Raw genomic sequence first — 119,495 nt, forward strand, 5'->3', positions numbered from 1 at the left:
CTCCGAGCCACGGGTGGATCTTGGGAGGCTGGGGGTGCTCTTGGTAAAGATATCTTTTCGGAGGTGGTTGGGGAAGGCGGTGTTTCTACTGCTTGAAATGTCAAATATAAGTTCCGAAAGGTACCTGGTGTGAAAGCCTCGCTGACCAAAGGGTTGGGAGCCGGCCTAGTATCCTTGAGGTTGTGGGTTCGAAGCCCCACCAGCTCCGTAACACCGTGGGTTGCAGCATCCTCTCCGCGACAGATGAGTTTTTGTTTTGGTGGATCCTTTGGTGGGCCCAAATTTCACCAAAACTACCCCTGTCACGGAGAGAACGGTACAATCCAAGCTGGTCGAGCTTCGAACCCACAGCCTCAACGTTACTAACCCGGCTCCCAACCCTTGGGCCAGCGAGGCTTTCACACCAAGTAACGTTCGGAACTTATATTTGACCTTTTCAAGGAGTAGAAACGCCTCCCCCGACCACATGCGAAAAGATATCATTACCAGGAGCACTACACCCTCCCAGAATCCAACCGTGGTTCAGGGCTCAAAGGCAGCCGTTTATAAACCACAAGTCCCACGGTTCACATTTACTGTCTGTTTTATTTAAACACACTTGATGTGATTTTTTTTATTACAATAAACTTTTTTTTTTTTATCAGGAAAACAGCAAGTCCACAATGCCTCCATCAATCAGCAACCACCAACAGCCAATACAAAGTACAGAACAATATCCCCAACCCTTCTTTTATTCCCCCGCCCCGGAGAATGCTAGGATTTCCACTTCTCCTAGGACTTCCCAATAGTTGTAAAGAATCCAGCCTGTTTCTCCGTATTGCCCTGACCTGCTCCATCCCCTGTGCATCTCATCCGGACGGCTGCAGGGCCTGTGACATTGCTGGACCGGCGATCTTCTTCCATTCGGCCGGAACCGAGCATCTCGCAGCCTTAAGAACCTGAGACATGAACTGCTTGACCTGGGCAGGAGCCTCCTCGATTGCCGCATTAAAAAGCAAAAAGTTAGATTCCCATAGGAAAGCAGAGCTCCTCAGAGTCTTTATGAGCTGCTGAATGGCTCTGCATAAGGGAGCGATCCCCACAAAACAGCATCGCACACGTCCCCCGGTGCCTTCCTCCCCCCACCCTCTCCAACCTCTGCCCGCGCCTTTCCCTACCTTCTCCCCTGGGCCGGGATCTCTCTCTCTCTGTAGGGCTCTTTGCAGCTCCTGATCGGACAGAGGGTGAGATCCTGGTACCCGGTCCCTCCCTCCACGTCCCCTCTGCCCGCGCCTCTCCCTACCTTCTCCCCTGGGCCTGGATCCGTCTCTGGGGCTCTCTGAATCTCCTGCTCGTTGCGAAGGAACGGCCGGGACCGGGCTGTGCTGTGCCCCGCCTCCTCCCCCTGCCGTCCATTCGCAGCAGCAGGAAGGGGCGGGGCTGCAGCAGAGCTCTCTCTTGTGATTAGGCTGCGACCCTGCCTGTCTCGCCCTCACAACCATGGCGGAGCTGTAGCTTCCGGTCGGTGATCGAGAGCTCGGCCGTGCGCTCCGAGAGCGGGCAGCGGCCGCCCTGCCGGGAAAAGCCGCTTAGCACGGAAGGAGCAATGGGGGCTAAGGCTGGGGGGAAGCGCGGATTCTGGCCCAGGCATGAGCTGCGCTTTACGGCCTCCCCCTCCCCAGGCTTTAAGCTTGCAAGTCCTGCAAACCGTGCAAACGTCCCTGGGTTTTAAGCGGCTTTTCCCGCCAGCCTGCTCTCACTGCTCCGTGTTCACGGTCTGATTGTGACAGAGGGGTTCGCATGGAACCAGAAATCGGTTAAATAAATGAGCGAAGGATGCGATGTGCGTGAGAAAGAGAGGGGGGGGGGGAGCGGTAAACATCGCACACGCGGAAGCCAAAATCTGTCCTGGGGGCTTCCTTTCCCAGGGCAGTGCTGGACGGTTTCTGCTGGCAAGAGATGGCTCAGAAGCTCCCCCGGAGCCCGTGTCTAACAGCCCCTGCTAGAAACCCATAATCTGTCCACTTTTAATGTTTGTTTCCATCGGTGAGGAGATTTCAACGTGCACTGTGTGTGTTAGAAATATTCTTTTATTTTAAGAGAGAACATTTCATTCTTGTGATTGCGGGCGAGTAACTGTTAATCACTGGAGGGTGTAATACAAGAGAGTCGTGGAAAGAGGGGTAAAACCCCGGAGCCTCTGTCCCCGGCTGCCCGGAGAGTGCAGAGCCGGCTGTGAAGGGCTGGTCCTTAGGCTGGAGTCCTGTGCTAGGAGAAGAATAAGGGGTAAAAACTCGAATATAGGAGGGCGCGGGTTCGAGTCTAGCTTAGCCAGAAGCTAGGTGGGGGCCAGTGTAGGGAAGCGGTGCGGATGGATGGGGAGGAGGGGGGGGTCAGTTAGACCTGTGTTCCAAACATATTCCGGTGAATACCTCTAATGCGAAAGAGCCTTAATTAATAACAAGAAAGAGCCACCAGCAGACTGGGGGTTTTACTACTTTCTACTAGAAAAAATAGCCCAAATTTCACCAAAACTACCCCTTTGTAGTCCTCGTGATCAGTAACATCCTCTGTCGCGGAGAGGATGCTACAACCCACGGTGTTACGGAGCTGGTGGGGCTTCGAACCCACAACCTCCACGATACTAACCCGGCTCTCAACCCTTGGGCCAGCGAGGCTTTCACGCCAACTTCTTTTCGGAACTTATATTTGACCTTTTCAAGGAACAGCAACGCCTCCCCCAACCACCTCCGGAAAGATAACTTTATCAGGAGCACTACAGTTTTCCAGCATCCCCCAGTGGCTCAGAGCTCAGAGGGAGACACTTATAAGTCACAAGTCCCACGGTTCAACCTCAGTTTTATTTAAACACAATGGGATTTGTTTTTTTTTTGTTCTGTTTTTACAATAAACTTTTTTCTTTAGAAAACAGCATCATAATGCAATCAGCTAGAATCAACAGGAAATACAAAGTATAGAATATCCTCAACCATTATTTCATTACCCCTCCCGCCCTTGACAATATTAGGATTTCCACTTCCACAGGTTTGTAAAAGCATCTGGTCTGTTTTTTCCTTATTGCGTGACATTTTCTATCCTGTGCATCTCATCCGGACGGCTGCAGGCCCGTGACATTGCTGGAGCGGCGATCTTCTTCCATTCGGCCGGATCCGAGCATTTCGCAGCCTTAAGAACCTGAGACATGAACTGCTTGACCTGTGCAGGAGCCTCCTCGATCGCCGCATTAAACAGCAAAAAGTTAGATTCCCATAGGAAAGCAAAGCTCCTCAGAGTCTTTATGAGCTGCTGAAGGGCTCTGCATAAGGGAGCGATCCCCACACAGCAGCATCGCACACGTCCCCCGGTGCCTTCCTCCCCGCACCTTCTCCCCTGGGCCGCGATCTCTCTCTGTGTAGGGCTCTTTGCAGCTCCTGATCGGACAGAGGGTGAGATCCTGGGACCCGGTCCCTCCCTCCACGTCTCCTCTGCCCGCGCTTCTCCCTACCTTCTCCCCTGGGCCTGGATCCGTCTCTGGGGCTCTCTGAATCTCCTGCTCGCTGCGAAGGAACGGCCGGGACCGGGCTGTGCTGAGCCCCGCCTCCTCCCCCTGCCGTCCATTCGCAGAAGCAGGAAGGGGCGGGGCTGCAGCAGAGCTCTCTCTTGTGATTAGGCTCCGACCCTGCCTGTCTCGCCCTCACAACCATGGCGGAGCTGTAGCTTCCGGTCGGTGACCGAGAGCTCGGCCGTGCGCTCCGAGAGCGGGCAGCGGCCGCCCTGCCAGGAAAAGCCGCTTAGCACGGAAGGAGCAATGGTGGCTAAGGCTGGGGGGAAGCGCGGATTCTGGCCCAGGCATGAGCGGCGCTTTACGGCCTCCCCCTCCCCAGGCTTTAAGCTTGCAAACCGTGCAAAGGTCCCCGGGTTTTAAGCGGCTCTTCCCGCCAGCCTGCTCTAACTGCTCCGTGTTCACGGTCTGATTGTGACAGAGGTGTTCGCATGGAACCAGATATCGGTTAAATAAACAAATGAATGAATGACCGAGGGATGCGATGTGTGTGAGAGAATGAGCGGTAAATATCGCACACGGGGAAGGCTAAATCTGTCCTGGGGGCTTCCTTTCCCAGGGCAGTGCTGGACGGTCTGTGCCGGTGAGAGATGGCTCAGAAGCTCCCCCGCAGCCCGGGTCTAACAGCCCCTGCTAGAAACCCATAATCTCTGCACGTTTAATGTTTGCATAGGGGAGGAGGTTTCACCGCGCACTGTGTGCGTTAGAAAGATTCTTTTATTTTAAGAGAGAACATTTCATTCTTGTGATTGCGGGCGAGGAGCTGTTAATCACCGGAGGGTGTAATACAAGAGAGTGGTGGAAAGAGGGGTAAAACTCCGGAGCCTCTGTCCCCGGCGAGTGCAGAGCCGGCTGTGAAGGGCTGGTCCTTAGGCTGGAGTCCTGTGCTAGGAGAAGAATAAGGGGTAAAAACCCGGAAGAGTTTGTACCCAGCTGACTGGTGGCTCAGCAGCTTTGTGCGATGGCTCCGTTACAGGGATTTACTCGAATATACGAGGGCGCGGGTTCGAGTCTAGCTTAACCAGAAGCTAGGTGGGGGCCAGTGTAGGGAAGCGGTGCGGGTGGATGGGGCGGAGGGGGGGGTCAGTTAGACCTGTGTTCCAAACATATTCCGGTGAATACCTCTAATGAGAAAGAGCCTTAATTAATAACAAGAAAGAGCCACCAGCAGACTGGGGGTTTTACTACTTTCTACTAGGAAAAAAGGCCCAAATTTCATAAAATTTCACCAAAACTACCCCTTTTTGAAGGGAGAGGATGCTACACCCCACGGTGTTACGGAGCTGGTGGGGCTTCAAGGTTACTGAGCTGGGGTAGCATCCTCTCCCCGACAGAGGCTCAGTAACATCCTCTGTCGGGGAGAGGATGCTACAACCCACGGTGTTTCGGAGCTGGTGGGGCTTCGAACCCACAACCTCCACGTTACCGAGCTGGTGGGGCTACGAACCCACAACCTCCACGTTACCGAGCTGGTGGGGCTACGAACCCACAACCTCACTGTTACTAACCCGGCTCCCAACCCTTGGGTCAGCGAGGCTTTCACACCAAGCACTTTTCGGAACTTATATTTGACCTTTTCAAGGAACAGCAACGCCTCCCCCAACCACCTCCGGAAAGATAACTTTATCAGGAGCACTACAGCTTTCCAGCATCCCCCAGTGGCTCAGGGCTCAGAGGGAGACACTTATAAATCACAAGTCCCACGGTTCAGCCTCTGTTTTATTTAAACACAATGGGATTTGTTTTTTTTGTTTTGTTTTTACAATAAACGTTTTTCTTTAGAAAACAGCATCATAATGCAATCAGCAAGAATCAACAGGAAATACAAAGTATAGAATATCCTCAACCATTATTTCATTACCCCTCCCGCCCTTGAGAATATTAGGATTTCCACTTCCACAGGTTTGTAAAAGCATCTGGTCTGTTTTTTCTTTATTGCGTGGAATTTTCTATCCTGTGCATCTCATCCGGACGGCTGCAGGCCCGCGACATTGCCGGAGCGGCGATCTTCTTCCATTCGGCCGGATCCGAGCGTCTCGCAGCCTTAAGAACCTGAGACATGAACTGCTTGACCTGTGCAGGAGCCTCCTCGATCGCCGCATTAAACAGCAAAAAGTTAGATTCCCATAGGAAAGCAGAGCTCCTCAGAGTCTTTATGAGCTGCTGAAGGGCTCTGCATAAGGGAGCGATCCCCACACAACAGCATCACACACGTCCCCCGGTGCCTTCCTCCCCGCTTCCTCTCCAACTTCTGCCCGCGCCTCTTCCCACCTTCTCCCCTGGGCCGCGATCTCTCTCTGTAGGGCTCTTTGCAGGTCGCGGCCGGACAGAGGGTGAGATCCTGGGACCCGGTCCCTCTCTCCACGTCCCCTCTGCCCGCGCCTCTCCCTACGTTCGCCCCTGGGCCTGGATCCGTCTCTCTGGGGCTCTCTGAAGCTCCTGCGAAGGAACGGCTGGGACCCGGCTGTGCTGTGCCCCGCCTCCTCGCCCCTACCGTCCAATCGCAGGAGCAGGAAGGGGCGGGGCTGCAGCAGTGCTCTCCTGTGATAGGCTCCGACCCTGCCTGTCTCGCGCTCGCAACCATATAATATAATAATAATAAGAAAGAGCCACCAGCAGCTGGGGGTTTTACTACTTTCTACCATTCAAAATGGCCCAAATTTCGCCAAAACTACTTTTCTAGTCCTTGTGATTAGCAACATCCTCTGTCGAGGAGAGGATGTTATACTCCACGGCGTTACTGAGCTGGTGGGGCTTCGAATCCACAACCTCATTGTTATTAACCCGGCTCCCAACCCGTGGGTCAGTGAGGCTTTCCCACCAAGTGCTTTTCGGAACTTATATTTGACCTTTTCAGGGAGTAAAAACGTCTTCCCCCCACCCACCTCCGAAAAGATATCTTTACCCGGAGAACTACATCCTCCCAAACTCCATCAGTAGCTCAGGGCTCAGAGGGAGGCACTTATAAGCCACAAGTCTCCTGGTTCACATTCAGCCACTGTTTTATTTAAACACACTTCGATGTGTTTTTTATTACAATAAACTTTTTTTTTTTATCAGGAAAACAGGAAGTCCATAACACCTCTATCCATCATAATTTAGTCATCAGCAGATACAAAGTACAGAACAATATCCCCAGCCCCGGAGAATGCTAGGATTTCCACTTCTCCTAGGGCTTCCCTATAGTTGTAAAGGATCCAGCCCGTTTCTCCGTATTGCCCTGACCTGCTCCATCCCCTGTGCATCTCATCCGGACGGCTGCAGGCCCGTGACATTGCTGGACCGGCGATCTTCTTCCATTCGGCCGCACCCCAGCCTGCTAGACTGGCATCGGTGGTCACCACCACCCAATTTGGCAGATCGAGGGACACGCCACGGGCCAGGTTCGGCGGATCCAACCACCAGCCCAGACTGTCCCTGGCATTCTGCGGGAGCGGGAGAATCATCTGGTAGTCCTGCGATACTGGTTTCCAACGGGAGAGGAGCGCCCACTGTAAGGTCATGAGGTGCGCGAAAGCCCAAGGTACAAGGTCGATGGTGGACCCCATCACTCCCAGGAGTTGCAGGTAGTCCCAGGGGGTGGGCTCTGGTAACGCAGCGAACCGTCGTGTGTGATCCCGCAAGGATTGAGCTTTGTCCTGGCGCAGAAAAACTTTGCCCAGTAGGGTGTCGAAGGTGGGCATGAGGGAGCTCTTGGAGAAGTTCACTACCCATCGCAGGGAATGTAGAAACCATACTACTCGAGTCACCGCTGAGCGTCCATGATCGAATGACTTCGCCCGGAGGAGCCAATCGTCCAGATAAGGATGAACCAGGATGCCCTCCTTCCGGAGAGCTGCCGCCACGACTACCATGATCTTGGTGAAGGTGCGCGGCGCCGTCGCCAATCCGAACGGGAGAGCCGTGAACTAAAAATGCTGGTCCAGAATTTTGAAACGAAGGAAACGGTGGTGGTCCGGGCGGATGGGAATGTGCAGGTAGGCCTCCGTTAAGTCCAGGGAGGCGAGGAACTCCCCCCGATGCACCGCCGCAATCACTGACCGGAGCGTTTCCATGCGGAACCGAACGACTCAAAGGGATTTGTTGACTTCCTTGAGGTCTAGGATAGGCCGGAAGGAACTGTCCTTCTTGGTACGACGAAATAGATGGAATAGTGGCCCGAGCCCACCTCTCCGAAGGGCACGGGCGCAATAGCGCCTATCTCCCGGAGTCTGTCCAGAGTCAGCTGCACCGTTCCTCTCTTGAGGTCCGAGCCAAAGGGGGAAAAGATGAACCTTCCCTACGGGGGGGCGGACAAATTCCAATGCGTAGCCGTGTTTTATGGTATCCAGGACCCACTGGTCCGAGGTGATCCGTGCCCACTCCGCGTAGAAATACGTTAGTCGGTCCCCAATCCTGGGGACAGGGGAGTGGGCGAGACTGGCATCATTGTGAAGACTTGGTATAGGGGTTCCCGGTTCCGGGAGTAGTGCGTGCGGGCCGACGCCCGCAAAAGGAGCGCGACCAGGGCTGAGACCTGGGGGCGGATGACCGGGAGCCCGCCTGTCTGTATCCCCTGTAGCGCCGTTGCGCTCTGGCTCTGGTCCGAGAAGAAGAAAATGCTCTGGATGGTCGAAACCTATCCTCCGGCAGCCGATGAACAGCGTTCTCCCCCAGAGACTTGATGACCTGGTCCAAATCCTCCCCAAAGAGGAACTTGCCCCTGAAGGGAAGAGAGCCCAGACTCGACTTAGAGGACGTATCAGCCACCCAATTGCGTAGCCACAGTAGTCGTCGTGCTGTCACTACCGAAACCATGGATCTTGCGAGGACCCGAAAGAGGTCGTACGAGGCGTCCGCCCCATACGCCACTGCGGCTTCCAGCCGATCTGCCTGGGCAGCCTCATCGGCCGGCAGGACCTGAGACGTGAGGAATTGTTGCACCCAAAGGAGACTAGCCTGCTGGGCAAGCGAACTGCACATCACCGCCCGCATACCCAGAGCGGAGACCTCGAAGACCCGCTTAAGGAAAACTTCCAACTTACGATCCTGTGTGTCCCGCAACGCCGCACCTCCCGTTACTGGGATAGTCGTCCTCTTCGTGACCGCCGACACTGCGGAGTCCACCTTTGGGACCTTGATGAGGTCCAGAAAATCTTCGGGGAGCGGGTACAGCTTTTCCATAGCCCGGCTGCTCTTCAGGGAGGCCTCCAGGGTGTCCCATTCCCTGGTGAGAAGTTGTAAAAACGAGTCATGAATGGGAAAAGCCCGCGCCCTCGGCCGGAGTGCCGCCAGGACAGGATCTCCCTTCCTTGAAGAAGTGACGACAGCGGGAGCTACTGGGGCAGGCGGGTCTGGTGGCGGGTCCAAATCTAATTCTTGGATGATCTGCGGGATGAGGTCATCCAGCTCTTCCCTCTGGAAGAGGCGTAGGGTACGCGGATCATCCCCCTCCTGCGTGCCGTCCCCTTGTCCCCCATCCGGGAGGTCAGGTCCATGTCCCGCTGGGTCTGGCACCGCCCCCACTGCCGCGGGCGTGGATCGGACCCGGGTAGGAAGGCGGGAGGCCCCCACTCCCGGAGGGTCGGGGGGGGGGGGGGGGGGCCGGCGTCGAGGGCGACATCCGAGGGATCTTAGGAGGGGGGGGGGGGTCCCACAGGTGCTTCCAGCCCCTGCAGATAAGCGGTATGCATGAGCAGGATAAACTCCGGAGAGAACCCCGGCCTGCTCGGGTGCGCTTCGGGGGCGGCGTGGTTCCTGCTCCCCGGCTCTGGGTGCTTGGTTCCTGAACCAAAATCGGGGGAACACCCCCGCTGGTAGAGTCCTCCAGGGACATAACCCACTGTCTGGACTGATCCAGGTACGTACAGGGAAGCAGGGATCGCTGTTCCAGTACCCGAGGGACCTCAGCCCAGCCGGGCGCTTCCAGCTCACTACTGCCACCTCTGGTGGCTCCATATACTGTTTAATAAAAGAACTAGTGTGTGTCTGTCTAGGGATGTAAATCGTTTTTGAGCGATTAAAATTATCGTCAGATAATTTTAAAATCATCCAAAATCGTTAGAGTGCACGATACAATACAAATGCCCCCGATTTATCGTCAGGGGCATTTGTATTGTATCGTTAAATAGGGCGCGGGAAAACCGGCACACCAAAAAAACCCTAAAACCCACCCCGAACCTTTAAAACAAATCCCCCACCCTCCCGAACCCCCCCCCAAATGTTTTAAATTACCTGCGGTCCAGTGGGGGGGGAGGGGGGGTCCCGACGTGATCTCCAGCTCTCTGGCCACGGCTGCGTTGAGAAATGGCGCCGGTGGCCCTTTGCCCTAATCATGTGACAGGGCAAAGGTAGCGCCGGTGCCATTTTGGTTCCTGGCTCCCGACGTCATGCGTGCAGATCGCTCCCGGACCCCCGCTGGACCCCCAGGGACTTTTGGCCAGCTTGGGGGGGCCTCCTGACCCCCACAAGACTTGCCAAAAGTCCAGTGGGGGTCCGGGAGCGACCTCCTGCACGTGGGCCGTATTGCCAATCTTCAAAATGGCGCCGACGCTACCTTTAACCTCACTATGTCATAGGGGTGACCTCACTCCTGCCCTGCAGCACCTCCTGCTATTCCAGTACTGAGCCCCTGACACACAGCTCTGCCAATGCAGCTCACTCCTGCCCTGCAGCACCTCCTGCTATTCCATTACTGAGACCCTCACACACAGCTCTGCCAATGAACCTCACTCCTGCCCTGCAGCACCTCCTGCTATTCCAGTACTGAGACCCTCACACACAACTCTGCCAATGCACCTCACTCCTGCCCTGCAGCACCTCCTGCTATTCCAGTACTGAGACCCTCACACACAGCTCTGCCAATGCACCTCAGTCCTGCCCTGCAGCACCCCCTGCTATTCCAGTACTGAGACCCTCACACACAGCTCTACCAATGCACCTCACTCCTGCCCTGCAGCACCTCCTGCTATTCCATTACTGAGACCCTCACACACAGCTCTGCCAATACAGCTCACTCCTGCCCTGCAGCACCTCCTGCTATTCCAGTACTGAGACCCTGACACACAGCTCTGCCAATGCAGCTCACTCCTGCCCTGAAGCAGCCCCTGCTATTCCAGTACTGAGACCCTCACGCACAACTCTGCCAATGCACCTCACTCCTGCCCTGCAGCACCTCCTGGTATTCCAGTACTGAGACCCTCACACAGCTCTACCAATGCACCTCATTCCTGCCCTGCAGCACATCCTGCTATTCCAGTACCGAGACCCTCACACACAGCTCTGCCAATGCACCTCATTCCTGCCCTGCAGCACCCCCTGCTATTCCAGTACTGAGACCCTCACACACAGCTCTACCAATGCACCTCACTCCTGCCCTGCAGCACCCCCTGCTATTCCAGTACTGAGACCCTCACACACAGCTCTGCCAATGCACCTCACTCCTGCTCTGCAGCACCTCCTGCTATTCCAGTACTGAGGCTGAATGTGAACCGTGTGGCTTATAAATGGCTCCTTCTGAGCCCTGAGCCACCGGTGGATCCTGGGAGGCTGTGGTGCTCCTGGTAAAGATATCTTTACGGAGGTGGTGGGGGGAGGCAAGATGGGATCACAATAATCAGGAAGGGGCTGATGGGATTTTGAAAGGAAAATGTTTATGGGAAACATGGAAATGCTGACTTCCTGTTCAGGGAGGGGGTAGGGCAAGACTCCTGAAAAAGTGGGGAGGTGTGTGACGGGGTCAGTAAACAGTCCAGGGAGGTAGGTCAAAACCCCAGAAACAAAAAATCCCCGGAACCAAAAATCTGCAGGGAAAGGGGGAAGAAATACCAGGTGACACAGAGTCAGTCGGGCTGGTTCCTTCCCCCTGAAGCATCGGAGAAACCTGAGACACAGGTGTGGGAGGGAGAGGGTGGGGCCTTGGAAACCAATCCCTGGCCAGCAGGGGAGGGGAAGGAAGAGGGTGGGGCCTCGGGAACCAATCCCTGGCCAGCAGGGGAGGGGAAGGAAGAGGGTGGGGCCTCGGGAACCAATCCCTGGCCAGCAGGGGCGGAGTCTCCATCCTATAAAAAAAGGAGCCAAACCCAAAGCATTTCAAGTTTCTTTCCAGGTACTGGAGAGGAGGGAGTGGGTCCTGGCTGTCTGATGCTGCTGAGGACTGCTTTACTGTGGGAGAAAGGACTGAAACCCTGGTACCAGAGAAGGTGAGTGTGCAGATTCAAAACCTTCCCTTTTTTTTTTTTATTGCTAATGAACTATTTCCAAGACTGCCAATTGGGTGGAGGTATTTCTGGGGAGTGTGGTAGAGAGCAGAGATAGGAGGGAGGAGGCAGAGAGGCCAGCAGGGCTGCACTTAAATTCTTTGCTGGCCTGTTTTGGGACACTTATTTTTTGGTTTGTTAGGATTTGTGGCAGGGAGAGAAGAGGTCTGTGAAATAAAGATGAAGCTTCAAGGGGAGAAGCCAGGCTCAGCACTCACTGGTTGGGCTTGGAGCCTCCCTGCCAGCCCAATGAGGGTTTGAATCCCGCAAGGGGCACCAGTGGATAAATTTTATAACTGAGAGCCTTTGGACTTTTGATGTTCCTGGGAGTGTTTGTAGCCAGGGAGCCAGTTTGGAAAATGGAGCAGTAGAGTCAATCAGATGGACAGGGGCTGATGAGAGTTGAGAGGAAACTTAATATAGTGTTAGAGAACAAATCAGACCTGCCAGAGCCCTGCTTAAAATGCTTAATCTCTGCTTGGGGACCTGGGACCTTTGGCAGAGGGTTAGACTCCTGCAGCCAGTGTGAGGCAGGGCCTGATGTGTCCTCTAGCAGTGTTAAGTTGTGTGCCAGGTCTTGCAAGCTAAAGAAGGTTATAAGCATTTGACAGGGCTCTGACACTTTATTCTTTAGCTTGTGTGTGAGGTCTTGCAAGCCTATGAAGGCTGGTTAGTTGGTGAGGGGGCAGAGAACTATATACAAGGGCATGTATTGTAGGGTGCTCTAATTTCAGGGCTTGGTAGTGAAGGGGGGGATATGAAAAGGCCTGTTTGAACAGTCAGGTTTTCAGTTTGGGGTTTTTTGTTGAGGTTTTGGGTGTTGGGTTCTAGATGTAGCTCTTGGTGCATGGAATTCCAGTTGGGTGCTGCAATTGATAGTGCTCGTTCCCTGGTAGAGTTCAGGTGAGTTAGCTTGGGTGAGGGTGTTGGTAGGGTCTCAGTGTCTGCGGGTCTTGTGGCTTTTTGGTTTTTGAAAGTTGAAGGAGGGGTTTGTCCAGTGTGTTTGGATTATGTATGATCTTGTGTATTGTGGTAAGACTCTTGAAGAGGATTCTGAATTGCATTGGGAGCCATGGGAGTGATGTTTGTGAGGACTCTGGCAATGGAAATTTGTAGCATTTGGAGGGGTTTGAGTGTTGTGGTTGGGGGTCCCAGTAGTATAGCATTGCAGTAATCTATCTTGGAGAAGACGAATGCTTGAAGGATGGTTAGGAAATCATTGCTGTAGGAGGGGTGTTAATTTTTTTACTACATGTAGTTTAAAGTAGCAGTCTTTTAATGTCAAATTAATGAATTTTTTAGATTTAGTTTGCTGTCCAAGATTACACCTAGGTCTCTTGCCTCTTGAGCTATGGGTAGCTTAGGATTTATTTATTTTAGTGCTTTTTTATACCAACATTTATGATACAGATATCTGTTTAAAAGAAACAAAGGATAATAAGGTTAACCAAAACATAGAGGAAGGCAAAAGTTACAATAAAACAGGGGTACTGGAACTGGGGGGAAGAGGAGCCAATAGCAGAAGATAACTCTATAATTATAGCAAAAACTAATCCATTTACATTATCTGAAGGAGAGCACTGGATAAAGAGTCCATCAAGCCCAGGATGCTGGGCTTGATGGACCCTTGGTCTGACCCAGCATGGCAATATCTTATAATTGAGATGGCCCTGAATTAAGGGAAGGCTTGTTGAAACAGCCAAGTAGTTTTTTTTTCTGATCAATAGACAGGGTTGTCTTAGATCAGGGGGGTGTGGCATTCCAGATGTTTGGCCCTATCAGAGGGCTCGTTCTCTGGTGGCTGCATGACAGGAGGATTTGGTTGGGAGGGTGCATAGTGATCCCTGTAGGCTTCTCTGATAGGTCTCGAGGTGTGGATAGTGAGTGGGCATGGAAGATTGATAGGGATCTGTTTGTGAATGCTTTTGTGAATGGTGAGAGTCTTGTGTAAGATTCTAAAGTTTGTGGGATATGGTTAGGAGTTTGGTTTTGGAAGTATTGAGGGCAAGGTTCATTTGGGTGAGTAATTGGTTGATAGTATTGAGGTGGGTTTCCCATGGAGAGATTTGGGGATAGATTCAGTGATAGGGATTAGAATTTGGACGTTATCTGCATAGATGGAAGTGTGTGAGCCCTAGGTTGGATAAGTTTACATATGGGAAGCATGTAGATGTTGAAGAGATGAACCTTGGGGCACTCCTTGAGTGAGTTTGAGAGGTTCTGATTTGCTGTTGCCTATTTTGACTTTGATATCTGTTGTCTAGATATGAGACAAACCAGCGTAGGGCCGTGCCAGTTAGACCAATTTCGGTTAGTCTGTCTATGAGGATCTTGTGAGTGGTATCAAATGCTGCGGAGATGTCCAACATTGCTAAGAAATAGGACTGGCCATTATCTATGCCTCTGAACTGGCGGTGAGGGAGATTATTGTTTTGGTGCTGATGAACTTGCAAAATCCGAATTGGGATGGATATAGAATGTGTTTCTGTAAAGTGTTTGGTATGTTGGGTGTTTCAAACTTTTTTGAGTAGTTTAAGCTAAGAAGTGGAGAATGGATATTGGCCTGAAGATAGCTGGATCTGAGGGGCCCCAGTATCCTGCGGGTGCAACAGTGGATGGCCGTTTTCAATGTTCATGCTTTAGTGATAGGTCCTGTGGGAAGTGCTTGTGCCAAAGACATAGTTTTGACTCTCATACACACATATATTGCTATATATATTGTCTATTTTATTAGATAAAAGGGATACAAACATACATATTACTAAACATTTGAGTTATTTCAGAATTATATAAATACATTGAACAAGTAGTGTTCTAGTCCTGAATAATAGCCTTTTCCCTAAGCTGTGACACCTTTTCTTGGACCAACACAGGAATTATCATTCTACACGAGCTTTGGGGAGCATCCAGGTCACGTCTTTAGAAGAAGGGAGCTGATTGGTCTGGAAAGCTCATACAGTACTGGGGTAAAAGGAGCGAGGATTAGCTATGTGAGGCCTGACCAGATTGCATTACAAATGTTCATCTGCACTAAAATACCCCATCACCGCTGCAAAGATCACCCTTCAAGCTCTAAAATCAACATTTACAGGTGAATTGAGCTTGTCAGTGTAAGAATGCTATTGGAGCAGTTTTCTAAAGTTATTTACCTGTGAAGTGCACTTAATGTAGATAAAGCCTATTGACAATGAGGGTAAAGCAGATTTACCCATGTAAAACCTAGTTTTAAGCCTGTAAATGGTGTTGGGCTGGAAATAAAAATGATTCAAAATACGTTTAATGAACTTCAAGCCCTGGCTGAAAGCAGACAAGGCAATGGATGGCCCCAGATTCTGTTGCACTTTTCATGTTAACGGGAGAGAGAGATCGATCATGCTTCAGACTCTGCTTGCCCACACCCTGTCCTCTTTTCAGAAAAAAGTATTCTGCAAGTAATGGGAGATACCCGTGTGCTTGAGGTCCTTTTATAATCAACCAGAATGTCTTTAGCTGAAAGGATCCAGTGAAAAACTAGTTCTGGTGTTTCTGATTGTACTCAGAACAGCGTTCCCACAGAGTACTTTGGCAGGAAAGTGAGCAGGAGCTCTTCCTCAATTGCACTAGTTCGGTGCCGTGAAGGCTAATGTGTGACCATCTCCCCTTGACAAAGGTTCCTCTGTTTAGTTACAAACGAGCTTCATCAGGAGTAGGAGGTGCAGAGTAACAAGTGGATCGTTGAAACTGTAAATACAATGTAAAAGCTTCTTGTTTAAAAGTACATAATACAGACCTTCCATTGTAATCTGAAATGTCAGATCTCATCAAATAACTCAAGAAGTAGCACACTCAAGAGCTTGCACAACTTAGGAAGAGCTGCCACTCACAATTCTGCAAAAACCTTTGCGGGAACGCTGGTTTGTGTACAATAGGAAACACCAGAAGTTTAAAAGTTTGCATTGCATCATTTGTTTATATAGACACAAGCAGTTAAGCCCGTTAAAAAGGGCTACATCCCTCTGTCTCTCACCTCCCCTTCATTCTCTCTCCCCTCACTCTTCACCACCCCCTACCTCCCTCCCTCACCCACTCCTCCCCACCCTCCCTCTCCTCTCCCTCAGTCCCTCCCTCCCACTCAGTCTCACTCACTCCCTCCCCTCTCTCCCTCCCTCTCACTCACTCAGTCCCACTCACTCACTCACTCAGTCCCCACTCCCTCCATCCTCTCCCTCCGTCCCACTCCCTCCCTCCCTCTCTCCCTCAGTCCCACTCACTCCCTCTCACCCACTCAGTCCCCCCTCTCCCTCTCACTCAGTCCCACTCTCTCCCTCCCTCTCTCTCAGTCCCACTCTCTCCCTCTCTCTCTCTCCGTCCCTCCCTCTCTCTCTTCTCCCTCCCTCGCTACTGACCGCCGCCGCTCGCTACCGCCGCCCGCTGCTGCCACTGGACGCCGCCATTTTTTTTCTGACGCTGGCTCAGACCGACGTGCTCGCCCGCACATGCGCGGTAGAGCTGGTCTCTACTGCGCATTTGCGGGCCGTCTGTCAAAGCCCATTTATAAGGTAGATAGTTTTGACACACATATATCGCTATATATAAACATGTATATACCCACACACAGCTGTGTGTATATATATACATACACACATAGACATCTATATAAATACACATAGATGGCTATATATATACCTGCCCACACATTCAGTAGGATCAGATAAGTCAGTTCTATTAAACTGAGGCAAGGGGGGGGGGGGGGAAGTGCCGTACACATAGCAGCTGAATATAGGAACCTCATGTTCCTATCTGGCTGCAGAAGTTAGCCAGACACATTTATTGAGCAGACTTGGTGAGGTCTGAGGGGCTGTTTTACATGCACAGTGATAGATAGGAACAGCACAGCTCCCATCAGAGATTTTGCTGTCATTTGGAGTGATGAAAGGTAAAAGAGCAGATTTGTACAATTCCTCTTTACCAAGCTTGATGCACTCTCTGCCACGCTGCAATCAAGCCAGTAGAGAGTACATTGTACAAATCTAATTTACCTTTCATCACTCCAAATCACAATCTTCAATGATGGTAGCTGCGCTGCTTGTACCTATGTGCATATAAAACAGCCCCCCACAACCTACCTCTCACCCAGAGTTCATAATGCCCTCTCTTACAGTGGTATAAATAGTTAACTTAGATGTGAGCTGCTATGATAAAAAGAATTTGTCAGTAAAGCACCTGCAGTGGATTACGCAGCGTGTGATTATCGCTCATTGCGGAAGATGTGTAGGCAATGAGGTAACAGGAAAATTAGCTTAACCACGCCCCCATTTTTATCACAGATCCTGTTTCCATGATATTTATAGCAGTTTGATAAATCTAGGTGTAAAGTTAGCCAGATATGTGGCTGTAGTCCACAATGTGCCTGTCCTGCCCCTCACATAGGTGGGTATCTTTTTAGCCGGATAAAATGTTAGCCTGCCAGTGAGAGGTTTACAGATTACATGCCTGGAACTCTTAAGCTCCCTACTGAGTCTCTTCCTCTGATTTCCAAAATGTTTTATCTTCCTCAGGGAAAGAAGACTGAATGTGGGAAGCAAGCATTTTCCTCCTTAAATCCTACTGATTACAAAACGTTGGAAAAGTCAAATTCAGATATTTCTTTTACTGCAGCTTTATTGGTTGGACTATCACTGGATGCTGACTGGGAATTACTCTTTGATATTTTTTATTTAAATTTATGATATGAATAGTTCCACTGTGTCTCGCTCTACTTAGAAAAGGATCAGTCTGTTACTTAGCCCTCAAATGAACCAAATGGCAGCTGCATCTGTGCTGCATCCTCAGTGCAATGTGTTAAGATTGTTGGATCCATTGCAGCTCTCGACACTTGTTTCCAGGAAGATTTCAGTGTCTTCTTCTTTCAACTGTTCTCACCCTGATTAGGAACTTTCTGTGCTCCTGGAAAGACTGGTTAATAGTTAAATTTAACCAAATTAGCTGCCATTCAATTGTATTGACTGACTTATATGCTCTCTGGTTATTTTTCTCCCCTTTACATAGAGCTTTGTAATTCCTGAGGAGACTGAATCGAGGCGGAGGAGTCTCCACTGTTTTGGCAGCACTTTTATCCCTTATAGGCAACATTTTACAATAGACGCAGGGTCTGTCCTGTCAGGCTGTGTTGGCAGCAGTTCTCTTCCTTTCTTATAGGTAACATTATACAGGAATAGATGCAGGGTCTCTCCTGTCATTGGCAGCAGTTCTCTTCCATTCTTATAGGTAACATTATACTGGAATACATGCTGGGTCTCTCCTGTCGGGCTGTGTTGGCAGCAGTTCTCTTCCATTCTTATAGGTAACATTATACAGGAATAGATGCAGGCTCTCTTCCTTTCTTATAGGTAACATTATACAGGAATAGATGCAGGCTCTCTTCCATTCTTATAGGTAACATTATACAGGAATGGATGCTGGGTCTCTTCCTTTCTTATAGGAAACATTATACAGGAATACATGCTGGGTCTCTCCTGTCAGGCTGTGTTGGCAGCAGTTCTTCCTTTCTTATAGGTAACATTATACAGGAATAGATGCAGGCTCTTCCATTCTTATAGGTAACATTTATACAGGAATGGATGCAGGGTCTCTTCCATTCTTGTAGGTAACATTATGCAGGAATAGATGCAGGGTCTCTTCCATTCCTATAGGTAACATTATGCAGGAATAGATGCAGGCTCTCTTCCATTCTTATAGGTAACATTTATACAGGAATAGATGCAGGTTCTCTTCTGTCAGGCTGTGTTGGCAGTTGCTCTCTTCCTTTTTTATAGGTAACACAGAGCCAGTCTTTAAAACATACATCCTGTGATAGGGTTCACCTTTTAATACTCACTTGAACTAAATGACACTATTAGAATGTGATCCCTATCTACTGTTATGAGTCATACACCAGGATAGTAATGGTCCCCTGACATCCTGATAAACAGATTCAAATTGTAGCGTATGGCTGTAATATGTTCTAACTCCTGTAGTTTATGTAGTTGACGTATAATTTGCAGGGAACAGGGGTCTGGACGTTTCCTTTTGCAGGCGAGTTCTAAACGAGCCGCTCTATGTATTTTTGTTGATATAATCGTTGCTAGTGAGCTGTCAGTCCCCTCAAAGGTTCCCCTAAAAGCACGTTCTGAAAGTCTGGAGTAGTTTGTGCTCCAAAACGTTGGGTGATCCACTCCACCGTTCTGTCCCAATATAAGTTAACTACCGGACAACTCCACCATATATGAAGGTAAGTGCATTCGCAGAAAACATTAAATCTGGGCACATTCCAAAAGTTTAAAGGAGATGGAGAGATGTGATTCCTGAATTGTCTAGACATAATGTTCCCCTGCTGCATAAATTGCCCCATCAGTATCCTAGCCAGAGATTTCCACGTAGTGAAGGCTTTCTTGGGTAAGCCCGCCGGGGATTTGATATTATGAAACAAATGGGGAAGTTAGTGATATGGGATGTCCCTTCAATGTGTCCAGGCTCTCAACGTTGCCTGTAATGAGATTGGTGTATTGAGGATGCTCCTCTACAGCTGACATGGTTTCCAAGCTATCGCAGACAATGGCGCATTGCCCACAACTTGTTGCTCTTAAGTGGAAACGGATCAGAAAGGTAAAGGGCGGCTCGTCAGGCTCCTTCTCCGCTACCCCTGCATGGGTTTGCCCGGTCCGTACTCTGAAGCAGTACCTGAGGAGGTGCCCGTTAGTTCCCGGGTCCTTTCTGGTTCCTGGGAACGGGTGCCCTTTAACCCGGTTTCAGTTTTCCCCAGAGGGCTCTGTATGGGGGTGAGCGCGCCGGGGAGGAAGCAGAAGATTATGGTTCGCATTCTTTCAGCATCGGGGCAGCAGTCTCGGCCGTGGGATGTGGTATATCCAGTGCGAGCGTACAGGATAGAGGGAGGTGGAAGTCGAAGGCATTTCTCTCACGTGAGGGTTTAAAAAAAAAAAATGAGCAATCTAAAGGGCACGAGGGAAACGCTGGGGTTGGGGTGAAGGGTTATTGATGGGGTGAAGGGTTATTGATTGGTATTTTCTTCTATTGCAGAGTTAAGGGTGGCCTAGGAGGCAAGGCTGCATCTGAACTCTGGGCTGTTCTTTCGTTCATTGGGCACTGAGACGGCCGTACAGCGCGCGCCTTGACCCGGAGAGCTGGACTGTTTAAATACAATATTCCAAAAACCATATCCCACAACGCCAGATCAACCACTAAAGCTCTGCTCGCCCTCCCATCAGTAACAACTACGAGCCTCACTACAATCGGAGAGGGAGCAGCTTCAGTAGCCGGACCTCGCCTATGGAGCTCGGTACCTGAAAACCTAATGCTTCAAGATGACACGAACTTATTCAAAAAACAACTTAAAACCTGGCTATTTCACCAAACCTACACCGAAGGCATCGGTTAACAAAACCCTCACCAACCCTACAGGTCAAGACGATAAACCTATGCACCAAACAATTCAGACAAATGCATATTTACCATTGTCGAACAGTAACCATGTTGTATTGTTGGGGGCTTGGGTTAGGTTCAATAAACTGTGGTCTATTATACCAAAATAAAATTGTCCTGATTTATTGGGGGGGGGGATGAGCGAGCGCATGTCCTGACTCCCTGTGTTATGAGACTGAGGCTGAGACCAGGGCTTGCCTGTGCCTATCATAAACCACCAGGCAGCTGGGCTCTGAGCCCTCCTAATCTCAGGTTATTACTGCTGCCTATTCCTCCATTCCCCACTAGGGAGAGGGACCCTCTATGACAGTTCTGCCTGCTTTATGATAGGTATAGACTGTATCCCCTCCTCCCACTGGTGAATAATATCTGGGTACAGTGTGTGAAAGGAGCTCACTGCAGTGTGGTCACCAGGTCTCCCTCTCGCACACGGTTTATAAAACCAGCAGTGTACGGTACAGATTGAGTGTGAGCGCTGCCTCACTTCCCTCTGCTCACTTGTAGTCAGCACAGAGCAAAGCTGCTGTGTGTGGGAGAGAAGTTTGCATTACCTGTGCATGCAGCTTGCATTGTGCTGCCCTAGGGCAGAGTCTGGGTTTGTAGCGTGTATTGTGCTGGGCTAGAGGGGGGGGTGTGTACACGCATGTGCGCACCTTGTATGTTATCTTGTTCTAGTAGAAAGATGACGGGGAATGTCAGGCCTCAGGCTCCCCCCAGTCGATGCTGCTCCGTGCATCAGTGAAATGCATGGTCTGAGTTCAGTGAGAGCCCAATCACTTATTTTCATTAATGCATTGATCCTTCAGCCTGGGCCCTGAATGCTGTTGACACTAGCAGCTGCTGTAGCAAACAAGGGTCAATGTAGTAAGCCCTGCATTAATCTTACTGCTTGCAGTAAAAAAAATGTAATTCCTGATGCAGTAAGAATGGGGGGAAGAGGGCACATGGGGCATAATCCAAGAGGGACAGCACCAGCAGCTTTGCCAGATCACTGGTGAGAGGTCAGGGCAGCAGAAAACATTGCTTATGTGCATTCCATGTGATTTCAAAATTATAATTTGCCAGATTGGAAATGTTACTCTTATTGGAGGTGGAAGGAGCTAACTTTACTGCAGCTCTGATCAGGGCTTAACACTGAAAATTTAAGGCAATGGCAGTTAAGCCAGCGCATCCCTTTGCACGGGACGGTAAAAGGTAATGCCCTCGTTTGCAGGCGATTTCCATGCTAGGGGCACTAAGCAGGATGCAGTTTTATGTGCACATTTTCTCTGCTGCAAAAAATGTGTACAAAGTTGTGGGTTAAACTGTGCCCTGCTGAATGCAGCTTAATAAACTGGCCCCAGAGAATCTGTAGCCCAAGGGGGGGCCCAACTCTGGACCTCAGCAGCCACAAAGATGTTTGGGTTTTCAGGGATATCCACATATGAGATTTTGGCACAAAGGCATTGCAGGCAAATCTCTCTCGTGCGTACTCATTGTGGCTGTTCTTAAAAACTAGGCCCAGTTGTGGCTCTTCAGAACCAGTTAGACATTTTTCTTTGAGTGGCTGGCGGGGCTGCCTAAGTACAAAGCAGTAAACTAATAAAGGAGTGAGAAGCTGCACGTGCAGAGGGCCTGAGACCCTGGCATGCCAAGAAGGGGGCACATCCCGCGGCACAGGCTCCACGGCGAAGATGAAGGCACAGTGCAATGTTTGCAGGGAAAAGGGAAGGCCCCCGTGTGCTGCGATCGGCGGGCCTGGCCCTTTGTCCTCACTGTAAACTGAGCACGTGCACAAGATGCGCTCCGTTCATGGCGTCCCGGGGTCTCCGCTGCTGTTTTCTGCTCCTGGAAGGTCCGCATGGGGCGCCTGGCCCCTTAGTCTTGGACACAAAGGGCTTGGGTCCTGTGGCAGTGCCATAACAAAGAATGTGTGGGAGAGTGAGAGAGCAGGACTGTGAAGAGAGCGTGGGGGATGCTGGAGTGGGGGTTTCAGAGGGAGCCTATATAAGGAGATTGTGAAGGAGTGCGTATGTGTGTAAGATGGTGAGAGCTCGTGTGTATGTGAGGGTGCTGGCCTGAGTAAAGGGATTGTGTATGTGAGACAGAGCTGGAGTGAAGGGGCTGCATGAGAGAGACAAAGGGAGCCTGTGTGTGAGAGCAAGGGAGCTTTGTGTGGGGGTGAATGAAAAAGAGAGGGCCCTGTATGTGCAGATGTGTGCAAGAGTGAGGGAGCCTGTAGCAGGAGCTGTGTATGTGGAAAGGACATGCTTACAGTGAATTTTCAGGGAAATTATGCTCAAAATATTTACATTTCTGTCACTTAACTTTTCTGTAATGATTTAAAATGTAATTACTTAAATATTGTCATGTAAATTGTTTTGACCAATATAAAGTTGGTGCAAAATTTAAAATTCTGCAGAATTCCCCCAGGAGTAGCTCTCCCAAGTATTTTACTATATCGGCCCAATTATGAGGCATCTGGTGAGTTGGGGCCAGTGACTCTGAGCACAGTGACTGCACTCAATAACAGGATCTCATTCAGCCCCATTAATATACTATTGGCATTGGGTGAGATGAGTAACAGCGCTCTTATAATAACAGGATCTCATTCAGGCCCATTAATATACTATTGGCATTGGGTGAGATGAGTAACCCCTCTTATAATAACAGGATTTCAGTCAGCCCCATTAATATACTATTGGCATTGGGTAAGATGAGTAACAGTGCTCTTATAATAACAGGATCTCATTCAGGCCCATTAATATACTATTGGCATTGGGTGAGATGAGTAACCTCTCTTATAATGATAACAGGATTTCATTCAGTACCATTAATATACTATTGGCATTGGGTGAGATGAGTAACCTCTCTTATAATGATAACAGGATTTCATTCAGTACCATTAATATACTATTGGCATTGGGTGAGATGAGTGACCTCTCTTATGATAACAGGATCTCATTCAGTGCCATTAATATACTATTGGCATTGGGTGAGATGAGTAACCCCTCTTATAATAACAGGATCTCATTCAGCCCCATTAATATACTATTGGCATTGGGTGAGATGAGTAACCCCTCTTATAATAACAGGATCTCATTCAGGCCCATTAATATACTATTGGCATTGGGTGAGATGAGTAACCTCTCTTATAATGATAACAGGATTTCATTCAGTACCATTAATATACTATTGGCATTGGGTGAGATGAGTAACCCCTCTTATAATAACAGGATTTCAGTCAGCCCCATTAATATACTATTGGCATTGGGTAAGATGAGTAACAGCGCTCTTATAATAACAGGATCTCATTCAGCCCCATTAATATACTATTGGCATTGGGTGAGATGAGTAACCCCTCTTATAATGATAACAGGATCTCATTCAGGCCCATTAATATACTATTGGCATTGGGTGAGATGAGTAACCCCTCATTCCTGCCCTGCAGCACTTTCTACTATTCCAGTACTGAGACCCTCACACACAGCTCTGCCAATGCACCTCACTCCTGCCCTGCAGCACCTCCTGCTATTCCAGTACTGAGACCCTCACACACAGCTCTGCCAATGCACCTCACTCCTACCCTGCAGCACCTCCTGCTATTCCAGTACTGAGACCCTCACACACAGCTCTGCCAATGCACCTCACTCCTACCCTGCAGCACCCCCTGCTATTCCAGTACTGAGACCCTCACACACAGCTCTGCCAATGCACCTCACTCCTGCCCTGCAGCATCTCCTGCTATTCCAGTACTGAGACCCTCACACACAGCTCTGCCAATGCACCTCACTCCTGCCCTGCAGCATCTCCTGCTATTCCAGTACTAAGACCCTCACACACAGCTCTGCCTATGCGATCTCTCTCTGTAGGGCTCTTTGCAGCTCCTGACCGGACAGAGGGTGAGATCCTGGGACCCGGTCCCTCCCTCCACGTCCCCTCTGCCCGCGCTTCTCCCTACCTTCTCCCCTGGGCCTGGATCCGTCTCTGGGGCTCTCTGAATCTCCTGCTCGCTGCGAAGGAACGGCCGGGACCGGGCTGTGCTGTGCCCCGCCTCCTCCCCCTGCCGTCCATTCGCAGCAGCAGGAAGGGGCGGGGCTGCAGCAGAGCTCTCTCTTGTGATTAGGCTCCCACCCTGCCTGTCTCGACCTCACAACCATGGCGGAGCTGTAGCTTCCGGTCGGTGACCGAGAGCTCGGCCGTGCGCTCCGAGAGCGGGCAGCGGCCACCCTGCCGGGAAAAGCCGCTCAGCACGGAAGGAGCAATGGGGGCTAAGGCTGGGGGGAAGCGCGGATTCTGGCCCAGGCATGAGCTGCGCTTTACGGCCTCCCCCTCCCCAGGCTTTAAGCTTGCAAGTCCTGCAAACGTCTCCGGGGTTTAAGCGGCTCTTCCCGCCAGCCTGCTCTCACTGCTCCGTGTTCACGGTCTGATTGTGACAGAGGTGTTTGCATGGAACCAGAAATCGGTTAAATTAATGAATGACCGAGGGATGCGATGTGAGTGAGAAAGAGAGGGTGAGCGGTAAATATCGCACACGGGGAAGACAAAATCTGTCCTGGGGGCTTCCTTTCCCAGGGCAGTGCTGGACGCTCTGTGCCGGTGAGAGATGGCGCAGAAGCTCCCCCGGAGCCCGTGTCTAACAGCCCCTGCTAGAAACCCATAATCTCTGCACGTTTAATGTTTGCATAGGGGAGGAGGTTTCACCGCGCACTGTGTGCGTTAGAAAGATTCTTTTATTTTAAGAGAGAACATTTCATTCTTGTGATTGCGGGCGAGGAGCTGTTAATCACCGGAGGGTGTAATACAAGAGAGTGGTGGAAAGAGGGGTAAAACTCCGGAGCCTCTGAGAGTGCAGAGCCGGCTGTGAAGGGCTGGTCCTTAGGCTGGAGTCCTGTGCTAGGAGAAGAATAAGGGGTTAATCCCCGGGAGAGTTTGTACCCAGCTGACTGGTGGCTCCGTTACAGGGATTTACTCGAATATAGGAGGGCGCGGGTTCGAGTCTAGCTTAGCCAGAAGCTAGGTGGGGGCCAGTGTAGGGAAGCGGTGCGGGTGGATGGGGAGGAGGGGGTCAGTTTGTGTTCCAAGCATATTCCGGTGAATACCTCTAATGCGAAAGAGCCTTAATTAATAACAAGAAAGAGCCACCAGCAGACTGGGGGTTTTACTACTTTCTACTAGGAAAAATGGCCCAAATTTTACCAAAACTACCCCTTTCTAGTCCTTGTGATCAGTAACATCCTCTGTCGCGGAGAGGATACTACAACCCACGGTGTTACGGAGCTGGTAGGGCTTCGAACCCACAACCTCCACGATACTAACCCGGCTCCTAACCTTTGGGCTACCGCGGCTTTTACACCAAGCACTTTTCTGAAGTTATATTTGACCTTTTCAGGGAGTAAAAACGTCCCAGCCACCTCCGGAAAGATATCTTTACCAGGAGCAGTACAGTCTCCCACGATCCACCAGTGGTTCACAGCTCAGAGGGAGCCATTTATAAGCAACAAGACCCACGGTTCACATTCACTCTCTGTTTTATTTAAACACACTTCCATGTGATTTTTATTACAGTAAACATTTTTTGTTCAGGAAAACAACAAATCCACACCGCCTCTATCCATCATAATTCAATCAGCAACAATCAACAGCCAATATAAAGTACAGAACAATATCCCCAGCCCTTGCTTTATTCCCCCGCCCCGGAGAATGCTAGGATTTCCACTTCTCCCAGGGCTTCCCTATATTTGTAAGGGATCCAGCCTGTTCCTCCGTATTACCTTGACCTGTTCCTCCATACTGTGCATCTCATCCAGACCGCTGCATGCCCGCGACATTGCTGGAGCGGCGATCTTCTTCCACTCCACCAGAACCAGACAGACAGAAAGGAAACCCAAGGAAGGACAAGGTTGTTATTTATTAAAAGAGCAAACAGAGCCAAAGAACAGAATATACTGTTCCTCTTGCAATGCTGTTGCTCATTTTTCTGAATCAAACAAGTCTGTTTATAGTCTGCTAAACTTGGCTCACATATACAGTGCTCTATCTTATCACGTACGCTGCCCCCCTCCCAGGGCACCTCTCAGAGTGCTTATTCATTTCATCCACGTCTGTTCAGCATTTCTTTTTGTTTCTGTGTGATTTCTGCCTGGTGCCTTCTCAGGCACCCCCACTCATTGTTCACACACATCCTTGCATGCAAACATTCAGCCTTGTTTCTGCATGTGCTGGCCATTAAGCATTCCATTTTTGCTCACCTTAAACAGAAAAATATTATTCACTAGAGCACACCTTAAGGGAGGTTTCCTAAATGCAGTGATAAAGACCATTTAGTTAGAAGCATGGGTCTATCGTCCCATTCCTCCTCCTCCTCCAGTGGAACCTGCAGCTCCTGGCTGGACTGAGGGTGAGATCCTGGGACCCGGTCCCTCCTTCCATGTACCTTCTTTCCGCGCCTCTCCACACCCTCTCCCCTGGGCCAGGATCTGCCTCTCTAGGGTTCTGCAGCCGGCCGGTTATGAAAACTGATGCCAAGCATAGTGGTGTCGGTCTTCAAAGTGGCCGGCGGAGATTTGTTTTTTTCTTTTACTTTTAAAAAAAAGTACAGAAAAGCAGTTTTTTTTCTGTACTTTCTTTTTTCAGTGCGCTCAGCTTTTAATGCCTCCTCCAGGTTAGGCGTTAATAGCTGAGCGATAAACGTGCGTCCGAGACGCACGTTTATCTTTTCTTGCACGTGGAGTGAATGAGTAATAGCCTCGTTCACCTTGCATTTGCAGGTGACGAGCGCGATCGCATTCACTCCGCGTCCGACGCGGGCTAAATAGGCGCTAATCCCCTTATTGCATTAGGGGGCTGGATTAGCGCCTATTTAACCCGCGTCCGACAGCGGGTTACACAGTGCGCTCGGATTGGAGCTTTAAGATGGCCACCGACTGAGGCAGACGCTTAGGAGCAGCTCTCCGTTCCGAACTGCTACATTCTTTGTTACCTCTGCTTTTGCCGCGGATTATTCCGCCTACTAAGCGGAAGGCTAAGGTAAGGGAAGATAATCAACCTCACCTCCCTTGCCGCTGACAGCCCAACGATGGATTTCTACCTTCTTTCCGTCGACCACCTGGGGTGACGCCGGAGGAGAGCGCCGCTGCAGCAGCCGACGATGGCGCTGCTGGCCGAAGTGATGTCGCTTAAGCCCCTGGCGCTCCTAGCACTCCCTTCTCCGCCTCAACACGTAATTTCTGCAGGGACCAGAGAGGCCGAAGGTGCGTCTGATATTATTGCTGGAGAAGATATCGGAGAAGAATGTTAGTTCTATTCAGTCGAGACCCATAATCCCCAAGGGACTCTGGGGGAATGGGTGCGATTTCGGAGGAGCTGAGAAGGGAAACCCAGGCTGTGGGGGGGTAGAAAGAGATCCCAGGCCGGTGGAGAGTTCGAACTTTATCTCTCCGAACCAGCACAGATTACCTTAAGATCCCTTTGGACGGCAATTAAATCGCTAGAAACAGCAATTGTGAATTTGACTCAGATTACTCTGGAGTCTCAACAGCGTTTTTTCAAATTTAGAAAGCTCAATATCTACTAATAAGATCAAGCTGGAAAAGCTTGAAGCTCGGACGGAAAACCTAGAAGTATTTCAACAAAATATTTGTAAGAACTGACTCAATAAATGAGAAAAAACTGGAAGCCATTGAAAACTCTTTAAAATACCTAAACCTTCGAGTTATCAATTTTCCCCAGATGAAAACGATACCTCCAAAGCGTTATCTGTGCTTTCTAAAGCCTGTTGTTTACCTTCAAGATCTAATCCAGCCATTCCTATTGGAAGTAATCCACCGGAGGGATCTTTAAATGCGACTGAAATACTTGAGACAGCGTTGGAAACTGCGATACCGTTAAGATCCTCACTATATGTGTCATATGGGTTTTCATCGGACCGTGGTGCAAGTTTTACGTCCATTTCTGCGACATCGCTTGGAGGTTTTCCGAGGAGTACCTGGAACTTGGCTAGAACAACACAAGGAGGGAGAAAGAAATCTGAAGTGGAAACTACAGGGGCTAGAGTGTTTACTTAAATTTCCCTGCGAGTGTGAAATTATGTATTAAAATCACAAGCATGGTTTGTTTGTTTTTTCGAAGTTTCCCAGCTCCGGGTGTTTCTGGACTCTCATGCCCCAGTGACCACTGCAATTGATCCTTAGGAGATTTGCAATGTTAACCGGTTGTAGCCTCTTTATTACAATAACGTATTGATCCTAATGTTCCTTTATTCCTTTTTCCGCTTATTTGCATTAGCTCTCCCCATATTTCTTGATGATACAGATATTGTCTTACATTTTAAAAGCCCTACGCGTGCTGAAGTGGGGCTGGCGTGCGGATTTTAAAGGGGCCCGGATAGGCGCATGTTTCCCAGTACCTGCACTAGTGCGCGCCAGGGTCCTTACAGTGTAACTTTACTTCCGCTGTGGATGGCGTGGAAGTAATAAAAAAAAAGAAATCCAGGCCAGTCAGTGGGGGTTTTAAGGGTCGGTGCTAACGGGGTAAAGCAGAGTTGCTTACCTGTAACATATGTTCTCCTAGGACAGCAGGATGTTAGTCCTCACCCATGGCTGATGGAGCCCGGCACGGAAAACCTTTGTCAAAGTTTCTAGACGCCCTGAGCATGGCCAGCCTGGATCTGCGCGTCCTCGTGGGGGTCCCTCTTCAGTCTCATATAACACAGAATTCACGAAAAATAAAACAAATCAGAAGAAACTCAACTCCTTGGAGAACACCTGTTACAGGTAAGCAACTGATTGCGTAGCTCCAGGCTACTCCCGACAGAAGCGAACGTGCACAGCCGGAGCTGCAATGCAACCAGAACCATTGGCTGTTACCTTCCATTAAAGTATTTCCTGACACCGACCTGATTTTTGTTCCGGCTGCACTACTGCTACGTTGGATCGGCTTTCTGGCAACAACTGGAGCTGCCAGAGAACTGGGAAGCGAGCCTGCACCCAAAGACGGGGCTCCAGGCAGGAAGAGCTGGGTTTCTCGTGCTTGAAAAAGGTCACGGAGGACCGACTGACCGATACGACTGTCGCTTCGAACCCTCTTTGTCCAGGCAGTAACGAGAGGCGGACGTGCGGAGGGAACTCCAGGTCACCCACCCTGCAAACCTCGTGAACGGGGACGGCATGCAAGTGGAGCCAGCGAGACCGACATAGCTTGGACTGAATGGGCCTTAACACCGCCTTCAAGGTGGAAGCCCGCCTGAGCGTAGCAGAAGGAAATACAGTCTGCTACCCAACGGGATAAGGTCGGCTTGGACACTGCGAACCCCCCCCCCCCCCTCCCCTGTTTTTTTTTTTGTCGAAGGAGACAATAAAGCTGAGCGGACAGGAGGTGAAACGCTGTCCGTTCCAGGTCAAAGGCCGGGGCCCTTATCACAATCCAGAATACGCAGGTCACGTTCACCCTGGCGAGCGTGCGGTTTTGGGGAGGGAAAAAAAAAAAGCGGGCGAGACGGTGGATTGATTGGGATGGAACTCCGTGACCACCTTTGGAAGGAGTTTCGGGTGCCTACACAAAACCAACTTTATCGAGACAAAATTTTCCACGAGGGGGATAGGACACTAAGGCCTGAAGCTCACCGACCCTGCGCGCTGAAGCCACCACCGCAAGGAAGACGACTTTCCGGGATAGGCACTTCAGATCTCACGGGCTCAGACGCAGCCTTCGTGAGATGGGCCAGGACCACACTGAGGCCCCAGGAGACTGACGGGGAAGCCGTCGGCATTCAAAATCGGTGGTGGGCTGGAGCAGATAAGACCGCGTCGGATTTTTGCGGTTCACGGGAGCGATGGAGACAGGGTGTTTCCAGAGGCACCACCACCTCCTTAGGAGCATCGATAAACTGCAGGATTTCTAGCATCTTAGGACGAGAATCCTGTTCTGTTAAAAGCTGGAAAGGCACCAACTCCACCGTGGTCTCCTTCAAATCCTCCGGAGCGGGGGGGGGGGGGGGGGGGGGTGATTTCCATCTCTCCTCTGGCGGGGAGGGTTCGGCGGGCAACTCCTCGGATTCCTCCGTGGGGAAAGGAACCCCTCTCCCCTTCCCAAGGATCGTAGGGGGCTTCCCCTTCACTTTGGAGACGTGGGGGGGGGGGGGGGGAGAGAGCCCTAAGCCTCCAGCCAGAAGGGCCTCGGCGGCACCGATTATGGAGGTTTAAGGGCCCCAAGCTGAAGGGTCACAACATTCGTGGGTGGTGGATGAGGGCAGGGCCTCTCCAGTGCTAGTCTTACTCCTGGGCTGGGCTGGCAGCCCTCAGAAATAAAGGATCGCACACTGTGCACCAAGCACTTTCCCCAAAACGCACAACGTGGGAGAAAGCCTTTAAGTTATCAACAGTGGCGGAGCCCGAATTGATTTTTTTTTTGGGTGGGCAGAAGGTTAACATGGGTGGGCTGTAAGCATGCAGGTCTGAGACCTACTAGTTGTTTTCTTATTGATAAATAACGCCATCTACTGCACCCTACAATGGTTTTCTAAGTGGTCTGCAACAGCCATTACGCATCCTGCGTGAAACTTTAAAACCTTTCACCTCAATTATTTCCAGCACTTACCAGCATTAAAGACTTCCTGCAGGGGTACTTTGGGGGATGGGGGGAGCGTTGCTGCTGTGCACAGGGCTGGTGCAAGGGTATTAGGCACCCTATGATGCATTTATAACATATTTTACATGAAAAGTGACATTCTGAGGTAAAATTAATATACACGTTATTGTGATAATTTCATGCACTGTTGTGATGCCAACAAGAAAACTTTGCATCTTGGAATTCACATGGCATCGTACTTATTGTGATATGTTTCGGCATGGCCCTCCCGTATCAACACAGTACTATCTGCTAGGGATGTGAATCGTTTTTTGAAGATTTAAAACGTCGGCCCGTATGACATAGTGAGGGCAAAGGTAGCGCCGGCGCCATTTTGAATATTGGCATACGGCGCGAGTGCAGGAGGTGGCTCCCGGACCCCCGCTGGACTTTTGGCAAGTCTTGCGGGGGTCAGGAGGCCCCCCCAAGCTGGCCAAAAGTCCCTGGGGGTCCGGGAGCGATCTCCTGCACTCGTGACGTCGGGTGACAGGAACCAAAATGGCGCCGGCGCTACCTTTCCCTGTCATATGGTAAGGGCAAAGGGCCACCGGCGCCATTTCTATTAACGCAGCCATGGCCAGAGAGCGGGAGATCGCGCCGGGACCCCCCCCACTGGACCCCAGGTAATTTAAAACATTTTGGGGGGGGGGTTCGGGAGGGTGGTGGATTTGTTTTAAAGGGTTGGGGTGGGTTTTAGGGTTATTTTGGTGTGCCGGTTTTCCCGCCCTCCCCCGATTTACGATTAAAAAAAAAACAAAACCATGACGATCAGATTTCCCTCCCCCCCCCAGCCAAAATCGATCGTTAAGACGGTCGATCACACGATTCACATCCCTACTATCTGCCACTCAAAGAACAACAACCCCACCTATGAAAAAGAATACCCCAAATATTACACCAGAATCTAAAATAGCAATACACCTCCTATCAGGAAAACAGAACAGGCCAAGCTACCACAGATCCCTACAGAGAAACCACATGCTAAAAGAATGCTTCCTCTCAGTCTTTGCATGCAGAACACAAACCCCACCAAATACAAAATAAAGCCACATTAAGCATAAATAGAAATGTGCAGACACGCCAGACTCTATACAGTGCAACAATGGAAAAACAAAAATGTCACCATTCCTCATGAAACAATAAAATCAAGATATATAAATCATGAATCATAATAGTAAAATCATACTAATAAAATAATTTCAAAACAGCTGATGAATAGAATATCCAATCATTAAAGACTCATGCACATTTTGAAAGCTTTACCAAACACCAATAAAAATATATCAAACAGCTGACACATCACATACTACCCAATAATTAAAATAGTAGTCAATCAAGAAAAATGAACTTAAAAAGCCACCTATACTTACGCTCTCCAGCAGTTCTCCTACTTCTTTCCCTTGCAGGCCACACCAGAAGCAGCAGTAGCAGCTGAAGCTATCCTCACGGTCCTCTTCCTTAGGGACCACAACCAGTCTCTTCTCTCTCACACACCCCAATCACACCCTTAGGACCTGTTTCTGTCTCTCACACACCAATCGTCTCCCCAACCAGTCTCTCTCACACACACACACACACAAGCACACACATACCAGTCATCTCCCTGATCAGTCTCTCTCACACATACAGACGTCACCAGTCTCTCTCAATCACACACATGCTCTCTCTATTTCACTTACACACAAGTTCTCTATCTCACTTACAAACGGGCTCAATCACACACATGCCCTCTCTCTCACAGCCAAAAGCCAGCCAAAAACATGCTCCGTTTCTCTCTTGCACACACATTGACACACACAAGTACCCTCCCTGACTCACATATACACCACACACATACAGAAGCACCCTCCCTGTCTCACACACAGAAGCACCATTCCTTTCTCACATGCACACACACAGAAGTACCCTTCCAATCTCAAATATATATACACAAAGGCCCCCAGCTGAACAGCTCATCTCCAGTGTCGGCTGGCAGCGCCGGTCTTCATTTCTTTGGCCCCTGCTGGCCTGGTCTCCACCGGCGGATGGCAGCGCCAGTCTTCATTTCTTCGGCCCCCGCCGGCTGCGAGTAGCATGTGACACACCGGTTGAGAATCGCTGGCCTAGGTCCTGCTCGTGCTGCAGGGCTCGTCACTGCGAAACAGCCACGTGGCACCCTCAATGTGAGCAAGAGCAGAGGAGGCCACGTGATCAGCTGGACCGGCCCACCAGGGGAAGCCCGATCCCCCGATAAGCCAATCCGCCCCTGGATCCCGCGATGGCCTTGCAGGTCCGGTGCTCCACTTCTGGTTCCAGTTGGGTGGGCCTGTGTCCAAATTGGGTGGGCAGCTGCCACCCATGGCTATGCCACTGGTTATCAAACAGGAGCAGCCTGGGCCACAATCCCAGCTCTCTCCGGGTCCTAGCCCTGCACTCTGCCTTAGCATTGCCCACACTCCTGCTTTCTGACAGCAGCAGTGTTCTGCAGTGGCCCCTTATCTGCCTCCCCCCCTCTGTAAGGCTGCAGTAGGGGGCAGGGGAGAGAATCAAGTTTCAGACTGGCTGGGGGAAGCTCGAGACAGCACCAGCGCCGAAAGGACTGGGAGGGGCGGGGGGAACTCCCTCATCGCAGGAAGCGCCTCCGGACGCGCTGGGGCATTTCTGAGGCGGGCGCGTGACACGGGAAATCCCCCACCCCGAGTAATTAAAAGAACTCGCTACTGTGCGGTGCTTTGGGGAAGCAGCCAATCAGGAATCGAGAACTGGCCGCGTCATCGGTCGCCGGGCAGAGAAAAGGATCGGAGGCGCCCTCCTGTGGCTCGATTCAGAACAGCGCCCTCACTGTTATTTTATGTACTGAAGCGCCAGTGCCGCTGGTTTGCACATGGACACACAAATAATGCACGTCCTCCCATTAAGTGTTGATTTTCCCGTTAGTACTATTCACACGTGGCCGATTTCTTTGTCCTTCCATTGCTTCCTTGGGTTTAGGTTTGTAGGAGTCGGTTGGGGAAAGTTATATTTACATGAATTAGTGGACAGTTGCTTTTCATAGCCTCCCCCCCAAGCAGGATTTTGGCAGGAAGCATGGACTCCCCCTCCTGTCATGATGGGGAAAAATGAAACATTTCAAAATAAGAATAAAAATGTTCACTGTACATCTCTCTCGTGTCCCATAAACTGCACGCCCTTTTGACATTTTTGCCCCTTTTAACAGATGCTGTACGGACTTCCCATGCTATAAAACAGGCAGCGCTAAGGCCGCGCTTTTGGCCACCCTTTCTATTTCTGGTTCATTTAAATACAGCATCGAGCGCCCGGGAGAGGCGTCTGAGCGCACGTTGAAACCACGGGCGCCAACGCTGGACGCCCTCTTCAAGCGAATCTGTAGTGCATCGGCATTGGCGCCTGTGTAGGTCGTCGGAGGAAATGTACAAAAAATCTAGCGTGCACTTTTCAATTTTTACTTTTGCTTATATTCAGCTCACGGATTTTCACTGGTCCCTGTCCCTGAAGCGCTGACAATCAAGGAAAAATCTCCCCTGGGCGAAAGCCTGATTTCCTGTGACCGCTCCAGGGGAAGGTCAGAAAGCCGAGTGTAGCAGGTTAGCAGCTGCCGGCGGCTGCTTTTGGGTAAAGGGGAAGTGACTGGCCCGGCTCTGTGCCTGACTGGAGAACGCCCTCCTGTGGCCAATTCTTTTATTAAGTATTTATTTTTTTATTGCATTTTCAACATAACAACCCCAAGTACCTTTCATATACAGATAATGCTTTTAAAACATTAAAGAGCTTATGATGTTTCACAGAGCCATGCATCAGGCAAATCATATGGTCCGCCCATAGTATAAATAAATGAAGTATCTTTATATCCTGTCCCAGGCATCCAAATATTAATCTCCCCGACCCCCCCCCCCCCCCCCCGAACTAGCAGATGACCAAGCCCACCTCACTGCAGATAAGATCGTGCCTTAACCCGCCAGACTGATCCTTTATGTTAAGTAGAGGCAACACAGGCTGGCTAATGAGCCGGCTCTCTTTCTGTAAGGTTTTCAGGGGCTGGTGTGGGTAAGGAGAGACTGTGGGGTCCAGTCCGGCGCTCGTCATGGACCCAAGCTCCACCATCCGTTCCCTGATCACCTCCGCCGTAGGGTAAGACAGCACCTCATACCAGAGCCCCCAGTACAGTATTCATGAAGGGGGGAACAGCTAAGACCCTGACTCCCCTCCCTCTTATTCCTCCACCTTCACACAGCAGAGGTTTAGGAACATCTTTGGCACAGGCGTAATGTCGTGTCCAGCCAAACTCTCCCACCACAATCAGGCAGGGTGTACCAACAGCACCAGCCACAAGGTGACCCACTCAAGACGGCGAAAGCAAGAATGGTCAATACAGGGCAGGGTGAAGGGACAGAGAAGTAGCCAAACAGCCATGGCAACTGGCCCTAAGGATGAAAGAGCACTCAATCTTTTATTATAATAATAATTATTAATTTGCTTAATCAATCACGCTATTTTACTAAAGTAGGATTCCTTCAGGAGGTTTGGATCAAGTCGAACCCCCAAGGCTTCACCCCAATTCCTTGGGATGTAGGAGAGGGGGAGGATTCTGTCAGAGGTCGCAAGGGATGACCTTGGCTATTTAGCCAGAGTTCTGATTTGCAGGGGTTTGATGTGAGTTTGTGGGCACCCAAGCTATTGGGCTACTGCAGTAAGGCAGCCCCCAACTTAGGCTTGATTGGATCCTATGTCCCCAAAGAGTTGGATGGCACCTGTGAAGACGCTGGCAGTGAGCACCGAAGGACCAACTGAGGGTCTGGGAGACAGAGGCCTGCGATCCTCCACCATCGGATGAATAAATAAGTGAGCTCCTTAGGAATGGATGGGATTTTTTTTTGCAATTCAAAAAACACTACCACTGTGCCTGTCCTGAGAATGATCCTCCCTTTCTACCTGTCTTCTTGTTAAATAAAGAGCCATCTGCCCTCAATTAAAGTCTCTCCCAGGCAAAACCCAGCTCGCTGAACTGATCCAGGGCCGTACAGGGAAACAATTTAGTAGCCTTCTTTCTGCTGCTGGGGCAAAGGGGGGGGGGGGGGTGTGGAGCCAGTGCTCTAATTTTGCTATCTTCCTGCTCCCCCCCCAAAAAAAAACCCCACACTGCTCCCCCACTAAAAGGTCAACCAGGCATCCCCAAAAGGTTTGGGAGCTACAAATGGGCTGGCACTGCAATGGCCTGGCAGTGAGGTCTAACGTCAGGCTGCTGCACCAATCCAGTCCTCCCGCTTGCTGGAGGCAGAAGATACCGGATTCCTGCTGCTGGCACCACCTCTTAAGAAGTGGAATCAGTGTTGTCTGCCTCCTCCTTCTCCTGCTGGGTAGGGGGGAAATAACCCACTTGTCACGGCTGGAACGGAGTGGCAGGACGGGGCAGATTGGGCACTTAGCGTGTTTTAGCCGTTAATAAGGCAGCAGCTTACTTTGTGCCTATGGTCATGGAAAAATTGCACATGGCCTGAAACACCGAGCTGGACGGTGAGGTTAACAGAGCTAACTCGGACTTCCAGTCAGGCTGCTGACGAAAGAGGCATCAGTGCCTCTCACCACTACTCGCGCCAGGGGAGCCAACTCTGGTCCCCAGGAGCCACAGACGGCCCCGGTTTTCAGGAGATCCACAAATCGATCTGCAGGAAGCTGGCCATGCATGCAGCGGGAGGAGGAGGAGTGCATGCAAAACATCTCTCAAGCAGCCATTTTGGGGGATTAAACCACTGCCCCGTACACCCCCGAAACAAAAAAACGATGCTAAACGTGAATACGATTCTCTTTATTCACAGATTCCAGATCCATACATGGGAGATCACGATCCTAAGATATAGAAGACTGTGAGCAAAACAAAACCAGGACAAGTAGAAAACAGGAAATAAAAAGTGCACAGATTCTTTTTAACATAAAAAATAAACGCCCCTTTTTGTTTTCCCGGTAAGAAACATGCTACCTCCCGGCGCTGCTATGTACAGGTTTCATAAACTCTGAATTTACACCAGCGCCTGCATCAACAGGCGGCCTCAGGGAATTTTACACTATAAAACAAACCCTAGACTCCTTTCCTTAAATAAGTTACATAAAACCAGGGACACGGCCCTCCAAGGGGGGGGGGGGGGGGGGGAATGAAAAATAAAAGTAAAAAAAAAAAAAAAAATTGGTAAAAGCCAACACTCGTCTCGCTGAGCTGGCAAACCTGGTCCATGCCTACGGGGGGAGGAGAGGGCTGCGATGTCCTCTCACGTACAAGGCTGCGGCTCTCCCCACATGCACCATGCTGCGACACGCGAGAAACAGGCTTCGCAGGACACAGGCTGCGGACGGCAGACCCTCTCCCCACCCCCACGTAAAACATCTTTTAAAAAAAACACAACAAAAAACCATGAATAGTTGCAGAAAAACTATCAGGACTCTCGCCCCCCCCCTTCTGACCTACATGAAGCTCGGGTGGGCTCGACGCAGGACCCAGCGACAAGATTACGCCCTCATCATATGTTCCACTGCGCCGCCCGGTGAAAAAAAGGTCACAGCAAGCACACCCAACACCCCCCCCCCCCCCATAAAAAACTGGCGCCTTCCACCTCTTCAGCGCGGCCCGCCAGAAACCATCCCGGCTCCGGCACCCGCCGAGCACCGGCTGTCCTGTCCGTGCAGCCAAGCAGAGCCAAAATACAGGCAGGACGAGGGGGGGCGCGGGCACAGGAAGCCTCCCAGGGAAGGCACCACCTCGCAGCCGGGGCAGAAGAGAGCCTTACGGAGACTCCCAACCCGCCGAGCACCGGCTGTCCTGTCCGTGCAGCCAAGCAGAGCCAAAATACAGGCAGGACGAGGGGGGGCGGGGACAGGAAACCTCCCAGGGAAGGCACCACCTCGCAGCCGGGGCAGAAGAGAGCCTTACGGAGACTCCCAACACGTGTCCTTTGCGGCGAGGATACTCCCTGTACCGGATTTTTTTTTTTTTGTAACACACGTATTATCCCCGTCCCAGATCCGGCAGCTTCTACGAGCCTCGCTCCGAGATTTAGGTACGAGCCGAGCAAACCCCTGGATCACACAAGGATGGCCTTGCGATCTCTGTCCGTCCAGCCGTCCCCAATAGCGTCCACAAAGTCCCTTTTTCTCCTCCCTGCATCGAGGAGAGCGTGTCAACAGCCTCCCCCACCAAAAAAAATAAAAAAAATAAAGGGGGGTGGGGACACTGCCGCTGTGCTCGCTCCTCCCTGGGAGAGCCGGTGCCTCGCTGTAATACTGCTCTCGCCACGCTCATCCCGAGGGGGGGGGGGGGCGGAGGGACAGTCTCAGTCCGGTTCATGCATGGTCCCGGTCCCGCAGAGCCAATCCGAACCCGTTCTGCCCCGCGCGCCCCTTGGGTGACGGCTTTTAACCCGAGTCAGAGTCGCTGGTGTCGGAGCTGCTGGTGCTGGAGCTGCTGGTGCTGTCCGAGGAGGAGCTGCTGCTGGCGCTGAGCCGGGACACCGACACCTGCTGAGCTGACTCGGTCTTCTCGTGGGCTGCGAGAGAGAGAGGGAGACAGAGAGAGATAGGATGATGCAGCAACTTTCTGCAGAGTCCCTCTAGGGGAGAGCGGCACCGTGACCTCCCCCCCCCCCAAATGAACGCTGTCAGGTGGGAGAGCTCTCATGCTGTTACACAACAGGGGTAACTGCTCCCACGCTCTAATTTTATGTTCATATCTTTTTAGGAATACCGCCACAGCAAATAGAAAGAACAAAAAATAAATAGTTATCCGGCAGTCCCAAGGATCCAAATAAAAGGTGCAGAGTCTTAAAAGAATTCTCTCCCCGAGCGTAAGATTATGCAGCCCATGCCTGCAATGCATGAAATTCGGAGGCTGTAAAACCGTCTCTCCCCTCCAGCCTCCCAAGAAGAAATCTTTTTTAAACCACAATTTTATATATTTATTCCCAGAGGGGAGACCAGAAAAATCCTCGAGCAAACAAAACAAAAAAGATTTCCAGCATCACACGGTACGAGGGCCTACATTTCGTGACATACAAGACAGTGATTTATACCAAAACATCGCTGCATTCTCTCGTCGTTTCACGGTTACTTGGGAGAAATTCAGTATAAATTTACTTCCGTTCTGAATTTGTTCTGCACAGAACTGAACTAAATTTCTCCAAGTAACGGTGAAACAGGAAACGGGAGTCTAAAACCCGAGAGAGAGAATCACGAGAGCCCTTCTGCAGCCATGTAGGAATACTCCCCTAAAAACTGTTCCTGGGACAAAAGTTTGATTACCTATTAAAAAAAAAGGAAGACGACACGTTCCATAGAGACAGCGGAGAGGCTTGCAAAATGAACCAAAATCCTAAGCTGGGAGTTTCCAGGTCGGCATGCAAAGAGTTATCACTAACCCGAATCTATGGGAATAAAATAAATTGCCGTGCATTAACCAAAGACCCTTTCACCCGGGGTGAGCTCAGACACCGAGCACTGTGACGGGGAATAAACTCCATGATCCTCCCCATCGGGGGGAGGGGGGGGCTCTCATCAGTGCAGGGTGCACTCAGCAGCCGCCCTGGGGAAAGGCCACTAGAGGGCACTGCTCTGCAGACAGCCTAAGGCCTAACCACATTCAGACCGAGACCAGGAGCCGCTACAAAAAAGGTAAAAAACTTCAGCCACGATGATTCGCCGACTCCTGCCGCCAACAGGCGAGGTCCTGGGAGCACGGACTCGGGAGGTGAAGCCGGGCCGACAGAGCGAAGGTAGCAGCAGAAGGTGGATGAAGCACGCTGGCAAGGCTCAGGCCCAACTGGTTATCAGCTCTGCCCGCTCTCCATACTATGGCATTTTAGGCAGTCGCCTCATCCCCTGGCCCCCCGAGCCTAACCCATACGTGCGCACGTCCCCCCCGAGGGGAGAAAGGACAAACCCGTATTTTCCAGTGCAAGGCACCTGTGCCCCTCGTGTACACGAGGTGAGAAAAACCCTTGCACTGATCTAAGGGGGCCGCTCCCCATGGACAGACCCCCTCAGCTCTGTGCACTCGTGCGAGTCAGTCCCCCCCCCCCGGAGACCCCTTTACCTTTCTTTGGGGGCTTCTTGGCAGAGTTGAGCTGGCCGCTGACGTCCTGCAGCCGTTTCTCCAGCTCTCGTCTCTTCTCCAGCGCCAGTTCCTCCTTCGTCTTCCCCACCGGCTTCTTCAGAACTAGGACAGGAAGAACGGGGGGGGGGGGGGGGGGGATTAATTACAGCGCCTCGAGTTATTTGATTCATTATCCTGCCTCAAAGCCACTTCAAAGAAGATTACGCTCAGCCCTGTTAGCATGTGAGCACGGGCGGGACCCAGGCCCTGGGTGCCCTATTTACAAAACAGAAGTATTCAAGATACAAGTCCGTCATTTGCTGTAGGGTCATGGTGGGGAGAGGGAGGGAGCAGAGCTCCCCCCCCCCCCCCCCAAGAGGACTGGGTCAGGACCATCATTCACTGTAGGGTCTGTGTGGGAGCACAGGGTGGCACTCACTGTACAGGTCAGGGCATGATGTTGGGTCTCTGAGTGATGACCCAAGATCAGGGCATGGGCAGAGCTTCCTTGGGAGATGGGAAAGGAAAAATTGGTTCTTACCCTGCTAATTTTCCTTTCTGTAGTACCAGGGATCAGTCCAGACTCCTGGGTTTTGCATCCCCACCAGCAGGTGGAGACAGAGTTTCCTGCAGACCTGTACCCAAGCCAAGATGAGATCTCGACGGCAAAAAACTTTAACCGCCAACCCCACTCCCAACGAACAGGAGGCTGCTGACATAAAAACTGAAACACACTATTACACAATCCGTTGCTAAAAAAGGATGCAGGAAAAAACCAGCGCGGCAGCCACCGACAACTCTGCAATCGTACAAATAGGACTGGGCGAGCCTCTGGACTGATCTGGGGTACTACAGGAACGAGAATTAGCAGGTAGGAACCAGTTTTTTCCCCCTATATGTACCCAGATCAGTCCAGAATCCTGAGATGTACCTAAGCACCCCTAAACTGGGTGGGACCTCAAGAGTCCCGTTTACAGGACCACTCTCACCAAACCCCTGGGTGTCGAAGCCCCGATATCCAAGCGATAATGTCTGGCAAAACCGACTTCCAAGTGGCTGCCCTACAAATCTCCTGAAGAGACACCACCTGAGTGTGCCCTCAACCCTTCAGGCACCGGTCGACCTTTAGGTATTTCAAAGCAATTGCTTCCTTAAGCCAGCACGCAATCATAACTTTAGTTGCGCGCCTCCCCTTCTTTGGCCCAATCCACTAAAATCATTCGTAACTTTCAGAAGTCGCAACAACGCCCTCTTCACATCTAACAGACTAAGCTCCCTCGCGTGACGCGCGGAGGAATCCAAATCCGGAAACGCTGGAAGCTCCACCAATTGATTAACATGAAGCGACGAGACCACCCAACTCGGAGATCTGGAGAAAGTGATTCCGACACGATAGAGGCTGGAACTCCAAAACCCTTCCGGTCGAACATATAGCTACCAGGAAGACCACCTTCAGTGGCAAGTCTTTCAGAGTTGCCCTTCTGAATGGCTCGAACGGAGCCTCACAAACCTTTAAGAACCACATTAAGACTCCAGGGCAGACAAGTCTTCCTTACCCGAGGCCACAGATTCTTAGCTCCTCGTAGGAAATGTATGACATCTGGATGCGCCAACAGAGCATGGTCCTGCAAAACTACCTCAGACAGCTCAACGCTGCTACTTGCACTCTAAGAAAGTTATAAGCCAGCTCCTTGACCAAACCCTCTTAAGAAAGGTCAAAACTTGCAGCACTGTAGCCTGCAGAGATTGCACTCTGTCGGCCATACAAGATTCAAACGTGCACATATGCTGCATAAGCTGAAGAACACCTAGCCTGCAATGACCGGGTCAGAATAACCCTTCTTTCTCAGCCTTCTCTCAAAAAGCCAGACCGCGAGACAAAAGCAAGACACCTGCTCTGAAAATATTGAACCTTGGCAGAGAAGATATGGCAGATGACCGAACCGCATAGGCCCGTCTATGGCCCTGTCGACATGGCCACTCCGAAGCCACCAGTATCATGTTGCCTAGATGTTTCCCTATCCACCATATTACCAGTGGCCATGGGGGAACTACTATGGCTCAGAGGGGTTCTGCTTTATCTAAGACCAGAGCATCGATGCCCTCTGCACTCTTCGCTGCTGAAAAAAACATGAGACCATGGCGTTCACCCTGGTGGCAATTAAGTCCAGATGGGGGAACCCCCATCTGTCATCAATTAGATCCATAGCACTCTGACAACTCCCACACTCCGGAGTCCAGTGTCCTCAGACTTAGAAAGTCCACCTGAATATTATCTACCCCAGCAATATGAGAAGTCAAATGCTGTTCTGCCCATATAATCAACTTATTCCTCCAACACTACTGCCCGATTCTTGGTATGCCCCCTGTCGGTTGATGTAAGAACAAAAGAAACTGCCATACTAGGTCAGACCAAGGGTCCATAAAGCCCAGCATCCTGTTTCCAAGAGTCCAATCCAGGCTACAAGTACCCGAACACTAAATACATTACATTCTACTGATGCCGGTAATAGCAGTGGCTATTCCCCAAGTCAACTTGATTAAAAGCAGTTAATAGACTTCTCCTCCAAGAACTTATCCAAACTTTTTTTTAAAACCAGCTACAATAAACTGCCCTAACCACATCCTCTGGCAACAAATTCCAGAGCTTAATTGTGCATTCAGTGAAAAAGAATTCTCTGACTAGTTTTAAATGCGCTACTTGCTAACTTCATGGAGTCCTTCTATATTCCGAAACAGTAAATAACAGATTCATTTACCCGTTCTAGACCTCTCATGATTTTAAACACCTCTATCATATCCCCCCCTCAGCCGTCTCTTCTCCAAGCTGAAAAGTCCTAACCTCTTTAGTCTTTCCTCATAGGGAAGCTGTTCCATTCCCCTTATCATTTTGGTTGCCCTTCTCTGTACCTTCTCCATCGCAATTATATCTTTTTTGAGATGCGGCGACCAGAATTGTACACAGTATTCAAGGTGCGGTCTCCTCATGGAGCGATACAGAGGCATTATGACATTTTCTGTTCTATTAACCATTCCCTTTCTAATAATTCCCAACATTGTTTGCTTTTCTTGACTGCCACAGCACACTGAACCGACAATTTCAATGGATAATCAACTAAGACGCCTAGATCTTTTTCTGGGTGGTAGCTCCTAATATGGAACCTAACATCGTGTAACTACAGCAAGGGTTATTTTTCCCTATATGCAACACCTTACACTTATCCACATTAAATTATCTGCCATTTGGATGCCCAATCTTCCAGCCTTGCAAGGTCCTCCTGCAATTTATTACAATCCGCTTGCAATTTAATTACTCTGAATAATTTATCTGTGAATTTGATAACCTCACTCGTCGTATTCCTTTCCAGATCATTTATATATATACTAGCCGTTAAGCCCGTAAAAACGGGCTACATTAAAAAAATTTTTCCGGTCCATTTCCTTCCCCCTCCCCCTCATCCTCTATTCTCCCCTCACCTCCTCCCTCTAGTCTCCCTCCCTCCCCCTCCAGATGGCACAAACGGAAGATCTCCGGGGGAGGTCCCTCCCCTCCCTTGAGTGCATGCCGCTACTGTGCCTTGCCGCCACCGCTCCCCCCAGCACCATTTTTGCTACGGGCAAGCTCTGACCGACGTGCTCGCCTGCGCATGCGCGGTAGAGCTGCTCTCTACTGCGCATTTGCGGCACATCGGTCAAGCTTCATTTATCTAGTAGATATTGAAAAGCACCGGTCCAAGTACAGATCCCTGAGGCACTCCACTGTTTTCCCTTTTCCACTGAGAAAATTGACCATTTAATCCTACTCTCTGGTTCCTGTCTTTAACCAGTTTGTAATCCATGAAAGGACATCGCCACCTATCCCATGACTTTTTACTTTTCCTAGAAGCCTCTCATGAGGAACTTTGTCAAACGCCTTCTGAAAATCCAAGTATACTATATCTACCGGTTCACCTTTATCCACATGTTTATTAACTCCTTCAAAAAAGTGAAACAGATTTGTGAGGCAAGACTTGCCCTGGGTAAAGCCATGCTGACTTTGTTCCATTAAACCATGTCTTTCTATATGTTCTGTGATTTTGATGTTTAAAACACTTTCCACTATTTTTCCTGGCACTGAAGTCAGGCTCACTGGTCTTTAGTTTCCCGGATCACCCCTGGAGCCCTTTTTAAATATTGGGGTTACATTAGCCACCCTCCAGTCTTCAGGTACAATGGATGATTTTAATGATAGGTTACAAATTTTTAACTAACAGACCTGAAATTTCATAAGAACATAAGAAATTGCCATGCTGGGACAGACCAAGGGTCCATCAAGCCCAGCATCCTGTTTCCAACAGAGGCCAAAAACCAGGCCACAAGAACTTGGCAATTACCCAAACACTAAGAAGATCCCATGCTACTGCTGCAATTAATAGCAGTGGCTAGTTCCTTCAGTACCCTAGGATGCATACCATCCGGTCCAGGTGATTTGCTACGCTTTAGTTTGTCAATCTAGCCTACTGCATCTTCCAGTTTCAGTGATTTGCTTCAGAGTTCATCCGACTCACCCTTGAAAACCATCTCCGGAACCGGTATCTCCACGATATACTCATTAGTAAACACAAAAGCAAAGAATTCATTTAGTCTTTCTGCAATGGCCTTATCTTCCCTAAGAGCCCTTTTAACCCCTCTGTCATCTAACAGTCTGATTCCCTCACAGGTTTCTTGCTTTGGATATATGAGTTTTTGCCTCTACGGCCAACTTAATTTCAAATTCTTTCTTAGCTTACCTGAACAATGTTTTACATTTAACTTGACAATGCTTATGCCACCCTCATTGTTTTGTCTAACGAGACTGACCAGATGCCCACGCAACAGCAGAAAGGCAAGTAAAGTGCATTTGACCATAGTCTCTAATCAATTAATAGATAAACAAGCCTCTTTCTTTGACCACGAGCCCTGCCCGAAAGGCTGGCATTTGTGGTGACCAACACCCAATCCGGAGCCTCCAGCTCCACACCCTGTTCCAGACTGGCATGCAGAAGCCATCACGAGAGGCTCTCCCTGCCTTCTCCGAGCCTGAAAGGAAGGTGAAACTCCGACGACAAAGGATTCCACCTGGATAGGAGAGCCATCAGAAGAGGCCGCGTGTAAGCAAAAGCCCAAGGGACCAAGGCCAACGTTCAAGCCTTAGAGCCCAGGACTTGCAAACAGTCCCACACCCTAGGTACATCCAAATCCAGAAGATGACAAACCTCTCTGCAACTTCGAGATTCTCTCGTCCGTCAGGAATACCTTTCCTTCCTGCATGCTGAACCAAGCCCCTAGAGATAGTCCAGGGTCTGGAGGAGGTGAGATGACGCTATGCAAAGTTCAGTACCCAGCGACTGCAATCGCTGCAGCATCTTCTGCACTGACTGCGGGCAGAGCTCGTCGACTTTGCTCAGATTAGCCAGTGGTCCAGGTACGGCTGCACCAGCACACCTTCCTTTTGTAAGGCCATCGCCACTACTACCATTCACCTTGGTAATGTCTGTGGCGCCACTGCCAAACCAAACGGAAGAGCCAGAAATTGGAAACGTTCGCCTAGAATCAGTAAGTGGAAAAGCCTCTGGTGCTCCTGTCTGATGGCTATACGTAGATAAGCCTGTCACATCTAGAGATGCCTGGAACTCCCCTTTTTACACCAACCAACCACAGAGTCTCCATATGGAAACACGACACTGAGGACCACGATCGCCTTTCTTCAGGTCCAGAATTGGGCGAAAGGACCCCTTTTTGTTTGGCATCACAAGATGGGACAAGCAAACATATCAGTCTTTTGTTACATAAGATCCACTGTTCCATGGTAATTTTGGCCCACACTTCAAAAAAAGAGCGTCAGCCGCCCTCCAACAGCCAGAACCGAAGAGTGGACTAGCCTTGCTTCATTGTGAGGCCTTTGCTGCTCCTGCGTTGTCCCTGGACAGCCTCTTGCCACCCCAAAAAGGACTGATCCCAAGACGGAGATCTTCCTGCTGGCTGCCTGTGAGGCCCACCAGACCTCTTAGCTTGGCGAAATCTTCACCTGTCTCTAAACTTAGGATGAGTGGGAAAACCTTCCCTGCCTCTAGATTTATTCTCTAGCAGCTTCTGCACCTTGGACTCTTCCAGATTCTTCATAATCTGTTCCAGGGCCTCACCGACTAAGAGCTCGTCCTTGAAAGGCAAAGCCCCTAACTGAGCTTTAGAGCATACATCCGCTGACCAATTTCTCAACCACAGCAATCTTTTAACTGACACGCCAAACTCATGATTCTGGAGGAGGTTTTTAAAAGATCATATAAAAGTCACCGCGGCCTCCAGGCACTCAGCACCCAACATAGCCTGGGTCTCCTATAATTGCTGAACCCAGCACAAACAGGCCCTCCGCATAAGGGTGCTACACACCGCTGCTCTAGTCACCAAGGCCAAAACCTCAAAAATCCTTTCCAGATGAAGTTCCAGCTTACAACCCTACACATCCAAACCAGCTAACGGAATGGTAGTCCTTTTGGTGACTGCTGAAATTGAGGGATTGACCTTGGGAAGGGCTAGGAGAACCAAGGTTCCTTCTGGTAAAGGATAAAGCATGGACATAGCTCTACAGACCCTTAAGTCAGATTCCAGAGTGTTCCACTCCCAATCTAATAGTTTCTTCACAGACTTGTGGAAAGAAAAAAGCCTTCGCTGGGCCACACAACCTGTCCAGGACAGGGTCCATGTCCTCCAAGTATGATTCCTCCTGCCAACACCTCGATTTCCAGCTCCTGTCCTGGACCACCATTGGAATCAAAGGCCAAAGTTCATCCCTGTGGAAAAGCCTCACGACCTTCTGCTGCAGACACCTCCCTCAGGATCTCCATCCATGGTACCCATCTCTGCCAAGCCATCTGGCAAAGGCCCTGCTCCCGGAGGCACCCGAGATGCTCCAACAGGGTTATCAGATTCATCCAGGTCTCCCTGCGTATCCCAGGGTGCCGCAAACCGGACCACAGGCCCTACGAGGGCCCCCCCGTACGCCACTTTTTGGGAGGAATTGACCTGGGATTTCCTCCTGACCTGGCCCCATGCTCTGCAGCCGCCTTTTCTGCCAAACAGAGCCTCACAACCCCCTGGGATGATAAGGAAATTCTTTTTTTTTTTTAGCTCTCTCCAGACTGCAGGGTTTACACCATAGACAGAGAAATACTGAGGGACTGCAGGTGGCACACTGGGTTATGTACAGTGTCAGTGAGACTCTCTCTGTCTCCATCTGCTGGCAGGGAGGTAAAACCCAGGCGTCTGGAATAATCTGGTTATGTACAGGAAACAGGGATATCCTTCCATGTGAGCCTGGGCTGCATGCGGCTAAGGTCAATATGGTCGCTCACCGCAGGATCTGTTCAGGGACAGAGCTTCCAGTGGGGAAAGAGTCAGGACTGTCGCTTACTGAATGGTCTGCATCAAGGTGGAGATTCCTCTGGGAGAGGGTGAGAGTTGTCGCTCACTGCAAGACTTTTTTTTTTTTTTTTTTTTAAGGCAGGGAGAGGAAAAAAAGAAGGGGGAAGTAAGTTTCCCCTTGGTCGTCCTTCACTATCAGGGTCTGCGTGAGGACTGTCACTCACTGTATGGTTTGCGGGGTTTCTTGCGCAGACAGGACATGACGTAGTGTTCCAGCTCCCGCAGCGTGGAGGGCTTGAGGGTCTCAAAGTCTATTTCAATCTCCTCGGGGTTGGAGTCCCTCAGCGAGGGCTCCCGGGACTGGATGATGTGCACCACCCTCCCCAGCTTCTCCCCCGGCAGCTTGTTGATGTCCAGGCTCAGCTGTCGCTTCTCGTCGTACGTCATGGGCTTACTGTCCTCCTCCTCCTCAGAGTCGTACAGGGGAGGGGGCACGGCAGGAGGCAGCGACTTGGAGGATTTCTTCGAGCTCCTAAAGATGAAAGAAGGCAGAAAGTTACTGGATAGGAAGAACTAACCGTACCCTGAAGTGACCCCTCTCTCACGCTCATGGGCACGCACACGCACGCTCTCTCTCTTTGTCCCTTACTTGGAGCTAGAAGCGGCAGTGCTGCTACTGCTGGGGTATTAACTTCTCCTCCCTCCCTCCCCCTGGCATTAACTACCCACTCCATAACCCTTGGCTGGAGCAGGAGGTGGTGGTGCTGCTGCAGTAACCCCCCCAGTCTCTCACTGGAGGCAGCGGTGCTACTGCTGGTGACGTTGCTCCTTTCTCCTGCCCCTGGCAGTACTCCCTGCTCTGTCCCTCGCTGGATGAGGTGGGCTCCTAACTAGAGGGGTTTCTCCCTCTCCCCAGCAGCGATCCTCCCCCCTGCTGTCCCTTACTTGGAGCTGGAGGAGGTGGCGCTGCTGCTGGTGGGGTTACTGGAGCCCCCACCAGATGCTTTTTTGGAGGATTTCTTCCCCTGCGTCTGGTTCGATTTGGACGACCTCTCCTCCTCGTCGCCTCCCTTTCCTTTACGTTTCTCACATTTCTTTTTCTTCTTTTTTTCTCTCTTCTCCTTTTTCTTCTTTGGTTTAGAGATGGGGCCCTGGGAGAGTGCGGCCAGCTGCTCATGGACGGCTCGCAACTGGAAAAAAAGGGGAGAGCAACAGGAAGTGACACAGGCAGGGGGAAAAGAGCGCAACAGGAAATGACACGGGCAGGGGAAAAAAAGAGCACAACAGGAAGTGACATGGGCAGGGGGAAAAGAGCGCAACAGGAAGTGACACGGCAGAGGAAAAAAGAGCGCAACAGGAAGTGACACGGGCGCTGCAGGCTGGGGAGGGGTTAGCGGGAAGACAACGCCGCAAACGATACCAGAGCTCCTGGGAAGACCTAGAGTCCAGGGTACCTGCTCCTGAAGCTCAGCCAGGCGGTTTGCTCGCTCCTCCTCGGAGTCGGAGCTCTCGCTGTCGGACGTGCTCTCGCTGCTGGTCTCGCTGGAAGACTCGGACGAGGATTTAGAGAGGATGGTGGGTAAGAGCGTGGTGGCAGAGGGAGGGCACTGATCCAGAGGCTCGTCCGGCATCTTGGCGTAGCGAAACTCGAACACGTCCTATGCAAGGGAAAGGAAACAGTCACTGAAGGAAAAAAAACCAAAACCACACACACTTCCTCCAAGCAAGGCTGGTAATTAACACACGCAACTGACAAAGCCTAACACTGCCTCCTCCCCCTCTATGTAAGGCACATTGACTGAGAGGGAGCCCAGTTCTCACCTGCAATTTTCTGGCCATGGCCACTACGTCATGGTCCGGGGGGTTGTATTTGTAACAATTGGAAAACATTAGCCGGACATCGCCCGCAAACTCCTGAGCGTCATGGTACTCCCGATTCTCCATCTTCCTCTGCAGAAGGGAGAGGGGGGGGGGGGGGGGAAAATGAACTGCTGGGGATAAAGCCACATAAAAATAATCCAGTGCTCCAACCCCGTTCTACTGAAAGAGAAAGAGCAAAAAAGATCCCAGGGAAGGTCATCAGAAGACCTACCATCTACTCAACACCAACTAAAGACCAACCGAGCAAAAGCAATAGAAAGACATAACAAAGATTCACCGCCGGGGGAAAAGAAACCGGGAAAAAAAAAGAAAACCACTACCAGATACAAGGCCACAGGAAGGTAACCTGAAGCCCTGTAATCCTACAGAAAGACCACAAGACAGACAATGCTGCTCAACGCCCAGGTTTGCGAGACAGACAGAAGAGGAAAGGATTCACCGCCGGGGAAAAATCCATTCGAAGACCACCCAAAAGCAAAATGAGAGAAGGTAAGAATTCACCACCGCAGATACAGCCACAGGAAGATCACCCAAAAGGCTACAATCCTAACCCCCCACGCCAGGACAAGGAGCGCTGCATCCCCCCTTACGGCGTAGAGAGAAACATGCACAATACGGTGCGTCTTAAACGCTGCCGAGGCAGAAAGCAATCGAGAAAGGGGGGGGGGGACGGGACGCCGTCGGCTCCCCCGCACGCTGAAATCGGGAGCCCCCCCCCCTTCAGGACGCAAAGCAGAGAACGAGAGCCTGGGCCCACCTTGACAGTGCTGAGGTCCATGGGGTGTTTGATGATCTCGTGGTAGTCGTGCAGCCCCAGGGCGGAGGCGTCCACGGGCTTGTAGAAGGGCCAGGCGTAGGCGGCGTGCTTCTTGGACACCAGCTCCTTCAGGACGCCGTTGCAGTACTTGAGCTGCTCCGAGAGCTTGCCCTTCTTGGAGGTCTGGTGCTGCTGCGAGTCCGGCAGGTCCTTGCGGGGGGGCTTGATGGGCCTGCCGCTCTCCCGGCGGGCCGGGATCTTGGCGGGCTTGGAGAGGAGGGTGATGATGGGGGAGGAGCTCCCGCTGGTGGCGATGATGGCCGTGGTGGTCGGGGTTGTGGTGTCCGCTTTCCGCTTCACGCCTTTCTTCTATTAAAAACAAAAAACAAACGAACAAGGTGGAAAAGTCGGTTCTTTTTCGGCAGCAAAGGCACCAAAAAAACAAATCCTGCGAGTTCCCCCCCCCCCCCCCCCCCCCCCGGAGCACCCCCAAGATGACAAATCCTGATTTCTCCGGCTGATCAGACGCCCCCCTCATCCCTCACCTTGGTGACCGGCTGAGAGGCCGTGACTGCCACCTGCAGCATGGCTGGCGTGGGCGGCATGGATTTCATCACGGGCAGGGAGAGGATGGAGGCGTGGGAGATGCCCAGGATGGTGCTGGGGAGCTCCGGCGAAGAGGAAGGGTACAGGGTGGTCTGAGAGACTGAGGAGATGGCAGGAACCTGGTGAGCAGTGGTAACTCCTCCAACAATCCCTGTGGAAAGATCGAGCACTCTTCCCGTTAACGGCCCTGGCGGCATTTTTCTTTTCTTGTGAAATTTAAAGTTTGTTGAGAACACAACATGCCATAATAAATAAATAATATTAACGCAATACGTTCAGCACGTCAAACCCAAAAGTAACCGTGCTATCAGAACGTGGAATAACGTACAGCACATTACGACGTTGCTGAAATTGAATGCAATTTTGACAGATCCCCAACCCATTGGAGGTACGAGCTCCCTTTGACATCTGCACAGTGTCTGCTCCCACTAACTGCAGGGCCGAACAGCCCTCGCGCCCCCCCCCATCTGCCCCGCCTACCTGCAGATTTGCGGCCTTTCCCGTGCTTGCTCCTGGGTCCGGGAGACGGGATCTCCAGCTCCTCCTGCGGCATCTGAGCGACCTTCTGCAGGAACATCTTCTCCAGGCTCTGAGCCATCAAGACGATGTCATCCGTAGGCTTCAACAGGAGAGAAAATAAATAAATAAATAAAAACCACAACCCCAAGGTTTTTTTTTTTAAATCTGGTGCGCACAATCCCCTCCCAACCAGGTTTCAGCACGAGATCCAAAGCTAAAGAGAGTGAGGTTACATCTCCCCAGGCCAGCTCAAAGAACAGGGAGGACCCTGTCCGCATTCCCACTGGCGTGATCCCTCGCTGCCGACTCGATGTTCCTGGTGGTAAGACCCCGGGGGCCCTGCGCTCACCTTGTTATAGATGTAGCAGTTGGTGAACATGGCGTTGAAGTCCTGCATGCACTCGGTGGCGCTCCAGTAGTAGTTCAGCTCCATTCGTCTCTTTATGGTGCCCAGATCCATCGGCTGCTTGATGATCTTGTGGTAATCCTGCAGCACAACCCTCAGTGTTAAAAGTTTTAGCTGTGACACACTCACGACAGCTTCCCCCGTTCTGCGGCTTCAGGACGCACATCTGGCCAGCAGAGTCCTAAGAGAGGACCATCGGCCTCACCGGCGGTGCCCCCCCCCCCCCCCCATAACACTGAGCCTCCGAGCACTGCCCACAGCGTTCCCCAGACTTCCTGTCCAGCCACAGCTCCCCCTTCTCTTCACCCCTCCAGTCCTGCCTGCAGCACTGAGGCCCCTATCACCTCCCCAACCCTGAACTCACCGGCCCTTCCAGAGGTGTTTATCTATTACAGGAAAATTGGTTCTTACCTGCTAATTTTCGTTCCTGTAGTACCAAGGATCAGTCCAGACTGCTGGGTTATGCCTCCCCTCCAGCAGATGGAGTCAGAGAAAAGCTGAAAGCACCCCTTAGATATACCGGTGTGCCACCTGCGATCTTTCAATATAATCAATATCAAAGCAGAATGAAGTAAATTTAAACAGCCAATGACTAGATCAAGAGAAACCCTTTTTTTGTGAATAACCAGCGAAAATACTATCTATAATCGCGCTTACGATACTTCAAAGGCGCCGAAGACCTGTAAAAAGAAACAAGTAGCTGAGCAGACTCTCCCAATTACTATATTCGTGGGCAGGCGTCTGGACTGATCCTTGGAAAATTAGCAGGTAAGAACCAATTTTCCTTTCCCTGTACGTACCAGGATCAGTCCAGACTGCAGGGATGTACCCAAGCTGCCTTAAATGAGATAGGACCCGGAGAGTCCCGCTCGAAGCACACTGCTGCCAAAAGAATCCCCATCTGGAGCTCGGACGTCCAAACGGTAATGCTTAGCAAACGTGTGCAAGGATTTCCAAGTAGCTGCCCTGCAAATGTCTGGAAGCGACAGACATTGGCTCTCTGCCCAAGACGCCACCTGTGACCTCATGGAATGAGCCTTAAGACCATCTGGCACTTGTCACCCGTGACCTATGTATGTCGATGCAATAGCTTCCTTCAGCCATTGGGCAATAATAGTTTTGGAAGCCTTACATCCTCTCTTTGGACCGCTCCATAAGACAAAAGATGATCAATCGAAAAGTATTAGTCACCTCCAAATAACGTAGAAGAATCCGTCTGACGTCCAATTTCCTCATATCCTGACCTTGAGGAGAACTCCTATCTACATCTGGAAAGGCTGGTAACTCAACTGACTAGTTGACGTGGAAAGCCGAGACCAGCTTCGGCAGAAAATAAGGCACCATCTTAAGCGAAATCCCAGCCAGAAATTCGCAAGGACGGTTCTCTACACGACAACGCTTGAAGTTCCGAAATGCGTCTAGCCGAACAGATAGCCACGAGAAACACCGTCTTGAGCATTAAATCTTTCAAAGTGGCCAGTTTGATAGGCTCAAAAGGAGAACCGCAGAGCCCGCGGAGAACCAAATTCAAACTCCACGAAGGACAAACCGCCCTCACCGGTGGGCGTAAATGCTTGGGCCCCCCCCCTCCCAAAAAGACATGCTACATCCAGATGCCCCGCAATGGAGGTACCATCAACCGTGGGGACACCTTCAACCCACTGCACCAGGAAGCAAACAAACACTTTCCACACCCACACATAGGTGAGAGAAGTAGATGTCTTTTGTGTGCGTAAAAGAGTGGTAATCACCGCCTCCGGTTAGCCTTTCTTTCTTGTCTCCTCTCATAAGCCAAGCCACTAGACAAAAGCGAGCCACCTGATCAAGAAACAGATCCCGCAGTGGGCGAGCAAAATCCGAAGCGTGACCATGATTTATAATATCTAGAACCCACTGGTCCGATGTGACCCTGACCCATTCCTCTCAAAACAGGGAGAGCCGACCCCAATCTGCGGAACAGAGGAATGGGCCGGCGCACCTTCATTGGGGAGTTTTGTTGGAGGCGAAACCTAGAGCGGTTCCAGTGCGCTAAGGCCGCCTGCCTTGAAAGGAATGCGCCCATGCCCTCGCTGATGTTTGTCGGGGGCAAAGGAGAAACCCCTACCTGAAAGGAAACAGCGCTGACCTCGAAAACGCCCCCGGAACATGCCGAAGGGGCAAGACAGTCTGGGTTTGTCCTCAGGGTGCTTGTAAACCTTGTCTCCCAAAGCTTTAATAAGTTGTTCCAGCTTGTCCCCGAACAACAGCTTACCCTTGACAGGAAGGAACCCAGTTGAGACTTAGAAGAGGCATCGGCCAACCAGTTTTGGAGCCATAGCAGCAGTCTTGCAGAAACTGCCAAAGACATGGTACGCGCAGAAGTACGGAGAAGATCGTACAGTGCATCCGCCATATAGGCAACTGCCGATTCCATGCGGTTCGCCTGCTCAGTCTCCCCCGGTGGAAGGTCCTGAGACATGAGCAACTACAGACGGCAGCCCTCACTCCTAACGTGGATACTTCAAATATCCGCTTTAGTAAAACTTCCAGCTTTCTATCCTGAACATCCTTGACAGCCGCTCCTCCCGTCACCGGAATCATTGTGTGTTTAGCAATGGCCGTGATGGCCGCGTTCAACTTAGGAACCTTAAGAAGATCCAAGGACTCAGTTGGCAGCGGATAGAGCTTTTCCATGGCTCTGCTCATAAAGAGGCTTCAGGTGTATCCCATTCCCGGGACACAATCTGGAAAGGTTTTGGGTGAAAAGGAAAAGTTTGAGGTGGAGCTCGAAGCCCCGACAAAACAATCTCCAGGAGTGGAATCCACCACCTCTTGCGGAGCTAGAATCTCCAGTTCCTGAAGCACATGGGGAATTAACGGATCTAGTTCCTCCTTGTGGAACAAACGAAGCACCTGTGGGTCATCCCCCTCCACTGGAGCAGCACTATCCATATCCTCGCTCATATCCACGGAGAAGGGGTCTGGTATCGCGGGATCCGGAGGGCATTGGAAGGCCTCTGGGAGGAACTGAACGGGGAATCCGTTGTCCAGCACTCCTGTCCCTCCGCTGGCTTAAAAACCTTAGCCGGAGAGGGAGGCTGTTTCCCAATCATCCTGCGCATCCAAATATGCTTTGTGTAGCAGTAATACAAACTGCGAAGAAAATGGGTGCTGTCGCTTTAAGGCCCCCCCCCCCCCCCACAGGAGGATCTGAGTACGGAGGCAATGCTGAGGGAGGAGCTAAGTCAGGCTGCACAACGCGGTGTCTGAGGGCGGGGAGAACGGAGGAGAATCTCCTCCCTCTGAATATCTGGACCCGAGCCAGGCAAGATGGCCACCGTTCCCGCTCCGAGTGAGGATGGAACATGCCTCTGCCTCAGGGACTGCCCCCCAAGCCGTGCGATTGTGGCAGGACCGACTTTTGCCCTGAAATCGGCCTCGGCCCCTCGCCCCTGGGAATACATCGGGAGCCGAGGCCTTCGTGGGAGAGCCGCTGAGCTGGATCCCCACAAGCTGCACAACGTGACCCGCGCGAAAAAAAGCAACTTTAGCTAGATGGAGAAATCCACCCCTTCCGGAGGGCCCAGGAGCAAATCGGCAGGCTGGGGCTGATTAGACAAGTTAGAGTGCTCTTTACAATCTACCTGTGTGTTTTAAAAAACTGTTTGTTTTTTTGTTTTGTTTTCAGCCACCAAGCAGGGGAATTACCATCCCTGCCTTCACTTACACAGATACTAGCTCCCACCAGAGGAATAACGCCTCTCTGGACCTGTATAGTAGAGGGGAGAGGGACCGGCCCACTGGTAAATCTCCCCCTCTTAACTCACCGGGAAAAGGGGCAAGTCTCCGGGTATAGAGGCCTTAGGACACTGCCTAGCCTTGCCTGCCCTTAGGAAGTGCTCAACATTTCCTGTTTTGTTTTGGGGTTTTTTAAAACTTAGATGTTCCATCTAGCCAAAGGTATAATCAAGAGAAACTGTCTATAATTTGGTAATTAATCAATAACTCTCTGAAAGGATGAGGTCTGCAGGTTATGCCATCCTCTCATCTGCTGGAACCACTGAGGGATCGCAGGTGGCACACCGGTACATCTAAGGGGGTGCTTTCTGCTTTTCTCTGACCCCATCTGCTGGAGGGGAGGCATAACCCAGCAGTCTGGACTGATCCTGGTACTACAGGGAAGAATAATTATCTTCCGCTTACAGCCCTGCTAAATGAATGTCAATTAAAAAAAAAACAAACATAAAACGAGTGACATACGCACCAAATAAAACACAACGCGGTTCCAAACAATTCAACCCAGACACCATAAGTACCTAGCACTCAGCAGCCCGTATCGTGAGTGGGCATAAATGCCTTAATGAGTCCAGGCAGGGCATCGCACAAACAGGGGGGGGCCTGGAACCGAAGAGGCTTGACCTCTCGTCTCTCACAGGCGAGCAATCTTCACAGATGGCGGCGTCGCTAACAGCCACTCAAAGGACCGCAGGTTATGAGGGAGAATGAAATAATAATCGAGCAGGACCATCCAATTCCAAAACATTTTAAAGATTAGAACCAGGACTTTTAAAGCCCCCCCCCCCCCCCACGACATTCTCCCCTCAGCAATACCCAGCTCACAGGTCGAGGCCATCAGTACTGTCGCCATCACCGAGCGTCATCAGGAGAGGAAACCGGAGCACAACCATTTTTAAATATAGGCACAAAAAAAAATAAAAAAAAAGCTGGATGACAAAACGGAGCGGCTGGTGGTTCCAGCACCGGGCTGACAAGCAGGGTTCAAATCCCAGGTCCTCCCCCCACCACAAACAGGGACTCTCTCCTCTCGGGTATCCACTTAAGATGGGGGAAGTTCTTTGGGGCAGGGAATTATTGCAACTGAATTCTAATAATGCTGTCAGCCATAGTCAGGCTAAAAATCCCCCCCCCCCCCCCCCCAACGCACCAGCGTTAACCTGCAAATCCTTCCTTTTACTCCGGCGGTCGATCCTTCTCTATCTGCCTGAAAACACGTGCAACTCCTCGCACAGCGCCACGTGAACCCTTCCGCGGAACACATGCCCGCGGTCTCTCTGCCCAGCGCACCCCCCTTTTTATGTTTTGGTTTTTTTTTTTTAATTTACCGGTAATCCCAGCTTGACGGCATCCACAGGCTGGCGGAAGGGCCAGGAGAACTGGTGTTTCCAGAGGGATTTCACCACCACCTTGTGGATGTACTGCAGCTGGTTGGTGGAGCGGCCCGGCTTCTTGGCGTTCAGCACCTCGGGCGGGGGAGGATTGGCCGAGGGAGCGTGAAGGATCCCCGACGTCATGGCGGGGCCCTCGAAGCCCTCGTACAGCAGGGACGGCTTCCGGATCCGTTTCCCGGGAGCGGCCTCCCCCAGGATCCCCAGCAACCCATTGCCGCCTTCTCCATGTAGCCTGGGGGTGGGGAGAAAGTCAAAGTTAGCAATGAGAACCTGAAGAGGAAGGAATCAAAATGTTTCAGAGTCACTGCTGAGATTTGTTTCTATGTACAGCTTCTCTCCCAAAAATAAAAAGGGATTCCAGGAAGCTCATTCTCCACCCCTCAGAGGAGAGGGGCAGAGATTAAGTGGTGCATGCATTGCCAGTAGCAAGACTTCCACCTTTCGGTGGCTCTAGTGGGCCAGAATTGCCACAGAAACTTCTCACTACCAGCATCTCCCCCAAGCTCAGCATTCAGAGGCTGCATATTGCTAACTGGTACCATCCTGACCAGCCACTATCACCTAAACAAGGTGCAAAAAGCAGAACGTAACAGTCACCTGAACTTACTTAAGTGCATGGCACCAGTGCGCACTTCCCTGCCACCAGCACATGCCAGCTGCCTTGCGCCCCCGCTACGATTACCTATCGCCTGGGTTCTCACGTGGAAAGTTACTACGCCCCTGGGCTGGGGAGCAGATCCACCACTGAGCCGGTCTGAATTGACCTGACCACACGTCCTGTCTTCCTGGCAGACTCTGAATCCCTCTCGGCCGCCTGCGAGCCTGCCCGTTACCTCCCGGAAATGTAGAATTAGTGCATTAGCACAAGAACAGAAGGCCGTCTCTGCGCCGACAGATAAACAGAACGGCGTGGGGCACACGTGTGCTCACAGCAGGGACGGATTCAGACGCCCATCTCTGGTGCTAGCACTGCTAGAAAGAAGCCAAGACTTCCCCCCTCCCCAGCTCGGTTGATGGCAGAGCCCAGCCCGAAGACAGCAGCAGCAGCTGGACGACAGGCCCCAGCTGAAAGATCAGCTATAAACACACAACATGTTATACACAGTGTTTGGAAAATTTGTAAAACTTCTAAGACAGCAGGCAAAGTGTTTTCCATTCCTCTATTCTCTTACGGGTTTTGTTTGCTTATTTTGGGGTGAGGGGTAATTCTTTTTGGATTTCAGGAGGTTTTGGTTTCTTCCCTCTCCTCCCCCTTCCTGTGTTCAGCAGCAGTGGTGACAAGGAACCTGTCCCCCTGCAGCCGGGCGCTGCACCAAGTGCCTGATGCTGGGTGCCAGGGATACTTCCAGCCTGCTGTTGTACCATGCCCTACAACCTTCAAGAAAAAAAGTCGAGTTCTCATGCCACACATATTGAAATTAGTAAAGCTTATTCTCACATATCATTAAGTAGGAATAATGAAACTATATTTGGTGTGCAGGTTGCAAAGCATCCACAACAGTACTAAAGGTTCTCTCCCATTCTCTGCCTGTGAGAAAAAATGCTGAGCGCATAGAGGCCCCTAAGAGACAAATATTTATATTCTATTTAAAAAAAAAAGGCAGAACTGTATCTTAAATTTAACTTTCAATATTTAAGGGCAGCATGGGCTCAACCCTCTAACCCAAATGATGGACAGAGTAACATTAGATTTCCTGCAGCCCAGTTAATTCCCATGGAAAAACGGAATAAAACCAGACCACGGCTCACCATTTCCCCATGCCCATCCCCCAGTCACGCAACCTGAAGCATTGAAAATCGGTTTAAGGGATCAGAAAAGTAAAGACTGAATCCCCTTCTGCCATTCTACAGGCATAGGCAGAAACATGACCAAAAGCAAGGAATAAAATCATCCCCCCCCCAGGAAGATTTACAGACAAGGAGCAGCATTTACACCCTGGTGATAAGGATCACTCCAATCATGAACAAGGCGGCAGGGTGGGGGGGGGCCAGAGATACAGCTTATGGCCCAGGCAGAGCAGCTTTCCCTACTGCAGGTCATTAAAATGCCAGGGCAAAGAGCCCTGTATCCTCCTATGACTCTGCAGAACCTGGCAGCGGCTGCTCTGCAAAAGCATGGGATGCAGCAGAGGAACTCGGCAACACTTGGAGGCTTTCCCCCTACCACGCCCTGCCAACACAAACCCATTCACGTCCTGTCAAAACATAAATAAAGGCACTTCCGCAGGCAAACTTGCTGAATGCCACAGAGGAAACGCTAAGCCGCCCCCAACATGTGCTTTGCGTTTTGAGAGGCCTATACCCTCATCTTATCAAAATAAAAAAAAATGGAGCACAGTTTAAATCACTTCTCTGACAGTGACACGGGGGGACACCTGAATCCTGCAGAGCAGTCCTAGATTCACTTAACACCTGCCCCAGACATACTACAAGAAATCAACAAAAGCCCGAGGGACACATCACCGTCCTTATCTGTCTCGTCTTCAGCTGTCAGGCCAAGAACCCGAAAAGCAGACGAGACCAGGGAAAACTGCTTTGACTGTGAGAAGTGGGGAGCTCCTGCTAGAGGGGCAGCCCGTGCTTGCAAAAAAAAAAGAAATCTGCTGCATCACTTCTTTGCAATCCCCAGCCCAGGCTCCCACGGAGAGGGAGGGCCGCGTGCTGGATCTGCAGGCGCCGGCCCGGGAAGCCGCAGCTATGGACGTGGGAAAAGGGAAATCCCTACCGCTGCAGCTCCTCCTCCTAAGGCGCATGCTCCAGGACCTCTCTTTTCACTGTACCACCGTCCTCCCCCCCCCCTCCCCCACCACAACAACAAAGCAGCCGCCAGCCAATCGGGAGGGAGCAATTCTTCCCCCCACCCTCCCCCATTCACCCGCGGAGCTGTCATAACCGGAGACCCCCGCAGGTTCGACGGACACACTCCCGACCCCAAATAAACCTTGTACAGCGACATACAGAGAGCCGGGTACCCCCCTCCCGCCCCAGACACCATTAACATTACGCAGCAGCAAGCCCATGCCAGGGACTCTCCCCACCCCACCTTGCAGAGCTCCAGGGTAGGATGCCAGCCCCGGGATATATACACCCCGGTACCCCCATTCAAACAATCACGCCCCCCACCCCGCATCCGTGCATGCTATAACGCCAATAAACACAAGCCAGGAGCAGCAGCAAATCCATGCTAGGGACTCCCCGGCTCACTCCCCCGTAGTGCCCTAGGGTAGGATGCCAGCCCCGGGATATATATATATATATATATATATATATATATATACACCCCGGCACCTCCATTCAACAAAAACGACCCCGGATCCGTGCACGCTAATATCAGCAGCAAATCCATGCCAGGGACTCCCCGGCTCACTCCCCCCGTAGTGCCCTAGGGTAGGATGCCAGCCCCGGGATATATATATATATACACACCCCGGCACCTCCATTCAACAAAAACGACCCCGGATCCGTGCACGCTAATATCAGCAGCAAATCCATGCTAGGGACTCCCCGGCTCACTCCCCCGTAGTGCCCTAGGGTAGGATGCCAGCCCCGGGATATATATATATATACACCCCGGCAACCCCCATCAACAAAAAAGACCCCGGATCCGTGCACGCGAACACGCCAATATCAGCAGCAAATCCATGCCAGGGACTCCCCGGCTCATTCATTCTCCCGTGCCCCGCGTTCTGATGGCAGCCCGAGCATTTACACCCCACCACCTCCATTCAACAATCACACTCCCCGGTCTGTGCGCGCCAAATAACGTGACCTCTTATTTATTTGTTTTTCTTTTTGTGTGTATTTCACCTTTCAGGACACTTCAAAGCGGATTACAGTCAGGTACTATAAAATTATTTTATTTGCAATAAATCCTGTTCCAAGCATAAGACAAGAGCATCAGACAGCAGGGACGTAAAATCATCCTCCCACTACCCAGCCAGTAAAGGCTGAAGAAGCTGGCGGCGCGTTACAGCGGGGCAGCATTTCTCCCGCAGGCGTGGAGAGGGATCACATCACCGTAACCCCCCACCACCGCCACCCCGGATGTAGTGCCATTCCCGGTTCTTGTTGACAAGAGCTCCCCCCGGGCAGGGGGGGCGGGGTCACTGCGGCTCAACAAGCCCCTCTTCCAGACGCCCCCGCTCGGAAATAACGCCGGGGGGGTGGTGCCTCAGAGCTTCCCTCCCCACCCGTACCTCTTATAGGGCGGGGTGGGGGCCGCCTCCATAAGGATGGCTCCGGATGGTGTCGGCGGTTCTTCCTGCGGCTGAAGCGGCTCCGGCTGCTCGCTGTGTGCGCGCGCACCTCGCGCTCCCGGGCCCGCGTGACCTTCCTCTTCCTAGCTCTGCTTCAGCGAAATGGCGCCGCGCGCTGCTTCTGCTCGCTCATATATAAACACCGCCGCTCCGCCTCGCGCTCACCTCCCATTGGCTGGCTGAGGCTACTACATGCCCCCCCGCGCACTCCCACCGCCCCATTGGCCAGTTGGACCCGTCCGTCACGCCGATTGCATCACTGCCTTCTAGGACCGCCCCACGTCGCCGAGCTCACACCTGATTGGGTTCCAGACTCATGCCAATCCAGAGGAGAAAGTACATGATCATTGGTTTCGAAGACACAGACGAGGTTGTCAGGTAGACCGATTGGTCCAAAGTAACGTCCATCACCGGTTAAACCTGCCCCTGCATCCTTCCACCTCCAGACTGTGACTCAGGAGTTCGTCCCTCCTTACCCACCAAGCAGCTGGAGGCGGCAAAACACGAGCGAGTGGTGCGTAGGGGAGTGGCTCGCGCCGGCAGGGGGCGGGCTATGCAAGCTGTTGCTCCACGATTGGCCAGTACCGCCTGACGCGCCAGGTCGCGAGCCCCGCCGGCATCGGCAGTCTCGAGGCGTTTTGTTCTTCTCTCGCACTGTCCGAGGCGGCAGCGGCGCCATTTTGTAACGCAGCGCAGCTGACACAAAAGCCGTGAAAAGACAGCGAAAAAAAGCACAAAAATGCCACTAACGCGTACGAAGCGTTCTCGCCATCGCTGCCCCGAGTCGCTCCGGCGTTCACCGGCCTCCAACCCGCCACAAATCCCTCCACCGTTGAAATAGTGAAGAAAACCATCCCCACGTCAGAACAACTAACCCGCGTCGGACAGAGAGACCCGAAAGCCGGTCCATACCGTCTAACACCAGGGACGGGACCCAACTAACATCAGGGGGAGGTCTCACCTCAATGACCAGCGCCCAGGGGATAGTGTTCCCCCCCCCCCCTCCCAAATAACCTGAGCTCAGGGGAAGATGCCCCCCATACTGTGTCACACAATAATACCTCCCCCAAAACCTGTGCCCAAGGGAAGATGCCCATTATCCTGTGTCACAGAATAATAGTTCGCCCAAAGGAAGATGCCCCCATCCCGTGTCACAATAACTCCTCCAATAAAAGCCCAGCAGGAGATGCCCCCATTCTGTGTCACACAATAATACCTCCCCCAAAACTACAGCCCAAGGGAAGAATGCCCTATCCCATGTCACAATAACTCCTCCAATTATCAGAGCCCAAGGGAAGATGCCCCCATCCCATGTCACAATAACTCCTCCAATAAAGCCCAGGAGGAGATGCCCCCATTCTGTGTCACACAATAATACCTCCCCCAAAACTAGAGCCCAAGGGAAGATGGCCCTATCCTGTGTCACAGAATATCTCCCCCAAAACCAGAGCCCAAGGGAAGATGCCCCCATCCCATGTCACAATAACTCCTCCAATAATCAGAGCCCAAGGGAAGATGCCCCCCATCCTGTCTCATACACACACCAAAGCAGAGGAATGGGGACACAGCCTCTTATCACTCACCTACTAAGACCCCCACATAACCAAAGCCTTCTCCATCACTGTACCTCCTTCGAACCACTGTGGCATAAGCAACCCTTTTGCCCCATAACTAGAGCCGAAAAGGGAAATGTAGTCCACTCCTCCCTTTCTGTTCTAGGAATACCCTCCCACCAAAACCAGAACCCAAAAAGCCGGCCTCCTCCAGTGTCACTGACACATTAACCACAATCACTTCCACCACTGGCTGGTCGTGATTCTATATAATCACAGAGCAGGAAGGAGGAGTAACCACAAACATCGCCCAACCCATGACAAGGCACAAACTCCACCTCAATAACCAGAATGACCCTCTCCACCAGTAAGCAAATCTAGACTAGGATGACAAGAGACGACATCTCCACCCCTGCCTATTCTTTAATAACCAGGCCTTATTGGGGGTGAAAGACTCACCACCATCCCCCAGAACATAAGGTGTGCCATGCAGAGTCAGACCAAAGGCCCACTGAGCCCAGCAGTGTCTCTGACATCAGGAAAATGCCAAAGAACAAATCCACCTCTTGTTACTCATTCCCAGGGATTAGCAGTGGCTTTCACCGACTCTACCTGGCCAATAATGGTTTATGGACTTTTCCCTCGAGGACCTCGTCCAAATCCTTTTCAATCCCAGCTACGCTAGATGCCTTAACCACGTCCTCTGGCAACAAATTCAACAGCTTGTGTGTTGAATGAAAAAAATAATCATCACTGTCCTAGAGTTATACTCACCTCCCCATAAGCAATACTGCAGAGAGCCTCCTCCTCCTCCTGTACCAGTGATACATTAACCACAAGTGCTGGCTTGGTGATTATAAATCAGTGTGGGGGGGGGAGAGAATGCATAAATCTCTACCAACCCATAACATTGCATCCAGAAGAGAGACAAACCCCACCCCACTAACCTCTCCAACAACCAAGCTGGGGGGGGGATGTCTGCTCCCTCCAATTGCAGGACCCTGGACTAGGAGGATGGAAGACTATACCCCCTCTCCTCTAGGATCCAGGCACTAGCAGGATGAGAAAACATTCCCCCCTTTCCTCCACTATCCAGACCCCCAGGGGAAGGGAGAGAGATTATGCCTTCTTCAATAACCAGGCCTTAGGGGCATGGAAGCCTGCTGCTCCTTACTACCAGGCCTCTATTCTGCCTTTCTCCGATAACCTGCATAATATCAGAGGGGTTCGGCCTTTTCCTATACGAGCAACCAGTTCCTCTCTCAGCCCGAAAAAGGCATTCCAAGCAAAAAAAAAAAAAACCCAAAAAAACTCTTCTCCCGGCCTCCTGCTCCAGAGAAAGGTTTCAGGGCCTGAGGAAGCGGCCTTCCTTCACCCCTGACCTCTCCCAAGGCAGCCTGCCTTCCTTTATTGCAATCAGCTTTAATAGTTATAAATTGCCCTTGAGCCAGTGACCGGCCACAGACACACTAGGGGCATTTATTCCAGAGCTAGAGTGTTTTTTTTCAGGGGGGGGGGGGGCTCTCCACCCCTTATACTCAGTGTACTCCGTTTAACTGGCTTATTCGCTAGTATTTTCCCTTTTAGCCGCCTATTACTCACCGCTGTCAATCAAACTCCATTACCGACGCCCATTGGCCGAGCCGACTCACGTGATGTCGCCTTCGTTCACCTACTCCTCGTCCGATATCTTGGTGTTTTGCAGTCTTTCTCCCCGATCGTTTCCAATAGCAATAAGAAAAATTTCAACAATCCTCGAGGTTTCCTTTTCTTCTGTCTTCCTTTTTCTTTCCAAAAAAAAGATTAAAAAAAAAAAAAGACCCGCCTCGATACATGGCGGCGCGCGAGACAAAGGGCCCCGATCTCGCTACGTCAGCAGCTCGCCGATTGGCGGGCGCCCGTCACGTGATGGCCCCCACCTTCGCCCTCTCCGTCGCCCCGGGATTTCTCGCAGCCCCCGGCTTGATTGTAGCGCTTTCCTCCGCCATGATCGAGGCCGTACCCTGGGGGTTCAGGTTCCGTCGAGTCCGTGCCTGGCCATCCTCGTTTTTCATGTTCGCACCACCACCGCCCCTCAGGCTCCGGTTCGGGTTAATGTCAGCATGGCGCCCAGTCCCCGAGCTGCAGCGCGCAGGCGCAGGGATGGGTCGGGCGGGGAAAAGGGACAGTGCGCCTGCGCAGAGATGTCTGTTCCATCCCCATTCTGGAAGAGAGGGCCAGAGCTAAGGCAATGTTATTATTAGTGAAGACTATAAGATGTGCCCAGGATTAGTCATGGTGATTCATGACCCCTCGGTTGAGACTACAAATATTATATCATGTGCTCATAACTGAATATTACAGTTCATGATTGACTGCTGACTTTGCTGAACAGAGATCTGTAATTAAGCCCTCGGAGCTCAGATATAAATATTTGTCTATCCTCCTCTTTTTGATTGGTCCAAGAGACAAGATATCGCAGTCCCAATAGCATTCTATTTTTTTTTCTGAGTTCAATGTGGCAACCAGCATTTTAATCCATTATTCCTATTGTACTGTGATTAGTAGGCTTTGGAGAGTACTGTATATGGTCACTTCCCCTGCTGACCCTGTTATGTTATCCTTTTTTTTCCCAGTTCTTCTATATTGAAGCAATTGCTTAGAAAGCTACAAAAAAGTACTATATTTCAAGTATCCATTACACAGTTATAATTTAACTAAACGAATTGCTTCATAAATTTTTATATTTGATAACCTGGACACCATTTATCCATCACCTCCATCCTTAATAACTGTATCTTATGTTCCAGAGGTCAAAGTCTGTTATATTATCCTGATTTTTTCCATCTTGTGCTAAGACAAGTATTATTCTGCTAAATCTTTCAGTTATATAGAAAAGTGACAGCAGAAAGCCTGTTTGGCTTAACTAGTCTGTCCATCTGCTCAACTAATTTAGCTTTACAATTCTCATCACTCTCTCAGAGATCCCCTCTGTTTAGCCCATAGTTTGGACACTTTTAGTTTTCCACATCCTTCACTGGGAAGCTGCTCCACACATCCACTACTCTATAAAGAAATATTTCCTAAGATTACTCCTGAGTCTACCCCTTTTCACCCTTAACCTATGACCCTCATTTCCATTGAAAGTCAGCTTCCTGTGCATGGAAATCTTGGAGGTATTTAATGGCTATCATATCTCCCCTATCTCGCCTTTCCTGTAGGGTGTGCATGTTTAGATTTTGAAGTCTATCCCTATATGCTTTAGAACAAAGACCACTGATCATTTTAATGGCCACTATCTGGACTGAGTCCAACTGATTTATATCCCTTTGAAGGTGCAGTCTTCAAAACTGAACACAGTCTCCCAAATTATTTCTTACAGGAGCAATATTGCCTCCCTTTTTTCTGTCACCCCACACAAAAGGAGAACCTTAACTATTAATCACATGTATAATTTTAAAAAACATTTATTAAGAATACATCCTAATACAACCCCCCAAATACATACAATATAATCAGCCACACATTAAATCATCACATACTGAATGGCATATAGGCAGTGAAATAAGATATAATCATCAATTTGTTTAACACATCACATACTTTAATGAACTACATGTGATGACTGAGATGAGATCTTATTGAGTACATGATGTCTATATAGGAGTCAGTGTAAAACATTATGATATGGTGCTAGAAGTATGTGATGTGTTAAACAAATTGATGATTATATCTTATTTGTTCACTGCCTATATGCTATTCAGTATGTGTGGGGTGATTGTGTATATTGGGGAACCGATTTGTGATTTATTTCCCTCAGTATTGTATTCCCTTTTTTCTGTGGCATTTGGGAGAATTGTTGCATTTATGCAGTTCTTAGTAGCTAGTATTTTATTTCTGTCCATCTTTCAGCCACTTCTAAGCGGATTGCATTCAGGTACTGTAGGTATTTATGAGGAGAAGGATTGACTAACAGGCCCATGTAGTACAGTGCGCTGGCCACAGCGCACAGCTCATCGTGCGGTTGGATGCGCATTTTGGACACGAGGCCATAATCCCCGATGCAAAACAGAGGTTAGTGCGTCCAAAACACGCACCCACCCGCCCGTGTAGATAATAGCGCTCATCACTTCTAAATTCATGTTGATGAGCGCTATTATGTATTCCCCTCAATGCAGAAAAACAATGTGCGCCCAATCCACACAGCGCAGAGCTGGCTTGGGAAGCTCCTCCTTTTCAGAAGGTAGATTTTATAAACAATACCATTCAGCTGCTTCCAGCATCCTTCATCTTGATCTATTAATACCTCGGTGCTACGGAAGAGTCCCCTTGCTGTTTTATTTGCCATTCAAATTGCCCCTTTAAGAAACCGAGCCATTAAGGGGCTGGCTAACAAAATTGTAGTGTGCATGCTAAAATCGACCTTAGTGGCCTGGTAACTAAGTTAAAGATACACGCAGAGTGAACATGCTAAAGAGAGTGTGGGCCTTTTGGTGTGTGCTTGCTTGCTGTGCCTGTCAAAATCCCCTGCACCAACCTGCCCAAAGTGCACAAGCAATTCCTTTCCACCCCTGTGAAATTAAAGAAGGCCCACTGTGTGTTATTGAATGCCTTTCTACCCCCACAATCAAACTAAAAGGTCCCCCATGGAGGCCGCAGACCTCTCAACTCTTCTCCCAGTCCTTTCAAATGGGTACTTATTCTGGAGGACACCACCTCGCTCCCCTCCCCCAGGTCTTCACCAGCAGGAGGGCGTGGAAAGCTCTCCTGCTGTACACTCCATATGGCACCACCTGCTGGCACTTCCCAGAGTATCAGTCCACTAGATGGCACCATTTCAAGTGCAGCAGCCCAGGAATTCTTATTTTTCAGAAAAGACATTCGGGCCGATACAGTACAGTGCGCTCCGACGGAGAGCACTGTTAGCCTTCTCTTGGACGCACGTTTTCCCTTACCCCTTATTCAGTAAGGGGCGGAAAACGCGTGTCCAACCCGCGGCACCTAATAGCGCCCTCAACATGCAAATGCATGTTGAAGGCCCTATTAGGTATGTGCGCGGGATACAGAAAGTAAAATGTGCAGCCAAGCCGCACATTTTACTTTCAGAAATTAGCGCCGACCCAAAGGTAGGCGCTAATTTCTTCCGGCACCGGGAAAGTGCACAGAAAAGCAGTAAAAACTGCTTTTCTGTGCACCCTCCGACTTAATATCATGGCGATATTAAATCAGAGGTCCCGAAGAGTAAAAAAAAAATGTGAATTCGGCCCGTGGCTGTCGGGCCGAAAACCGGACGCTCAATTTTGCTGGCGTCCGGTTTCCAAGCCCGTGGCTGTCAGCGGGCTCGAGAACCGACGCCGGCAAAATTGAGCGTCGGCTGTCAAACCCGCTGACAGCCGCCACTCTGGGCTAAAAGGAGGCGCTAGGGACGAGCTAGTGTCCCTAGCGCCTCCTTTTCCCCGTTTCTACTGCACCACCTAATTTGAATACTGAATCGCGCGCACCGGCGAGGGACCGGTGCGCGCGCCGGGAGAGTCGGCCTGATTGTGAGCCGTTTGATTTTTTATGCATAATCCACATTTACATTTTATTGCATTTATAAACCACTAAAAGGCCTAGGCGGTGAACAAAATAACATACACAAGTTAAATCAAGAACAATACAAAACAACATGCATTTAAAATCAAAATTAACATGTGTTGCATAAAAGACAAAATAAGTATATAAATAAATAAGAACAGTAACTTAAAAAAAACACAGAATTAAAATGAATAATGATCAGAAAGGTAAAAAGATAAAAATAAACGTAACCATAGGCTAAATTAAATAAAAAGGTCTTGATAAGCTCTCTGAACTGAGGAAGTGAGTCGCAAAGTCTAATTTCTATTGGAAATGAGTTCCATGGAGCTGGTTCTGAAACTGGTGGGTAAAGGAGGAGCAATTGCTGTTCTTAACCAGAGAAGGGAACTACACTAAAGGGAGTGAAAGCCAGTTCCAGATATGTTATCTAAGGAAGGGTATCCTCAGAGTGAGCTAGAGATCTACAAAGAAGGATTTGATGTCTCCTGCTATTGGGAGAACAACATAAGACAGCATATTTTTTTTTTTAGATGTTAAATATCCTAGGATGCCTGTCACCTACATTCTGCCAAAACTTCACAAACAGTTTGTTTCACTTCGACAGGAGGAGGACCTATCGTTGCTAGCATGCATCGGTTTTAGTGCCTTTATCCATTCTCCAAAACCAAATTCTAAGAGTTTTTTGTTCATAGAAACATAGAAACATAGAAATGACGGCAGAAGAAGACCGAATGGCCCATCCAGTCTGCCCAGCAAGCCTCACACATTTTTTCTCTCATTCTTATCAGTTTCTCTTAGCTCCTTGTTCTATTCCCCTTCCACCCCCACCATTAATGTAGAGAGCAGTGATGGAGCTGCATCCAAGTGAAATATCTAGCTTGATTAGTTAGGGGTAGTAGGGGCAGTAACCGCCGCGATAAGCAAGCTACACCCATGCTTATTTGTTTTACCTAGACTATGTTGTACAGCCCTTGTTGGGTTTTTTTTTTTTTTCTTCTCCCCTGCCGTTGAAGCAGAGAGCCATGCTGGATATGCATTGAAAGTGAAGTATCAGGCACATTTGGTTTGGGGTAGTAACCGCCGTAACAAGCCAGCTACTCCTCGCTTTGTGATTGCGAATCCTTTTTTTCTTCACCCCTGTCGTTGAAGCTATGCAGGATATGCGTGAAGCATCAGTTTTTTGTTTTTGTTTTTGTTTTTTTTTCCCCTGCCGTTGAAGCAGAGAGCTATGCTGGAAATGCTTGATGTATCAGTCTTTCTCCCATGCCGATGAAGCAGAGAACCATGCTGGATATGCATGGAAAGTGAAGTATCAGGCACATTTGGTTTGGGGTAGTAACCGCCGTAACAAGCCAGCTACTCCCCGCTTTTTGAGTGCGAACCCTTTTTCTTCTCCCTTGCCGTTGTAGCAGAGAGCTCTGCTGGATGTGTGAACTATCAGTTATTCTTCTCCCCTGTCATTGAAGCAGAGAGCTATGCTGTATATGCATTGAAAGTGAAGTATCAGGCATATTTGGTTTGGGGTAGTAACCGCCGTAACAAGCCAGCTACTCCCCTCTTTGTGAGTGCAAATCCTTTTTTCCATTACCTCTTGCTGTTGAAGCTTAGAGCGATGTAGGAGTCACAGTAAGCATGTGTATGTTTATTTAATAAGGGTATTGTGTCAATAGCCATCATTCTGGCGAGTCACCCACTCTTCATTGGCGGCCTCTTGACTTTATGGATCCGCAGTGTTTATCCCACGCCCCTTTGAAGTCTTTCACAGTTCTGGTCTTCACCACTTCCTCCGGAAGGGCATTCCAGGCATCCACCACCCTCTCCGTGAAGAAATACTTCCTAACATTGGTTCTGAATCTTCCTCCCTGGAGCCTCAAATCGTGACCCCTGGTTCTGCTGATTATTTTCCTACGGAAGAGGTTTGTCGTTGTTTTTGGATCATTAAAACCTTTCAAGTATCTGAAAGTCTGTATCATATCACCTCTGCTCCTCCTTTCCTCCAGGGTGTACATATTTAGATTCTTCAATCTCTCCTCGTACGTCATCCGATGAAGATCCTCCACCTTCCTGGTCGCCCTTCTCTGTACCGCTTCCATCTTGTCTTTGTCTTTTTGTAGATACGGTCTCCAGAACTGAACACAGTACTCCAGGTGAGGCCTCACCAAGGACCTGTACAAGGGAATAATCACTTCCCTTTTCTTACTCGATATTCCTCTCTCTATGCAGCCCAGCATTCTTCTGGCTTTTGCTATCGCCTTGTCGCATTGTTTCGCTGTCTTCACATCATTAGACACTATCACCCCAAGGTCCCTCTCCTGCTCCGTGCACATCAGCCTTTCCCCCCCCCCCCCATCGAGTACAGTTCATTCGGATTTCCACTCCCCATATGCATGACTTTGCACTTCTTGGCATTGAATCTGAGCTGCCATATCTTCGACCACTCTTCCAGTTTCCTTAGATCCCGTCTCATTCTCTCCACTCCTTCCTACGATATTCCTACGATATTGTTCTGTTTGAGAGATTCCACAGATATGATCGTCATCCAAAGAAACGCTTTCGCACTAGTCAGGTTTTGTTCGTTACTTTGGAGGCGGCGTTCCTGTCTACCAGCTGCAAAACACACTGAAGGCTGTAGGACAGGGAGAGGCTGTATCTGTTGCGATCCTGCTCGCGAGCAGGCCCTTAAACTCCGCGGCCCGGGCCGCCGCCGCTCCCTCGCAGCCCGGAGGCCGTCCTGAGGCCTTGCCCCTGCCATCGCAGCTGGAGCCGCTGACGTCATTGTCTGGAGGCCGCCACCGATGCCCGTCCCTCCACAGCCTGGAGGCACTGTCCTGGGACTTTCCTGCGGCATGGGGCCGCCATCAGCTGCCTCTTCAGCGGCTTGGAAGCCGCCTCCCTCATTGGGGCCTGCCTGCAGCCCAGCCTTCTGCTCCTCGCAGCAGCAGGGACGCCGCTATCCAGGGTCCTGCCCACTTCCCCTATGGGGCGAGACCGCATCTTCCTGCCAGATTTAAAGGCACAGTGCGGTTGTGGTCCCTTTTTGGTTTCTCCTGGGTGTTTCACATTTAGCCCTTTAAAAGGGCTCTTCAGCCATTCCTACCACACCTTCCCAAGGAGCAAGTTCCTTCTTGGAACTGACCTCCAGGAGCTGGTCTTCTCTAGGACTTCCTTGCACTCCTCGCTCCTGCATGGCCTTCCTGTGTTCTTCGTTGGATCCTTCATCATCGCCTGTTCTGCTCCTTGCTGATGCCCGACTGTTCCTGATGTCCAAGGCTTCGCTTGATCCATCCTAGCGTGGTCCGCGACCACCCCCGCTGGGGTGTGTAGGGCACTGGTGGGTCTTCTCCATCGTCAGAGCTGAGGATCTCCTTGTTCCTGTCTGTCAACTCCTGGGTCTGGAGTCTTCTGGACGTCCGCTTCATTCATCCTGGCTGCTCTTCATCGAGAGTCCGACCCAGATGTCTTGGATCCTCACCTTGGAGGCCCATCTGATCTCTCCTCCGATGCTCTGGACTCCGGCTATGCCTAGCCTCCGGCGGGCAGTGCTCCAGTGGATAGCCTGAGGGCCGCTCTGGTCACTGCAGCTTCCTCCCCGGCTGTGGGTGTTGGCACCTTATCCAGAGTCATCTTCATCCTGAGTTTTAGCCTGATTTTAACTCGTCTGAGTCCGTCTTCATCAGTATCTGAGTCTTCAACTTCGGTTCCAGTCCACCCTTGCCTCCTGTCCAGCCTGACGTCTTTGCTGCTCCCTGTGGCAGGTCCGAAAAGGCTTGGAGAGGTCGGAGGACTACTCAGAGGCCAACCTTGTGTGGTTGGTCTCACTGAGGCTGCGCAGGTCAGCAGGGGCTTGGTCTTCACTCCTTCCCAGACGAGGATCCGTCTCGCCGCAAGGGCACACAACACTCGTCCCGCGCTGGGGAGCGCTCTCTGGTACTCTCTCTCATCACAGTGCAACAGTATCCCCACAGAATGTTTCAGAACTGGTGACACTGGCTGTCACGGAAAACATTATTGCTCTTGAGGGATCATATCCGTGGCACCTGATCTAACAAACTGATGTGTTGCAAGATCAGAGGAAGAGCAATTACAGAGGAATCCATCTAAAAAGTAACGGCCTTATGTGAAAAAGATACACTGATGAGAGCCTTCTGTTATGGATGGGCGCTTCCCGAGTCTGCTCCCGTGGAGCCTCATTCTATGACTATGTTCTAGAACTTCCTTTCCTCTGAAAAAAAAAGTTTGCTTCTTGTGCATTATTTATACTTTTCAGGTATATGAATGTCTCTATTATACCTCCCCTGTCTTGCCTCGCTCTGCATATTTACATCCTTTAGCCTCCTCTCCACGGTCTTTGGGTGCAGACTGCTGCATTTTTGGTAACCTTTCTCCGGACTGCCTCCACCTAGTCCATATCCTTCCAGAGGCACGATCCCCAGAATTCGTCACAATATTCTGGGTGGGATCTCACCAGCGACCTGAGCAACGAAATAATCACCTCCATTTTTCTATTGGTTATGCCTCTCCTTACGTGCCTTAGCATCCCTCTGGCTCTGGCCTCCATGCTATCGCACTGTTTCACCACCTTGAAATCATCGGAATAATCAACCCGGGCTTTCTTCTCTGCTCGATGGACATCACTGTCTCACCCTCATTGCGTCCAGCTCCCTTGGATTTCTTTGCCTCAGATGTGAAACTGCATTTTTTTTATATTGAAATGTGGCTGCCAAGCCCTTGACTACTCTTCCAGCTTTCTTAGATCACTCCTCATTGTTTCTGTTCCCTCGGGCGTATCCACCTTGTCGCACTCCTTAATGTCAAATGTTAAAAGGCAAACCTTTCTGCTTAACCTCTCTGCAATCTTGCACTCAAAGAAACTGAACAGGAACAATCCCTAAGGCAGTCCTACCCACCAACTCTCACTCCTCGGAGTGAACTCAACTAGATTTGCTGACTGGTAACTTCTTCTTCAAGGGAATATAGGGATCCGTTAAATCTAAGGTCTTCTCCTGATGCAAATAATATTAAATGGATTTCATGGAGACGCTGGCACATAGTGAAAAGCCATTTTGTCTCCCACGACATGTCTCCTCCACACATAGGCCATTAAAGTTGCAAACTGGTTATAAGGATTTAATAATATAATGGTTAATAATAATATAATATAATTAATAATAATGGTTATAAGGATTTAATAATCCTTGTTAAGTTTATTACGTTAATTCTTTGCCCCTGGCTATTTCAGTTCCCAAGTTCTCACGACATTATTTTATTGTAACTTTTGCTTCTTCCTCAATATTAAATGTTATAACTCCCTTGTTACACGTAAACCGATATGCTATGATCTGTATCATGAATGTCAGTATAGAAAAGGAATGAAATAAATAATAATAGGTCAATGTAAATACCAATACTGCTCTGTTTGCCATCCTCTATGCAATATGCAACGTGGTTCACTGTAATTGGACTCACGTGGTCCATATTAGTCATTATTCACAATGCATTACTTTATATTGGTGAAACAGAGAGACCTCGGATGATGCGGACTGTGGAGCCTAAGGGTTGTATTAATTTTAAGCCCTGAAGCACCTTCCCGGCCCTTAAAACAAGAAGCCATCCAAAGTGCTGTACAAAATGTTTAAGAAACAAACATCGAACATAGCGCAGTCAAACACAAACCTACAGATGAATGCCACCGAAACCTGCTGAATCCTCCTCTCGCGACATCAAACCACCAGCTGTAGCCTCCTAACCCACCTTATTCTGAAAGAGCAACTCAAAACCGCCCGCCGCCGCCAAATTCCTCCCACAACATACACCCCCCGCACACATTTCAGCCCATTAATATAAAATCAAACGCCCGATAGACCCCCCCCAAAGTAGGCGACTATGAGTTCAACACGAATCACATTATCCGCAGACTTAAAACGTGGCGTCAAACAGAACAGCGAATAGGAAAGCCGTCAGTGGGGGAGAGGCGCGTGCGCCCCCAGGGTAACAGCGTAAGCCCCTCCCCCCTTTCCGCGGTAGTGTGCAAAATGAAAACCAGCTTTTTAGTATGGGGGGAGGAGGAGGATATCGTGACGTGATTTGCAGAAGTCTGTCGAAAGGATTGCGTGTTTTACTCCTGGCGCTGTTAAGTGTGCATTCAGGCCTCTGCCCCATACGCTGCCTCCCAGGAGCGGACATCCGGATCTTGGACCTCACAGACCAGGCCACCCTCTAAGCAGGGAAGTACACTGAGTGAAAGTGCATCGTTGATCTGGGGTTTGCGACTAGAACATGAAGTCTTGTAGCGATTTTGAAATAGGTTCGTCTTTTCGGTATTTTCTCTCTCTGTGCTTTTTTTTTTCTCCTTCTTTTGTTCCTGTTTATGCATATTAACAATTCTGCAGGAACCTGCCGAAACATGGACATAGTTTTTAAATTGCCGGCCATTTCCCCCCCTTTTTTTGTATTTGGATTATTTTAATGGGGTTTTTCAGTAAAGCCTCTGTTAGGTTCAGGGACCAGTGCTTAGACATTTGGGCTGTTCTTATAGGATGTGAGTGGCTCTGATTCTCTTTCTTCTTGATTTATTGACCAGTAGAAAAGATGTCGCAGTCCAGGAGCTCACCACAGGTGCCTTCTGCAGGTGACGTCTGCTCTAGAAAACTCTGGGATTCCATCTTCTTTTTTTTTGGGGGGGGACAGTATAAGGAGGGTGGTGCTAATGAAAGATGTCACAGCCTACATCCATCATAAATTTAATCCCAAAGCACGACACAGTCCAGATATCTCATTCAGTGACTTTTTTTTTAATTACAGATTTCATATGATCCCTATGTATTCAGTCTTAAAACAGAATGGGATATTCTAATAAAACACAGAAAAAAAGATAAGGAAAGGAGAAAAGGCTAAGAAAAGCAATTCCCTCCACTCAAGAAAGGAGAAAAAGAAAGAAAAGAAAAAAAACCCCAGGCAATCTTGATAAATAATGCAATGTCTCTTAGCCTACAAAGGAACAGGGGAGGTCCATAAGAGGAAAAAAATATGAAATAAAACCAAAATAAGAAAAAAAACACAAACCAAAATATCTAAACATGCTGGGGTAGATAATCCGACTATTCCCGGTCAGGCCAACCCCACGGGTACACTTTACCCACAGCGCTAGCAGCAGTAATCAAGGCTACGATGCGCGTGCAGCTGACCCCAGCCTGGCAGCGCCTTACCAAAAGGAAAAGCAGGACAGGCGCAGAGGTCGCTGGCTGTCACCCGTGAGCCATAGTCAAACTGCCCACCCTCACAGGTAAAGCAGCGCTGCCCGCCTGGAAGCAGCTTTGGTTATTGCCCTTCTTATTTATTTGAACATTTTTATATACGGACATCAGTAGGGGAACAGCACATGGGTTTCCGTAAAACTGCAAATTTAGCAAACAGGCTTTACAGAGAACTATGAACAGCTTAAAACAGGGTAACGAAAGGGTGAAAGGGAGAAGGGCTGTCAGGAAGAGCAAAGGGGCTTGAAACTAAGACAGAACAAGGAAAGAGGACAAAGGACAGGGAATATGAAAGGAGCGCGTTTACTTCTAGTAACAAATACTAGTGAGGGATAAAGAGGCCTAAACAAAATCCATACAGTGTAGCATAGTCCGGTGCAAAATAGTAATTACAGTCACAGAGCTGGGAAAAGGCGAGGAGGAGCGGAGTAATAGGAGGATAGAGGCTAAACTAAAAACTGCATGGGTGGAGAGGACCGAGAGACAGAATAAGGGGGTGGGGAGGGAGAAGGGGTGCACTAGGTGTTTATGAGAGAGGATTTAAACCCAATGCCCTCCACCCCCCACCCATATCTAAGTCTCAAAGGGAGAAGTAGCAGGGGAGGAAGCAGGTTTGTTTGTTAGAATATAAAATAAATAAATACAACACCTGGAGGCTGAGAAACTGGCAGGTAAACCTAAGGAGAAATGATGCGCCAAGGGCCAAGGCTTGCCCGTGTAATAATGGAAACGGTTTGCATCTCTCTGGGGCAGCTCTGCAAATGCCGCAAATTTTATGCTCCATAAATAATCCCTCTTGTGACCAAAAATCAGTTCTCAACATCCAGTCTCAATCTTGCCTTCCCCTGCCCACCCAATCGCAAGGGTCTGGGGAGGGGGAGGAGAGAGTGATCACAGGGTGGGGAGGAAGAGACTGAATAGACTGGGAATCGGGGGGCGGGGGAGTGAGTGAATCAGGGCAAGTGGGAGTGAGTGAGTGAACTGGGAATGGGGGGGGGGGGAGGGTGGAATGAAATGAGGTGAGGGGTTTGTGGGATGGAGAGGGAGTGAACCAAAGTCAACGAGAAGTTTGTAGGGAGGGTAGTGAACCGGGATGGGCGAGGGGTTCGTGAGGGAACCAGGGTGGCTGAGGGGGATCCTGCAGGGAGGAACCAAGCCCCCGAGTGAGTGATTAGTGGGGGTAGGTGAAGGAGCCAGGGGGAGTAAGTGAAAGATGGGAGAGTGAGGAGATCAAAGGGGCAGAGAGTAAGGGAAAAATGGGAGGGGGTGTGATTCTACTACCACACGTCACAATTGCACACTTCCTATGCTTCACCGTATTTCCCTATCCTTGGCTTTTACTACAGTATTAGTAATATAATAACTTAAGACTCCATGAAGCTGTCATTTATTCCATCCAGGAACTTTACGTCTCTAGCATGCCCTGATGTTACACTGACCCAGTAATTGAAAATCTCCCATTAATATTACTGCACTGCCAATTTGGTTGCCTTCCCTGATCTCTCTTCGCATTTCACTTATTTATTTATTTATAACTCTTTCTATACCGAAGTTCAGGTAACAGGGTTACTTATCACTCCGGTTTACATTGCAACAGATATAAATATTAAACAGTGACAGCAAGTGTCTTACAGAGAACAGGGAAAGAACAACTAGGATAACATAAACTGGGAACAAGAACATTACAAACTATTAATGTGAAACAAGCCTATGGAGAGGGAGATTAGCTATTGGTGTGGGAATGCTTCTTCTTCTCAGCACGTTTCGGTTTATAGTTTCTGGTCTCTGCATTCTGTATTTGGTCAGGGTCTGTCTTTCTGTTCCTCATGTGTTTCCAAGGTGAGGTGTTTGCCGGCTTGTAGGGTCTGTGTGGGGATCTATCGCAGTCTGATTTGTTCCGTTTTCCTAGTAGGAGGTGTATTGGTGTTCTAGGGTCTGGTGTGATATTTGCAGTGTTGCCTTTTCCTAGATGAGGTCACTTCATTACCGTTCGAGTGCTGGCAGTTAAGGTTGTTTTGGTCTGGGAGGTTTACTGTATTGTAATGGTAATTCCAACGCGCATTACAAAGGTTTAAGTCCATGGGAGTTCCACCTGTCTTTTTTGTGGGATTTTCAGGTTGGCACCGCAGCAGTGCATGTTGTGGCATTTTTGCCTCAGAAGATTGCGCTTGTGAATGTTCTTTTTTTCATGCAAAATTTGTTAGAAATGCATAATTTAATTGTATGTGCGTGCACGCGCTCGCCAGGCCGTAAGGTTTGCCTAGGGTACTGAATACTCTTCCCTTGACCATGGGTTCGGTTGGATAGGGGGCGTCATTTTTTAAAATAGAGAATACTGGAGCGAGTTGGGCTTTTTTTGAGGGGCCCAGGACAGAGTCGTAGGTGGTCCGGGGGGAGACAGCACAGTAATTGTTCACACAAGGCAGCAAAAAACCTTGCACCTGCCCTGAATTGGTCTGGTGCCTTTCCTAGTAAAAAGTAGAAAAACACGTGCAAATAAATACATTTTTAGTAATCCACTTACCTAGGACAGAGGTGAAATGGGCTAAGATCAGGAACTGAGATGGGGGTTTTTGATTTAAAATTGACTGGCACATACACTTCCCAAGATGCTCACTTAAAATACAATTATTTTGTGCTCTTGTCAGATTAGGGCTCTTCAGAAATCCCTGACTCAATGGGAACGTTATTCTCCTCTGCACTTCTGCCAGAAAGCCATCTAAACGCGTCCCCTGCGCTCAGCTATCGGATTGGTCCTATAAAGTCTGCTCCCGGGGGAGATCCGGGCGGTTAATTCCGAAATCTGAGGACAACAAAGCAGTGGGAGCCTGGGGGCCGTAACGTCCAGCTGTGCTAACATCTGTCTGCAGCTGGCAGGGAAGGCGAGCGCGGAATGAGAAGGTTCCCCCATCAACTGATGACGCGGAAGGGCAGAGCAGGCTTTTCATTGGCTGAGAGGCCACCAGCACTTCGGTGATTGGCTGACCGTGGATGCGAGCCGCAGCAGCAGCTGCCCCGTGAGTCTGGCTGGGGATGCCCAGCCTGGAGAAGCAGCACCGGAGGGGATCGCTGCCCGGGCTCTCTACAGCAAGAAGGGACACGGGGCAGGAGATCAGGGCCAGGACTGTCTACAGCAAGAATATCCCAAGGAGGCACACAGAGTGGGTCCCTGACAGCAAGAAGAGCCCGGGAGAGGCGCATACAGGCGATCGCTGTCCGGGCTGCAGATAACAGGAAGAGCCTGAGAGAGGCGCATACAGGCGATCGCTGCCCGGGCTGTGCATAACAGGAAGAGCCTGGGAGAGGCGCATACAGGCGATCGCTGCCCGGGCTGCAGATAACAGGAAGAGCCTGAGAGAGGCGCATACAGGCGATCGCTGCCCGGGCTGTGCATAACAGGAAGAGCCTGGGAGAGGCGCATACAGGCGATCGCTGCCCGGGCTGTGCATAACAGGAAGAGCCTGGGAGAGGCGCATACAGGCGATCGCTGCCCGGGCTGTGCATAACAGGAAGAGCCCGGGAGAGGCGCATACAGGCGATCGCTGCCCGGGCTGCAGATAACAGGAAGAGCCTGAGAGAGGCGCATACAGGCGATCGCTGCCCGGGCTGTGCATAACAGGAAGAGCCTGGGAGAGGCGCATACAGGTGATCGCTGCCCGGGCTGTGCATAACAGGAAGAGCCTGGGAGAGGCACAGAGTGGGTCCCTGAGAGCAAGAAGAACCCAGAGGAGCAGCATGGGGGTCGGCACTGTGAGCTGCTGCGGCTGTTTGGCTCTTGTGTTCCTCCTGCAGCTCCTGCAGGAGGGAGCAGGACAAGCTGGTAAAGATATTATTATTACTCTCCTGCTGTCGTTTTCTGGAGCAGGGCTGGAAATGGATTTACTAGACCAGGGTATAGCAAGGTGCATCTGTCCAGTCAGCGGCCTGGACCAGGATTTCAGGGTCAGGTGAAGCCGCCAGCTCCTGGTTTCATCTCTGCAGTAGTTCCCCGGGCACTGGAGAAGATCAGATGTAATGCTGGCTGCCGGCTCTTTGTGTTTTTTAAACAGTTTACCTAGAGAGGTACCACTTGCTGAAAGACACACACACACGTCCGAGTACTTTCTCTCTGTGTCTCTTAGATCCAGGAGCTGGGTCTGTGTGTTGGGTCCAGACCCAGGTGATGGCTTCCTCTCTTCTGATCCATCTCTCTCTCTCTTACTGTCTCCTCAGGTCCAGAGGTGGCTCACACCTTCTCGCAGGTGCTGTACTGCCAGCCCGGGCACCCGCGGGTGGGGCTGGTGGACACCTTTGAGGACGAGGAGATGTATCATTATGATTTCCAGAGTGGGAGTGGCGTGGCCAGGCTGCCTGGGTTTCAGCGGTGGGCAGGACAAGCCTACGACCCCTCGCAGATCTCCCAGGACGCAGACATGTGCCAGAAGTTCCTGGAAGCCATTTCCAGCAGTTTGGAGAGCATCATGCCGGAGGCCAAAGGTCAGGGGGCGGGGGCATTTCACCTCCGCTGAATGTCATATTGGGATGTGGGGTGGGGAGGGGGGATTCCCTGGGCACGGGGGGATGTGTGCGGAGAAGGAAGTCCAGCCCCCCCCCCCCTCCCTCATTGTGTGCGCTCTCCCTTGCCCGAGTCTCCCCTGACTTCTTGCTCTGAGCGCGTTCGGAAAGGTTTCGCATGATCCTGCAAGAAAGGCCTAAGCACTGCTCATCCCGCATGGCAACCTCGCTTAAATATTGATATTGCACGTTCCCCCCCGCGCCGGCCCCCTCCCCTGCACGTGCTCCCCGCGCCGGCCTGAATTTAGGTGCCTCGTTCCGTCAGGCTCCTGCATTTGATGGGCCCCAGGGTTAGAGTTAGGGCGGAGAAACACTGGTTCTCAGCAGCAGGCACTGAACTTACTGTAGGTAAATGAAGAGCTGGCCTCTGTGAATCTTCAGCTAAAACATGTTAAGGCCCCTAACTTGGTGGAATATCTTTCTGCATCAGTTTGGCCACCCGTGTAAAAGCTGCCCTGCCGATAAAGTCATCTGTTCCTTCCTGCCAGGCATCCCCTGGGTCCGAGTCTTCACGAAAACCCCCCTGCAGCTGGGGAGACCCAACACCTTAATCTGCCTCGTCAGCAACTTCCTCCCGCCCACGCTGAACATCACCTGGCGCAAGCACGGCGAGCTGGTCAGCAGCGGGGTCAGCACCACCCCCGCCTCCCCCACCCAGGACCTGGGCTTCCACATGTTCTCCTACCTCAACTTCACCCCGGCCTCCGGCGACATCTATTCCTGCAACGTGGCCCAGGAGGCGGAGCAGTACACCACCGTCGCGTACTGGGGTGAGCGGTGCGCCGGCGCGTACTGGGGTGAGCGGTGCGCCGTCGCGTCCTGGGGTGAGCGGTGCGCCGGCGCGTACTGGGGTGAGCGGTGCGCCGGCGCGTACTGGGGTGAGCGGTGCGCCGTCGCGTCCTGGGGTGAGCGGTGCGCCGGCGCGTAATGGGGTGAGCGGTGCGCCGTCGCGTGCCGAGATGGGGGGGGAGGGCGAGCGTCACCGGGGGGGGAAATGAGTGGTTCCTGCGAGTCACCTGCCAGGGCGAGAGTCACGGGGGACGGAGCCGCACACGACCGTCACACGTACGGCGGCACAGGGTTCCCGTGCAGCGCCACCGGCTGTCGCCCACGGTCCATCTCTGGCTTTCTCTCCCGCATTTCTAGTGCCAAGGAACCCCATCCCGTCGGACCTGATGGAGACGGTGTTGTGTGCCGTGGCCTTCGGCCTCGGGGTGGCCTTCCTCATCGTGGGAATCGTCCTGATTGTGAAAGCAAGGAGACCGCAGTCCACAGGTAAAGAAGGGAGCTTTAAATTTAGGAGCTCAGCTGGTTTTTGAACATTGCCCTCCTAAATTTAGGGAAACTTTCAGCCAAAAACTTAGGGCACTAAATTTGATTGAAGATGCGCTTAAACTTAGGCACGTAAGAGAAGCGCTGAGCAGTGTCTGTCCTAATCTCACTGGTTCCTCGCTCTTTCTTTTTTTTTTTTTTTTATTCTCTTCTGATTAAGGCATCTGAGATTGGGAACGTGAAGGAAGCAGCAAGAACGAGCCCGCACCCCTCCACCGCCAGTGCCCTGCCTCCAGCTTTCACCTCCACCTCTGCAGCTCCGCCTCCTGCTGAACCCCCATTCCATGAGGCTCCGCTTCCTCTCCCCCCTAGCCTCCCAGTTTGTGCATGGCCCCTTCTTACATCTTCACCTTGGGGTGGGGGGCTCGCAGCAGGGCAGCTCATCTGTCTCTGAGCCTGGACCCCGGGGCCATGAATGGAAGGAGTACATGGCGCGCTCGGAGGCTCTCACGGGCAGCCCCACGCAGCTTCGCACGCTCAGATGCTCCAAGGACAGAGTCCCACTTGAACCTGCGCGTCACGGAGAGAGTCTCTTGCAGAGAGACGGAGGATCACGTGGCGGTTTCCCTTCCCCTCGTTGATGGACGCCGTCGGGCTGCAGCGTCCTTCCCTTGGGTCAGGTTTCTGCAGTCACAGGCATGGCAATAAATCTCTGTTACAGTGGGAGCTTGGCATCGTATTGTCTTTATTCCTGAGTCCCTGGAGCGGGCTCACTATGTCCTCCCCTCCGTGTTTTATAGCCATGTCAGTCCTAGGGAGAATTGTACAGGTCATGATCCCCTTGGCTGGACCAGCTGAAAAGATGCAGTGAATGAACTCTCTGTCCCTTCATCAGCTGTGACTGCAAAGCTAAAGGCAGGAAGCATTTATACAGTGAGAGGTGGGAAAAATTACCACTGGAGGCGGCAGGTGGAGACTGGTTTAGCATTAGAGTCTGTTTATTCTTTCCTTTTTTAATGAGGGCTCCTACATCTAATCCCATTGCTGTAAATCTCAGCTTTTAAAGGAAAGGCTGTTTCAGTGACCTATATACTATGTATGTGTGAGTCTCGGCCTGTCTGAAGAGAAGCTGCAGTAACCAAAAGATGTCAGTGTAGCTACAGAGCGTCAGTAAAACAGATTAAACTGAGGCTACAACACCATCAGCACCCACAGGATGTCAGTGCAATACCAGAAGCATCCATAGGGTGTTAATATTGCATATTATTTCTAATTAGCAGCAGCCAAAAAGTATAAATATGATAGTTTAATCTGAGGCTGCAATAGCAGTACAATGGTTTAATCAGAGGCTGCAATACCAGCAGTAGCCAGTTTCAAAAAGAAACTTAAGACTTGGTTCTTCACACAAGCATTCCCGGAGAGCTAAGAACAGGAAGAATGACATTATCAGCATAGTCGTTGTCCCCCAGCCCTTTCTGTACATAAGTTCCTTAAGATTTCGTCATTGATATTTATATAATCATGAATGTTCACTGTAAGCTCCACTAAGTTCCTCTTTGCGCCTTCATGTTGCTGTTAATTGTTAAATGTTTCAATGTAAAGCGCCATCGAGGCGACAGTTTCTTCCTTGTAAACCGGTGTGATATGTATACTTTACAGGAACATCGGTATATAAAAATAAAAAATAAATAAATAAATAAATAGCCACAGAGTGTCAGTCTAACTAGGCTGTAATACCACATATGGCCACAGGGTGTCAGTATAAGATTATTAATCAGAAACTGCAGTACCAAAACCGGTATAACAGATTAATTAGAGACTGCAATAATACCAGTGGGCACCAGGTGTCAGTATTTAACAGGCTGCAGTCTTATTTATCCAGGATACTGACACTCTGTGGGCACAGTCGGTATTGCAGCTGGTGATTGATCTTATATATTGGCATCTTATGGCTGCTGCTGCTGGCATAGCCTCTGATTAACATGTTAAACTGACACATCGTGGCCACTGCTGCATTGCAGCTTCTGAAATATATGATATGATAGATTAATCAGAGGCTGCAATACCAATGACCCGGAGGTAGGCACCTTCGGGCCCTCACCGTCGGCAGGCGGAATGGGCGAAGGTACGGAGGACGGCTGGCTCTTCCCCTATAGCAGCCCACGTTCCCCCATCGGGCTGAGCCTTTGGGTGCCGGGGCCGGCAGGACTTAGGTGGAGCTCCCCTATGGCGTCGCAGAAGAAGAGACCAGGGAGGTCAGCCCTGAAGCAGGCGAGGTCGGACCTAGATGAGGTCAGGCTTGGAGACGACAGGCAGCGGCCGAGGCACGGAGAAGGCAGGCGCAGTCAGGTTAATGCAGTGGTCGAGGTACGGAGTTCAAGAGAGAGCAAGGCAGGATCTGGAACACGGAGGAGCCCCAAGGCAACAAGAAGAAGGAGGACCTGTTGCAGAGGCAATTTGAGAGAGCTTGGCCCGGCCTTGCATACCAGGCCGCATGACGTCACGGCAAGGAGGGCCGGCAGCCTCAGCGCGCCGCGGGCCCTTTAAAAGTCCCAGAGAGGTGTGCGCGCGCCTAGGGGGCCGGAACAAGGAAGGGACGGCAGTGTCTCTGCCGCGCCGCGGAGGTGCGGACCGCCGGTAAGGCTGCCGCAAGGGGGGCAGCGCCCCCACGCGGGAGGGGACTGGAGCCGTTTCCGGGAGCGACGGGAGGTGAGGAAGGCCGTGGCCGGCCGATGTAACACTGTCCAGTTCTCATTAAAATGTAAAACTGAAGTGTGCCCATAAGAACCTAAGAAATTGCCATACTGGGTCAGAGCGAGGGTCCATCAAGCCCAGCATCCTGTTTCCAACAGAGGCCAATCCAGGCCATAAGAACCTGGCAAGTACCCAAACACCAAGAAGATCCCCTGCTACTGATGCAATTAATAGCAGTGGCTATTTTCTAAGTCAACTTAATTACTAGCGGGTAATGCCCAGTGCCGCTGGCACTTTGTCTTTGCTTAATGCAATGAAAGTGAAATGCTTATTGGCTGCAGGACTTGTGTATCCGGGACCAGGGGATTTCTGGACTGAGGAAGTGAGTGTAGTGAGGAAAGGGCTGTCACTTTGGGGCTTATTTACGTTCAAATCCTGCACAGACTCTACCTGCTGATTAACCAGCCAGCGAAGGCACTAAGGGGGGCAATACAGAGATCATCAGCAGGAAAGGCATTAACAGGGCAATGCAGAGATCAGAGAGGCAATAATGGGGCAATACAGAGATCAGAGGGCAAGAAAGGCCCTAACGGGGCAATAAAGAGGGCAAGAGAGGCACTAATGGGGGCAAATCCAGAGATCAGAGAGGTACTAAGGGGTAATACAGAGATCAGAGGGCAAGAGAGGCACTAATGGGGGCAATCCATAAATTATCAGCAGGAGAGACATTAACAGGGCAATACAGAGATCAGAGGGCCAGGCACTAACGGGATAATACAGAGAACAAGAGAATCACTAGCGGGGCAATATCGATAGAGGGAGATGCACTAATAGGGACAATCCAGAGTTCAGAGGGCAAGAGAGGCACTAATGAGGGCAATCCAGAGTTCAGAGGGCAAGAGAGGCACTAACAGGATAATACAGAGAACAAGAGAAGCACTAGCGGGGCAATATAGATAGAGGGAGAGGCACTAATGGGGGCAATCCAGAGTTCAGAGGGCAAGAGAGGTACTAACAGGCAATCCAGAGATCAGAGGGCAAGAGAGGCACTCATGGGGTAATCCAGAGACCAGAGGGCAAGAAATGCACTAACGGGATAATACAGAGAACAAGAGAAGCACTAGCGGGGCAATATAGATAGAGGGAGAGGCACTAATATGTACAATCCAGAGTTCAGAGGGCAAGAGAGGCACTAATGGGGGTAATCCAAAGTTCAGAGGGCAAGAGAGGCACTCATGGGCAATCCAGAGATCAGAGGGCAAGAGTGGCACTAATGGGGGCAATACAGAGTTCAGAGGGCAAGAGAGGCACTAACAATCCAGAGATCAGAGGACAAGAGAGGCACTCATGGGCAATCCAGCAATCAGAGGGCAAGAGAGGTACTAATGGGGTAATATAGTGATCAGGGGCCAAGAAAGGCACTAAGGGGCAATACAGAGTTTGTGGGGGGAGCAAGAGAAGCACTTACAGGGATAACACAGAGATCAGGGGCAGGAGAGACACAGAATCTGCAGTTGTCTGTTAACTCTCCTTTCTCAGCTCCATATTGTAGAAATAATGTGCGGTGCCCCTTATTAACAACACACACACGTGTAAGAGAGACACGCCTGTGTACAGACACGTGTGCAGATACATATATTTGTAACAGACACGTGTACGCAGAGATGCCTATGCAGATAGACGCGCAGACACACGACAGACGTGATGAGGGACATTCGTGCATACAGATACATATGCACACCCATACAGACATACATATATACTCATACAGATGACACACACACACGTGTAAGAGAGACACGCCTGTGTACAGACATGTGTGCAGATACATATATTTGTAGCAGACACGTGTACGCAGAGATGCCTATGCAGATAGACGCGCAGACACACGACAGACGTGATGAGGGACATTCGTGCATACAGATACATATGCACACCCATACAGACATACATATATACTCATACAGATGACACACACACACGTGTAAGAGAGACACGCCTGTGTACAGACATGTGTGCAGATACATATATTTGTAGCAGACACGTGTACGCAGAGATGCCTATGCAGATAGACGCGCAGACACACGACAGACGTGATGAGGGACATTCGTGCATACAGATACATATGCACACCCATACAGACATACATATATACTCATACAGATGACACACACACACGTGTAAGAGAGACACGCCTGTGTACAGACATGTGTGCAGATACATATATTTGTAGCAGACACGTGTACGCAGAGATGCCTATGCAGATAGACGCGCAGACACACGACAGACGTGATGAGGGACATTCGTGCATACATATGCACACGCACACCCATACAGACATACATATATACTCATACAGATGGACACACACACACATGTACAGATTACATCTCAGCAAATGCTGACAGGTGCTGGTGCTAAAGCTGAAAGGCGTTCTGGAGGTAAGGAAGAGGAGCCCAGCACCCCAGGGGCCCCGCCCTGGGATGCTCCACTTACAGCCCAGTGCACCCTGGGATCTGTAGTCCTGCAGCAGCACTCCAGGGGTGGGGAAGCAGGAATATACGCCTTACAGAGCAGAAACGTCCTGCAGCTGGCACCGACCCCCCTCGGACTGGGTGGGGGGGGGCTGTGGAAATGAAGAAACCCCACCTTGTGCCTGCTCCCCCTCCCTCCCCCTGTGGTGGCCGCACGCTAGGGTTCAGAGTATGCCCAGCCTGCCTGGCAACCACTGACGCGAAAGCGGATCTGCCCTGCCATTGGCCGCCTCCCCAGGCTCAGGGACTTTTTCTCCGAGTTTGGAAGAAGGAAGCAGAGAGAGGGACGGAACCTGGGCCCGGGCAGGACGCAAGGACAGGGGGGCACCGGGCACTGATCTGCAGGGACTGGGCCATGCAGGGGCCCGGGAGGCTGGCACTGCTGCTGGGCTGGGCCCTGATCCACAGCCCGGCATGTAAGGACTCTGTAGATTATAGGATGTATTGCAGTATGTGATACATTGCGTGATCTTAATATTAGATTATGTGTCATATTATCTTGTATTATATTATCAAGCTGTATTGGGATTTAGATTCAAAGAGAGAGATTTGTTGCTTGCATTAGCATGGCTCTTATTCTCCTTCTCCTACCCTTTTGGCATTATTGCTGTGGCTCAGGGCTGGTAGACTGACAGGTGTGGGGTTCTCGCCCTCAGGTGCCTTCGTCACTCAGCTGAACAGGGACTGCATCTTCGGGACCAGCACGGAGACGATGCTCCACCAGTACTATCTGGTCTTCAACAGGCAGGTCTTCCTGTGGTATGACTCCAGGGCCAACCTCTTCATCCCCTGCTCCCTCATGTACCAGTGCATCCCGCCAGTGCACACCGTGGCCGTGAATATCACCACCTTCCTGAACCAGCGGCCGGACTTCCTGAGCAGGATCCAGCAGCAGGAGAAGCAGTGCAGGGACAGTGGGATGAAGTACTGGGGGGAGACGGTGCAGAGGACGGGTGAGTGACGCTTCAGGGGCACTGGGGTAATACTGGGGGGAGACGGTGCAGAGGACGGGTGAGTGACGCTTCAGGGGCACTGGGGTAATACTGGGGGGAGACGGTGCAGAGGACGGGTGAGTGACGCTTCAGGGGCACTGGGGTAATACTGGGGGGAGACGGTGCAGAGGACGGGTGAGAGACGCTTCAGGGGCACTGGGGTAATGATGGTGCTGAGGGTGGGTGAGTGTTACTGCAGGAACACTGGGGGTAATACTGGGTGGGAAGATGGTGCTGAGGGTGGGTGAGTGTTACTGCAGGAACACTGGGGGTAATACTGGGTGGGGAGGATGGTGCTGAGGGTGGGTGAGTGTTACTGCAGGAACACTGGGGGTAATACTGGGTGGGGAGGATGGTGCTGAGGGTGGATGAGTGAGGCTTAGGGTGTTATTGCAGGAGCACTGGGGGTTATACTGGGGACACAATGCTGAGGGCGGGTGAGTGAGGCTGTGAGTGCGTGCTATATTTCACATTGGGGCTGGAAGATCAGGTTATGGAGTTTACAGACAATGGGCATAGATTATAATTAATTACAGACACTGGATAGCTGCAGCTCATTGAGGACAGGCTGAGCCAGCTCTGTGTAGGGACCATCGTCCTAGGGAAGAGAAGACTTCGATTCCCAGCATACACTGGAGAGAGAGACCAGGCCTGGCTCAAGCCTGTCCCTGGCAACCTGGTGCGTGTTTGTTTCCGCCCCTCTTCCCCCTTCCACGGTGCCAAATGCAGATCACCCCACGTGGCGCGTGTCTGTCTCAGTTCCCCCTACAGTGCGCATTTCCCCCCTGGAGTCCGGGAGCGGGACGGACGCTCGGGTGCTCGTGTGTTATGTGTTCGGATTCTTCCCCGGGGCGGTGAACGTCACCTGGCTGAAGAACGGGCATCCCGTGGCCAGCAATGCCACCGCCCCCGAGGTGCTGCCCGACGGGGACTGGAGCTACCAGACACAGGCGCGCCTGGAGGTGACGCCGCAGAGCGGGGACAGCTACACCTGCAGCGTCGAGCACGCCAGCCACAGGACGCCCTTCCAGGAGGACTGGAGTGAGTCCTGAAATGGGGGGGGGGTGTGCGGGGAGTAGGGGAGCCAGGGAAGGGGGTGACCAAGGAATGAGAGAACCAGGGAGAGGGTGAGCTCCCTTGCTCTTACAATGCAGCTAGAGGTCTATCTGCAGGGCGTGCGGCGTAACGGCAGGGTAAACCTCCTCGTGCTTTGTGCGCAGGGCCCGGGCTGACAAAGCGGCAGAAGATAAAGATCGGCGTGTCCGTGGCGGTCCTGGCTCTGGGGATCATCTTCCTAGTCACCGGCGTCATCTGCTGGAGGAAGTCGCATTCCGGTAAGAAGCCGGCGCGTCGCCGGGCGGGACCCGGGTTTGGTTTCCGCCGAGGCGGCCCTCACGGCCACCAAGGGGGTGGGAGTCACCTGCGTCGCTCAGCGGTGACGCCCGGGAGGGGGGGGGGCCCAGATCCAAGCCGCACGCGTGGCGGGCTCCGGAGGGGATCGCAGTCTGTGGAAGTGAGGCCCAGCTGACTCCCCGCAGCAGTTAAGGATCCTCTGTGCCCGAGCCGGAGGATCCTTCCTGAATTCCGTGACTGGTTGTACCCCCAGCATCTCTCCCTCCACGCAGCCTTTCCCTGAAGAAATATTTCCTCCCGAGTCTGCCCCCCCTCTCCCTCCCTCCACCCGCCGGAGCTTCAGGCCGTGACCTCTCGCCCCAGCACGTCCTTACCCCTGGAAAACGTTTGCTGCCTGTTCACTATGGACACTGCTGGTCCTGGGCCAGCCCAGTGGCAAATGCTGCGAAACCTGCACCCTGGTCAGCGGGGGCTGGGGGAGGCAGCGTTGACATTCCCTGGGGGGGGGGGGAGCGTCGTGGTCATTGCTAAGGATGGCAATTCAGTTCCGCTTCCTTCCTGACTGATTGCTCGTCTCATAAGTTGTAAACCAAAGGGATGCACGTTAATATAAATTCAACATCAAAGTACTTAAAACCTAGTTAAATAAAATGCAATACAACTTAAATATCTTACTAAAACAAACTGTTAAAAGATTTGTCTATAATAAAGCACAAAACAACCCCGGGGGGCTGGATTTAGAGTCCATGGTTTCTGGAAGGAGTCTGCTGCACAGCTCCTGGCCTCAGCACGGTTGATGCAGGCTGGAAACAGTGGGAGGGATGAATTATTAAAATGGGGGTGGGGGTGGGGGGGTTAGAATCCCTGGCTGATTGAAAATGAAAATTTGTAGAAGAGAAAGTAGGAACCTCCAGTCCAAAAAAAACTCAGTTGAGTGGATGAGTCAGAGACCTGACAAGCACCAGAGCATAACCCTGAGTGAGGAAGCAGCGTGTGCCTCATGCTGAAACCACAGGAGAACCACAACTGTGGGGGAGGGAGTGCCTCGGGCACTGCTACTACAGTGTGAACATGAAAGCGAGTAAGGGGCAGAGAGTGCCTCGGGCACTGCTACTACAGTGTGAACATGAAAGCGAATAAGGGGGAGGGAGTGCCTCGGGCACTGCTACTACAGTATGAACATGAAAGCGAGTAAGGGGCAGAGAGATCCTCTGGCACTGCTACTACAGTTTGAACATGAAAGCGAGTAAGGGGGAGGGAGTGCCTTGGGCACTGCTACTACAGTGTGAACAAGAAAGCGAGTAAGGGGCAGAGAGAGTGCCTCGGGCACTGCTACTACAGTGTGAACATGAAAGCGAGTAAGGGGCAGAGAGATCCTCGGGCACTGCTACTACAGTGTGAACATGAAAGCGAGTAAGGGGCAGAGAGTGCCTTGGTCACCGCTACTACAGTGTGAACATGGAAGCGAGTAAGGGGCAGAGAGTGCCTTGGTCACCGCTACTACAGTGTGAACATGGAAGCGAGTAAGGGGGAGGGAGTGCCTCGGGCACTGCTACTACAGTATGAACATGAAAGCGAGTAAGGGGCAGAGAGATCCTCGGGCACTGCTACTACAGTGTGAACATGGAAGCGAGTAAGGGGGAGGGAGTGCCTCGGGCACTGCTACTACAGTATGAACATGAAAGCGAGTAAGGGGCAGAGAGATCCTCGGGCACTGCTACTACAGTGTGAACATGGAAGCGAGTAAGGGGGAGGGAGTGCCTCGGGCACTGCTACTACAGTATGAACATGAAAGCGAGTAAGGGGCAGAGAGTGCCTCGGGCACTGCTACTACAGTGTGAACATGGAAGCAAGTAAGGGGGAGGGAGTGCCTCGGGCACTGCTACTACAGTATGAACATGAAAGCGAGTAAGGGGCAGAGAGTGCCTCGGGCACTGCTACTACAGTTTGAACATGAAAGCGAGTAAGGGGGAGGGAGTGCCTCGGGCACTGCTACTACAGTGTGAACATGAAAGCAAGTAAGGGGCAGAGAGTGCCTCGGTCACCGCTACTACAGTGTGAACATGAAAGCGAGTAAGGGGGAAGGAGTGCCTCGGGCGCTGCTACTACAGTGTGAACATGAAAGCGAGTAAGGGGGAGGAAGTGCCTCGGGCACCGCTACTACAGTGTGAACATGAAAGTGAGTAAGGGGGAGGGAGTGCCTCGGGCCCTGCTACTACAGTGTGAACATGAAAGCGAGTAAGGGGAGGGAGTGCCTTGGGCCCTGCTACTACAGTGTGAACATGAAAGCGAGTAAGGGGCAGAGAGTGCCTCGGTCACTAACAGAGTCACTAACAGTGTGAACATGAAAACGAGTAAGTGGCAGAGAGTGCCTTAGTCACTGCTACTAGTGTGAACATGAAAGCGAGTAAGCTCAGGGGCTGTCTGTCTGACTTATTATAGCAGAATAGTGTGTGAGGGGCTCTGTGTTCCTGACTCTGTTAGTACAGTGTAACTGTGTGTGAGAGGGCTATGAGTGCCTGACTCTTAGTACAGTGTAACCGTGTGTGAGGGGGCTGTGAGTGCCTGACTCTGTTAGTATGGTGTAACCGTGTGTGAGGGGGCTGTGAGTGCCAGACTCTGTTAGCACGGTGTAACCGTGTGTGAGGGAGCTGTGAGTTCCAGATTCTGTTAGTACGGTGTAACCGTGTGTGAGGGGGCTCTATGTTCCTTACTCTTAGTACGGTGTAACCGTGTGAGGGGGCTGTGAGTGCCTGACTCTGTTAGTACGGTGTAACCGTGTGTGAGGGAGCTGTGAGTTCCAGATTCTGTTAGTACGGTGTAACCGTGTGTGAGGGGGCTCTATGTTCCTTACTCTTAGTACGGTGTAACCGTGTGAGGGGGCTGTGAGTGCCTGACTCTGTTAGTACGGTGTAACCGTGTGTGAGGGGGCTGTGAGTGCCAGACTCTTTTAGTACGGTGTAACCGTGTGTGAGGGAGCTGTGAGTGCCAGACTCTGTTAGTACGGTGTAACCGTGTGTGTGGGGGGCTGTGAGTGCCAGACTCTGTTAGTACGGTGTAACCGTGTGTGAGGGGGCTGCGAGTGCCTGACTCTGTTAGTACGGTGTAACCGTGTGTGAGAGGGCTGTGAGTGCCTGACTCTGTTAGTACGGTGTAACCGTGTGTGAGGGGGCTGTGAGTGCCAGACTCTGTTAGTACGGTGTAACCGTGTGTGTGGGGGGCTGTGAGTGCCAGACTCTGTTAGTACGGTGTAACCGTGTGTGAGGGGGCTGCGAGTGCCAGACTCTGTTAGTACGGTGTAACCGTGTGTGTGGGGGGCTGTGAGTGCCTGACTCTGTTAGTACGGTGTAACCGTGTGTGAGGGGGCTGTGAGTGCCAGACTCTTTTAGTACGGTGTAACCGTGTGTGAGGGAGCTGTGAGTGCCAGACTCTGTTAGTACGGTGTAACCGTGTGTGTGGGGGGCTGTGAGTGCCAGACTCTGTTAGTACGGTGTAACCGTGTGTGAGGGGGCTGCGAGTGCCTGACTCTGTTAGTACGGTGTAACCGTGTGTGAGAGGGCTGTGAGTGCCTGACTCTGTTAGTACGGTGTAACCGTGTGTGAGGGGGCTGTGAGTGCCAGACTCTGTTAGTATGGTGTAACCGTGTGTGTGGGGGGCTGTGAGTGCCAGACTCTGTTAGTATGGTGTAACCGTGTGTGTGGGGGGCTGTGAGTGCCTGACTCTGTTAGTACGGTGTAACCTTGTGTGAGGGGGCTGTGAGTGCCTGACTCTGTTAGTACGGTATAACCGTGTGTGAGAGGGCTATGAGTGCCTGACTCTGTTAGTACGGTGTAACCGTGTGTGTGGGGGGCTGTGAGTGCCAGACTCTGTTAGTACGGTGTAACCGTGTGTGTGGGGGGCTGTGAGTGCCTGACTCTGTTAGTACGGTGTAACCGTGTGTGTGGGGGGCTGTGAGTGCCTGACTCCGTTAGTACGGTGTAACCGTGTGTGAGGGGGCTGTGAGTGCCTGACTCTGTTAGTACGGTGTAACCGTGTGTGAGGGGGCTGTGAGTGCCACTGCAGTGGAATGTCTGTGAGTTGTTAACCTGGAGCCGTCTTGCTGATCTGCTTTTTCCTTTTCCCCTCTTCCAGGCTATGTGCCCATCCCAGGCTACAGCTATCCAGAAGGTAATGATCCCCTTCACGTCCTCCCTCGCTATCCTTAAGCGCAGGGTTGCCGTTAATGTTAATAATAAGGCATCCTGTGACGCTACCTCTGCTGCCGGCAAGTTATCCCGGCAGTGTTCATTAATTCTCTTCCCTCCTGCTCTTCCCTCAGTCTCCTAGCGTTGGAAGCCAGATGAGAGTGGGGGGCCATCTGATTTCCCTCCCCCCACCACCCCTCGCTTGAACATTGACGGCGGACGAGGCGACCCCTATGGGCTTCGGTCAGGGATGAGAAAAGGTCCAGGACGAACAGACAGCAAGAAATCTCTCTCCCCCCCCCCCCCCCCAGGAGTTCACCGCCCTCCACCAATGGCAGCCATAGGAGAGGGGAAGAGCCTACAGGTGCGCAGCTCTGCCCTCGCCCCGCAGGGGCCACTGCTGTATTACTGGGGCGGAGGGACGGGAGGCTCCCCCGTGTTTGAGTCGAATCCAGAGAGCCTCTTCTGTTTTTAAAACAGGAAAGTCTTTGTTCTTATAAAAACAGAGGGCAGGCAGGCAGGGCTGAGAGATCCGCGCTGTCTGTAAGGCGGGTGCAGGTGGTGCCATCGCGGAGCACAGATCTTCAGGCCAGGAAACGTCGTGTCCGTCCTGTGAGATCCAGATTTACACACGCGTGCATGTGATGGTGAAAAAACCTTTACACGCGTTAAAAAAAAAAAGTTTTATCCGCGGTAATCTTCTCGTTCCCCCATCCCTTCAGCCCTTAAATCCTGGCCTCGCCTGTCACCCAGATTCTCTCCTGCGCTTATGGGTTTTATCTCGTGCTCCTCTGCACCTTACGAGAGCTGCAGAAACGTGACAGAAAGCCCAACAGCGCAGTTCAGAAATGCAAAACAGAACATGGGTAACACACACGCGGCGGTCCGCACGCGTGAAACAGAACATGGGTAACACGTGGGCGCAGCAGTCCGCATGCGTGAAATAGAACATGGGTAACACACGCGGCGGTCTGCATGCGTGAAACAGAACATGGGTAACACGCACAGCCTCTCTCTCTTGCAGGTTGTGTGTAGCTTTGTAAGAACCTTACTGGGCCCAGTTAAAGCTGTAATCTTCCCCACTATGGTGAAGCACACTCCTCTTCCCTCGGTGTCCTGCCCCAGCAAGGTTCCCCCCCCCCCCCCCAGCATCCGCTAAGAGCACTCTTACACCTCCGTTACTCTTATCTGCTGTACCCTCTCCTGCTGTGATCAGCAGCGGAGCGCAGAGCATCGGCGCCGATGTCCTTGTATAATAAGGACGTGTCCTGGTTACACAGGGCCTGCTGCTGCTGCTGTTTTGTGATAAGCTGAGCATCCGCCTCCCCTCCTGCCCCTGAATCTCTCACATTGCCATCCCCTGCATCTTGCGGGCAGGCCCGGGGAACAGCGTGGGAGCTTCTCCTGTTTGAGTTGAAATGAATGAATTAATTTTGTGCGGCAGTAATTTAAAACTGAAATGCCAGAAGCTGATTAAATAAACTTTTTTTTTCTAACCGTTCTGTGCCTGGTTTTAAGTCTCTTCCATCTCCTTTTCTCGCTCTGTCTTTTGTTCATTTTGACTCTTGAAATTTCTACTTTTTCCTTACTTGTATAAGGGTCAGTTGTCCAAACAAATAGAAATAAACGTTCATCGTTTCACTTCGGCGCTGATCAGCATTTCCTCCTCCTGGTCTGGGCCACCCCCCTCTCCCGATTCTTCACCCCCTTCACCTCATCCCCTCCCCTCCACTGCTTCCAAGGTATTCACCTCACCCCTACCCTTCCTTTCCTCTCGCCCTCATCCCCTCTTCTCTGTTGTCACCTCACCCCGGGTCAACCAAACAGGCTGATCCGGTCCTGGGTTTGCCGCACTGCATGCTGGGGTTTGTAGTTCTGGTTTTCTCATTGTATTTATTTTTAAAATATCCTGCCCGTTCCAGGTGGGTAAATTAATGGGGACATCAGACATGCAGTTCCCTGGATCTAGCTGCTCGGTTGACCTGGGGCGGGGTAGCAAACCCTACATCCCTAGCCACTCTCTGGCTTTTTCCCTTCTTCTGTTGCTCCCCTCACCCTCCTACTCCTCTTCTGCCCCCCCACCTGTCGCCTTCCCTTTACTCTTGCTCATCCCCTCCTCGCTTCTCACCTCCCATGTTTCCATTCATTTCGTTTGCTGCTCCCCCACCCCCTCCTTGATGTTTGCTCGCTCCTCCATTCGCCCTTCTACTCTTCCCTTTCCTCTCCCCTCTCCTGATCCCACACCCCACCCCGTCAGTTGAGCTGGGGAGGGGAGGGGGGGGAGATGGAGAACTACCATGGCTGGATCTGCCGCAAGAGGGGGGAAGGAGAGAGGAGTGAGGGCTCCTGGAGATTTGGGAGGGAGGATCAAATTCATGAGGACGAGGGAGGGAGGCTGAGGGTGGGACAGAGACTGAACCACTCTGGATCAGGAAGGGAGAGGACAAGACTCCTGGGATCAGTTTGAGGGGAGGGAGGGAGAGAGATAGGACCTCCTGGCAGTGAGCTGGTGGGTGGAGGGAAGGGAGGAGTCCTGGGAATCAAGGGAACGAGGGCCGCCGGGAATCCTCTCTCCCTCCTCCATCCCTGGAGGTCCTCTCTCCCCTCCCACCCTGAGCTCATGGCAGCCTCGGGTTCCAGGCTTTGCAGTCCACGCTCCCTCCCTCCAGTCCTCTCGTGAGTCTCTTCCCGTGGCCTGGGCACGGCTCTCTCTCCCAGGGGAAACCTGCCACTGCTCCTTCCATTGCCTGAGGTACAGACTTAGATCCTGAGCCCTCGGGGGGAACAGGGAAAATACCCCCAGTTCCTGAATGTAATCTGGAGAAGGCAGATTTGTACCTCGTTCCCTCCCACCCGGTGCCCCTGGTCCACAATCCAAGGCTCTCGTGTCTGTATGCGTGCAGATTTCGGGTCAGGCCTTTTGAGTTTTTTACTCTGGGGTTCCTGCAGAGGTGAAATAGAAACAGCGGGAGCCAGGAACGTCAGATTGCAGCCGGGAGAACCAGGCCTGGCCGGGCCATTCCCTCCAGAAACGGAGCCACTGCAGCTCTGCCGCCACAGAGGGCGTCAGTGAATGGAGGAGATTGCAGATCGCGCCTGAGAAAGAGGAGAAATCAGTCCCGGGCCCGGTTCTGCTCACTTTTCTTTGGGAGGTTTGTGATGCTTGAGATCCGCGGCAGCATGGACGCCCCCCCTAAGGGAGAAGAAACAATGGGGAGTGATCCAAGAACGGCAAGCTTCTCGGATGAGCGCTACGAGGTCCGGAAGTGCAACTGGCAGGGCAGTTTTCTCACAGAGAAATCAATCGGAAGACGGAAATCTTTTTTTCAGTTTACAACATTTTCTTTTTATTTACAATTTGCTCTGTTGATCCGATCCTTGGACACAGGAGGGCGGGGGAACCAGCTACGAACAAGGTGATCTAGCGTTGGGGTTTGTGAGTCCCTGACAGTAGAAAGGAAGCTTCCCGTCCTCAGTACGGGGTCCTCGGGCTCCTGTACTACTCCCAACAGTTCGTCTTGGTGCGTGAGCCCGAGGAGACGGCAGGATCAGAGCCGAACGTTCCCTCTGAGGAGTGAACAAGGTCACGGCTCCTTCAGGGATCCCAGCTGCCTCTGCAGCCTCTCCTCGCGCTTCTTCCTCATTCGCTCTTTGAACTCTTCCAGCTCTGCCTTCTGAAACCAAAGAGAGAAGGAAACACGGTTATCGGTTAGTCGACTGGCTCTGCCGTACAAATCGGAGGCAAGCCCCTGGCGCAGGGCATTCTCGTCCCTTACTCTCTGCACCACTGAGGGGGTTGGATGACACTAAGCAGATGTCCGAATCTGATGTCTTACTGCTTTATGCCTGGGTTTACCCTTTAATCTCAACATTTCTGCCCGAGGGTAAGAAAACAAAACCTGAGGGGGAGAGCGCGAGGAGGAGGAGGAACTCCCTACTGCTGCGTTTTCAGCCGGGGACCTGGCTGCCGCTACCCTGCTGTCTCCCAGCCCGGCCTCTATAGGATCGAGGCGCCCAGCGGCCCACGCCGAAGCCGCGCGCCCTTCTGAGCGTCTCCTCCTTGTTTCTTTGGATCTCCATCGTGATGGGAAAGACGAGGAAAGGAAGGCCGAGGTCAGTCCCTCCCTCTTCTCGGCCTAACCCCTCAACCGAACCAACCAGCTTTGAGGGCCTTTAGTCTCACCAGTCAAGGATTGGGGTGAGCGGAGGCCCCGCTTCCGTTCTTACTGAGACCTGGGGAAGGGACTGGACGGGAGGCCTGGGTTTGAGATGAAGGACAGTCCTGGCTGTAATAACTTTAGAATCTCTTTGGTCAGCTGGAGTCCTCGCTGTCTGCTAGGAGTGACTCTGTTCTTGGTAAAGAACATAAGAACAAGCCATACTGGGTCAGAGCAAGGGTCCATCAAGCCCAGCATCCTGTTCCCAACAGTGGCCAATCCAGGCCATAAGAACCTGGCAAGTACCCAAAAACTAAGTCTATTCCATGTTACCGTTGCTAATAATAGCGGTGGTTATTATATAAATCAACTTAATTAATAGCAGGTAATGGACTTCTCCTCCAAGAACTTATCCAATCCTTTTTTAAACACAGCTACACTAACTGCACTAACCACATCCTCTGGCAACAAATTCCAGAGTTTAATTGTGCGTTGAGTAAAAAAGAACTTTCTCCGATTAGTTTTAAATGTGCCCCATGCTAACTTCATGGAGTGCCCCCTAGTCTTTCTATTATCCGAAAGAGTAAATAACCAATTCACATCTACCCGTTCTAGACCTCTCACGGGATCATTACCTGTTCAAACTAAGACTCTGTCACCGACCGTCTTCTTTACATTCAGAGCAGCTTGCTCAAATGTCAGATTTGCTTAATAGTATGCAGGATGTTAACGCTTCGTTGATAAACGATAAATCAGATGCTCCATAGGAAAACTGAAAGTATGGGGAACTAGTCTAAACATCTGAACTTGAGGTTTTTTAATTTTTCACAATGCTCATTGTTTTCTCCTAAGGAGACATTCAAAAGGTTTTATTTCGACTGTTTGAAAGCCTCCAGAGATTTAGTGCCTGAGGCCCTTAAGGCCTATTACACATCAGATCTAAGGAGACACGATTTCTCCAAAAACAGGCCAAGTGGCGTTTATCCTTGATCTATACTACTTATTTGCCAGGGAGTACCATAAACAGTGACCTCTGAAGTTGTTTTTTCAGTTTAAAGGGAATCCTTTTTGGGGCCGTAAGATGTAGTCAAAGAAACACAAGCCCGTAGGACACTGTTCTCGATTACAAACACCTAGGGCTTGAGCCCTGGGCGCTGCGCTTCCTTGCGAGTGTTTAATTAGATTCCAGGGTAATAATTGTGTGTTCCTTGACCCGAGAATAGAGTCCCCCGGTTGATCTTGCATCTGCCGCTTCTGTTAAATGGTTCTGATCAGTCCTTTTTAGAAAGTAGACTGGTACTGAATGTATATTATTAATAACATGCTGCCTTGAATTTTCTCCCCTTAATCGGAATTTGTACTTTCGAGCATTACTTTTCCTGTGTAGCTTGGGGTTTTGGGCAGAGATGCAGAGCGCGTCACTTCTGGGGATGGGATGGCACAGAGATGAAGGCTTTCTCCCTCTAGGACTGCTTGGCGTGGGCTACCCAGGCCCCTGCGGTGGCGAAGCACTTACCTGCTCATTTAACTCCGGAGGGTAAATCTCTCTCTGAGGACGGAAAGGAAAAAAAAAAAGAGTCAGCCTCGCGTACGATCGCAGGAAGCTGCAGAGACAGTAAACGTGATGGCAGCTACGGTCCGCGTCGCTGGAGGGAAGCGCTTCTTACTGCAGCACGCGCGTAACGAGAGCAGGGCAATGTCAGCGTTGCACTCCTCTGCAGGGTGTTGTCGTCCCCCGTCCCCCCCAGGGCTACAGACTGTGTGCTCCTCTGCAGGGTGTCGTTTCCCCCCCCCCCAGGGCTACAGACTGTGTGATCCCAGCCCAGTCACCCGGGGAACCGAATGTCACAGAGACGCCAACCCCATGGCACGCTGCCACATGGGAGGACCCCAGGTTCCAGGGAAGTGCGGTCAGTGGCTCCCCGGAGAAGGACCGTGGTTGCAGTGACTGGCCTGGGTTGGGAAGGGTTACAAAAGAGGATTTCCTGCAATGATTAAAGCTCATATACAAGCTGCACCGTTACAGCCTGTTGACAGTGGGTGAGCGTGGGGACCTGGCAAGGGTCATCTCTGGCCAGTGGCTCAGTAATTAAACAGACTTCTGGATCACTTGCATGCCCTAAAATGTACACAGAGATGGCACAGGTTAAGGGGGGTACTGACCTTTCGTTTCACAACATACTCCTCAAAATACTCGGCCTGGTTGGAAATCCAGAACATGGAGACTGGGAAGGAGAGGTAGAGGATCATCTGGAAAAGAAGCAGGCGGAAAGGACGGATCACTCTTGTGCTGCGGGTGATGGGAGAAATCTGATCCGAACATCAGGTTTTGCTCTATTTCTGATCAATTCTACTGTGCTGTTTCCCCAACCGGTGTGCCGCGGCTGAAACGCAGCCGTGACACAACCTTTTTCTCTAGCTAGCCGGAGTTGAGTCGAGGTGGGCCTGATCCATAATAAATTACTGACTAAAAACAAGCATATAAAAGGGGCAAACAGAGGAGCAGGCAATGATCGGCCCACAAGGAGCAGCAGGTAGCAGCTGAACAGGTGGGGGTCAGGCCTGGAGGTAAGAAGGTGGAGAGTGCTGCGACGGCCTGGGGATAGGTGAGAGCGTATGTGAGAGTGGTGGGAGGCAGAAGAAAAGGTTTGCGTGCATCCCCCTCCCCCGTATCTAGACTAATCTCAGGGTGATCATACGTTTACTAACTGCCTTCTACTATTACTCCTAGATCTCTTTCTTCTTTTAAGTTTCCAGTTCTTAAGAATATAAGAAGTGCCCTGCTTTCCGTCGAGCCTAGCATCCTGACTCTGACAGTGAACAATTCTTGTCACAAGTACCTGGCAGATCCCAAATAATAGTTTTCTCTAGTCTATCTGGCACATAATGTTTTAAGGACTTTTCTTCCAGGAATTTGTTTGAACCTGTTTTAAACCCCATTGTGCTAGCCACCTTGACCACATCCTCTGGCATGATTCCTCAGCTCGATAGTGTGCCGAGTGAGAAAGTATTTTCTACGATTTGTTTTAAAATCTGCTGATTGTTAGTTTCAAGGTGTGTCCCCCTGTTTCACTATTATTTGAAAGGGTAAAATAATTGTCTTTTATTTATCTGTTATCACTCCATTCATGATTTCATAAACTTCTATTGTCAGCCATCTTTTCCAAGCTGAAGAGGGGAGCCCATTCCATCCTCTGCACCTTTTCTAATTCCACTCTGCCTTTTTTGAGATGGGGGCAACCAGAACTACACATAATACGCAAGGTATGCTTGCACCATAGATTGATACAGAGACAGCATGATATTCTCTGTTTTATTCTCCATTACTTTTCATGTCATTCCTAACATTCTATTTGCTTTTTTGACCGCTGCCATGCACTGAGCAGAGGATTTCAGGGAATTGTTCACAAAGACTCCAAGGTTTGTTTTTTTTTCTTGGGTGATGACTCCCCATTCAGATGTTCAGTCTCCAATTCTTATAAGATCCCTCTGCAGTTCCTCGCAATCTACAGCTGTGACAACTGAATAATTTTACGTCATCCACAGATTTGATCACCTGACTCGGTGTTCCCTTTCCCAGATCATTATGAACATGATAAACAGCACAGATCCCAGTTTTGATTCCTGGGGAACTCCACTAACAATCTTTCTCCATTGAGAAAATGAATCATGTCATCCTACCCTCAGTTTCCAGGCTTTTAATAAGTTACACCCCACAATAGCACACTGCCTCCTATCCCATGACTTTTTCATTTCCTGAAGAGTCTCTCATGGGGGCCTTCTGAAAATCCAAATACACTATAATCAATTGGCTTGCTAGATCTTATCCTTCTAGTGGATTTTTGCACTACAAATGCATGATTGTATTTATTTTATTTTATTTTTTAACACTGAAGGTCATATAAAGTATTCAGATATGACAAGCCCTTATCCCAATGAGCTTGTGATCTTAGGGCCTCATTTACTAAGCATTCTTCCTACAGACACAGGATGGCGGAAAAGCCTTAGTATTTCAGGCCCTTCGATTGTATCTGAGGCAAAGGGAAATAAAACGAGCTGCCCAGGGGGCCCAAGAACTAGACAGTGGAGTAAGAGGGATTTGACCGCAGATTTCTCTGCTTCTTATTCTACAGCGATATAATGAGCTGCCCCAAACAGCACTATATATACGTTTATACCACTCACCCGGAACACCTCCAGCTTCACCCCCATCTTCGAAGCTACTTCCGCCCTGCACGCTCGCCGCGCTCCACCATTGGCTACAACGGGGAGGGCGTGGAAAGAGACGGGAGGCGGGTAAAAGAGAGAGAGTCGCATTCTCATTTGTCTAGAACCGAAGACAACAAGGGGGGAGGGGGGCGAGGAATGCGTCGAAACGCTTGATTGGTCAGAGACACCTTGGCGTTGGGAAGAACGTGCGTCATGGCGTTGCTGCGTGGAGGCAGCAGACCTTTGACGTCATTGGAAAGCGCCGCTCTAGTTCATTTCTCAGTTGGTTTTGGGTGGAGGGGGGAACTCTAGTTCATGTTTGCTGTGGTTCGCTCTTATTTAGGGAAAAAATCTTTTCGAATTTATGTGTTCGTTAACATTTTCATCATGAACAATAAACAAATACAAAAAATATGGAAAAGCAAATCCACAAACTTAATTTCCCACTCCTGCCATATCCCCCTCCATAAGAAGTCTATCTCATAGCCAAACAGAGGCATCCAAAACTTCAAGTAGCTAAATATAAATCATTAATGACCTGACTGCGTGCTATAAGTGGCAAGGATTGGATATACGATAGGTTGATCAAAAATCACCGAACTTAAAACATGTTTCTCCATAACTATTAAGTAATGAAAAGCCTTCCTCCATTTTGTCATGGAAGGAGCATCCATCATTCTTCCATGTTAGAGAATCAGCGAGGACCCCACACCAAAATGAGACATCAAAAAGAATAGCTTCTGGTTATATGGACAGAGAGAATTTCAAAACTGAGCCCAAATAGTTAAGCTCTTTTATCCAAAAAGCTCTAACAATACAATTCCAAATATATGACCTAAAGTATCTGTGTCTTGGCCACCTTTTATACTTTGATCTGAGGAACAATGAAGCCTCATTAAAAACTTGTACTTCACCCAAGTTTACATTAACAGATCACAGATTGTTTCCACTTTTAATAAGGCTTTATTACAATTAGACAAGTCATGTCAGGTTACACATATGTAACCTGGTCATTTGAATTGAGTGTACATTTTACCTCTGAACAATACCAAGCCTGTGTCAAAAGAATTAAACAAGTTTTCTCTTCCTGTCATATCTACCAGTTTACCAACAGTTTCAGATATATGTTGCCCCATAGCAGTACTATCTAAAGATTGAATATGGCATACCTGTAGATCAGCGTAAAAATGTTTAAACTCAATATCATATTTTTCTTGAAGTGCCAAATAATTTAGCAGTTATTTTTTATATAAATAATTTTTATTGAGTTTTCAGAAAAAGTCAGGTATAACAGATCACAGGCCTCACAGAATTGACAATAATACAGTGTTATATACCTCACTGCAAACATTTATCAAAGGAAATAAACATTAGAAAGAACCTACATATCCAGGAAATTAGAACCAAACAACGCGGATGATTCTGCTTCTTTGATCGCTGGCCTAGTCTGTGTGCCCGTTCCACCCTCAGCAGCCCATGCGAGGAATTCAATGGCAGCTCCCTCATCAGTCAAGATTCAAAAATTGAGGGGAGCTCTATATCCAAACCCATCTCTGGTAGGCCCAAGAAGTGTAAAATATTCCGCCTGGAACGACTCTCAAGGTCATCAATTTTATCCTCATATTTACTGAGCTAGGTCTTCAACATGGCGACCTCTGATTCCAGCAACTGTATGCGACCAACAGCCCTAGACACTCTACGCTCCATCTTGCAAAGATCCTTTGAAAGTGATGTGATTTGGCTTTGGGGTTTCTGCAATCTTTGAATATATCTTCTCCAGTTTAGTCTCTAGCATCAGTGTCACTGTTTCGGCGATCGCAAGTGGGTCTTTTTGGGAGACGTCATCGTCGGCCATCTTGGGCTCTGGTACCTTGGTTCTGTCATCCCGCTGAACTGCTCATGTAGTCATCATAAAGCGGAAAAATCATCTAGGCAAACTACCAAAAGTAAGCCAAAACTACTCAAAAAAGATCTGTAGTGATTTCTCCAAAATCAACAAACTTAGTTGTAACTTTTTAGAAGCAAGGGGAAGGAAAGCCTGAGAGTAAATATGGTTGTGTCTGCTTGCTCTCACTACATCACGTGACTCCTATTTTATGCTTTTAATTTTACACTTTTTGTATTCATTTAAAACATTTATTATATACTTACAGTAAAAAAAAAAAAGAGAAATAAACCCTAAAATGAAAAGCAATATCAATTAAACAGTTTCTAACTATACAAATCAACTTTTGCCAAAGCAAACTTAAAAGACAGTGAAACAGAATGAAAGTAAACCACCTAAAAACAAACTTATGTACTTATTATGTATATACTGATTGTATTTATTATGCTTTTATATATTTAGTCACCTTGAGCTTATTTACCATTAGAGATACATGTAAATAAATACATGAAATATATTATTGCTGCTGATGCATTAACATAGAAACACATAGGAATACAAGAGTTGCCTTGCTGGGCCAGACTGAGGTCCATTGAACCCAGCATTCTGTCTCCAGCAGTAGCCTGTTCAGATTACGACACAGAATATGATGGAGGGGCCATCCAGTCTGCACCGTGTCACTCCTGGTGGCATGTCACATGTTAGAGAATGGTATTTGGGAATGCATAGCCATCAACGAAGAACCTTGGGAGCGGCACCTGCCGTATGGAACCCTTTCCCAGAAGAGCTCCACCAATGCATGATTACTCCCATTTCAGGAAGCGAGTGAAAGCCTGGCACTTCTGCCAAGCCCATAATTACCTCCACCCTGGAAAGCAGCTGAAACCTGCTCCCCACATGCATTAGAATGAAAATTCCTGAATATACTGCTACAACCTATTCGGTTTTGCTGAGGTGTTGTGTATGGTACTGAGATGCTGCATAAGAAGTTAGGTGTTTTACTGAGATGTTGCATATTTCTTAAGTTTAGTCCTATTATTTGATCTGTTTCAAGTTAGTCTTAACTATTCACCTTCTTTGGTAATAAATCCAGATAAAATAAAAGAGAGTTTCCCTTACCCTCTGACTCCAGCTCTTTCATATCTATTTGAAGTGCTACCCATTGCCTGCCAGCAGGGGACGCTGTGGGTGTATGACTCATCCCAGGGGTCTTATTTTGTTTGAAGGCGTTCCCCTTCCAGACCTTCCAGCTGATTTCTCGGAAATCAGCCCATCTCCTTTCAGAGGCAGGGCACACTGGTGGAGTCTGGCCAATAGATGGCACCAGAGCACCACACAGAAAGTCTTGAAGGCGTGCCAGGCAGCTGAGGACAGGACGGGACGCCAGCGGGTTCCACAACTCCTGGACTACAGCTCCTTTCTTGCTTGTTCTTTGAAAGGTCTCACAACCTGCTAAGATTAAAAGTTACTGTGGGAAATAAACACACTTTTCCCTTGCGGGAAAGATAAAACAGTGAACAAATTCAGCGAAACGAAGTCTTTATTGTAACATTTGCAAATGGATGCACACAAAGCCAACACCAGCAGGTGTCAGTAATGTATGCACAAGCTTGCTATTAAAATACAGGAGTTTATATATCCAATTTAGTTCCTCTTTTTAAGCCTTGCGGTTAACTTGCTTTTCTGCCTTGGTACATATTGGGGGGGGGGGGGGGGGGGGGGCTGTAAGGGGGAGGTTAGGAGAAGGCGGGTTGGAGGAGGCTTGTGGTTGTTGCTTTTCTTGTACTTCCCTAATTCTAGTCTGGAACAAGAGGAAAAAAAAGGGGTGGGGGGTGCTCTTTCAGCATCTTTTAACGGTTTCTGCAGAAAGATTTGACTTCACAGAAGCTGCACAGGCAATTGTGCCCTTTAGTTCATTGCTTAGGCCTGCTCATGGTCTTAATGACAAGGGGATTTTTATTCAGGTATTGTGTTTCTGTAAGAGGGGATTTCTGGAGAATATGTTTTAATACTATTATCTTTTCTGTTATAATAAAGCCTTCTAGTTAGAAGCTGTGAAAACTGCTGGAAACAGGCTAACTTCCTCTTTTTATAGTAACTGCGCCATAGACAACTCCATGATTTCTAACAGCAAGGTTATGCTTTTTAGCAGTCAGTTCTTCCCACTTTATCATAGCTTTAGCCTGACTGTAGGCCTATAGCAGAATAGAGTAGGCCTCTGTAATGGCAAACACACCAAGTATTTTATATTCATTTTTGTCAATGAAATAGCAACATTATAACTCTATTTATAACATTACCTACACAAACCCAACATAGCGCAGCTTTAAACCAGATGATGGCAAAAGCCATCAGGTGCTCAGAAGCGCATGGTTCGGAATGATGTATCTTTGAAGAGAACTAAGAGAACAGGGAAATGAGGGCATCCCAGTAGAGAAGTTGCAATAAATGCTAAAAGGGACCAGGTGCCTTTAAGTAAAAAGCAGAAAGATTCCAAGTTACCCCTGTCAACTGACGAGCAGGTTGTTAATACATACCCCACGGCGTCTGACGTCAGTGAAGAGGGCGGAGCGTTGCTCGGCGGGAAGTGGCCTATATCAGTGCCCTTCCTGCGCGCACGCATCTAAGGGAAGGGCGTCCGGACGGGGGCCTTCCTTGGAGCTGCCCCCACGGGAACGCCGCCGAAAATGACGACACCTGGACTGGGAGCATGGAGGTAAGGCCCCGGTCACGACCGGGACCTTAACACCAGAACACATCAATTTTGGCCATCAAATAATTCAGATATCACGAAAAGTACGCAGTCTAGGGATCTTTTTTGATCCCACACTCTCTATGAAAGCAACTATAGCTACTGTATCACAGACTCCTTTTACAACATTAAAACCGTTACTTAATCACAGTGACTTTCGCACAGTTTTACAAGCATTCATCTTTTCATCCATTGATAAATGCAATTCCCTTTTCTTTGGTTTACCCCACTGTACATTATGCTCATTATAAATCATACAGCCAGAATGGTGACAGGAGCAAGAATTTATGATCATATTACCCCAGTTCTCTTCTCATTACATTGGCTTCCATTATACATAATTTATTAAATCATATATCCTCCCCGTGGATATCATCTCCTCTCAGAAGTCATACACCAGTTCGTTCATTACATTCATTCACTCAATCCCTGTTGGCTCTTCCTGGACCTCGGCAAGCTAGGTTAGATTCAACGAGGGAAAGAGCCCTCTTCTCAACAGCGAGGCCCACAGTTTGGAACGACTACGGAATATCAAAGATCCAAAGGAGATCCAAAAGGCTCTCAAAACATATTTATTTGTAGAAGCATTTAAGGATTTGCAGGAACAATAATTATGCTATATTACAATACTTATTCCTGTAAAGGACAATGAAGTGGTTTTAGCTGTGCTAAGCTTGATATATATGATTTTATCGTATTATTGTCTGTGATTTTAGACTATGTATGTTCATATGTAATCCACCTCGAGCTTTGGAGGGTGCGGGTTATAAATAATTTAAAATAAATAAGTGTGTGTATGCTAGAAGTCTAAAACAATAAGATGGGAGAGTTATAGCACTGGATGAAGAGGTAGATATAATTGGCATCTGAGAGACCTGGCGGAAGGAGGGTAACCAATGGGACACTGTGATATTAGGGTACAAATTATATCAAAATGATAGGATGGATGAAATTGGTGGAGGGGTGGCGTTATATGTTAAAAAGAGCATTTAGTCAAACAGGATAAAGGTTCTGCAGGAAACAAAATGCAACGTTGAATCTTTAGGGATAGAACTTCCAGGTGATAAAGGGAATACAATAGTAATGGGGGTGCCTTACTGTCCACCTGGCCAGAATGAACAAACAGACATTGAAATGGATAAAAGGGAAGCGAACAAAATCAGCAGCACGGTAATCATGGGTGATTTCAATTACCCCAGTACTGACTGGCTGAATGTTTCTTCAGGATATTCTAGAGAGGTAAAGTTTCTAGATAAAATAAATGACTGCTTCATGGAGCAGCTGTTACAAGAACCAAAAAGAGAGGAGGCTATTTTAGGCCTAGTCCTTAGTGGAACACAGGATTTGGTGTGAGAGGTAACAATGTTGGAGTCACTTGGCAATAGTGATCACAACATGATCAAATTTGACTTAATAATTGGAGGGAGCGCAAAAAAAAAGAAATCTACTACACAGCATCTAACTTTCAAAAAGGTGACTATGATAAAATGAGGAAAATGGTTAGGAAAAAACTGAAAAGAGCAGCTGAAAAGGTTAATCAGGTACGGACAGTGTTTAAAAATACCATCTTGGAAGTCCAGACCAAATGTATTCCACGCATTAGAAAAGGTGGAAAGAAGGCTAAACGACTACCGGCATGGTTGAAAGGAGAGGTGAGAGAGGCTATAATAGCTAAAAGAACATCTTTCAAGAAATGGAAAAGGAATCTGAATGACGAATACAGGAAACAGCATAAGTACTGTCAAGTTAGATGCAAAGCATTGATAAGGAAGGCAAAGAGAGAATTTGAAAAGAAGCTTGCTGAGGAAGCAGAAACTCATTATAAAAGCTTTTCCAGGTATATTTGAAGCAAAAAGCCTGCGATGCGAGTCAGTTGAACCATTAGATGATCAAGGGGTAAAAGGGGCACTTAGGGATGATAAAGCCATAGCAGAGAGACTAAATTAATTGTTTGCTTCGATCTTCACTGAGGAAGTGTAAGCGGTGGCCTGAATTGTGGTAATTACGTCATAGAACACACAACACAGATTTGTAAAAGCAAATACTCAGAACATAAGATATGCCATACTGGGTCAGACCAAATGTCCATCAAGCCCAGCATCCTGTTTCCAACAGTGCCAATGCAAGTCACAAGTACCTGGCATGTACCCATACATTAGATAGCTCATAAGATACTATTGCTTATTAATTACTGTAATAGCAGTTTATGGATTTATCCTCTAGGAACTTATCCAAACCTTTTTTAAACCCAGTTACACTAACTGCTGTAAACATATCCTCTGGCAATGAATTCCAGAACTTAAGTGAGTGAAAAAAGAATGTTCTTCAATTTGTTTTAAATGAGCTACTTGCTAACTTCATGGAGTGCCCCCTGGTCCTTCTATTATCTGAGAGAGTAAATAAACAATTTTACATTAACTTGTTCAAGTCTTTTCATGATTTTGTAGACTTCTATCATATTCCCCCCCCCCCCCCAGCCATTTCTTCTCCAAAATGAACAGCCCTAACTTCTTTAGCCTTTCCTCATAGGGCATCCGTTCCAGTTTGCTAAATATTGTAAAATATGGTAAAAAAATATTGTATAAATCAGCAAAGACAAATAATTTTACAAAGAATTTCAGGAAAGGCAAGCAGCATCACAGCAAACATTACATAGAAAGGCAAATTGTCATTTCCTTAAATTATCATTTTCTTGCTGTAGATCAGGTTTTGCAAAGCCTGGTCTAATTAGAAGTCATAAGTCTGCCAAGATTTATGGTTTGGCTATGGCTTGTTAGAGACATCCTGTGTCTGACTCTGAGCACTGGCCTTCACTGGCTTTATCAGCTAGAACAAATAGATGTCTGAGCTTGTTACTGAGCAAACTAGAGAAGTATGCTCCATTTTCATATCTTAATAATCCTTATGCTTAAGTTATGTGCAGTATATATATATTTAATTGATCCACATTTACTGGTTTATTGGTGATTGCTTTGTTCCACACTATTAACCCCACCTGTGCATCACAAAGTCTTCCAAGAAACTAAAAATAACTCCTTAAAATAGTTTTAATCCACTCCACCCACCAACTTCTGGAACAAAGGAAACACCCACAAGATTGCCAAGTAAAATGTGGATTTAGTAGCAAAGCCAATCTAAATTAGTTCATTTCTACTATGTTCATAAAAATGATCACGTGACAATTCTTCATGCTGTCTTACGCACTGCAGCATACACACGCTGTCCTTCATGCGATTTCTCAGCTCTTGATCATCCATTCCCATAAAGATTTAAAAAAAAAAAAACAACTTTTGCCACTCTGGTGCAACTAACGAATTGGGAAGCAAATTATAATTGTCTTCTAAATTCTTGGGTAAGTTAAGTATTATAGAGGTACAACCAGTGCGTAGATACTTGGGCGCACCGCTACACAGCACTGACAACCATAAGTGGTGTGGAGAGTATGACATAGGCCTCCTTGTGTATTTAACTGCAAATCCAGGGCCAATCTGTGATCCTGCAACATAGCTGCTCTTTCTCGCAGTTGCTTGGCAGTGTGTGTTTGTGATTCTACTGTAATATTTTAAAAGAATTCCAAAATAGTGGACACTTTGACCTCTGAGGATCTAACCTCATTGTTCAACCTTCAAGGGGGTAATGAAGCAAGAACTGTAACACAGTATGTTTCTCAGTAACAAGCATAAAGCCACCTGCTAATAACTGCAACTCATTATAAACAAATCAAAATGGTATGACAGTATTTTTCTCTTATAAGGGACTAAATTACTTTTCGCATGATCCAAAGCAAATAAAAACTTAAGAACTTAATCTTAAAAATGGACTAGAAAAAAATAAAATACATGATCATTGGCATAATACAGGATTACAAAACACATGCAGGTGAATTTTGAAAGCCCTCCATGCACCAAAACCGGGAGATACGTGAGTATCTCAGGCCGGAACACACTGAGTGGATTTTAAAAGCCACCCAAGTATGCGTGCATCTCCTGCCACATGCACAAATATATTTTCCCGAAAAAGGGGCAGGGCGTTCCTTGACTTTTGAATGAATCCAGCGCGTACATATTTGGGCACACGATATGCTGGGGTCCCGTACCACATAACTTTACTTCTGCTATGGATGGCAGGTAAATCCTGAAACAAAAATTCTAGGCTAGACAGCGGGGATTTAAGGGTTGGGGTTAACAGGATAAACGGGGAGGCTTATTAACTAGGGATTTAGGAAGTCCTATCCTTTAACTGGGTGAACTGGGAATGGACTGGAGAAACTGGTACTTGCATCTGCGCCCGTATCTACCAAAATTTCCCCCACTTACATAGTAGAAGCGGCATTTGTGTGCCCGTGCATGTGTCCATATAAAATTGTGCGCACATGTACGCGCATACAGCCTAATTTATACAATGCACATATATGCGCGTATTTTATAAAATGGCTGCATCCATTAGTGCAAGCCGACATATACTCATACATGTGCGCCTGCACGCTGGTTTTCAAATTCAGCTTATAATGCATTTCTCACTAAAAAGTCTGGAAATATGCATAAAGAAGAACGTGCAGATCAGCATACATTTTTTCAGTTCAGTCAACAGGGAGAGGAGCTTAAATTGATATCCCCTTGACAAGAAAAATATGGTTGGGATGAGAAATAGGCTATGAGGACTGACTGCCAGAGTAATCATCTTAATAATAAACCACTCTTCCCAGAAATGCAAACACGAGGCCTTGTTATGCAATGGAGTTTAGTATGATTCACTGTTACTGAAATTACCACTGGAATACCTGGTTATGATATTGCATGGCACTAGCACAAATCTTAGCAGTTGCACCTTCTAGGTCTAGCTTGTGGATACAGAGCAAAGAATCTGGGATTAGTATTACTACGTGTAGAGTTAACCATTATGGCTAATGGTATGGGGTTTTATAAAATATACCAAACATGGAGCGGTATAATTAGAAATATTAAGAAAAGCCAATAATATCTCAAGGGCTAAATTCAGAGAGCTTAGTATTTCACACTTACTACATATATTACCATAATCATCATCACATGTGATATCTGTGAATGATTCTAATACTAAGCATGAAAAATGCAATAAAAAAGTTAAAGCAAATAAATCAATCTTTTGTATAGAATGTAACCATAATTATTGTCCCAAGAAAGTATAAAGATGAACACAAAAAGTGTGCAGCATAGATGGTCTTTTGTGTCTCTGTGCTTGCATCAGGGCTTGTGGATAATTATACAGATTCATTCTGACTACGAACAAACAAGGAAACCCCCACAGGGTCACATAGTCTTTCAGCAGTGGCGCCTGCCTAATGTAGTGAAGGATAAAAGCACAAGGTGAGAAATCCAAACTTTTAACACTCTCAGCTTCTTTGTACACAGTACTGTTCCTCACTTTCAATATTCTAAATCTTTTCTCAACATGAATATTATCAGACCTGCACCACTTAAACTTACAAAGTCTCCCGCGTTCTCTGTTTCAGGAAAGCCTTCAGCCACAAAACTCTCTTTACATAAGCATTTTCACATTCTGTAAGTCATTCTATAATGTACACGTCCAGTCTGATGGGAGAAGTCACTGTAGCTGATTCAGGGCAAGAGAATGCACGTTGGGTAATTGCCAGGTTCTTGTGGCCTGGTTTTGGCCTCTGTTGGAAACAGGATGCTGGGCTTAATGGACCCTTGGTCTGACCCAGCATGGCAATTTCTTATATTCTTAAGCTTGTCTCCCATTTCTTGTGGTGGGCTCTCGGCAGTAGATTCATTGAATTACCAGACATACAGACTAATAGGCACATCTGCCAGATACAGAAATGGAAAAGGAAAGGGTAAACAAAATATACATTATATTCAGGAAAAAATGGACAAAGCAGACTGCTCTTTCTCTATTTCCTGATCAGAGCCATTCATACTACCTGAGGCATTCTGATCTGGCTCACATCCAGGTAGTTACCCAGCATTTAAAGCAACCAGCTGTCGATTTTACAGGGCAGTGTTCACTAAAGTACATAGATAGGCTAACAGTGCTGCAGCTATAATACTGTCAGCTACAGAATTTCTTAACAGCTTCTCTAAAAGAAAGGAGCCCTCATCATACAGCTTCTGTAAAAACTCTATGATAGCCATGGGGAATTGCAAATTCACTTTTGTCCAGGCAAAGCTGGAAATACATGGAAATCATTTGCCATAAAAATCAGCTCATGTTCTCACATTCTTTATACATTTTAAACAGAAAAACTAATTGCTTAGCGCTATAGAAATGAGTTTTTCCTTTTGCTTGTGTTTGTGTATGGGAGAAACTTTCAATCTCCTCCATCCACCACCCATCCCCTTCTCCTCTGCTTCTTCCTTATCAGTAAACTCTGTTAACTCCACAGCTCCCTGTGTCCTTTCAGGTGCCAAAGCTTCAGTACTGGTAACTGCCTCTGCAGCAACTGAATCATTAATATCCTCATTAGAGGGATTTTATTGTCCCTTTGTGACCGGATTCTGAGTTTCTGCATAACTGTGCGTCTCTACTGCAAATGCAAACAAACACTGGGTTTTGATTCCGGGATCTGGAGCCCATTCCTGCTCCGGGATTTGTGTACACAGCAGTTCTTCAACTCCATGTGGTAAATCAGTTACACCCTGCTGAAGTGTATACTGATAGACAAAAGCATGAGGCATGTCCGCAAACAGTTCCTCATATTTCCCAACCTTTGCTGAAAGAGGCAGGTAATTATTTCAGCGGTCAAGTCAGAGCCCTGTCCCTGCATTATAATTTCCTCCAAATCAGCTGTCTCTATTGTTACGCCTGTCGGTCGCAGACGGCTGTAACCGCTACTGCTCACCTCATGCCTCTCGGCACTGACTCCGTTGGGTAGACTCGCGGCCTCCTGCACGGCAGCTATCACCGGCCTGCCTGCTCCTGTTCCTGGGCCTCCCTGGTCGGCGTGGATGCTGCCGACCGCCATCTTGCCCTTGGAGTTCCTTAGGCGTGTGCGCGCCTGCTCTCAGGCCAGTCTTAAGCACGTCATGGTGGACGTCCCCCCCGGATGACGTCATTCATCATGGACTCTTAAGCTGGCTGGCCCTTTCTGCCTATGACTTGGCAATGAGTTCCCTCATTGCTGAATCCACTTTGCTCGCTACGGACTTCCAGTTCCAGCTCCTGCTTCCTCGGCGTGAGACGCACTGGGTACCCGCTCCTCAGGGGCCGGGTACCCAGTGCGTCTCATGCTGAGGAAGCAGGAGCTGGAACTGGAAGTCCGTAGCGAGCTGTTTTGGCTGGCCTCCATTTCTCCCCTCCCCACCCAGAGCACGCCCCCCTGGCCCTCCCTTTTTCAGGGCCCAGCACTTGTGCACATACTGGGGTTTAAAAGCTTGGCTGGGCCCATTATATTTATGCGCAAGGCCCGGCCACGCACATAAACCCCAGTTTGTATACCCGTAAGCCTTTGAAAATTCGGCCACAAATGTTTTAACTTATTAGCAGCTCATTGGTATCTGTACTAGCCTTTAGCATTTGATCTTCCCAGGTGTTAAGAGATACCAGATGTCATGGCCTTTGATCTTTCCACTAAATGTTCCTTGGGGCCATCCCAGCTCTTTATCAGCTCATTGCTGCCAGAAAGTCTCAGGGATGAAGGGAACAAATGGTGACAGTGTCCTGCCTTTGTACAATCTTTGTACTTAAATTATATGCAATCAGTCGTTAGCGACTATTCTGATCCATTGCTCTCCTCGCAGCACAGAGTCTTCTGGGGATCTAGCTAAGTTGGCCTAAAATTACCTTCTTGCAGGGTCTTGACAGCTGTGAGATTGGCAGCAGGTAATGGACAGCATCCATAACCGCCTGTGCAGAATCCTTAATTATAAAGGCAACTTTGATCATGAATAATACCACAAAACCCCTCCTTGTGGAAGAAGCAGATAGTCTAAGGCCATGTCGTCACTATCTGAATCGCTGTCCTTTTTGACTTATTCTTACCTTCCACCCGTCTATTCTTTTTCTTTCTGTCTTCCTTCCCCTTGTTATCACTTTCATTATCAGCCAGCTGCAGAGCCATCAGACCTGAAAGGTCTTGCTGGGTTGGAAAAATAGCTCGGAGGGCAGCCAAACCTTTGGTCTATATGGATTAAAAGTAGCCCCATCATTTCTACAACTAGTCAAGCTAATAGTACTCATGCCGGCCTTTCTAAAAACAGCATCTGCATCAACACCAGGTAATTTAGCCTACAATGCCTTTATGTCTCCTATACATAAAGTAATACCTGTAGTATGACGTTCAAAATCACCAGTCCAGGTACTAGCACCGTTTTGCAAAGGTGGCAATTTGTCAATAAATGTGGCTAAGTCATTAAAATTCCCAGGGAACGTATTTCTTAGGCACCTGGGACCTCAGCTATCCCGGGTGCCTTTTTCCAAGCAACATGGGATATGCTCCACTAATCTGACCTTGTTTAGCATATTTCTACCACACTTTCAATCCCTCTGCCATGTATTTCATGTCCCATTGAGGGCAGGCCACCCCTCCTGTGTATGCACAGCCATGCAGTATTCATATGGTTAGCTTCAAAAGAGCCCTGGTGGAGGATAAGGGATCATCTGCCCCATAGTTTCTCCCCTCCATCCTGCCAGATTATCCATGCAGGGATTTACAAAATGATGTTAAGCGCCAAACATGCTTAAAGGCGCTTCTCCAGGAAGACAAGGCTACCATACCAAATTTAGTAGAAACAAATACCGATTTTTTTATTTCATATCAATAAGCAATGCAGGTACCCTTGGGAGGGACAGAGTCACAGCAGTTCTCTCTGTCTAGATACTCAGGAGAAGCACTGCTCTGTCTCTCCCTGTATGTCAGTGAGTGCTGCTTTTTATAGGTAAAACATACAATAATCCCTAAATTGCATGAACCTATGGGAGTATCACGTACACAGTTTCTCATATTAAAACAAGATGAATTAAACCTAAGTTGTCCTAATCCCCTTCAAAAATTGAGGCCCACTTGCCTGATGTTTACATCAATCTTCTGCTAGTCCTTTTTTTTTTTTTTTTTTCCAAAATCATTTTTATTGAGAACGTATAAGCACAACTACAGCAGCCTCAAGACAAAAAAGATCAATATGAGCCTGCAGCAGGCACCAAACATTGACATATTGAAAAAAACCAGTTAGAATAAAACAAAGAAGAACATGGCATATGCTGAAACTGCATATACGTCTCCATTTTCCAATAAGCATATACCTCCCCTCACTCATCCCTCCTGTCATCCATCCCAGTCATACACAGTCAGTCATCCACCCACCCCCCTACAGTTCCCACCCCTTCCCCGGGGATTGGTGCATTACAAACAGATAACACGTAACATCAGCAGTCAAACACTCAACTAGTCAAAGAGAAGACTCATTCAGGTCCATGTAGTGCTAGTCCTTTGTCCTGTCAGGTTTTCACCCTCAGGGAGTTTTCCAAGACTCTGGTTTCACTAGTGCCACTGTAGTAGAAACATTAGCCTGTGAGATTCTGACCTTCTCCTTTACTGTGACCCCATGGCCCTCCATTATAAGTGTTTGACATCTCCTGCTGCTGTCCAGATGTTTCCTAGAATTTCTCCAAATTAGAGTCAATAGGGCATTTAAGGTTCCCATGGCCAGAACTGCAAGCAGGCCAAGGCAGCAGAGGATTCTGGGTGAGTCATAGTCTCCATGATGGTCTCAGACTCAGGCACACATATCAATAATATGAATCCTCACCTGCAACAATTTTTTTTTGGAATTTGATGTTCTATTTTCTGTAACAATATTGGCATCGGAGTCAAAGTTACTCCACTATTAATCAATGTGTCCCTCAAACCTTGGACGATTGAGGGAACCACTGGTATATTAGTAACTGAGCAGGGAGGCTCAGCTTATTCTGGTGTTTTAATACCTGAGCAGAAATCCTCATCCCATCCTGAATCAGTTTCTAATTCACCCCCAACCCTGGGAGTTATGGGAAACCTCAGTGAAATACACTTTCGGGTTACTCAGATTCCAGGCTTGTGGGGGCTCCTGAAATCTGAACCCAGGGTGCAGCACTGGGCACAATCAGGGGAGAAGAACACTGGTAATTTTAATCTGTCTCAGGGGGATCAGGCAGCACTTCCCCTGCTTGTCTAGGATTACAGGTTGGAACCCATCTGTCACCTCAGATTCCTCTGTTTCTGGTGGTGGTGGCAGTACCGGATAAAGTCAGGCTGGTGTTTCCTGGCCCCTGTCATCATAAGGTGGGGGGCTTATCACCCCCCCTCCCCCCAAGACCTTTTGCTGTTCTTTTTGCCCTAGGTCAAAAAATTGGAGATGTTTTTCTAAAGAGGTCCCATTTTTCACCTCTTCTAATAACTTCAGCAATCCTATTAAAATAGCAGATCAAAGATTTTTTTCTTACTTAATTTACACCATTTCTCACAATATTTCGCAATTGCTTTCACTAACAATGGATTACTATGACAGATTACATCTAACAGTGCTACCATATTATATATAATATGTACAAAAATACAAAAACAAGTATAATATTTGCAAAAATACAAAGGCAATTAAACAAAAGAAAAGAAAAAAAATGCTTGCAGTTAGTCTGGAGACATTAATCACTGATCCTTCTCTGGACCCTTCGTGCAGCTCCTACCCCCGTCACCAAATGGGTTGTCCTCCACAGATACGCAGGATTTCCTTTTCCGAAAAGACCACAGTCCGAAGTCCACAAGAACAGATAGCAATCCACTTGGTCTTTTAAATCACGCCGGGGTCGCCATTTGCTTAGCCTTTTCTTTCTCTGTCCTCCCTGTTAGGGGTGAGGAATCAGAAGGCTGATGCGGGCTAAACCTTCCAGGGAAGGTAGGTGCTTGCCTCCAGATCTTACTATAATTACATTTTCCCCTTACTTACCAGTACCTGATAGACAGGAAGATATACAAAGAGCCAATTTGTACAATTTGGAAAAATTTATTCTGTAGCTAGCAAATATCTTAGAACATACAAAATCAATTCCCCTTAGTGTTTAATAGTTAAGGTTTATTGCCAGCTTTCCCTCTTCCTGGGGAGAGAATGCTACAAGTTGCAAGATGCACTTCTCTCCAAAATACATCTTGCCAATAGGTAGCTTTTATGTATGTGTGTTGTGTGTGTAGGTGACAGCCAGGATATAATCACTTGCCATTCCTTTGTTACTTCCCAATGTCCAGTCTTCACCTGTTCACACTGGTTTGTTATTGCTGGCCTTATGCTCCCTTCTTCGTTCTTTAGTTTTCTTTGATCTTTAGGAAAAACAGTGTTACAAATCTAATATCCCCCTTTCCTGTGGGCATGAAATGCACTCCCCCCCCCCCCCCCCAACCCACTGTGTGAACCACGACACTCTGGCTGTCAGCTCAAGGCATAACCTCTTCCAGGTCTCCTCACTGTCTCTTATGGGAATATTCATTTTTTATACCTGTATGTTCTGTCCATCAATGTCCTTCTGCCCAGTGAAACAGAGCTGGCCAGGTTCTGCACACAAGGACCAGTCATTCTCTGGACTCACATCCCTACAAATGTGGGTGGGAGATCTCTCAGGAATCTCAGCATGGAATCACTGGATCCTCTCCGGTGAATGTGGCATCACCAGTGGTGACAATCACAGACTGTAAAGTGCATGGGGAGATCTCTCAGGGATCTCACATGGAATCATTGGATCCTCTCCAGTGAATGTGGCATCACCAGTGTGACAATCACAGACTGTAAAGTACATGGGGAGATCTCTCAGGGATCTTATCATGGAATCACTGGATCCTCTCCGGTGAATGTGGCATCATCAGTGGTGGCAATCACAGACTGTAAAGTGCTTGTGGAGATGTCTCAGGGATCTCACATGAAATCATTGGATCCTCTCCAGTGAATGTGGCATCAACAGTGTGACAATCACAGACTGTAAATTACATGGGGAGATCTCTCAGGGATCTCATCATGGAATCACTGGATCCTCTCCAGTGAATGGCATCACCAGTGGTGACAATTTTACTCTATTTTATGTAGGATGTTGTGTTTTATGCTATTTTGTTTGTTAGGCTACATTTATGTTTGTACATTGTTATCTTTTAAATAAGATGTAAACCGCTATGTCGGCTCGACTGAATAGCGGTATAAAAATCTTAACAAATAAATAAATAAATAATCATAGATGTCAGAGGAACTGGCTGGTGAAATAAGTATATAATCAAATACAAGTTGTTTTTTTTAAATGATCTAAATAAAATATTAATATTTAAAAATATCTCTTTGATATCTTTTTGCCTGATGGATACCTCAGATTGGACACAAGCTTCTGAATCTTTTCTGAGGGTGGACATATCTGATGGTTTTAAGGGGGTTGAACAGGTGGATAAACTGATGGAAAAAGCCAGAAAGGTGCACAGGGAGAGGAATGGTCAGCAGAATGAAGGAGGCAATATTGCCTTTGTAGAGATCCCTGGTGTGACCTTGGAGTCCTGTGTACAATCCTGCAGACTACAACTTCAAAAGGACATAAACTGAATGGAGTCTGCATACCAGTGGCTACTAAAATGGCCAGTGATGTTCATTAGGGATGTGAATCGTTTTAGGACGATTAAAATTATCGTCCGATAATTTTAATATCGTCTTAAACCGTTTTGGAACACAATACAATAGAGATTCTAACGATTTATCGTTATAAATCGTTAGAATCGTGAGCCGGCACATTAAAACCCCCTAAAACCCACCCCCGACCCTTTAAATTAAATCCCCCACCCTCCCGAACCCCCCCCCCAAATGACTTAAATAACCTGCGGGTCCAGCGGCGGTCCGGAACGGCAGCGGTCCGGAACGGGCTCCTGCTCCTGAATCTTGTTGTCTTCAGCTGGCGCCATTTTCCAAAATGGCGCCGAAAAATGGCGGCGGCCATAGACTAACACGATTGGACGGCAGGAGGTCCTTCCGGACCCCCGCTGGACTTTTGGCAAGTCTCGTGGGGGTCAGGAGGCCCCCCACAAGCTGTCCAAAAGTTCCTGGAGGTCCAGCGGGGGTCAGGGAGCGATTTCCCGCCGCGAATCGTTTTCGTACGGAAAATGGCGCCGGCAGGAGATCGACTGCAGGAGGTCGTTCAGCGAGGCGCCGGAACCCTCGCTGAACGACCTCCTGCAGTCGACCTCCTGCAGTCGATCTCCTGCCGGCGCCATTTTCCGTACAAAAACGATTCGCGGCGGGAAATCGCTCTCTGACCCCCGCTGGACCTCCAGGAACTTTTGGCCAGCTTGTGGGGGGCCTCCTGACCCCCACGAGACTTGCCAAAAGTCCAGCGGGGGTCCGGAAGGACCTCCTGCCGTCCAATCGTGTTCGTCTATGGCCGCCGCCATTTTTCGGCGCCATTTTGGAAAATGGCGCCGGCTGAAGACAACAAGATTCAGGAGCAGGAGCCCGTTCCGGACCGCCGCTGGACCCGCAGGTTATTTAAGTCATTTGGGGGGGGTTCGGGAGGGTGGGGGATTTAATTTAAAGGGTCGGGGGTGGGTTTTAGGGGGTTTTAATGTGCCGGTTTTGCGATTTTTCGATTTTTCGATTTTTCACGATATTTTACCCCCCCAAACGGCAACAATACGATTCCCTCCCCCTCCCAGCCGAAATCGATCGTTAAGA

General features: G+C 49.6%; 4 protein-coding genes across 10 annotated transcripts; 2 read left to right on the plus strand and 2 right to left on the minus strand.

Moving 5' to 3' along the window:
* Positions 1–36,622: 36,622 nt before the first annotated feature.
* BRD2 (bromodomain containing 2) lies at positions 36,623–64,575 on the minus strand. Of its 4 annotated transcripts, none has more exons than XM_029584704.1 (12): positions 64,042–64,575; positions 56,565–56,862; positions 51,406–51,543; positions 51,018–51,159; positions 50,477–50,688; positions 49,932–50,300; positions 49,115–49,243; positions 48,748–48,951; positions 48,239–48,483; positions 47,518–47,825; positions 39,914–40,036; positions 36,623–38,372 (listed from the first exon to the last, which is right to left on the minus strand). In XM_029584704.1, exons 2-12 carry the CDS (start codon positions 56,751–56,753, stop codon positions 38,242–38,244), a joined length of 2,190 nt encoding a protein of 729 aa, XP_029440564.1. In that variant the 5' UTR covers positions 56,754–56,862; positions 64,042–64,575; the 3' UTR covers positions 36,623–38,241. The 4 variants fall into 4 exon arrangements, with proteins under 4 accessions (XP_029440564.1, XP_029440565.1, XP_029440562.1 ...); XM_029584705.1 differs by lacking the exon at positions 64,042–64,575 and adding an exon at positions 62,470–62,695; XM_029584702.1 differs by lacking the exon at positions 64,042–64,575 and adding an exon at positions 60,827–61,011.
* Positions 64,576–78,249: 13,674 nt separating this feature from the next.
* On the plus strand, positions 78,250–81,800 carry LOC115080508 (HLA class II histocompatibility antigen, DM alpha chain). Of its 3 annotated transcripts, XM_029584711.1 has the most exons (6): positions 78,250–78,883; positions 78,939–79,068; positions 79,461–79,724; positions 80,291–80,599; positions 80,949–81,077; positions 81,295–81,800. In XM_029584711.1, the coding sequence occupies exons 2-6, from the start codon at positions 78,984–78,986 to the stop codon at positions 81,300–81,302; spliced, it is 795 nt and encodes a 264-aa protein (XP_029440571.1). In that variant the 5' UTR covers positions 78,250–78,883; positions 78,939–78,983; the 3' UTR covers positions 81,303–81,800. The 3 variants fall into 3 exon arrangements, with proteins under 3 accessions (XP_029440571.1, XP_029440570.1, XP_029440572.1); XM_029584710.1 differs by having other exon boundaries at positions 78,251–79,068; XM_029584712.1 differs by having other exon boundaries at positions 78,254–79,068; positions 80,291–80,572.
* Positions 81,801–86,557: 4,757 nt separating this feature from the next.
* LOC115080507 (HLA class II histocompatibility antigen, DM beta chain) lies at positions 86,558–94,331 on the plus strand. Of its 2 annotated transcripts, XM_029584708.1 has the most exons (6): positions 86,558–86,718; positions 86,959–87,255; positions 88,054–88,335; positions 88,515–88,628; positions 92,779–92,814; positions 92,966–94,331. In XM_029584708.1, exons 1-6 carry the CDS (start codon positions 86,658–86,660, stop codon positions 92,971–92,973), a joined length of 798 nt encoding a protein of 265 aa, XP_029440568.1. In that variant the 5' UTR covers positions 86,558–86,657; the 3' UTR covers positions 92,974–94,331. The 2 variants fall into 2 exon arrangements, with proteins under 2 accessions (XP_029440568.1, XP_029440569.1); XM_029584709.1 differs by lacking the exon at positions 88,054–88,335.
* Positions 94,332–96,149: 1,818 nt separating this feature from the next.
* On the minus strand, positions 96,150–101,320 carry LOC115081149 (protein PET100 homolog, mitochondrial). Its single transcript, XM_029585655.1, has 4 exons — positions 101,174–101,320; positions 99,152–99,238; positions 98,505–98,537; positions 96,150–96,505 (listed from the first exon to the last, which is right to left on the minus strand). The coding sequence occupies exons 1-4, from the start codon at positions 101,309–101,311 to the stop codon at positions 96,416–96,418; spliced, it is 348 nt and encodes a 115-aa protein (XP_029441515.1). The 5' UTR covers positions 101,312–101,320; the 3' UTR covers positions 96,150–96,415.
* Between the last annotated feature and the right edge of the window lie 18,175 nt (positions 101,321–119,495).

Source organism: Rhinatrema bivittatum, chromosome 19 (genome assembly GCF_901001135.1).
Source record: "Rhinatrema bivittatum chromosome 19, aRhiBiv1.1, whole genome shotgun sequence".
Classification (NCBI taxonomy): Eukaryota; Metazoa; Chordata; class Amphibia; order Gymnophiona; family Rhinatrematidae; genus Rhinatrema; species Rhinatrema bivittatum.

What these genes read in the sequence shown, in the direction of transcription:
- BRD2 (XM_029584702.1), bottom strand. Translation starts at nt 60,858, where the DNA reads ATGGAGGCGGCCCCCACCCCGCCCTATAAGAG. An exon ending in CCGTCAAGCTGGGATTACCG is followed by an intron (nt 51,544 to 56,564) that starts GTAAATTAAAAA and finishes GTTGTGCTGCAG; the next exon opens with GATTACCACAAGATCATCAA. An exon ending in CCTCTCAGCCGGTCACCAAG is followed by an intron (nt 50,301 to 50,476) that starts GTGAGGGATGAG and finishes TGTTTTTAATAG; the next exon opens with AAGAAAGGCGTGAAGCGGAA.
- LOC115080508 (XM_029584711.1), top strand. Translation starts at nt 78,984, where the DNA reads ATGGGGGTCGGCACTGTGAGCTGCTGCGGCTGTTTGGCTCTTGTGTTC. An exon ending in GGAGGGAGCAGGACAAGCTG is followed by an intron (nt 79,069 to 79,460) that starts GTAAAGATATTA and finishes CTGTCTCCTCAG; the next exon opens with GTCCAGAGGTGGCTCACACC. An exon ending in GTGCGCCGGCGCGTACTGGG is followed by an intron (nt 80,600 to 80,948) that starts GTGAGCGGTGCG and finishes CCGCATTTCTAG; the next exon opens with TGCCAAGGAACCCCATCCCG.
- LOC115080507 (XM_029584708.1), top strand. Translation starts at nt 86,658, where the DNA reads ATGCAGGGGCCCGGGAGGCTGGCACTGCTGCTGGGCTGGGCCCTGATC. An exon ending in CCTGATCCACAGCCCGGCAT is followed by an intron (nt 86,719 to 86,958) that starts GTAAGGACTCTG and finishes TCTCGCCCTCAG; the next exon opens with GTGCCTTCGTCACTCAGCTG. An exon ending in GGAGACGGTGCAGAGGACGG is followed by an intron (nt 87,256 to 88,053) that starts GTGAGTGACGCT and finishes TGTCTGTCTCAG; the next exon opens with TTCCCCCTACAGTGCGCATT.
- LOC115081149 (XM_029585655.1), bottom strand. Translation starts at nt 101,311, where the DNA reads ATGAGAATGCGACTCTCTCTCTTTTACCCGCCTCCCGTCTCTTTCCAC. An exon ending in TGAAGCTGGAGGTGTTCCGG is followed by an intron (nt 99,239 to 101,173) that starts GTGAGTGGTATA and finishes CTTCTTTTCCAG; the next exon opens with ATGATCCTCTACCTCTCCTT. An exon ending in AGTATGTTGTGAAACGAAAG is followed by an intron (nt 98,538 to 99,151) that starts GTCAGTACCCCC and finishes TTCCGTCCTCAG; the next exon opens with AGAGAGATTTACCCTCCGGA.